This window comes from Myxocyprinus asiaticus, chromosome 15, assembly GCF_019703515.2.
Source record: "Myxocyprinus asiaticus isolate MX2 ecotype Aquarium Trade chromosome 15, UBuf_Myxa_2, whole genome shotgun sequence".
Classification (NCBI taxonomy): Eukaryota; Metazoa; Chordata; class Actinopteri; order Cypriniformes; family Catostomidae; genus Myxocyprinus; species Myxocyprinus asiaticus.
This window is the reverse complement of record NC_059358.1, coordinates 3,105,771-3,227,666: the sequence shown is the minus strand read 5'-3', so window position 1 is coordinate 3,227,666 and position 121,896 is coordinate 3,105,771. Positions and strand designations below refer to the sequence as shown.

The window sequence follows — 121,896 nt, the reverse complement described above, 5'->3', positions numbered from 1 at the left end:
ATTTTTGATATGAAGAATTAATGTTTTTACCAGTGCAACTACTAGTAGTAATACTTTCATATAATCTAATCCCTATCTATCCATCCATCCATCCATATTTAGTTTTATCTATCAATCTATCAATCCATCCATCTTGTTTTATCTATCATCCATCTCTTGTTTTATCTATCTATTATCCATCCATCCATCTTATCTATCAATCCATCCATCTTTTGTTTTATCTATCAATCCATCCATCCATCCTTTGTTCTATCTATCTATCTGTCTGTCTTTTCTATCTATTTATCTATCTGTCTGTCTTTTCTGTCTGTCTGTCATCAGTCTATGTATATAGACAGGCCATCTATCTGTCTGTCTGTCTGTCTTTTCTATCTATCTATCTACCTACCTGTCTGTCTGTCAGTCTATCTATCTGACTGTCATCAGTCTATGTATATAGACAGGCCATCTATCTATCTGTCTGTCTGTCTGTCTTTCTATCTATCTACCTACCTACCAGTCTCTCTGTCTGTCATCAGTCTATGTATATAGACAGGCTATCTATCTTTCTATCTTTCTTCTTGAATTTCAAAATCTTAAAAAACAAACACAAATTATGGTATTGACCCATTCAGGAAACCCATTCATTGTAGTGGGGGAAAATATTCCATGTTTTTTATCCTTGGTGAGCCACAAAGTATCTAAGAATCATAACAATAGCAGTTGTTAATAACAGTGTTATGCATACTTTAACAGAATTAGACGAATTGTATGAATTACAAATGCTGAACCCAGGATTCAGTCAGTGATGGGGGGGAAAAGACCGCAAGAATCTTTGAAAATGTAACAGCAATTAAATGCGATTTCATAATGAAAATGCTGCTGTATTTTTAAATGACCAGACAATCACCCATCCATAAACCACGAAACAGAACTGAACACAGTATTTAATAAAAAACAACTTTTATTTTCTTTAAAAAATAACCGTTCTGAACAAAGTCCTCTCACTATTACATACAGAGCCCAAACAACCAACTCATGTGTTCATTTATTGAATCTATTGGGAAGTGCTATAACAAGGACAGTTCTTTATCAGTGGCGTAATATTGCTTCAACAGTGAGGTCGGGTTAAGTTCACTCCAATTACGCCACACTGAACCTCTATGTTCCTCACCCATGTGGTGCTCTGTGGCTTTTGAGAGTCATGTACTGCATCAGAATACTTAGTCTAAAGACCAGATCAATATACGGTGGGGAATCCATAAAAATCACCTCGCTGGGTTTGCTAAAACCTAATATATAAAGGCATGTCTTTTTATACATTTCATAAACATAAGTCAAAATAAAACATGGTAAACTGTTACATCTTAAAATCCCTTTGAATTTCAACAAAACATTTTCAGGCGCTTTGAGGCTGAGTTGAGGCGTTTTATGACAATGCCGCCTTGTGGAGAACCTTTGCCACTTTACTTTGCAATAAACCCACAAAAGGTTTCATTAAAGGAATAGTTCACGCATTAAGAACTTTCTATCATTATTTATTCACTCTTATGTTGTTCAAAACCTGTATGCTGAATGCAAATGATTAAAAAAACAAAAAAAAGGCATACAGCATACAGGCTTCAGAACGACATGAGGGTGAGTAAATAAGACAAACTATTCCTTAAAACAAATGGGAATGTATGGCATCAAATGTATAAGGGCACTGTCTTCACGTGTTTACGGAGAGGCTACAGTCACAAGTTCAGTTTAAACATGCAATTCTTACATCCACCATACGACATGATTACATGGCATAATGTGCCTCTAACATGTGGAAAGGGCGTTTTCCTGCATGACCAACATGCTCACTGCATCAACGGGCATCAGACGAGGGGTTAAAGGTGCTTGTGAGGCGGGCAGGGAATGTGGCAGTGTTACCGACGGCACCTTTCAAAACAATGCAGGACTACGCAAGGGTGGGAGTGATGTGGGTTGTTGACAGTCCAATAGGAAAGCAAAGCCTTCACAAGCCAGTGTGTGGGAAGTTTGTGGGTAGCTATATACATAAGATATCCTGCATTGTTTGATTTCTTGGTAGATACAAATGGGCAGCGTAACGAGTGCGTCTCAACCTCCTATATCAGATTGAATGTGCCGTACGGGTTTCTCTATCAGCTGCTCTCATTGACCATGTATTGCTTTGTTTACAGCAGTCAGTGGAAGAAACGGTTTAAAGGAATATTTCACCCAGAAAAGAAAATGTTGTCATCTTTTACAGCCTCCTCCCCCATGTCTTTCCAAACGCAAATTATTGTCTTTCTTCCATGAAGCGCAAAGAGAGGAGAGTAAGTCAGATGGTCTGAGCTTAGCAAGCAAGTAAATGAAAGTGTTGGTGATTTTTATTACCAAGCTTCAAAAATGCTCCATAAAATTATCAGAAAGGTAGTCCATATGAATGTTTTCGCTATTTTCCAAGTCTTCTGAAGCCATACGATAGCTTGGTGTAAGGAACAGATCAAAATGTAAGTTGTTATTTACTAATATTCCCGCCCGTCGTAGATCTGAAATCTATTTAGCAGTCGCAAATTTAAAGGAATGTTTCGGGTTCAATACAAGTTAAGCTCAATCAGCAGCAATTGTGGCATCTTCCCTCCTTTTCTTTAAAAAAAAAGCAAAAATCGAGGTTACAGTGAGACACTTACAATGGAAGTCAATGGGGCCAATTTTTGGAGGGTTTAAAGGCAGAAATGTGAAGCTTATAATTTTATAAAAGCACTTACATTAATTCTTCTGTTAAAACTGTCTTGTGGCTATACTTTTGAAATAATGATTATTTTAATATTTACGGATTGGCCCCCATTCACTTGCATTGTAAGTGTCTCACTGTAACTTTTTATTTTTATTTATTTATTTTTAAGAAAAGGATGGACAAATCAAAATTAATTTCTGTGGTAATCAACATTATTCCACAAATGCTGTCAAATGAGCTTAACTTGTATTGAACCTGGAATATTCCTTTAAGATCAAATCGACAGAATTTGTGGTATAATGTTGATTACCACAAAAATAATTTTGACTCGTCCCTCGTTTATTCGCAGTTACAGTAAAGCACTTCCAATGGAAGTGAATGGGGTCAGTGATATCTCTAAGTTTTATCACAGTTTCCACAAGATGGAAACATTGTGTTAACATGATTTTAGTGTGATTAGAGGGATTTACCACAATTACAACGTTTATCAGACCACAGGGTTTGCCAGCGTTATGTCATCATGACAACAAAGTTGTGATATTGGATATAACTTGCCACAGATAAGGTGATTAAGTGATTGTATCACACTAAAATCATGCTAACACGTGTAATGTTTACGTATTGTGGCTACACTTTTGATACAGTGTGCAATTTATTGGTTATGGACTGGCCCCATTCACTTCCATTGTAACTGCAACCACACTTTTTTATTTTTCCCTTTCTTTTTAAAAAAAAATAAAGGACAAGTCTTTTTTGTGGTGATAAAATGATGCCACAAATGCTACTGACTGAGTTTAACTTGTTGAACCAGGAATTTTCCTTTAAATGCGCTGCGATCATTCGTGTGACGTGAGAACAAATGGTTTTTGCCATGAATGGTGCGATGCATCCAAGGCACCATTTTTTAACTGAATACAAGTGCAAATGAGATTTTGTTCCTCAAACAAAGCTATCGTATGGCTTCCGAACTTGGAATATAGCAACTTTTATTTGAGTTTTTGTCCTTTTTTGGAGCTTGGCAGTATAAAACACCCTCCAGTTTTGTTGTTTATAAATCTCATTTTGTGCTTCACAAAATACAGTGTAACACAATTCATTAATACTAATTACCTACATTAGTTAACATGAACTAACAATGAACAATACTTTTTCAGCACTTATTTATCTTGGTTAATTTCAACTTTTTTTTATTATTAAAAATGAACATTTATTAATGCATTATGAACTAACAATGAACAATTGATTTGATTAACATAAACCAAGCTTAATGAATGCTATTTAAAAATAGTGTTCAAAATACCTAAAGCATTAACTAATGTTAATAAATAGAACCTTATTCTAAAGTGTTACCCTAATTAAGAAAATAATGTGGGGTTGAAACCACACAAGGATGAGTAAATGATGACAAAATTTTCGTTTTCAAGTGCAGGAAGATTAATGTGCACTGGAAGTGTGTTTTAATGATTAAACAGCCAAGATCACCCATTCCAGAAGAGCGTAGAGGAAACAAGTGCAAAAATATGCACATCTTAAAGACAAGGGTCCTTTTATACGGTTAGCATCGCATTTGGCTGGTGCATAATGCTGGTTTCGGTGTAATGCTGATGGCAAGACTGCAAGCGCACTAAACGCACTCCGTTGTCCATCTATCGTAATGCTAATTCGGCCACTCTTTAACTAACGAGGTGAGTCTAAATACGATTGGCTACACCCGTGACACAACCGGAGAGACACCTGCAACTGTGGCATGCTACAGTCGATCGCCGTATGCGCTTAATTTGTGCGTCTGGCGGCGTACGGCTTCAAAAACAATACATAAATGCTGGTCGCATGGTGTCTTTAAACTAAAACTAAGTGCTAATGTACCATATAAAATTACAAAAAATCTCAACAACAATAAAAATAATGCAAAACGCAAATAGTAAAACAATTCCTCCATTCCGGGCTTCTGCATCAAGTGCCCGAACTCTGGCATCGTGCAAACGGACATGTTAAAGGGACAGTTCACCAAAAAAAGAAAATTCTGCCATTGTTTACTCACCCTTACGTTGTTCCAAAACTGTATGACTTTCTTTGTTCTTTGTTGCGGAACACAAAAGGAAATGTTAGCCACCATTCAGAAAGAAAGTCATGAGTTGTTGGAATGACATGAGGGTGAATAAACTCTCATTTTTAGGTGAACTGTCCCTTTAAGAGGCAGCTTTGTGGTGGCATACAAAACAACAGCTTCGTTTGCATCCCTTCCCTCCATATTGCATTCATACGTACATGTAGGAGTGTGAAGGTAGTACACAAAAATACAGAATTAAATAACAAAAAAGAGCATAGTTCAGCCAGGTTAAACAAAACATAGTGTGTGATTTCTTATTCAGTTCTGTTCAGGTGAACTGTTAGCACCCAGTGTACTGGCTCGAGGTGGTGTGTGTCGGCCCACCGGCACGGCGAGGGGTCGCAAAGAAACTGGTTTAGGCAAAGTACATGGTCCTCAGGGTGTCATGATGAATCTGCACGGCTTTAGCCAGCGCTTGGGGGTCCCGACCGTTACTCTGCCCAGAGACGTGGCTGCCCTCTCCGCTACGGACAAAGTAAGAAAGACTGATTTAAAAACTGACCTCTTTTAAGGAAATTACCATCTTGTGTTGTGCTACTGTCAGTATAAGATAACTAACTTAATAAAAAACTAAGTGAGCTGCCTTTCTGTCTAGTGTATACTTATCAGCTGCCTTCTAAGAGACCGTTCACACCAAACACATTCCTGCACTCGTCTGCCCTGTTTTTTAAAGGGATAGTTCACCCCTCCAAAACAAATTCTCATCATTTACTCACCCTCATGCCATCCTGGATGTGTATGACTTTCTTTATTCTGCAGAACACAAATGAAGATTTTTAGAAGACTGTTTCAGCTCTGTAGGTCCATACAAAGTAAGTGAATGGTGATCAGAACTTTGAAGCTCCAAAAAGCACATAAAGGCAGCATAAAAGTAATCCATATGACTCCAGTGGTTTAATCCATGTCTTCAGAAGCGATATGATAGGTGTGGGTGAGTAACAGATCAATAATTAATTCCTTTTTTACTATAAATCTCAACTTTTGACCAGCTCCCCTATGCGCGCTCACGAGAGGACAGAGTTCTTCCTTTGTTTTTTGGCAATTTTGCATTCTTCGTGCATATGATCACCTACTGCACTTTTGTGCAAATATGATTTATTTATTATTTTCCTTTCCTTTATCTCCCCCACTTTTTACTTTCTCCTCCCTGGCCAGTAGGTGGCTACATGGACAAAAAATGTGAATTGCCAAAAAACAGAAGAATAAGAACTCAGTACTCACGAATGCGCATTGCAGGGCTGGTCGAAAGTGGGGATTTACAGTAAAATCTGTTTCTCAACCACACCGATCATATCACTTTAGAAGACATGGATATAACTGCTGGAGTCCAATGGATTACTTTTATGCTGCCTTTGTGCTTTGTGGTGCTGGTCACCATTCACTTGCATTGTATGGAGCTACAGAGCTATTCTCATAAAATCTTTGGGGTTTGTTTTTTTTTTCAGCAGAAGAAAGTCAGACACATCTGGGATGGCATGAGGGTGAGTAAATGATGAGAGAATTTACATTTTTGGGTGAACTATCCCTTTAAATAGTTTTTTTAATGTAAACATATGCTCGACTGACAATATCTCACTGTTTTTAGCATCTTATGCAAGATCGCTGCATTTCTTAGATGCATGTCAAGTTAAAAAGAACAAACTTTTGAAAATGTCGAGATACCTGCTCTATTCATTGTGCGAGACGCTGAAAAACAGCAAGATGTGGCGCAGTGGTCAAAAACATCTGTTTAGCACGTTTACATTTAAATATATATATATATATATATATATATATATATATATATATATATATATATATATATATATATATATATATATATATATATTAATTTTTATTTTTTTATTATTATTTCAAAAACGTGTTTGGTCTGAACGGCAGCAACTGAAATGGAAACTCATAAGTAATCAATTTGAAACGCTTTCCAAAAGCAGCAACACCATGTGTCATACTAATAGCGCTCCACACGCAAGCTCATCACAATGCATCTGCTTAGGATACAAGCGATGGCCAAAAATACGTATTATCGGAGACAGCACAGCTAATGATTTTGAATAGCCTTCACATTGCGAGTGCAAATATGGTGACTTAAAATGCTGTCTAGGTAGGTAACACTACTGTAGGTGTTCCAAAACAGCTAACGTGTATTCAGATTTAAAGACATCACTAAAAATCAAAATTGACCCCTTTTTCTTTCTTAGGAAATGTCCTTAGGTTTATTTTACACAATGTTATTCCAAAGAAAAATATTTGTCTTCATAATCTATTAAAATGCCTTTCTCCACCTCTTTAATGTCTTTTGTGCTGATGTAACCGAGGTGGGTGGGAAAAACATGATATTAACCAACAATTTCATTGCCCGAGACGTTTCATCCAATCAAATCTCAATGGATAAAATCAAGTCCTGTGGAAGTTCAATGTTTTGCAAATGCAGTTTCATGTTGTCTTTAATGAAACAAATAGATTAAACAATATCAATGCAAACAGACATCATGTCACTATGATGGTGCTCACACCTGTCATGTTCCTTGTCCACTAGATGGTAGCGTGCTCGGAAGGCCACAAGCCTGGCGTAGTAGGCTGGTGCTGGAATGGACACGGAACGGGTGCAGCGCACGTAGGTGTGGCACAGCTGGTAGGTTAAAATCTGCAGCTCGTCGGCCGTAAAGCGATTGTCATCCCACAGGACGTAGTAGTGAGAGGGTCGGCTGGTGCCCTGAAACGAGAACAATAGCAGATCAAAAAAGTAACACCACATCAATGACAAACAGATCTAGAGATGTGCAAAATGCTATACTTTTTATTCAAAAAAAAATGCAATTCACCCAAAACAGTTACTTGAATGAACCTCTACTACGATGATGATGATGCTTTCAGCTTTTGAGTTCAAAGTTATTTTGATATTTTCTTTCTAGGGCTTAAAGTAAAAAATGTCTAAGTGGTGTAACCGTCTGGAGACGGTTTAAAATAAAATAAAGTTTCATTAAAAGCTGAAATTCTTGGAAAAAGAAATCTTGGCATAAGTAGTTTGGAATAATCTTTTTTTTTTTAAATATACAGTATATATTTTTAAATATTATAAGTATTTTAAACACTTTTGGCCACCAAATCAAAGTCAGGTGGTGTAACCAACATGTAGACAGCCATTCTGGTTTCATAAAAAATCCCCATAAATAAATAAATAAAAAGGAGAGAGGACCCTTTTAAAGCTTCCTGGCTGTGTGTGAAGAAAACAAATATCAGATATTCTGACATATTTATGAAAAGGCATATTTTGTTTAGATCATTTGGAGTAACACTGAGAAAACTTCAATATTTGTGGCTCAAAAATTCATGGTATTTGTAAATAAAAGAAAAATGTACCTTGTAAAACATGTTTGAATTTTTTTTTTAATTAATGATTAAGTTGTGTTGACTCAGTGCAAGGAAAGTGTTTAAGTCATTATTTTGTTTTTATTTTTTTATTTTATTTTTTTTACTCTTTTAAAAAAATGCTATGAATGTTTTTAAAAATGTTATGAAACCAACTTGGACACAAAGATAACATTTCTCCAACTTGAAACGTGTTTTAAACTAGATTTTTAGAAGGCTTCACCTCGGACAACCTTATCTGTAAATGACCCAAATATCAAAACAAACAAAAGAAATATAAAAGAATGAATCTAGTCAAGCTCACTAATTGTCAGATGTTGGGACAACTAGTCAGCCATCGTGACCCATCCCTAATCAAAACTACTGTATGTTTGCATGGAGCGTGCGTGCTTACCTGAATGCCTGCATGACTGCACAGGTAGAAATCAAACTCGAATGGATGCGTGATGCTGGTGTCAACCGTCGTTCCTGCTGGAATGTTCCCACTCTTCCCAATCTGCACAAAATTACAGATATCAGACTGAACAATCTCCAAAATGACTTGAGAAATGAAAATGTTTTTTAGAAACTCACTCTTTCAGACTTGTCGGCACAGAAGAGGCGTGTGTGGTGGCGTTTTTGCACAACTATGTATGTAATGCCTGGCTGGTAGTCTTTCTCCAGTTTGATGCAAGCGTCCCTGATGGCCAACAGCTCATAGTGCAGGATCTGAACACACAGACATCAAACTGTCAGCAAAACTCTTGTTTTACTAGAACTTGCTTATTACCTTTGATAACAATCAGAACAAATGGGCTGGGTAAAAGAGATAACGAGAAATCCTTAAATTCTTCAGCATTTTGATATGCAATAACATACGTATAGCTTGATATTTATGTTTTCGCTCTAATTATTAAAAATCATTTTAAGCCATTTCAATCAATTATTATATCCAAACAGCCATTGTTGCCGTAAGATACAATTGATCAATACAATGCAACAGAAATATTTTCATTTTTTTAATTACTTTTTTTTATTAAACATTTGAAAACATGAAAAATGAGCAATGACGCAATCGAACTGATTAATTATAAGTTCTGAATTGACTCACTGAAACTTAAGAGCAAATAAAAAGAGCATTAAAATCATTGCAAATATATACTGAATATAAATACACTCACTGGCCACTTCATTAGGTACACCTGTACATCTGCTTATTGATGCGATTATCTAATCAGCCAATCATGTGGCAGCAGTGTACTGTGTAAAATCATGCAGATACAGGTCAGGAGCTTCAGTTAAAGTTCACATCAACCATCAGAATGGGGAAAAAAATGTGATCTCCGAGATTTGGAGCATGGCATGATTGTTGGGCTGGTCTGAGTATTTCTGTAACTGCTGATCTCCTGGGATTTTCACACACAACAGTCTCTAGGGTGTAAAGGTCAATGGTGTGAAAAGCGAAAAACATCCAGTGAGGGGCAGTTCTTTGGGTGAAAACAGCTTGTTAATGAGAGAGGTCAACTCAGAATGACAAGACTGGTCCAAGCTGATAGGAAGGTGACAGTAACCCAAATAACCACACATTACAACAGTGCAATGCAGAAAAGCATTTCTGAACACACAACACATCGAACATTGAGGCGGATGGACACCAGCAGCAGAAGACCCCTCCGGGTACCATTACGGTCAGCTAAGAACAGAAAACTGAGTCTTCAGTGGGCACAGGCTCACCAAAACTGGACAGTAGGCTATTGGAAAAACATCACCTGGTCAAGGTTCGACATGTTGTGCATTCTGAGATGCTATTCTGCTCACTATAATTGTACAGAGCGGTTATCTGAGTTACCGTAGCCTTTCTGTCAGCTCCAACCAGTCTGGCCAATCTCTGTCAACCTCTCTCATCAATAAAACATTTCCGTTCGCAGAACTGACCCTCACTGGATGTTTTTGGTTTGTGGCACCTTTCGGAGTAAATTCTAGAAACTGTGTGTGAAAATCCCAGGAGATCAGCAGTTATAGAAATATTCAAACCAGCCCGTCTGGCACCAACAATCAAGCCAAATCACTGAGATCACATTTTCCCCCATTCTGATGGTTGATGTGAACATTAACTGAAGCTCCTGACCCGTATATGCATGATTTTATACATTACTGCCACACGATTGGCCAATTAGATAATCGCATGAATAAGTAGATGTACAGGTGTACCTAATAAAGTGGCCGGTGAGTGCACTGTATATACAGTATATATACATACATACATACTGAATTTATGTGTATATATAATATGAAGTGTGTAATATATATATATATATACTTCATATTATATATACATAAATTCAGTATGTACTCTATATATATGTTTGCACGGAGCGCACGTGCTTACCTGAATACCTGCATGACTGCACAGAAGAAATCAAACTATACATACTGAATTATACATATATATATTAGATACACACACACACACACACACACACACACAGGCGGCCAAAAGTTTGGAATAATGTACAGATTTTGCTGTTTTGGAAGGAAATTGGTACTTATTTCACCAAAGTGGCATCAACTGATCACAAAGTATAGTCAGGACATTACTGATGTATAAAACTGCACCATCACTATTTGAAAAGTCATTTTTGATCAAATCTAGACAGCAGCCATCACTCCAACACCTTATCCTTGAGTAATCATGCTAAATTGCTCATTTGGTACTAGAAAATCACTTGCCATTATATCAAACACTGCTGAAAGCTATTTGGTTCATTAAATGAAGCTTAACATTGTCTTTGTGTTTGTTTTTGAGTTCCCACAGTATGCAATAGACTGGCATGTCTTAAGGTCAATATTAGGTCAAAAATGGCAAAAAAGAAACAGCTTTCTCTAGAAACTCATCAGTCAATCATTGTTTTGAGGAATGAAGGCTATACAATGCTTGAAATTGCCAAAAAACTGAAGATTTCATACAAAGGTGTACACTACAGTCTTCAAAGACAAAGGACAACTGTCTCTAACAAGGACAGAAAGAGATGTGGAAGGCCAGATGTACAACTAAACAAGAGGATAAGTACATCAGAGTCTCTAGTTTGAGAAATAGACACCTCACATGTCCTCAGCTGACAGCTTCATTGAATTCTACCCGCTCAACACCAGTTTCATGTACAACAGTAAAGAGAAGACTCAGGGGTGCAGGCCTTATGGGAAGAATTGCAAAGAAAAAGCCACTTTTGCAACAGAAAAACAAAAAGAAAAGGTTAGAGTGGGCAAAGAAACACAGACATTGGACAACAGATAATTGGAAAAGAGTGTTATGGATCTTAACTCCATTGAGCTTTTGTGGGATCAGCTAGACTGTAAGGTGCGTGAGAAGTGCCCGACAAGACAGCCACATCTATGGCAAGTGCTACAGGAAGTGTGGGGTGAAATGTCACCTGAGTATCTGGACAAACTGACAGCTAGAATAACAAGGATCTGCAAAGCTGTCATTGCTGCACGTGGAGGATTTTTTGATGAGAACTCTTTGAAGTTCTGAACATTTATTTCAAATTGTAATTGAAAAATTGTCATTTTTCATGTTATTAATGTCCTGACTATACATTGTGATCAGTTAAATGCCACTTTGGAGAATAAAAGTACCAATTTCTTTCCATAATCTGTACATTATTCCAAACTTTTGGCTGCCTGTGTGTGTGTATGTATGTGTGTGTGTGTATATATATATATCACCTAGCCCTATTTTAAACAATACAAATCCAATACATATATTTAATTGGTGACTCCTATTTTATTTGTGTGTTATAATAAACTTAATTTGAACTTTCAGCAATTCTTAAGAACTCAACTACAAATGTAAAATTATAACAGGAAAAAACAGTAACCCCAATGCAGATAAAAGCCTGTAGGGCATTACTTGTGGTAATTGTCCTTCTGGTACCCCATCCCGGTAGAAGATGATTCGTGTGGGTTTGAAGCGAGTTGACTTGTAAAACTGGATGAGCAGTTCTCGAACCATGTACGAAAGATCTTCAATAATCTCCTGTCTGGGCCGCTGGACACGTACCGTAGCACAGTACCTACTGGGATGAGCGTCCATACTGCCCACCACCTGTCGAAATGAAGACAGGAATTGAAGACAGTGCCCGTCCACTTTTTCAGCTGTCTTGGTTCTAGTAGCATTTTTCCCATTCTTTTTTTTTTTTTTTTCATAAAATCCTTCATAAAAGAGTTCTAAGCCATTAACCAAACCAACCAGCTCCGAGATGAATCACAACATTAGAGTATTTGAACGTCGGACAAAAAGACAAACGTACAAGACTTTGTACTTAATGTCTTTAATGAGGGAATGAACTACAATCCCATTAAGCATTGCAAATGACATAAGTTAAAAACAATGGAAAATTAGAAAAACTATTAATTTCAAGTCGTTGATTTATAAGTGTAGAAACAAAACTCTGTTTGAGAGTGCAGGGAGAGCAACTTGATTGCTGCAGAGCTCTTTTGGCGCACTTTGGTGGATCGTTTTCCTTCAGGGCCAAGGAAGGTGTAGTTCTTCACTAGAAATTCATGGTTAATAATAATTAAGTAATAATCGATAAACAACCTCTGTGCTCACAGTAGGTCTGTCTTTAAAGGAAAAAAAGAATGGGATTTCTACTTCGGGAACCAGACAGTTGCGCTTTGTAACGAATAGATAAAAAATAACAACACATTCAGGAATGAATAAAAACAAGGAAAAATGTGAACAGCTGTTTTCCATGTAAAAAAGTGGGGGAAAAAACAACATGCATCAAAGGAATTGTCGAAAAGCGGCTGTAGAAAGCCTGCAGTGAAGTTACTGAGATCTGCTGCCCCCTAGTTGCAAAAAAAAAAAAAAAAAATCCACAGTGAAGCCAGTTGATGTCAACAGTTTACATCATGTTCCCCAAAGAAACAGTCTCATCGGCACTCCCTCCACATCATCGTGTGCTCTCTAACCGTTCTCAGTTTCCTTCGCCGTGACTCAGCCCTTTGTCACCATTGCTTGGCAACCGCAGAAAGAGTCCGAGCTTACAAGTGGTTGCGTGCGGCAGGGTGTGAGGTGACGTCATTTCCTTCTCGTATGTGAGTCATCAGCGAGCCATTCTCCCACTCCAGAACCTACTCCCTTTCAATCCCTGTACTGTTCTAATAGCCAGTTAAGAACATCAAACTGGGCAGCACTCACAGTCACAAAGTGCAAAGGTGTAGTAATTAAGGCTTTCAGAATAAGACCAGAATTAAATGCCATTCGGCTCAGGTTGGGTTACTGAGAATTGTGTTGCATTTATATCAGTACATTTTGCTCCTCTTGTTATAAAACACATTAATGATAGGTCAATTCAAGAGTGTAACATTCAACAGTTTTATCTGCTTGACTTAACCATATGAACTATCTTTGTTCAAGCATTTTATATCTACCCAAGTTGAAGCATCTAGTGCTGGGGTGTCAAACTCAGTTCCTGGAGGGCCGCAGCCCTGCAGAGTTTAGTTCCAGCCCTGCTCTAAAATGCCTCCTTGTAATCTTCAAGCACTCCTGAAGACCTTGATTAGCTGCTTCAGGTGTGTTTAATTAAGGTTGGAGCTAAACTCTGCTGGACTGTGGCCCTCCAGGAACCGAGTTTGACACCCCTGATCTAGTGTATAAACATAAATATATCAAAAATAAACTATAATGCAAAACAAGGAACGGATGGAACAGAATCCAGGGACGTGTTTTTAAAAGTTAGACACTTTTTAACTTGACACACCGTCTTAAAGGAATGTTCCGGGCCCAATACAAGTGAAGCTCAATTAACACAAACTGTATGTGGCATAATGTTGATTGCCACAAAAATTATTTCGACTCGTCCTTCGTTATTTTAAAAAGAAAGACTTACGAGGAGTCACGTGACACCATGCGAGGATCGTACGTGTGAACGACGAGCTCTGTGCACTTTGCTAGTTTTAACACTTTTAATGACATAAACTGGTGAGATTTGATACATTCTGTTAAAATATGGTTTAACATTTTGGGATCCCCAGGTCTCAATTCTTTAGGTATTTACAGCTGCGCCATCTGCTCTGTACTATTTTTGGGAGTAGCATACACTCCCTAAAGTGGCAGATACTCTGGGAGAGGTGATTACTGCTTTTCCAAAAGGTCATGAGGCATCAGTGTATTACTCCCTGCTAATTCAGAGTCTGGGAGACGGAGCTTTAACTTCTATGAAGAGATTATGGGAGAAAGATTTAAACTTGGTATTGGAGGAGGGAGTGTAAGCTAGGATTCTAAAAAAACATCAAGTCTACATCTTGGCATGCAAGGGTGCGCCTTATGCAATTTAATATTTTACATCGATTCTATTGAACCTCCTCTAGATTGAACAGGCTTGCTCTTAAAGACACACCCACCAGCAGGTGATGCCAATCAGAAGATGGGGACCCAACCCATGTTTTTTGGTGGTGTGTTAAGATCCAAGAATTTTGGTTGAGGGTTCAGAGTTTTATCTGTGAAGTATTGGGCACTGAAATTTCATTTTACCCCAGACTCTGTATTTTAGGCGATGGGGCGGTCATTAATATAGGAGATAAGTACTTAAAAAATTGGGTTCTAGCCAGTGTTATGATCGGTAGACAGGTCATCCTTAGGGGATGGAAGTCGGCTGGAGTGCCCTAATTTCAGGAGTGGTACACGAAGATGGGCAGGGTAGCGGCATTTGAGATGGCGGCATGTAGAAAGCTAGGCAACCGGGATTTTTACATCAGGAAATGGGGCAGCTATTTAGCCTTTTTGGAAGGCTCTCGGGGAGGGGCAGCGGAGAGAGACTAGTGGTTTTGGATGTGTGTGTTGCATCTTTTTTTTTTCTTTTTTTTTAAGTATGCTTTTTATGTTCTTTTTTATGTTTCTTATGTTTCTAAGTATTTTCTGCTGTTTTATTGTATATTTGTGTGTCTTTGTCGTTGGATTTTGACTACTGGGGTGCTCGTTTATTTCAGGAGGGGGGATTAATGTTCGGGGGGAAAGTTATGATTTCATGTGGTTTGATTCTGCATTTTTTGTTGTGTCTATTTGATTTGCTGCATGGAATCAATAAAAATTGTTAATAACCAAAAAATAAAGACTTACAATGGATGTGAATGGGGCCTGTCTTTAAAGGCTAAAATACACTTAGATTCAACAGTATAGGTACACATTAAACGTGTTTAAATGAATTTTAGAGATAAAATCGCTTACTAACCTCATCTGTGTAAAGTTATATCCTAAAAGAAATTATATCGGAACAATCCAAAAACACCAAAAAATAAATATAATAATAAAATAAAATAAAAATGACCTTAAATTAATTTTAGTTTTATATAGACACAGTAGGGTGAATATGGGCAAAGTGGGACACATGAACATATTTTTTGACTTTTTTGTCACTTTTAATTATGATCCAAATGCCACATAACCTGACATTAAACCTTTATAGAAAGCTTATTTATAGAAAGCTTATGTCTCCTACCTTAGTCAAAAGCAAAAATGAAGTAATTCTCAATACTGGGAAGAAGAACCTTTGGAGACCCTCTTTTGACAAAATCACAGATTGTTTTTTTTTTTGTTTTTTTCAGGCAGTTTTGGTTAAGTGGGACAGAAGAAAAAATATTCTAAAGAAAACATCTACAAATCATTTGAAATTAATTAAAAAATTCTTACACACTTTCACATTATAAATCATGATATGTAACATTTTATCACCTTAAAAAAATTTTCCTCAAATTTCTTGACCATTGCTTTTCCCACCGGTGGTCATGAAATGAGCTCTGCCACAAATACTGATGTAAAATCATCCATTTTAAACCTCTGAAAGTTAACTGTTTATTTCCGAAAGATTCGTTTTAAATTTGTAAATTAGTTAAAATTTGAAACAATTACAATCTACATTAATTAAATATGAAAATGCCACTAGATAGAGGTAATATAAGACTGTCCTGAGAAATGTAATGACGTTAGACATTTTAAATGATACCAGTAAATGCTTGAGCTTTGGCAGCCATAAAATACTAAAGCTAAAATAAAAACTAACTAAACTGAAACTAGAAAACACTGAGAAAAGGAAAACAAAACTAACACTAACAGACAAAGTGTGAAAACTAACAAAAACTAAATTGAGATAAACTAAATATAAATTAAAACTAAATTGAAAAACTATAATAACCCTGATTGTGCTTACTGCCCCCTGATGAAAACAGGTGCTACTTCAAGCTTGAATTGCTGAGATGGTAGGAATATTCCTTATTACAGTCCGGGGAAATGATTCATTGTGTTAATTTACACTTTATGTATGTACACTGTTTATATATTAATAGATAAACTAGTCAACCTCACTAATCGACCAGTCGGTCACTGGACGATCAGTTGACCTATCCCTACTCAACTCTATTAAAGGGGACCTATTATGCAAAATTCACTTTTACATGGTGTTTGAACATAAATGTCAGTCGGCAGTGTGTACACAACCACCCTACAATGTTAAAAGTCCACCCACTCCTCTTTCTTATATTTCTATTAATCTAAAACAGTGTCTCAAAATGATTGGATTTCGTTTCTGCTCTAAAGTGACGTCACTTTAGAGCAGGCCACGCCCACGACTGGTGACAGACTCCACCCTATTATCATAGATCCTCCCCCGAGTGATCTACGCACAGTCCGCCATTTTTTTCCGTGCTGGAGCAGCTGCGGTGAGAAGAATAATGTCTCCGCTTCGTAAGCGTCATAAGTGTTCTGTTGTTGGCTGTAAAAGTGAACATAAGAGTCTTCATGTACTCCCGGCATCAGAGCCACTGAAGACGCAGTGGACACGTTTTGTTTTTGAAGCAAATGTGCCCCAAAACATACCAAAATGTTATTCTCAAGCATGAATCCGTACCAACTGTTCATGTTCCAGCTTTAGTATCGCACTTTATATTTTGTGAATGTTTGCAAATCGCCTTTCCGAATGTGCTTGTTAGCTGATTCCACGGCTAATGCAGCTAAAGTTACAATTGTCTCACGGAGAACAGAGCTATGTCGTTATTTTTACGGAAAGGGGGCGGGGAGCAGCAGCTCATTTGCATTTAAAGACACACACGCGAAAACAGCGTGTTTTTGATTCCACACAAAAAGAGGCATTTACAACATGGTATAATAAATGATCCGTGGAGTATTTTGAGCTGAAACTTCAGACACATTCTGGGGACACCTGAGACTTATATTACATCTTATAAAAAGGGCAATAATAGGTCTCCTTTAAATATCTCAATCTAAATATACAAAATAAAATCTAGAGGTAAAGTTGTCATGCTCACAGCAGTAATGGAGGGCTTCTTTCCGTCACCAGCCGGAGGGTGAGTCACATCGGCTCCCAGGAAGATCACTGGCTGCTGGAACACTGCAGACCTGTGAACGGGTTAAAAAAAAAAAACTGTTAATGTTTACTGAGAATCTGAGTTCATATTCAGTTTTCAGATCCCCGTGAACACATTAAGAGAAACTTCAGCGAGCGTCTCACCGTTGATGCGGCACCAGGATGTTGTTGATGCCACCGAGTTTGACGTTGATTTTGAGGCAGAGGTTCGAGAGCGTCTGAGGGGACGTTTTCACCACATTCTTCACCTGCACACACTGAGTGGCCATTCCAAGAAGAGTGTCTCCAACACGCTTCACTTCAGCTGCACAAACACAACAAGCATATAAGCAAGTTCACAACAAATGTGCTTTCATTAGTCTGAAGGAGTGTTTTCCACTGTGTGATGTCTGAATCAGATCTCACCATAGACGGGTGTTTTTCCAGGCAGAATGACGATGATGAGCTGAAGGCCAGAATAAGTGTTCTTCAGATGTCTGAACATGGGTTCCACACTGTCTGCTCCCTGTGCATACTTACAGAAACACGGCTGACCCTGGATGGGCATCCCCGCGTCCTTTGAGATCTTACGCAGCTGGTCGGTGAAGTTCCTGAGGACGAAATCGCTCACATCACCACTGAAATTCATCAACTACTTCTGATTCTTTTTATCTTTCATCAATTTAAGCATCCTTACTTGAGCACCTCTTCCCGACACTGTTTCTGCGGGGCGAAGCAGGCGATGGCCCAAACTTTGATCTCAATGCCGTTATAAAACTGTTTTCCCCTCATGTCCCACACACCCTGGTTGGGAGTCGCAATGGCACGATTCTGTTGAGCGACAGAGATATCTTGCACTGGAAGTGACTAATGAAATGTTACAGCATCTCAGAATGTTAACTAACATGTTATGAATGTTATTTCTTTGTCGTCTGAGATGTGCACGAGAATCAATAATCTGCTTTTGAGCATGCAGCAAAGAACCTTTGGCACCTTGTAATGCCTTTGCATCATAAAGATGCCTATAGATGGTGTTTAGTGTCCAACAAGTAGAAATATAGCGAAACCAACTGCTAAATTGTTGTTTTTAATGTTGCGCACATATTTTACAGGGAATAATGAAACACGCTCTCCTAATCTGTCCTCTCTCTCATATGTAGTGTTGGAATTTCGGATTCATTCTAGTGAATCGGTTGTAGTAAATCAGTTTTCTTTCTATACTGCTCTCGCCACGAGATTTGCTTTGTAATGTCATTCTTGTGAATCAGTTCATTCAGACGGTTCATGTAAATTAACATATTCAAAAAACGATGAATGCTTTATTGCTATTTATTGATATGATTTAATATTTTGTTGCATATAAATAAATGCACTTATTAATATTATTCTTCCATGAACTCATTTAGTGAAAAAGTGTGACTATTTTAACTAAATTATTTGACCTTAAAACGATTTCAGTTTGGTCCAAACTATGATTCTTTTGGCTGTAAAAATCAGCCTTTTAAGCCATCTGAGAATACCAAATATCTATTTTTTTTTTTTTTTTTTTTTGTTAACCCCACCCAGCCCTTATCACCATATATACAGTTCAACTTAACATGTTGACCTCACTTTTTTAATGACTAAATAATTTACTTAAATGTTTCGTTACATATTTGGTCCTAAATTCATTTTTTAAAATAGCCTTTGAAAATTCTCTCATCATTTACTCGCCCTCATGCCATCCCGGATGTGTATAACTTTCTTTCTTCTGCAGAACACAAATGAAGATATTAGAAGAATATTTCAGCTCTGTTGGTCCATACAATGCAAGTGAATGGTGACCAGAACTTTGATTTCCAAAAAGCACATAAAGGCAGCATACAAGTAATCCATTCGACTCCAGTGGTTTAATCCATGTCTTCTGAAGCGATATGACAGGTGTGGGTGAGAAACAGATCAATATTTAAGTTGAATTTATTTATTATTTATTTATTATAAATCTCCACCTTTGACCAGCCCTGACCAGTAGGTGGCCGAATGTGAAAGTGAAAGTATAGATTTATAGTAAAAAGGAATTAAATATTGATCTATTTCTCACCCACACCTATCATAATGCTTCAGAAGACATGGATTAAACCACTGGGAGTTGTATGGATAACTTTTATGCTGCCTTTATGTGATTTTTGGAGATTCAAAGTTCTGGTCACCATTCACTTGCATTGTATGGACCTACAGAGCTGAAATATTCTTCTGAAAATCTTCATTTGTTTTCTGCAGAAGAAAGTAAGTCATACACATCTGAGATGGCATGAGGGTGAGTAAATTATGAGAGAATTTAATTACCTTAAACCTGCAGGTACCCTGTAATGGTAACATCTGGAGGAGGGACATTTTCTTTTTGGAAAGCATTTTATTGGACAAAAATGTGTATATGCCCCTGACTGCAAGCTGAGTCATCATTAATTTTAGTCCATTTCCCAAGAAGAGAATGTAAATTTTAATTGTGTTCATCTGCCAAAAGTTAATTTTGTCAACTTATAGATCAACATTAGAATATAGATAACCTCAAAGCTAACTCCAACTTTGATTTCATAGGGTTTTTAAATCAGAAGGCCAAAGCCAAAAAAAATCATCATGAGCTGGCTTTGATGTAACGGTCAGAAGTTTAAGCATATAATTATAATATTTTTTATATGCAGTGCAAAAAATATAGAAATGGGCCGTTTGTTGACAGAATATGCAACACAACAGGTGTTTCCAGTGTAGACAGCTCTGTTGATTATAATGGGAGAAATCTAGTTGTGTAGACACAGTGTTACAGAACAAAGAGTTCTCAGTTTTTACGAGGCACTGCTGATCTCAGGAGCTGTGATGGAGATCAGGGATGTGTACAGCATGTGACAGTGTGTGAGGTGTTGTTAAGTACATAAAGGATGATGAGACGACTGGAATGGAGCCAGTGGCTCGCTCTCCATCTGCTGTGTGTCTTACCCGACCACCGTACTGCAGAATGGGTGCGGGCAGAACTCTCCCCGTCACCTCGGCCATGTCGTCCTTCACCTTGATGCCAAACTCTTGAATGTACGGATCCAGATTAAAGTTAGCATTCTTCATCTGGGGGAAAAAACACAAGGAACACATTATAATTACTACAACATGTCCCACAGATTCAAGTTTATGGCCAGAAACAAAATGTACTTGCTAAGTGCAAGCACGTCATCCAAAGAGGGAGACCGAGTTTCCTTCAAATGTCTGTGCCATTAAAGTGGATGTGTTTTTATTCAGCTAGCTAGCTATAAACATGCTTAAAGGAATATTTCTGGTTCAATGCAAGTTAAGCTGAATCGACAGCATTTGTGGCATAATGTTGATAACCACAAAAAATAATTTAAACTCATCCCTCCTTTTCAAAGATCAAGCTTATAATTTTATAAAAGCACTTGCATTGATTATTTTGTTAAAACTTGTGTATTATTTGAGCTGTAAAGTTGTTTAAATATAATTTTTACTGTCGTTTAAGGTTTGTTGACTACATTGTCATGGCAACAAAGTTGTAAAATTGGCTATAACTTTGCACAGAAAAGATTAGTATGTAATTTTAGCACACTAAAATTATTTTTATATGCATGTTATGTCTTGTGGCTATACTTTTGAAATAATGAGTATTTTAACATTTATGGATTGGCCCCACTCACTTACACTGTAAGTGCCTCACTGTAACCCAGATTTTTGCTTTTTTTTTTTTTTAAAGAAAAAGAGGAACAAGTCAAAATACATTTTTGTGGTAATCAACATTATGCCACAGATGCTGTCGATTGAGCTTAAAAAGGTGCTGTAAGCGATTTTAGCGTTATGAAGCTTTCACGTGACTGAGCCGTTAAATTAACCACGCCGCCTCATTTAAATCCCTGCCCTCCAAAGATAATTTTGAGACCAAAACCAAGCAAAAGAGCAGCATTGTTTGTTCTTGTGGCTGTCAAATTCAACAGTGGCACAATAGCGCCCTCAACTGTCAAACATTATGAATCATATCCTCAATGATCCACTTCAGATACAACACTATGAGAACGAGCAAAATGATTGACAGGTGAAAAGCGTCACATTTTTGTTTGCCATTCACAAAGTCTACAGCTGTCACAGAGACCAGTGAGATATCTAAGGACACATTTCATTAATATCTTTAAGGGAGTAGGAACATTTTTTGCATACTTTCCCATGAAAAAAATCATTTACAGCACCTTTAACTTGTATTGAACCCAGAACATTCCTTTAAAAGATCTAACTCACTCAGATTCTTCTCAAACTGTTGCTCCGCCATGTAAGATGCTGACCTGAAAGAGTTAATGCTAATGCTAGCTAATGCAGTAAAAAAAACGTTTTTCTTTTGGAACAAAGTTCACTAATTAATTATTCTCAGTAAGACCAGGAACGGATAAAGAAAATAAATAGGGTCGATAGGTTCATAATGAGTTTAATGCTTAACTTGAATGCAATTTTACACACTACTAATCTTGTTTTATTTAAATGTCTACATTTGTTTTTGTTGTTGTGTTGAAATCTTACAATATATCATAAAATGCACATACTGCGTATGGGTCATTGACAATAAGGTGACAAAAATGAGAAATCATTTAAAAATCTAGATAAAAACACGTGTCAAGTTCACAAAAATGTAAACTTTGTGTCAATTTTGGTTTCATAAAAAAAAAAAAATGTTTAGTAAAAGGTATTAGAGTAAGATAATTTTTAAACACATTTATTTTTTAAACATTTTTAACTTTTTTTTTTTACCAATTTGAATTTGGTTTCACCACATGACATTTTTGACTTCAAGTCCCGGGATTGTCGGGATCCCTGGGTGATTTGGTGGTGAGTCCGTTCTGTTTGTGGCATGTTATGTTTTCCTTATGTGTTTCCCTGTTTGTTTCCTTGGCCATGTGCTCGTCAGCGCTGCAGGGTTTCTCCGCAGGGTTGACGGGCTCATTATCACCATTAGTTTCACCTGTTCCCTATTTTCTCCTCTCCCATATAAGGCCTCATGTTTGCTGTTTTGTACATGATTGTATTATGCGTTCTCCATGCAGTCAGCCTCTGTCAGTAGTTTTTCATGCTGTTTTGTTTGTTTGTTCAGTGTCCCTCTCAGATAATTCCTCCTCATTATTCCCAGTGCTCACCGGTCACCTACCTTCTCACCTGCTGCTGTCACTTTCGCTGCTCACAGCATTCATCATCCACCTTCATCGGCGTTCATCACCTGAAGTTGGATTCCCCTCAGCCCCAGTCTGCAGCCTCTGCTGCTCTGCTCCATTCTCTGGACTGTTTTTGTTTTGAACTGTCTGCTCTGTTGCCACTGGTGTTCAATAAATTGCTCATCCTGTTTGGGTCCTCCTTATACTGGCTGTGACATTACAATCTGGCCAACATGGACACCTTCGAGCATCCAGATTTAATAACCGTGGTTTCCCAGCAAGGAATGCTTCTCGGCCGCCATGAAGAACAGCTTTCCACCACTAATCAGATTCTCAGGACCGTTTCTAACCAGCTTGCAGAGATTAGGGAGCAGATGCGGCAGCTTCAGAGCATGGCTGAGTCAGGCGCCTCTTCCTCGCCCCCTCCGCCCGCTCCTACTCATCTAGCCAGCCCTCCTGCCCAGCGAATTTTGGAACTATGCCTCAATCCACTGGCTCCGTACGACGGTGATCCCAAGTCCTGTCACAACTTCTTGTCTCAGTGCTCGCTCATCTTCTCGCTACAACCCTCAGCATTCCCCACGGAAACATCTATGATCGCTTACGTCATTACATAACTCATTGCTTGGGCACGTGATTGGGGAACAGCTGTCTGGGAAGCTCAAGCTGCCTGCTGCATGAATTACAATGAGTTTTCTTTAGAGATGAAGAAAGTACCGTTTCAGTCTCACTCTACTCCTCGGACTGCCAGCGACCTAAAGGGAAGACCGCTGGAGAAGATTTCTCAAGTCCCGGTGAGTCTTCTCATTTCTGTCTTCTGTTTTTCAGGTCGAACCGGCTAATCTCACTGGTTTTCCGGCAGATTAACACGACCTGGCAGGGGTGTTCAGCAAGTCCCGGGCTGCATCTCTCCCTCCACATCATCCGTATGACTGTGCAGTGGATTTGCTGCCAAGAACTTCTACGCCTCGTGGTCGACTGCTTTCACTGTCTGAACCAAGAGGCCATGGATAATTACATCAAGGAGTCTCTGGCAGTGGGGCTCATCTGCTCTTCCTCATCTTCTTCTTTGTGGAGAAGAAAGACAAATCGCTTTGCCCTTGCATCGACTACCAGGGGATGAATGACATCACCATCAAGAATAGGTATCCTTTACCTCTCATGTCTTCAGCCTTCGAGTTGTTGCAACGCCTACCACCTTGTGCATATAAGGGAGGATTATGAATGGAATATGGCTTCTAACACCCCTATGGGGCTTTTAGAATATTTAGTCATGCCTGGATATACTGATTTTCCCAGTCTATCCAGGATCACACCCAGCATGTCCGCCAGGTTCTGCAGAGGCTTCTTGAAAATCAGCTCTTTGTCAAGGCGGAGATGTGTCCGTTCCATGCACGGTCGGTTCCATTCTTGGGGTTTGTAGTCTCCTGTGGGGGTATTCGTGTGGATCCTGGCAAGGTAAGGGCTGTTTCCAGTTGGCCAATCCCAGATTCCCGCAAGGCCCTGCAGAGGTTTCTGGGATTCGCAAATTTTTATAGACGTTTCATTAAGAACTCCAGCCTTGTTGCTGCTCCTCTGACGGATCTTACCTCTACCAAGAAATTGTTTCATTGGTTGGCCCTTGCTCAGGCTGCTTTTGACAAACTCAGATCTTTATTTACTTCAGCATCCATTTTAATATTTCCAGACCTTCCATACCCCAGTTTCGTGGTAGAGGTAGATGTGTCAGAGGTGGCCATTGGAGCCGTCCTGTCACAACAATCTCCTCATGATGGTTTGACTCATCCCTATGCTTTTCTCATCGTCTCTCACAGGCTGAACGGAACTATGATATCAGCAACAGAGCTCCTGGCGGTCAAGATGGCCTTGGATGAGTGGAGTCACTGTTTGGAGGGAGCTAAAGAACCTTTTGTGGTCTGGACCAACCACAAAAACCTTGAATATATTCAGTCTGCTAAGAGGCTTAATTCACGACAGGCTCATTGGGCTCTCTTCTTTGGGTTGTTCGATTTTAGATCTCTTATTGCCTGGGCTCCAAAAACATTAAGCCCAATGCTCTCTCTCGTGTCTTTCAAGAGCCCGAGTGCCCGACCTACCCCGATGCCATCGTTTCCCCTGAACGGGTGGTAGTGGCGGTCTCGTGGGGGGTTGAGGCTCGGGTCAAGAGAGCACTTGGTGCCCGCTCAGAGTGGATACCCAAAGGGACTGTTGTTTGTCCCAGAGTCGGTCAGATCACCTGTTCTCCAGTGGGGTCATGCATCCAATGTCGCTTGTTATCCGGGAGTCAAGCGCACTTTGGCGCTGGTGCATCAGAGGTTCTGGTGGTGAGGGATATCCATCGGTTTGTGTCTGCCTGTTTGGTCTGCTCAAAAAAAGCCTTCCAATCACCCACCTGCCAGCCGCCTCCAGTTCCTCCTCATTCCCTCCCGCCCTTGGTCTCACATAGCCCTTGACTTTGTCACTGGCCTTCCCCCTTCCCTAGGCAATACTGTGGTGCTTACGGTGGTGGACTGTTTCTCTAAAACTACCCACTTTATTCCCCTTCCCAAATTTCCCTCTGCCCAGGAGATGGTGACCGCTGTGGTGGACCACGTCTTCCGCATCCATGGCCTCCTGGTGGACGTGGTCTCCAACAGGGGCCCACAGTTTATTTCCCATTTCTGTAGAAAGTTTTGTTGGCTGCTAGGTGCCTCCGTTAGCCTCTCTTCTGGACTCCATTCTCAGACTAACGGCCAGACCGAGCAGGCCAATCAGGATCTAGAATGGATGCTTCATTGTCTCGCCTCTCGGAATCCTGTCTCCTGGAGTCGCCATCTTGTGGATTGAGTATGCTCACAATTCTCTGCCAGTGTCATCAGCTCTCCGGGCACCAGCTCGGCCAAGGACCACACCAAGGCCCGTGCCGATTTGCACCGCTCAGTCCCACCAGTTTACATCGTTGACCAGAAGGTCTGGCTGTCCACCAAAAACCTTCAACTCAAAACCTCAACCCGCAAACTATCTCCCAGGTTTGTGGGCCCCTTTAATCATATCTAAGGTTTTGAGTCTGGTGGCAGTGCGGCTCAAACTCCCTCTCTCCCTGGGTAGAGTCCATCCGGTCTTCCATGTTTGCTGTGTCAAATCCTATGTCCGTTTCCCCCCTCAATCCCTCCAAGCCCCCCGCTCCTCCATCCCTTGTCGTTGATGGCTCGCCTGCCTATATGGTTCGATGGCTGCTAGATGCCAGGCGGAGGGGTCAGGGCTTCCAGTGCCTGGTTGACTGGGAGGGATATGGTCCTGAGGAGAGATTTTGGGTCCCGGCTCGGGACATCCTGGATCCATCCCAAGAGGTGCTCCTGAGGGGGGAGTTAATGTTGGGATCTCTGGGTGCCATTGGTGTTCAAATAAACTGTTGACTCGCTCATCATTTTTGGGTTCTTCTTATACCGGCTGTGACACTGAGCTCAGTATTTTAAAACATGCTCATCATAGAAGTTTATTCAAGTACTTGTTTTGAGTAATTTGCATTCCTAATGTATTTTTGAATTATGTAATAGATCTGGACAAATAAAATGAGCATCACGTCATTGACCCATTTTCATTTAAATGAAATCTCATATAGTGGTAGACCGATGCAAGTTTTTAAATGGTTGACTATGGATGGTGGCGAATATATAGTAATGTAAAAAAATTAATGGGTTTTTTTTGCAACACACAAAATTTCTGAAATTAAATAAACACTTATTTAACACAATATTTACTAAAAACTCAAAAAATAAAGAAAGAAATTGCTTCTCAACCATTGAAAAGGCTGTCAGTAGTCTGGAACTGGCACAAAGGGGAGATTATTTTTCTGTTAATTGGCCAATAATGTGCTCAAAATAACCAAATATCAGCCGTTTAATCAGTCTGACCAATATTGGTTTATCACTAATCTCTTAGCATTAAATACAGACCTCAAATGATGCTTACATTAGTTTTTGAACGTGAACCCTAATTAGAGCTGAGCAATTTTTTCGATTCATTCGAATTTACGTTTTTGACAATTAAAAAAAATGTAATCGTGGAATAGAGGTTTTGCATAAAATATTAGCAGATGCTATAGTTGGATACACTGTCAATCCACCAATGGCTGAATATAAAAGAGAAAAACAAATGTTCACAGCACTTGGCTTGATGTCACCCTCAATCTAATAAGCTGAACATGTGTGGAAATATGCGCAGCTGCACACTCCAACGTAACATAGGTTAACAACATGGAGACCGATATAAAAGCCGGTAATATTTCTAGTACGATTGTACAGTGTGATTCCAGGAAGACTTTGTCCGTCATGCATGTTCACACCAGCTTAATCAAACAATAACTATGTTCTGTGTAAGTTGTGTAAGTCATGAAGCACTAAGCTACATTTTCTGAGACGTCAACAGAAATGTATGTGTTTATAATAAAGTGTTAGAACATACGTGACAGTTATGGGTGCTTCATATCAAATCATATAATGGATAGACTATAAATGGGAGAATCATCCGCATCTCCTTTTACCATGATGATTCAGACAGATCGCTAGTTATTGCTTTCTGTGATGTGTTTCAAATGTACTGCATTTATAGCCAACATTTAGGAAGCAAAGCGATCATTTTGACATATAATGAAATTATATGTACTGAGTACTGAGAGGACATCAATATTTTTTTATCTGTATCGTCCTGCCTTATATTATCTTATCCTATGGGAAAATACTCTGGCTAGTTAACCATGACAAAATTGCACTTAAACCACAGGTAGTACGCTACAGCAAGTATCCTGCATGCACACTAGAGGGCAGCACTCACCAGTCTGCTGATCTCCTCCTGTCTGTCCGGTGCTGAGCGTGCCGTGGCTTTGATCATGGTGGATGTTTGATTATCTGTCAGTTTCTTGATGCACCGCTGTCCTGCTACAATATTACACACCTACGAGAACACCATCAAGCAAAGGTAAGAGCCAAGACTCTCATCTATTGCCATCAATGAAATGTAGGTGACAGCACTCACCTCCAGGGGCAGGTAGGTGTGTTTCTGCTCCTGTCCCACCTGTAGGCAAGGCAGGTGAGGGTATTTGAGCTGCAGGTTGTACTTTTGTTTAAAGTATTGAGCCACTGTACATTCTACTGTCTGCCCGCTCTCAAGCTGCAGAGGAAACCTGGAGACAAGATTCACAGCGTAAAGATGGCCCATTCAACTCTTTCACACTACATCTCAAAGGAATAGTTCACTCAAAAATGAAAATTCTGTCATAATTTCCATCATACCACTACAAACCTGTATACATTTCTTTTTTTCTGAGGAACACAAAAGAGATTTCTTTTTTGTCCATACAATGAAAGTCAATGGGGTCCAATGTTGTTTTGGACACCATTGATTTTCATTGAATGGACAAAAACAGTTGAAACATTCTTCAAAATATCTTCTTTTTAGTTCCACAGAAAGTCATACAGGTTTGGAACTACATGAGGGTAAGACTTTTATTTTTATTATTGGGTGACCTATCCCTTTAACCCCAGGTTACTATATTATTTTAATCCCAGGTTAAAGTCACTTTTAACCCTGGGTTTAGCAACATTTCACATTTTGAAAGGCGGTTAGCACCACTTTTAACCATGGGTTTTGAGGCCCATGGGGGCTGTTCATTCATGTTTTGTTGATGTTTTTGTATAATACCCAGGATGTCCATGAGTTAAATTCAAGTGTGAAAAGCCCACAAAACTACAGTATGAATTCTAAAGTCTTCACATGAAGTTACCCAGCATGATACCCACGTTTGGTGACTAGCAGGGCGACGCGTGACATTGCAGACACGGTACTTCCTTTTCATTTGACCACAGTGCGTAACCTCCACCTTCAGGCCTGTCCACCAACAACAGAACAAAACACACAAATATTGTTGAGCACTGTCTGAGGTTTGGGTCAAAAGAATAAGGGCGTAACTGGAACCGTTCTGTTTCCTCAAAAGAAAAGGCCACTTAAAACAGGAACCCAGTACATTAGTGACCGGAGGGCAGGACTATGTCCTGGGTAAAGTTTTAAAAACAACTCAAAATGCAAAACAAAATTACTCAAGTTTGTAGACTTTGGCATGACAAAAGCTTGAAATTTTAAGGTTATACAGGCCCTACAGTTGGACAAGTCAGACAGTAAGTCAGATTTAAGGTCATCTGATTGGTTGCTAAGTGTTTCAGCATTGGTAGGCTTTCTGTCTTGTTGCAAAGTGTCGTTATGGTGTTCTGGTTAGTTGCTAGGCATTGCTAGCATGTTCCTAGCATGTTAAGCTAGTTATTAAGCATTGCATGATGCAAGGTGTTGTTAGCACGTTCTAATATGTTGCAAGGCATTTTTAACATGTTGATAGGCATTGCTAGCATGTTTTGGCAAGCTTGATGTACTTGTACATTAAGTTGATGGATGCCGGTTTCTTTTTTAACAGGTTGCTTGGGTGTTTTGGTTCATTGCTAGGCATTGCTAGCATGTAGCTAGATGTTCCTTGCATGTTGCTAGGTGTTTCTAAAATTATGCCAGGCATTGCTATCTATTTTAGCATGTAGCTAAGCATTGCTATCATATTTTTAGGCATAGCAAGTACGTTTTAGCAAGCACAATGTACTTGTACATTAAGTTGACAGATGCAGGTTTCTTTTTTGACAGGTTGCCAGGGTGTTCTGGTTACTTGCTAGGCATTGCTAGCATGTTCTAATATGTTTCAAGGCATTTTTAACACGTAGCTAGGCACTGCTATCATATTTTAGCATGTAGCTAAGCGTTGCTAGCATGTTGTTAGGCATAGCTAGCACGTTTTAGCAAGTACGATGCACTTGTACATTAAGCTGACTGATACTGGCTTCTTTTTTAACAGATTGCCAGGGTGTTCTGGTTAGTTGCTAGGCATTGCTAGCATGTTGCTAGGTGCTGCTAACATGTTCTAATATGTTGCAAGGCATTTTTTAACAAGTAGCTAGGCATTGCTAGCATTTAACTAGATGTTGCTAGAATGATTCCAGGCATTGCTATCATATTTTAGCATGTAGCTAAGCATTGCTAGCATGTTGTTTGGCATAGCTAGCACGTTTTAACAAGCACAATGCACTTGTACATTAGTTGACGGATGCCGGTTTCTTTTTGAACAGGTTGCCAGGGTGTTCTGGTCAGCTGCTAGGCATTGCTAGCATGTTCTAACAAGTTGCTAGCATGTTTTAGCTAGTTTCTAGGCACTGCTAGCATGTAGCTATGCATTGCTAGCATGATGCTAGGTGTTGCTAGCATGTTCTAGTATGTTGCAAGGCATTTCTAACATGTTGCTAGGCAATGCTACCATGTTTTAGCATGTAGCTAGATGCTGCTAGCACATTCATTCAAGTTGCAGGGTGTTTAGCATGATAAATCATTGCTAGCATGTTTTAACATGTAGCTAGGCTTTGCTAGTATGTTATTAGGCATTGCTAGCATGTTTTAGCAACTTGTACAACTTGTAAGTTGACAGATGCTAGTTTCTATTTTTGTCACACAGCTACTTTAGCCACTTTATTTTCCTGTCTGAAATGATGAATCTTTATGAATCCGTAAACATCTTATGTGTCAATTGTTTATACATTGTACCAAGTACCTTCTTCTTGTTACATTAAAGCCAGCTATTACTATCAAAAAGGATGTAACTGACTATTTTACTACATAACCTGCTCACAAACAAACATGCTGCATCACAGAGAACATTTTAAAATCCAAAGCAATTTGATTCAGTGTCTTTACGATGAGCTGGCATTTACAGTAACAGTCAAAGTTATCTAAATATATATTGAATAAAATTCATGGAAATCCATTCACACATATGATATGGTGTCAGCACAGCTAAGTGCTTTAAACTGGGCAGCACATGTAGCCACAAAGAGCATCAGGTTGATAATTATGGCCGTCAGTTTAAGACTAGAATTAAATGCTTTTAGACTCAGGTTGGATTGCTGGAAGGTGTATGTCAGCTTCTTTTAATCAATGTCTGTCCTTCAGCATGATTTGCAAACTGTCTCATCTTTAATGAAATAATTATTACAGGACGAGACAATGACCCGAAGCTGATACTTCCTCTTAAACGAGCCAAGGCCTGTCAACTCTATCTTCAGACTTACTCTATACAAAATACATATACTTGATTCTGACATCTGTAAGAAGTGCTAAGCGGCTGCTATATTATTCTGGAAGGATGCTAGTGTATTGCAAGCTAATTGTTAGGGTGTTCTGGGTGGTTGCTTACTGGTCCAGGTCAGAAGACCCCACTCTCTCAAGTCTGTAGACATGGCTCTCGAACCTCAATGGAAGTCTGTGGAATTTGTCTGTCTGTTTTATCATTCGCTTGGTGAAAGTTACAATTCCAAGTGCTTAGAAATGTCATAGTACATATCTCTTTAAAAATGCCAGACATTTGAGGTAGTTTGTGCAAAGAGGATAGACCCACCTTTGATCTCCTTGGTGAATCGGACTCTTTGGGAGTCAGTGAGCGTCTTCGGCTGCTCGTCAATGTTGCGGATGTCCAGAACTTCACACATAAACTCAATGACGGGCTGGGCTTTGTAAAAGGCCGTTGCAGATACTGGAAACAGTAAGGATGGAGAGTTGTAAAGATCAATGTTTACAGGGACCATTTCAAAGAATATTCATTGGTTTTGGGATGTCTTTGTTCATAGAACTTTTCCGGTAAGTTGTTAAACACATTCAAAACCACAGCGGGAGGCACTTCAATCATAGTGAGTCGCAGTGGTAATGCTAACGTGATTGTCATGAAATGTCAACATTAAAATGTTTACCATGTTGTTAGGATGCTCCCTGGATGAAAAATTATAGTGTTTAGATTTCCGGAAAAAAACACAACACAAATGGACACTTGGATTGCAGCAATGAAGTGAGTCTACTGGTAGAATCTAGTTGGCTAGTACGGCTGTCGTAATTCTGAAATTTGGCCGATGATTAATTGTCAAACAAATCCTTGCGGTTATGATGATTAACTGTCATGCAAATTGTCATACTTCATAAGGTGTATGTGTGTTTCATACACCTTAAAGGAATAGTTCACCCAAAAATGTAAATTCTCTCATCATTCACTCAACCTCATGTCATTCCAGATGTGTTTGACTTTCTTTCCTCTGCTGAACACAAATGAAGATTTTTTAGAAGAATATTTCAGCTCTGTTGGTCTATACAATGCTAGTGAATGGTGGCCAGAACTTTGAAGCTCCAAAACTATTTTTCCAAAGCTGAGTTCACTTTCAGAAAACAAGCTTTTGAACATTTTAAAACGTTTAAATATTTTAAATCTAACCCTCTTTACCTCGGATCACATTTGCTGAGCTTCTTCAGTAAATGTAAATTGCATTATGATGCTGTAACACATCAATTGAAAGGAGGAGGCGAGAACCGGCTTGACAATATAAATAATATTTTAATAATGAACTTATCCAAAAAGACAGACTGCTGTCCGTAACTCTCTCTCTCTGTCGCACTGCCGTCTCCAGTCGGCCTTTATCCCTCTTGGGCTAATCAGCCTGATTAGGAGCTGGGTGTGTAGAATCACGACCCGGCCCCACCCTCTGCCCTGCCACAGATGCTAAAATTAATTTTAGATGACAATCAAGTTCAGTTGGTCGTTAAAAGTTGCTGGACAAATATGCGAGACATAATGTAGTTGTGATGGTGGTGCTTTAGATTAGATGATTGTTCAAAATAGCCTACTGAATATCAGGAATGTATCAAACACTGATGTTACACTGCATCACTTTTTCTTTAATTGCTGTACACACAGCATATGCACATCGATGGATGCTCCTTATACTAAGACTGAAAGTTTCCCCCACTACTTGGTGCAGGTTGCCAGCTTGAACAGGGCCATGACGATTTGCTTTCGGGTCGGAACCGGTGTCAACCTGCGATAGGTGCAACATCAGGACCAATATTACAGTCCTATCAGAAGGGCAACTGCTCCCTTTTGATTGCAGTGCCTCCTCTTCTGATTGCATTTATTTGTGAAATTAAAATGACAGTAAGCTGGTTAATTTCAATGAATTGTCTCAATACTCTCCCCATTTTACCCAAAAAATTAGGGACATCTGGAAGGCGAGAGGTACACGATATACACACATTTCTGTATGGAAAAGGCTTAAAGGCAGATTTCTTATGCGACAAAGTGTTTTTTTTAAGCATGATGTCATCACGCACACCATTTTTATCGATAAAAGGTCATTTGAATGGAAACAGGCAGATGACAGCAAATTTCGCAAACATTTTTTTACGCATTTTCACTTTGTCGATTACAAAACAGTGCGAAAGTGGATGGAAACTAGGCTATTGATTAAAATGGCAGCACTCAAAATTTCCTGATCTCTCCGCTAAGGAAATAATTGTAAGCACTGAAACTATGATACTGTACGCTTTCATCGCTTCTCTCATGACGATGCACTAGTGTCAACAATTTAATGGTATATATCTGGATAAGTCACTTCAGATGTCCTTTGAGAAAAATTGTTGCCCCAAAGCCTTATTTACAGGATCCGGTAATGATACCTCATTTTTTAGTTTCAGTTTTTGTATAAAAACGTTTTCTTGTGTTTTAGCTAGACTGAAAAAGTATGCTAGTCATATTGTTTAGACAGTTCTGGGTTCTAAATATGACGCTAATGGAACTGCTTCAGGACCAAAACCCTTAGGCTATGTTCATACAGACAATTTAGTTTAATTTAATTCCAGATTAGATTAGTCACATTTCTGCCAGGACATCCAGAATTTTGGCCACTGAAATTGCATCCTGGATTTGTAATTTGTAATCTGTACTCAGATTGTAAGTCATTTTTTATTGAAAAAAATCTTACAGCATGGCCATCATTATTGTTTTCCATTATCAAAATTATCGATTAGTTGTGGCAGCCCTAATTGAAATTAAAAGTTTTAAACCATAAAAGGCATATTACGTGGTAAATCAAGCACGCAAGTGACAAATGTTGAGTTAGATTGATGTAAAAAAAAAAAAAAAAAAAAATCACATTAAAGCTTACCTGGATGTTCAGACTAAAGCCACATTGGAAAAAATCAGATACGAATGATATATTTCCACATATGAATGTGGCCCAGATCGGATTTGAGACCTACGAATGTAGTTTGGTTTAGGCTTGTAATAATCTGATTTTATATGGTTTTGTCCAATTCAAACTACAAAAACCTAAATGTATCCGAGTCAGTCCAAAAAGTCTGATTTATTCTGCCTGTGTGAACATAGACTAAGGGTTTTATTTGAACTAAAGGTGTTTCTTGCAACCAGCAGTAGACATGCACATTAACATTCTAAATCCTTTATTATTGTTTACATCATTGAAAAGGTCTATTCAAATGATTGGCATATTAAGACATTAAATAACATTTGGGTGAACTTTTCCATTAAAGAGAGAGTTCACCCAAAAATGAAAATTCTCTCATCATTTACTCACCCTCATGCCATCCCACACGTGTTTTGACTTACTTTCTTCTGCTGAACACAAATGAATATTTCAGCTCTGTAGGTCCATACAATGCAAGTGAATGGGTGCCAACATTTTGAAGCTCTAAAATCCACATAAGGGCAACATAAAAGTACTCCAAAAGACTCTGGTGGTTAAATCCATATCTTCTGAAGACATATGATAAGTGTGGGTGAGAAACAGATCAATATTTAAGTCCTTTTTCCTTCACTTTCTCCTTCTTCTGTTTTTGGTGATTCACGTTCTTCGTGCATATCGCCCCCTACTGGGCAGGGAGGAGAATTCATGACAAAAAAATGACTTAAATATTGATCTGTTTCTCACTTACACCTATCATTTCTTGTCTGAACACATGGATTCAAACACTGGAGTCATATGGATTATGTTTATGCTCCCTTTATGTGCTTTTTGGAGCTTCAAAGTTCTGATCACCATTCACTTGCATTGTATGGATCTACAGAGCTGAAATATTCTTCTAAAAATCTTCATTTGTGTTCTGCTGAAGAAAGAAAGTCATACACATCTGGGATGGCATGAGGGTGAGTAAATGATGGGAGAATTTTCATTTTTGGGTGAACTATCCCTTTAAGGGCAATGGATGATGTCATACCATCAATGTTGAGCATCATCTTCCACATGGCTGGCCGAACAGACTGGTGAAAGCCGAACCACACCTCTCTGCCTCCACCCAGAGGATGATAGTAGCCTTCAGGAGGAGAAAAGAAGGAGCGTCCGACTGGAGTGTACCTGCAGATGGAAAAACCGGATTGTTACAATGAGAAAGCCAAGTTAAAAAAAACCCCCATAAAAACAAAATCTTTCCAATAAATATAACATTAGGGGAAAAAAAGTTGTGTTTCAAGGTAACAGGCTGTTACAATGAGAACTTTTGATGATGAAATAATCTGAACGGCTCATAAAAACTAAATTAACTTTGGTCCGGCACTTTATATTTATGGTCAGATGGGCTCTTTTTGTCTAAGCGGCCAGTTTTTGGCCAGAATAAGCTGCATTGCACACTCAAAGTTCTGCGTCTGCAAGACCATCACCCCAGATTCCTCAAGGAGCCTGTAACCTGCAAGTCCATGTTCAGCGTACCTCATGGAGGCCAGGTGTCTCATGGCCACATCGAGGGCTTGGACAGAGTCCAGAGGGACCTGCAGACGTCCACTGACCAGGGTCTCCTGCAGCAGCCTCCACGACACCTTGGCCAGCCAACGAATGGACACTTTAAAGATACGGTCTTTCCCTTCACCAGGGATGGTCACTTCAAAGTCAACCTATGACATGAAATGAAAAATCTGAAATGAGATGAGAACTGGAGAGCAGACAATTAATTATTAAAGGGATAGTTCACCCAAAAATTACATTCTTTCATTATTTACACACCCTCATGTTGTTCCAAACACATATGACTTACTTCCTTCCTTTAAAGGGAGAAGGAAAGAGAGTGAGTAAAATGTGAGTAAATCATGACAGATTTTTTATTTTTGGGTGAACTGTCCCTTAAAGAAGCTTGAGTGTTTTTACAGGTCATACGGCAACCCAACATTTTAACAAGCAACTACTTGACATACCTTTTCGCTACCTATTGGTAAAGCTAAAACAGTGTAGATATTCTTCTTCCCATCATAAACAGGCTTTCGGTCACCAAAGAGCTGTGGTTTGAAATGTTGAACCATGTACTCCACAACCTCTCTGTGAAGAAACAAACAATTAATTAAATCAATAACTAACAAAATAATTAATCATCACAAAATAAATAAATGAATAACCAATAAGTGAGGGGATGAAAATAATGAAATTATTAAAGTAATAACTAAATCAAATAAAATAAGGGGTGACTAAATAAATAAAAATAAATAATAACAAATAATGTAATACATAATTTAATAATCTATAAATGAAGGAATGAAAGTAATGAAATGATTAAATTAACAACTTAATAAAATAAATATAAAAATAATAAATAAAAGGACTGAATTATTAAATAGTTCAATCAATAATTAATAAAATCTTGAATAAATAGTAAATAAATAAATGAAGTAAATTATTAAATTAATAAATAAACAAATTAAGTACATTATAAATAAACTAATGATGGACTGAATTAAAATAAAATGATACTCATGAGATTTAATACTGAAACATTGATGTTTTCTCAAAATCTGGGCAGAAATATTTTTTCATGTATTTTCTAGTGGACAAAATAAAGGAATTACAATAATGACATTATTAAACGAATAACTTACAATAAATAATACATATAATAAATAAAAAGGACTGAATGAATAAATACTTGAATAAATAGTAAATAAATAAATGAAAAATAATTAAATCAATAAAATCAATAATAAAAAAAAAAACAAATGATGGACTGAATAAATAAATACAAATAAAAGGAGACATGTTATTTAATACTGAAACATTTGTTTTTATCAAAATTTATGCAAAATAGTTTTTAATTTATTTTCTAGAGGAAAATAAGAAGGAATTAATATAATAAAATTATTACATTGATAACTAAATAAATATAAGGACTGAATGAATAAAATAATTAACTAAATACCTAAGTAAATAGTAAATAAATAAATGAAAAAATATTAATTTAATAACTAAATAAATAAATACATAAAATCAATAATAAACTAATGATGGACTAAATGAATAAATAAAAATAAAAGGAGACTTATGTGATTTGATTGTGAAACCTTTGTTTTATCAAAATCAAGGCAGAAATAGTTGTTCATTTATTTTCTGAAGGGAAATGTATAACAGAATATCATACTAGATAATACCAAAGTCTTTTTAGCAAGTCAGTCCACTCGGCGCCCATCTTTGGAACGCTCCCGGACAGCTATTTTTCTTGTTTTTTCTGTGTAAACAAGGGCATACAAGTACAGCTCCTATCTATTTGAATGGGGAAAGACCAAAATCTCCAAAACAGCTGGTCAACATTACAATCAAATAACATTTTAAATCAGCAGTAAAATCTGACAACACTGGTACCATAAATTGTGCTTCTTTACCTCAGATTACACTAAAACAGAACACAATTTTCCCAGCTTGTATAGCTAATGTGCATGCGCGTTCTAGAGTTGATTGACAGGAGATTTGCATTTAGGGATATTCACACAGGGTGCGTTCTTGCCTTTGGCCATTACATTGCGACTCACTACTCCATCTACAGTCAGTAACTGAAATGCAGTTAGGAGATTTACAGAATTCACACCTTCTGTCCTGCATACTTCTACTGGAACTTCAATTTAATACCTTATTAGGGGAGAGCAGTTTAAGAAGCTTTGTGTCTAGGTCATACTTTATGTAATTGGGGAGACTGAAATATTTTAGCACTGCCATATTGTGCCTTGTAAATCTATCATTCAGACAGCTATCTAACATGTTTCTAAGATCTAACTTGCTCAGCAAGATTCTCTTCAAACTGTTGCTTTGCCATCACAGTAGTTCACTATAGTGCCCCTTTCTGCAATACTGGGAATGCTATGCACACTTGCGTTGTGTTATGAATTGCACTCCAACACATTTCGAAACACAATGACGCAAGAAATCAAGCTTATGTAGCTAGAAGCATTTGCGTTCATGTACTTGGGTAGAGTATGTTGTGGGCCTACTAGTCGACCTAAAGCAACTTTTATCTCAATTCATATTAAGGACACACTGAACGAATGTGGAACATTGAGATGACGGGACCATTACCTGTTGACCCGACGAGGACACTTGTCAGGTTTGATGTCCACTTCATAGTGGAAAACGTCCATTTTTGGGATCTCCACCTCAAAGTAGTTGGCAAGCAGCTTGATGGGTTTGCCCACGGTGCCCATGCCCGGCCTGCGGGGCGCCTGGAACACCTGCTGCAGGGGTGGGGGGTATGGCCCCATGGGCACTGAGAAGACAGGAAGAGATTTTTTTTCAGTTTAGCTGAAAAATATGTAATGTACTTTTTACTGGGGGAGGACAGTTAAGCATCAGTTGCAGCAAAACTCATCGTGGAGCTGCAAAACCTCAAAAACAATCACTGCTTGTTCTAATGTTCATTAATGTCTTATAAGAGGTCTTATTTTAGGGATGCACAGCGGCATCAGCCACCAATATTTAACACCCAATTAGTGTTTTATTTATAATTAAGTACATTTATTGCATGTTATAAAGTTTATAATTATTTTTTGCCTACCAAAATAAATGAAATCCAAAAAAGTAAAGCATGTCAATATGAAATTCATTCTATTTAATGATCAAAATAATCTGGGGAAGGTTATAAGAGTGGGAAATGTTGAAAGAAGAAGACAGAATTGGGGGTTTGAGGGATTATGTGTGAGGAGATATGGTGACAGGAGTGTTTATGGACAAGGGACAAAATGGAAAAGGACCAAAAAGGATGATGACCAAAACGAGAAGGGGGTGAAAGGCCATGGGAGGAAAATAGAAAGTAGGGAGGTGTGACAGAGGTATAGTTAAGAGTGATTTGCAACTCAAAACTATTGCTGCTACTAACAATAATCAAAACAATTATAATAAATGAATAGTCTCAATCTGATTAATTGATTAAATTATGTGAACGGAGCATAAACCAATTTTTATTGTCAGCACTTTGTGGAAAAGCATGTTGTTCCACATTAGGGATGTACATGAATAATCGATTAATCGAGTACTCATTCAGCTTTAAATTTTTGACTAGCAAAAACCTTTGCCATGAAACTGCTTCTCTGACATAAATCTTGCCGTTACAATCTTGCATGATGTTGTTGGTTTGGGATTAGTTGACCCAAAAGTGAAAATTATTTCATTATTTAATGTGATTGTATCGCAAAGGTTGAACTTAAATTGTACATTTCAAGTTATTGATTACTCTTTTTCTTTTATGTGTTAGAGTACTAGGCTACAAAATTACTTGAAATGCTCATCCTTCAAACAATGTGCAAATGAAAGCCTATAAAATGAATATACAGCTCTGGAAAAAATGAAGAGACCACTGCAAAATTAACTTTCTCTCTGGATTTACTATTTATAGGTATGTGTTTGAGTAAAATGAACATTTTTGTTTTATTCTATAAAGTACCGACAACATTTCTCCCAAATTCCAAATAAAAATATTGACATTTAGATCATTTATACTAATTACACAATACTATTGTTTTAACTTAGGAAGAGTTCAGAAATCAGTATTTGCTGGAATAACTCTGATTTTCAATCACAGCTTTCATGCATCTTGGCATGCTCTCTACCAGTCTTTCACATTGCTGTTGGGTGACTTTATGCCACTCCTGGTGCAAAAATTCAAGCATCTCAGCTTTGTTTGGTGGCTTGTGGCCATCCATCTTCCTCTTGATCACATTCCAGAGGTTTTCAATGGGGTTCAGTTCTGGAGATTGGGCTGGTCATGACAGGGTCTTGATCCGGTGGTCCTCCATTCACATCTTGATTGACCTGTCTGTGTGGCATGGAGAATTGTCCTGCTGGAAAAACTAATCCTCAGAGTTGGGGAACATTGTCAGAGCAGAATGAAGCAAGTTTTCTTCCAGGATAACCTTGAATGTGGCTTGATTCATGCGTCCTTCACAAAGACGAATCTGCCCGATTCCAGCCTTGATGAAGCACCCCCAGATCATCACTGATCCTCCACCTGGTCGTCTAATGGTTAGAGGAGACCTGGAGAGGCCTTGAAGCCATAGTGTCTCGAACCCACTGTGAAATTTTGTGAATGATTGGTGATGATCTGGGGGTGCTTCAGCAAGGCTGGAATCGGGCAGATTTATGCCAGGAGTGGCATAAAGTCACCCAACAGCAATGTGAAAGACTGGTAGAGAGCATGCCAAGACGCATGAAAGCTGTGATTGAAAATCAGGATTATTCCAGCAAATACTGATTTCTGAACTCTTCCTAAGTTAAAACATTAGTATTGTGTTGTTTAAAAATGAATATGAACTTGTTTTCTTTGCATTATTCGAGGTCTGAAAACACTGCATCTTTTTTGTTATTTTGACCAGTTGTCATTTTCTGCAAATAAATGCTCTAAATGACAATATTTTTATTTGGAATTTGGGAGAAATGTTGAGAGTACTTTTATAGAATAAAACAAAAATGTTAATTTTACTCAAATACATACCTATAAATAGTAAATCCAGAGAAACTGATCATATTGTAATGGTCCCTTAATTTTTTTCAGAGCTGTATGTATGTACAGTATATACACTATATTGCCAAAAGTATTCGCTCACCCATCCAAATAATTGAATTCAGGTGTTCCAATCACTTCCATGGCCACAGGTGTATAAAATGAAGCACCTAGGCATGCAGACTGCTCTACAAACATTTGTGAAAGAATGGGCCGCTCTCAGGAGCTCAGTGAATTTCAGCGTGGTAATGTGATAGGATGCCACCTGTGCAACAAGTCCAGTCGTGAAATTTCCTCGCTACTAAATATTCCACAGTCAGCTGTCAGTGGTATTATAACAAAGTGGAAGCGATTGGGAATGACAGCAACTCAGCCACGAAGTGGTAGGCCACGTAAAACGACAGAGTGGGGTCAGCGGATGCTGAGGTGCATAGTGCGCAGAGGTCGCCAACTTTCTGCAGAGTCAGTTGCTACAGACCTCCAAAGTTCATGTGGCCTTCAAGAACAGTGCGTAGAGAGCTTCATGGAATGGGTTTCCATGGCCGAGCAGCTGCATCCAAGCCATACATCACCAAGTGCAATGCAAAGCGTCGGATGCAGTGGTGTAAAGCAGGCCGCCACTGGACTCTAGAGCAGTGGAGACGCGTTCTCTGGAGTGACGAATCACGCTTCTCCATCTGGCAATCTGATGGACGAGTCTGGGTTTGGCGGTTGCCAGGAGAACGGTACTTGTCTGACTGCATTGTGCCAACTGTGAAGTTTGGTGGAGGGGGGATTATGGTGTGGGGTTGTTTTTCAGGAGCTGGGCTTGGCCCCTTAGTTCCAGTGAAAGGAACTCTGAATGCTTCAGCATACCAAGAGATTTTGGACAATTCCATGCTCCCAACTTTGTGGGAACAGTTTGGGGATGGCCCCTTCCTGTTCCAACATAACTGCGCACCAGTGCACAAAGCAAGGTCCATAAAGACATGGATGAGCGAGTTTGGTGTGGAAGAACTTGACTGGCCTGCACAGAGTCCTGACCTCAACCCGATAGAGCACCTTTAGGATAAATTAGAGCGAAGACTGCGAGCCAGGCCTTCTCGTCCAACATCAGTGTCTGACCTCACAAATGCGCTTCTGGAAGGATGGTCAAAAATTCCCATAAACACACTCCTAAACCTTGTGGAAAGCCTTCCCAGAAGAGTTGAAGCTGTTATAGCTGCAAAGGGTGGGCCAACGTCATATTAAACCCTATGGATTAAGATGTCACTTAAGTTCATATGCGTCTAAAGGCAGATGAGCGAATACTTTTGGCAATATAGTGTGTGTGTATATATATATATATATATATATATATATATATATATATATATATATATATATATATATACACACACACACATACAGTACTGTGCAAAAGTTTTAGGCACATAAGATGTTTCACAAAAGCATTTGTCTTAAGATGGTTATTTATATCTTCAGCTTTAGTGTGTCAGTAGAAAATATAAATGTTAGACTCCCAAACATTACTCTTGCAAACTGAAAAGATTAGAACAGAAGAACAGGGAGTCCTGCAACAGATATCATGGCCCCCACTGAACATCGAGTCAGTCTGAGATTACATAAAGAGACAGAAGCAACTGAGACAGCCTAAATAGATAGAAGAACTGTGGTGAATTCTCCAAGAAGCTTGGAACATCCTATCTGCCATCAACCAAGAAAAGGTGTACCTAGGAGAATTGGTGCTGTTTTAAAGGCAAAGGTGGACGCACCGAATATTGATTTAGCTTTTTTTATGTTTACTGGACTTTGTGTGACATTAAGTGATAAATGAAAACTATTTACGTCATTATTTTTGAAGACATCCTCACTATGCAACATTTTTCACTGTATATATATATATATATATATATATATATATATATATATATATATATATATATACATACATACACACACACACACACACACACACTGTATATACTGTATATCCACATCATTAATGCAAAGGAGAACATTATAAAAATGTAAATATATAACTCTTCGCTCATTTTTTTTGAAAATTTGTTATTGAAACTTGTAATAAATTAGAGAAGTAAAAAAAATGCAAAATATGGGCCTAAGCATTTTCACTAGCAAACTTTTCTTTTACACGGGGCCTGGGTAGCTCAGTGGTAAAAGACGCTGGCTAACACCCCTGGAGTTCGCTAGCTCGAATCCCAGGGTGTGCCGAGTGACTCCAACCAGGTCTCCTAAGCAACCAAATTGGCCCAGTTGCCAGGGAGAGTAGAGTCACATGGGGTAACCTCCTCGTGGTCGCTATAATGTGGTTCGTTCTCGGTGGGGCGCGTGGTGAGTTGAGCGTGGATGGCGTGAAGCCTCCACACGCGCTATATCTCCGTGGCAACGTGCTCAACAAGCCACGTGATAAGAAGCGCGGGTTGATGGCAAGTTGCGGAGGCAACTGGGATTCGTTCTCCGCCACCCGGATTGAGGCGAATCACTACGCGACCACGAGGACTTAAAACACTGGGAATTGGGCATTCCAAATTGGGTGAAAAAGGGGATAAAATCCAAAACAAAAAAAAAACTTTTCTTTTGTATTTTTTGAAGTTAAAATACTTCCTACTATCCCAGCTGAATTTATATAGAAACTATAAGTATGCCATTTGTAGATGACCCCCAAAAGTGTACACACTTTTTTTTTTTTTTTTTTTTTTGTTTGAGCATCTGAACCAGCCTGACACAGCAACACTGGCTCAACCAGTGGCATGAGTTTGGGCTGGGACTATCTGTTTTCTGACCAGTGAAAGACAGGGAGTGATAAAAAATAAAAAAAACCAATCACTGTTTTAAAGTCATTATTTTGCAATTCCGTTTGGTGCCAGCAGAGGCACAGAAAAAAAAAATACACTTTGTCTTTTGTTTACTTTTGTACGATAAACAATTTAGCTGATTTGTCGGGATGCAACATGACATCCAATGTAAAACCAGTTGTGAACCGCTGCTCTTCACCTCTCTGCCCATGAGGAACACGCCCCTCTATCATAACAAAGACCTCAGCTGCCCTCCTTCCCAAAAAGGGGGAGAGAGACCCCCAAGCTTCACATCACCACACACAAACACGGGGGCCCCAAAACATTCCCAGCCTCACCTTGGCAACAGGAGAGCAACACACATTGTCATGGAAATCAGGGGACCCAGGAATACGTGTTTTTTTTTTGGGAGAGCTGGACCTTGGACTAATTCATCGTATAGTGTCAGCTTGCACCTCAACATTAGACCGAGACAAGGTCATCAATCTTATTCTATAAGGCTCACTTTATAGCTCAGTTATGATTTAAGGACTACAGGCACTCGGGAGAACATCCATCCACTTTTTACGCTGAAGAAATATACGAGGAGACTCTGATAACTCTTGATCGATTGCAAACTCCATTGCTGTGGATGCATGCTCCTACACCAGCGCAAATGCACACGTCATCAAAAAGCCGCAGCAGATGGCAAGAAATGGAGCCAGATTTTAAACAACCAGAAAACAATAAGTGGCTCTCCGTTAGAGGTGGACGATAAAAAGTGAAAGTGCTTTAGAGTATTCAAATCATTTTGTTGGCTATATAAAATTAAGCAACATTGTGATACGTAAATATCGCAATGATTTGAATGAGCTTTTTATTTGGCGAACGTTTCCTAAATATCATGCAAGTAAGCCAGTTTGAAACCCGATCCTTATGTCAAACATCATCAAGTGTAGGGCTGCGTGATATTTCTGAATACTCACAAACTTGCGATGATTTTGCTGATGATATAAAATTAAGCGACATAGTGATACATGAATATTGCAATGATTTTAATGCACTTGTTATTTGGCCAATAAGTTTCCTACAGACCATGTCAGAGGGCTAGTTTCAAAACAGCTCCTGGTGATGAATTTCGTCAAAAGTAAGGCTGGGCGATATATCGGAATACTCACAATATACTTGCGATGATTTTGCTGGCAACATAAAATTAAGCGACATAGTAATTTGTGAATATTGCAATGATTTTAATGAGCTTTTTATCAAGCCAATAAGTTTCAAGCGTATTACAAAGACTGTACCAGTGAGGCCAGTTTCAAACCTTCTCTTTTTGTGCTGAATATCGTCAAAAGTAGAGCTGGGCAGTATATCGGTATACATAATATAAATGCAATGATTTTGCTAGCGATGTAAAATAAAGCAAAATCGGGATTCCTGAATATCACAATGATTTTAATGCATTTTTTATTTCACCAAGAAGTTTCATAAAGACTGTACCAGTAAGGTCAATTTCTAACCTTCTCTTTGAGGAGAACTTCGTCAAAAGTAGGGCTGGGAGCTATTTCGGAATACTGAAAATATACTTTTTATGACTTTACTTACAATATAAAATTAAGCAGCATTGTGATTCATGTGACTTTAATACATTTTATTTGGCCATTAGATTTCCTAAAGACCATGCAAGTAACAGGGGGCCTGTTACTAGCGAACCCCTGGAGTTCGCTAGTTCACTAGTTCGAATCCCAGGGCGTGCTGAGTGACTCCAGCCAGGTCTCCTAAGCCCGGTTGCTAGGGAGGGCAGAGTCACATGGGGTAACCTCCTCGTGATCGCTACAATGTGGTTCGTTCTCGGTGGGGCGCGTGATGAGTTGAGCGTGGATGCCACGGTGGGTGGCGTGAAGCCTCCACACGCGCTATGTCTCCGTGGCAATGTGCTCAAGCCACGTGATAAAATGCGCGGGTTGACGATCTCAGACGCGGAGGCAAATGGGATTCGTCCTCCGCCACCCGGACTGAGGCGAATCACTACGTGACCACGAGGACTTAAAAGCACATTGGGAATTGGCCATTCCAAATTGGGAGAAAAAGGGGAAAAATCCAAGTAGGCTAGTTTCAAACCCGATCCTTGTGCCAGATATAATCAAGTGTAGGGGCAGGGGCGGACTGGGAAGAAAATTCGGCCCGGGATTTTACATCGAAACTGCTGTCCTTTTCCGCATATCGCTGCCCCCTTCTGCATATCGCGGCGCCATTTTGTGGCACGTTCTGCATAACGCGGCGGCCCATGTGGCCCATTTCATGGCCGGCCCACCGGGAAAAGTTCCGGTTCTCCCAATGGCCAGTCCGCCACTGTGTAGGGGTGGGCGATTCATCAGAATACTTCCAATATGCTTGCTGTGATTTTGCTGACAATATAAAACTAAGCAACATTGAAATTCGTGAATATTGCAGTGATTTTAATGCACTTTATATATGGCTAGTAATAATACTAAAGACCGGGCCAGTAGTCCAGTTTCAAACCCACTCTTTCATTGCCAATATTGTCACAAGTAGTGCTGGGCGATATATTGGAATATTGACAATATATTTATGATTTTTGCTGGTGATTTAAAATTAAGCATCATTCTGAAAATAAGGATGAATTCAATGGACTTTTTGGGCCATTAAGTTTCATAAACTGTGTCATTAGGCTAGTATTGCGATTATTCCTTGATTTGCACCTTGTATGAAAAAGCGTTAAAGGTGCACGAAGTAAGATTTAAGCTGGCTCTTACTTGTCCTGTTGGTCCAAGAAATACTTGTGGTTTTGGACACTATACTGACACCTATCGTCCTGGCTACTGGACGTTTGTTAAACAAATAATGCCAAATACAGAAATTTGTTTTGTTACTTTAAGTCTGTGTTTTTATCCATCTCATAAAACACACATCCCTATAATGGAAATTTTTGATTCCAATATAAAATAATTTGACTGTGATTGTGCAGCGGTGGCTCGCAAGCTCTCTGCCCCGTCAAAACACCACCTTGTGCTCGCACTGCGTTCCATATCGCACTGCTTATCCATGAGAGCTGCAGGTCTTAGCGGTTTGTTTCATGACTCCTGCAGGGACCTCTTTTTTGGACATTTTATCTGTCCACTTGCACTCATTCTGTTCGGACTGTCTGGTGGATTACATTCCTCTTTATCAATACCATACCATCAGTCTGGACTATACTGTTGACTCGGGCTCCGTTGCAAGTATATTGTGTATGTTGTTTTATTTTTTGGTTTACTTGTTTTGTTTACATGTACTTTTATGCTTGAGCCTTGGCTGAATACGCTACATAAAGTAAACATGTTATTATTATTAGTTATTATTAGTTGTAGTAACTCTGTCAATTGCATGACACAGATTGTCATGTGCTGTCAACATGGCAGTGCCCATGAAGGTGCAATGCACTCCATGTCAAATTAAACAGCTTTTATTAGGTTTATGATATGACTGGAGTCTTCATCTATTGTGAGTATACATCATTTTCAACATATTTCTAAAAAATACTATTTATGTCCATGCACCTTTAAAATAGTATCCCTCATCTAATATGTAAGTGGTCTTGGACTTACACTGATACCTAGTGGTGTGGATGCTGCATCATTCAAATGCAACCGTTTTTTTATTACCAATGCCAATGTAGAAATTCACAGTTCACAGACAGCAATGATTAATTTAATTCATGAGTGAAAGTGTTCACTAACAGGGCTGTTACTGAGATTAAGCAAGCAGTATTCAGCTGGTCATGTGACACAAACATGGCTGCCCCCATGAGGGGACCCTCTCCATGTAGAATAAAACATATTTTATAAGGTTACTGATATGGCTGGGGTCTATGTGAGTTTGAGTTTTTAGGTTTTAAAATGGCTATTAATTTCTTTGAGTGAACCTTTTTTAATGAAGAAAAAAAATACCACCCCTGGAGTCACGAGTTTGAATCCAGGGCATGCGGAGTGACTCCAGCCAGGTCTCCTAAGCGACCAAATTGGCCCACTTGCTAGGGAGGGTAGAGTCGCATGAGGTAACCTCCTCGTGGTCGCTATAATGTGGTTCGCTCTCGGTGGGGCGCGTTGTGAGTTATGCGTGAATGCCACGGAGAATAGCGTGAAGCCTCCACATGCACTATGTCTCCGCAGTAACGCTCTCAACAAGCCACGTGATAAGATGTGCGGGTTGGCGGTCTTAGCCGCGGAGGCAACTGAGATTCGTCCTCCGCCACCCAGATTGAGGCGAGTCACTACACCACCACGAGGACTTACAGGGCATTGGGAATTGGGCATTCCAAATTGGGGAGAAAAAAAAATGAAGAAAAATACTGAATGCACCTTTAAACTATGGAAGCAAAAAACAAAATAATAGCAAGTATGTGTGAGACATTATCTCATCTTGCTCTAATCTCTGAAGAAATTAAAAGTGGGCAGAACTAGGAACAGAACCAACATGTTGGCATATTGCTAACTAGACAAGTGCTGGTTTGGATGTCCAGAAGTCCTGCTGTTGAGGACCCAAGAGTATAATGCACAGAAGTGTGCAAGATCCACAGAGACGCCACCTGGGCAGTGCACACAGCATGTGACATGTCCCTGGTCGCTCATTAATAAGGCCAGCCTTGGTTGTGAGGAAAAGAACAACATCAAGAGAGAAGTTTGAATACTTCAATACTAGTGATCGCATTCGCAGGATGTGTTTCATTAACCATAGTGAAAGCTAAAGCGTAGAAGTGAACAATTTCTGCCACACTAGCGTTACCAAACAAAACTGTGAAAATAGTATTTGTTTTCAAACACTTTTCTCAAACTCTACCCTGTCTGCCATTAGTCAGTTAGAACAGATAGTCCCGCCCCAAACTCAGTCAATGTCAGGCTGGTCGGGATGCTTAAAAAAACAGAGCAATGTTTTGAAGATGCTACAGAGTGAGAGTGTTAACACTTTCAGGGAAATTAACCTACAAATGGCTACTTATAGATGTCTCTGCATATTCAGCTGGGATACGAGAAAGTGTTTAAACATTAAAAAACATTTCAGCTTTAGTGACAGCTATTAAGAGCTAACTGAAAAAAAAATAATAATAATTTCAAATGAACCTTTAAAAAGTTAATTCCTTCATGCTTTTGGGTTCTGATGCAAGTCTGACAGCTTGTAAACACTTTAAAATAAACAACAATGAAATGGATCATCAAAACATCACTTGTGTTTACTCCGGGGTTCACACACCTTTTCAGGGTTCCCACTCTTTTCAAGGCACAATTTTCCAGGACATTTTATGTGCCCAACAAGTTAAATATTTAAGCAAAAACACATGCGTCTATTTAATTTGAGCTTTTATTTGAGAGTTTCTGTGTGTTTTTGACGGTAGTCTCTCACCTCAACATAGGCAGTTTGCTACATGGCCCATTGTGATTATTAATCCCAGTACATCTGTGATTTAATTCAGTAAACACATAGTCTGTATGTGCTGTGCACTTCAGAGTGCTCTGCTCACTGTCAACTCACACACACAACAGCACGCGTGATGATCATGATGAGGTGTTTTCAGTGTATGAGCACCCAGCTTCACACATTCATTTTTTCATTTTTATTTATTTAATTAAATCACATACTTCTGGAGTTTAAGATGCATTTGTATGCATATGCATTTCTACTATGCTAATCAAGGTGGGATTAGCAATATTGGACTGAGCCACATTTTACCAGGATCAATAAAGACCCCTGGGGTCACTTTCGTCTGCTGCACCCCGGCCAGCTGTGCCTCCTGAAAGTGGGATTTACCCTCTTGTCTTCCCACAACCCCTGACCTGGGACAATCTCACCGCTTCTGTGCAACACTTCAACCATTTTGCATTAATATATGGTAATAGAAAAGTAAAACAAATGGGGTATTTCTTCAATTAAGGGCAGTTTTGACTACATGATATGTTGAAAAATTAAACTTCTTTAAACTCAGTTTCATCTATGTTCAAACATGTATCACATGTTGTGGAATAAAGATCTGATCATGGCCTTGATCAACCTTCTAAAGTGGACTTTTGATATTGTCTGAGATAGTAATGACATGTTTCATAAAAATAAAAAAATAGGATAAGCCTTGGAAACACAACAACAGGATAGCAAGCGGTTGATAAACGTTTAATTGCTTTTGAATTCTTAAGTACTAAATGTACTTATTCTTTTAAACACTTCATACATTTATTACAAAAGGCAAGTTATAAAGTCTAGATAAGAGACAAGCACAAATTAGTGAAATTCTAGCAAATTTAACAGTTAAAAATGATGGGAAAGTATTTAAAAATGCCATTACAATATATGTTTTGAAAACTGTTTAATATTTGTTTTGTAAATGTTTTTTTTTAAATCTTTAAAATCGTTTTAGAGGACAGAAAAGTTGCCCTGAGTGACAAATCAGCCATATATCAGCATACAATGTTTCAATGTATCATTACAGAATAATAAAATGTTTCATTTCAACATTATGGGGAAACATTGTATCGTTCTAAAATGAAACATATAAACATTTCACATGCTTCCCTTACAAAAACAGCAAGCTTTTGATACGAAATCACAGCAAAACAAATGAAAAGATCAAAACCCACCAGCGCTTGATGGTCCCGGCTCCATCCCATCCACTTAGCCGCAAAGGGTTCACCACAGCCCGAACGCTCAGTCGCCACGGCGCCCTGGTCCTGCGGGCTGGAAGCGTCCCCGATTTCCAGCCTCCTTCCCTGGGCGTGCGGGATCTTGTCCGCCGCCCTTGCTGGAAGCCCCCAGACCCGCAGGAACTGTAGAGGGACAAAAGCTCCTCGGTTCCGATTCGTAAGGCGACCTGCGATGACCCCCTTCCTCCGGGCACCTTCCAAGCTTGGATGGCCTGCGTCAGTGTGATTTTTTTGAGGCGTGGATTGGGCTGCTCCGTGGCGGTGTGTTGTGCTTTCTGCTTACCTATCAAGCAGGATTCTCCAGCGGAAGAAAAACGGTCGACCCGTCCGTCACCCCCTAAAAACCAAGAGCCCTGCTTCTTCTTCTCCGCCTCCCACTGATGAAATTCTTGACCGGTGGTGGTCTGTTTTGGGTTCGCCCTCTAATGGGCACTTGGAAGTCTAAATCCTACTGTAGCGTGCTGCTTATTGAATCAAAGTCTGTCTAGCAAGTCAGTCCACTGTCGGTCATCTTTGGAACGCTCTCGGGACGCTATTTCCAGTCATGCCAGTGCAGCTCCTATCTACTTGAATGGGGAAAGACCAAAATCTCAAAAACGGTCGGTCAAGATTACGATCAAAGAATATATTTCAAATCAGCAATAAGATCTGATAATATTGGAAATAAAAATTGACCTCATATTACGCTAAAACACGAAATTTTCCTGGCTTGTATAGCTAATGCACATGCGCGTTAGCGAGTTGATTGACAGGCGATGTCTGTATCTAAAAGGCGATTGGCTCTTTTACCTGTAAGGCAGGACTTCCTTTCTACATCCGTTGACCGTTGGGCGCTAGAGCTTCTTGGCTGGGCGTTCCAATTTCTCCCATTCATTTTAACAGAAGTGGCTCGTCTCTGTTAAATAATCTCTGACTGAATACAAAACAGTATACTGCATACTACTGGTTTTTTTTTTTTTTTTTTTTTTTAGTCTTGCCAAAGTATCTTTAATGGGGAAAAAACGAAATCTTCAAAACTGTTGGCCAAGATTACATACAATAATACATTTTAAATTAGGAATAAAATCAGTTCAGATTTATATATAGCCTACTGTTATTCTACAAACTTTGTTTAGGGTTTTTTCTTCTTCAAAATATCTAAACGAAGACCTACATTTCTGACTGTAACTCCTCTTACAGTTTTCAAGCTACATCCACCAAACTTGGCACATAGCTTCAGACTCTTCTGAAGTAGTGTGCTGTGTCTTTTCTAACTAATCAGACTTACAGTTTTCACACAGCAGATGATCAAAAATGGGAAAAATCTTATAGAATTACTTAATTACGGAATTTTCAAATGGGCCAACTGAATGTTTGTCAAATTCCAACTTTCAAAAATTCAAATGTAAACAAACACCCCCACCTCTCTCTCTCTCTCTCTCTCTCTCTCTCTCTCTCTCTCTCTCTGTCTTTATGTATGTCTGTCTATCTGTCTATCTATCTGATGGTTTATCTCAGGGTTTTTCCAACTTTTTGATGCCAAAGACCCCTAATAAGATGATCCTCTTGTGAGGGACCCCCTTCCTAAAATATAAAGGCAGCTGTATATTTTTGTTTATAAAGACACTTTGTACTGTGTGAAAAGAAGAGTAAATGTGATCTAATAAAGGCTGAATGTTACAAACTAAATAATCGCCTTTTATATAATCATTTTACTAAAGCAAAAAAATTGTAAAATATTAATAAACACAAATTAGCTTTTTTAAATACCCATTATTAATGTTAGATGAAAAGAAAGAGGGAGACAAAATCTGTGCCCACACCTCTTTAGCATTCCTCAACCTTTCTCTTATGAATAATGTAACCACAAATGGCAAAATTGCCAATATATACACATATATTGGCAATTTTACAGAAATCATATTTTTATGATTATTTCATATCTATATATAAGTTTACTATCACAGGATATCTGTTTCTTTGTTTATGACAACACAAATGAGTTTCATATTCATACAAATGACTACTATATCGCGTTGTGACATGATAAATTAACAGTTTTTCATATGCGTGTACACGTACATATTATATATGTTATTTGCCACCCAAGGTGGCTCTGATGTTTCAATGACTGATTTGATAGACATTTGATTTGATATTGCTATCTGACAAAGAAGCAACATGGAAGTAAACTATAGCAACTACAACACATGAACAGTATGATTTGGCTATTGTTTTGCATAGAACTGTGTTGCAGCTTAAAGGGATAGTTCACCCAAAAATGAAAAGTCTCTCATCACTCACCCTCATGCCATCCCAGATATGTATGATATTCTTTCTTCAGCAGAACACAATTGAAGATTTTTAGAAGAATATCTCAGCTCTGTAGGTCCATACAATGCAAGTGAATGGTAGCCAGAACTTTGAATCTCCAAAAAGCACATAAAGGCAGCATAAAAGTAATCCATACGACTCTAGTGGTTTAATTAATGTGTTCTGAAGCAAAACGCTAGGCGTGTGTAAGAAATAGATCAATGTTTTAAACTTTGTTTTACTAAAAATGTTCGCTTCAAGCCAGCTGTGGTATGCACATGAGGGTGGAGTTCAAACTGCCTCTCACGAGACATAAGCGCTTTGGCATGTCAATATCGTCGGATCCCTCGGCTGGTCTGAAATCTGCAGGTGAAAAATGTTCCCTGCAAACCCTCAATATTTTGAGTGACTCAATGGGTGTTTTGATATCCCAGTGAACAGTGAGTAGCCATAGCTTCAGTCGCTCAGGATCATTGATACAGAATCTGTAAAAATTGTGTCTTTCCTCTTGCGATGATGCCCGCAGATGTAATCTGACATTTTCCGGTAGGTTTAACTATTATGTACTCTGGTTTTGTTAGACAACTACAACTGTAGCTGTTTTTATTTTTTTTATTATTTTTTTATTCAGCATTTGAATATGACATCTTCTCAGCTCCAGTGAGATTATGGAATATTAATTATAAAGTGTCTACAGTGTCTATACTACAATATTTGGTCTTTAGAAATAAACAATGACTTTCTTGGGTGACCTTAAATCAAGAGCTAGATGTCAGTCATAATCTAAATATAATCCACCTTTGCCACTCTTTAAAATTAAAAACAGGAGTGCTTATTTTTTTGTTACATAGAATAAACATTGCCTATTGTAATGTAGAGCTTTCCAAACTGGGTGTTCCCAGACTTTTATATCCTAAAATAAAAAATAAAACATATATTCAAATATAAAAAAATACTAATTACATCTTAATACTATGATAATCTAAACAGAGAAAAAAAAGAAGAAAAAAAAAAACATAAACAGCATTCCACAAAATAAATACAATAGATGTAATTTGTTTAATTTTTATTTTATTTTATTTTTTTTACTTTTTTTATTTTTTATTGTATGTCTGGAAAAAACAAAATATGTACATTGCTTAAGAATATTACAAACATTTAAGTTTTATTACAAACATTAATATCTGTATGCAAGATGTGAACATTGTTTAGTCTCCCCCATGATGTTAACTGTATGTTTGTTTATTTTTGCACACCAAAATAAATAAATAAATAAATAAACGTAAATTATTTAACTTGAAATAAAATAAAAACATTTAGAATTACGGATTCATTAATAATATTTATAACTCAGGCAATACATTACAAGGAACGAAAAATTGCAGTTTAATTTGGTGGTTTTCTTTTTTAATGGAATAGTTTGCTTTCGAGTGTCGCGTTTAAGTGACGTCATGTCCTGTCAGCGGAAGAAGACGTCATCCTACAGGACAGACTGTGAGTTGGAGCTTTGTGGTGTCTTCTAGATCTGCTAATTAACGCTTTAATTCATAATCATTTTGATATGTTTGAATGAAAGCCTCCGTTTTGTTCATGTACTAGTAGTGATATGCTATTGTAAGAAAGTAATAGCGTAATATTTCGAGTAGCAAGCTCTCTCTTGTGCTTTTTCAGAACACGTCTGTTCATTTAAATGCGTCTGGCAGTGAAACTGCATTAACTGCTGTAGTTAAAAGTGGTTGCTTTTGTCAGATTGGTACGATTGTGTCATTGGAAATGTTGTGTGTTGTCTACAATGCATTTTTCTATCTAAGTCACAAGGAATTGAGAAGCATTATAAAGATAGATAGATAGATAGACAGTCAGACAGATGATAGACAGTCAGACAGATGATAGACAGTCAGACAGATGATAGACAGTCAGACAGACAGATGATAGCTAGACAGACAGATGATAGATAGACACACATGATAGACAGACAGACAGACAGATGATAGACAGGTGATAGATAGACAGACAGACAGACAGGTGATAGACAGACAGACAAGTGAAAGACAGACAGACAGATAGACAGACAGACAGGTGATAGACAGACAGACAGACAGACAGACAGATGATAGCTAGACAGATAGACAGACAGACAGATGATAGCTAGACAGTCAGACAGATGATAGACAGTCAGACAGTCAGACAGATGATAGACAGTCAGACAGACAGACAGACAGACAGATGATAGCTAGACAGACAGACAGATGATAGCTAGACAGACAGACAGACAGACAGATGATAGATAGACAGACAGACAGACAGATGATAGACAGGTGATAGATAAACAGACAGACAGACAGACAGGTGATAGACAGACAGACAGACAGGTGATAGACAGACAGACAGGTGAAAGACAGACAGACAGACAGACAGGTGATAGACAGACAGATAGACAGACAGACAGGTGATAGACAGACAGACAGATGATAGCTAGACAGACAGGTGATAGACAGACAGACAGACAGGTGATAGACAGACAGACAGACAGATTATAGACAGACAGATGATAGACAGACAGACAGACAAATGATAGACAGACATACAGATAGATAGATAGACTGATAGACAGACAGAAAGAATGATAGAGACAGACAGATGATAGCTAGACAGACAGACAGACAGACAGGTGATAGACAGACAGACAGACAGACAGGTGATAGACAGACAGACAGACAGACAGATGATAGATAGACAGAGACAGATGATAGACAGACAGACAGAGACAGATGATAGACAGACAGGCAGATGATAGATAGACAGAGATGATAGACAGATTATAGACAGACAGATGATAGACAGATAGATAGACTGATAGATAGACAGACAGAAAGAATGATAGAGACGGACAGATGATAGACAGACAGATAGATAGACAGACAGACAGACGATAGATAGACAGATGATAGATGGTAGACAGACAGATAGAAAGATGACAGACAGATAGATAGATGAAAGACAGACAGATAGATAGACAGGCAGGCAGACAGACAGATGATAGACAGATAGATAGTCCCATTATTAAATTGCTGGTGTAGTGAAAATATTTCATTGCCTAAATATTGCTCTTTGTGTCTGCTTGAGTAGAGTAGAATTTGCCTGGTGGAGGGCTGATTGCACTAATAAATATAATTGTTTAAATATATTACTTCCAAGATCTCCAAAAGACCCCAGCAACCTCTACAATTAATTTATCTATATAAAATTGCAGGAAAAATGACGTTACATATAGTGATTGAAACACTTTTCACTTTAACAGGAATAACTGTCATGTCGTGGATTCGAGAGACGGAACTTAGACTTCTTGAAAGGCTTACTGCCAACATCCTAAAGGTGAGATTAATATGATCATGCAGTGGCTCTGATTGATGAACTGAAATCTTCATCTAATGCTCTAATAAGGATTTTTAACTCTATATCGTAGGCAGGGCCCATGCCCAAACATGTGGCCTTCATTATGGATGGTAACCGACGTTACGCTCAAAAGAGGCACGTGGAGAGGCAGGAGGGTCACACTCAGGGCTTTGACAAACTGGCAGAGGTAGATTTACCAATGGTAAACCTGGTTGTGATCTGATCACAGGTGGTCTGCTGAGACAGATTGCCATTTACAGCTGATATTTCCTTGAGTCTTATTTGAGTCCACTTGTGATTTGATTTTGTTGAAGAAAGGGTCTCTGATTTCATGAGTGTGTACATAACTTAATCCACTGGTATTATTGCAGCCTGTGAATTTAATTGGCATCTCTGTATCCCTGAAACAAAGATATATTCTGTTTATTCTCTCACAGACGCTTCGCTGGTGCCTAAACCTGGGCATCCATGAGGTCACTGTTTACGCGTTCAGCATTGAGAACTTCAAGCGTTCCAGAGAGGAGGTGGATGGTCTGATTGAGCTGGCCAGACAAAAGTTCAGCCGGCTGTTGACGGAGCAGTGAGTTACTCTTGCACAAAGCATGTTCATCTGTTGATTTTAGAGTGGAAATCTAATTAGAGTGTGTGTCATTTTGTCCTCATTGCTAGAGAGAATCTTGAGAAGCACGGTGTGTGTATTCGGGTGCTGGGAGATCTGACTCTGCTGCCAGAAGACCTGCAGCAAATTATTGCCAAAGCTGTCGTGTCTACTAGAGCACACAATAAGTAAGCAAAGCATGTCTGGTTTTTTGCAAGTCTTGTTGTGGCAGGAAAGCTTCCCTGACACCTCTGTTTTACAGTATAAATCTTAATTAAAGGAATGTACAGATGTACAGATAACAGTGCTAATTGAATGAAAAAAATAATTTTCTTAAAGGGATAGTTCCCCCAAAAATGAAAAATCTCTCATGATATACTCACCCTCATGCCATCCCAGATGTGTTTGACTTACTTTCTTCAGCAGAACACAAAAGAAGATGTTTAGAAGAATATCTCAGCTCTGTAGGTCCATACAATGCAAGTGAATCATGACTGAAACTTTGAAGCTCAAAAATCACATAAAGGCAGCATAAAAGTAATCCATAAGTCTCCATTGGTTGAATCCATGTCTTCAGAAGAGATACGACAGGTGTGGGTGAGAAAAAGTTCAATAATAAAGTCCTTTTTCACTATAAAACTCCACTTTCACTTTCAGTAACAGTCTTCTTCTTTTGTTTTTTTGGCGATTTACATTCTTTGTGCATATCGCCACCTACTGGTCGGGGCTGGTCAAAGGTAGAGATTTATAGTTAAAAAAGACTTAAATATAGATTTATTTTCTCACCTTCACCTATCATGTCACTTCTAAAGACATGGATTAAACCACTAAAGTCATATGGATAACTTTTATGCTGCCTTTATGTAATTTTTGAAAATTTTAAATTTTGGTCACCATTCACTTGCATTGTATGGACCTACAGAGCTGAGATATTCTTCTAAAAATCTTCATTTGTGTTCAGCAGAAGAAAGAAAGTCATACACATCTGGGATGGCATGAGGGTGAGTAAATGATGAGAGAATATTTGGGTGAACTATCCCTTTAATTGAAAATTATTGGTAACACATATACAACTTTTTATGTTAAAAATGTATTAGTACTGTATTTGAAGAAATGAACATTGACCAAGATTAATGTGCTGTAAAAGTATTGTTCATTGTAGTTCATGGATACTTTATTGTAAAGTGTTACCAAATTAACATTCAAAAAGTTATAAACTTGATTTTTGCTTGAATTGCACTAGAATGTCACTTGTTTTGTAGGTGTTTTCTGAATGTGTGTTTTGCGTACACGTCGAGACATGAAATAGCAAATGCTGTCAAGGAAATGGCATGGGGAGTAGAGCAGGGCTTGATAAAATCCAGGTAAATGTTGAATTTATACATGTTCCATGCATATACTGGAGATTTGCACACATATTTAGACCTCCTTGTCAGTATGTACAGTATATTTTTATATTGATATTTTGCACATTTTACTATTCTGAAGCATGATCACTTGCACCATGCTGCCATTTATACCTCATTTGCCAATTTATATTGAGCCACCTCTATTACTCTTTGCACTTCTGGTTAGATGCTAACAGCGTTTCACTGGCCCATATTTCATTGGTACTTATACTCTGTGTAATGACAATGAAGTTGAAACTAATGCAATCTACTTTTAGCAAAGAAAACTTTTGCCCTAATAATAGCTGTTTCATTACAGTTTCCTGTAAAGTTGCTTTCTTCTCTTTTTGTGTTTCATAAGTGATGTGTCCGAAGCGCTCCTCAGTCAGTGTCTGTACAGCAGTAACTCCCCGAACCCCGATCTGCTCATCCGCACGTCTGGAGAAGTGCGCCTTAGTGACTTCCTGCTGTGGCAGGTAAAGGAGATGACCATTTAAGTCAAGATCTACTGTATTTCTTGCCTTACAAAAACAGAACTTGCACTAACATCCAGGATTTTAGGTGAACAGGCGTTCATAGTTTGATTCACAAAATGTATATTTGACCGCTAGAGCACAATGAATGTGGATCTTTAACTAGTTGTCATACGTAATTACACTGATAAACCTCTGAGTACAGTGATGGCCACTCATGAAAACAAGACAGGTTTCACTCCATCCTGTTGTTGGATAGGTAAAAATGAAGTGTCGTTTTAGTACTAACGGCATTTGTGGCATGATGTTTATAACACAAACTATTGTTTAAACTTGTCCCTCGTTTATTTAAAAAAGGTACTTACAATGGAAGTGAACCCTTTCAAAATACGCTTCATAAAGCTTCAAAACCTTTTACTCGTTTGTTTTGAACCAATGCTTCGTAGCACGAATCAGACTGGTCAAGTCATGTGATTTCAGCAAACAAGGCTTCGTTGGGTCATACAGTTTCTAAATGTTTCGCTATGTTACGCTAGGGGGCGTTGATCCCAACCTGAATCGGTGTTAAATGCAGGCAATAATAGATCTTGAGTCAGTTCAGCAATAACTTGGGTCTATAAAATCAGACTGATTCAAACAAGAGTTGCTGATTTGAATTTAGTCATTTTAATTTCCTTGTCAATCACCTGGAGTTGTGTTCCCAAAGGGGGAAAAAAAAAAAATTTGAGTTTATGAAAAAGAAATTAGAGGCAGACATTCAATTAGTTTCTATTCAACTATTGTTATGCACATTTTGAAATTGCGCATAAGAAATCCTGAACGGAAATGCTTGATATGCGAATAAACTTTCTAAATTCGCTTAAAATTTAATGCGCTAGGAGGAGGTGGATTTTAGAGTTTCGCATTAGTTAAAATGCGCATTAAGGTGATGAAACGGTTTATTCGCAAAACGATGATGTGTTTTGACCATTCGTACATGTGTTATGAGTGTGCGATAGCTTGATGTGACTAGCCCACTGAAAGGTCCGACCTTGGCACACAATTCTTTGAACATAGCACTTGTCATTCGGAAGTGTTTAACCCACAGCTGGACAATAAATTGGGTCCTTACAATCCGCCAGAACAGTTTTGAGAGCGGGCGCTCCCAGGTATGCGGAGACTGGCGGTGTGTGGGCATTGCATCTATTTCAGCCCACATTATATCAGATATTACACTTATTCTGCGGTGTCTCGTGGATAAAATTAATAAAATGAGATACTTGCTCCAATCTTGCAAATAAAATGGTCCCTCAAGCAGGGAGAGGTCATTCAGCTGCTCCCTCATGATAATGCGCATTACGTAGTGGATGGAAATGCGCAACAATTTATATTTTTTTAAGTATAATTTCAAGAAATGCGCTTAAAAAAATGTGAACATTTTTGGTGTTTATTATTGATATTTCATGATATTTAAAGCTGCACTACAGAACTTTGTGCTCTCTAGCGACATCTGTGGTTGAAACTTAAAATTGCAAGCAATTTGCGGAAGAACACTAAACGTGATTCGTGTTTCGGCACTGCTCTTCTGGCGGATTTATCTCATGATTTGAGCTTATCTGGACATCGCCTGTGTGTGATCATGACAGGGAGATATTCAGAGCTGGAGTCATAACGTGCTATTTTCATGTTGATATAATGTTATACAATTAAACATTTAAAACTGAAATATTACTTGCTTTGAAGATAAACAACACTGTTATTCACATATTTTGAATGAATGAATTTTACACTTACAGCACTTTTCTGACACTACACTCCAAGCGCTCTTACATAAAGATAGCCTGGGTAGCTCAGTGGTAAAATACGCTGGCTACCACCCCTGGAGTTCGCTAGCTCGCTAGTTCAAATCCCAGGGCGTGCTGAGTGACTCCAGCCAGGTCTCCTAAGCAACCAAATTGGCCCGGTTATTAGGGAGGGTAGAGTCACATGGGGTAACCTCCTCGTGGTCGCTATAATGTGGTTCGTTCTCGGTGGGGCGTGTGGTGAGTTGGGCGTGGTTGCCGCGGTGGGTGGCGTGAAGCCTCCACACTCGCTATGTCTCCGTAGCAATGCGCTCAACAAGGCATGTGATAAGATGCGTGGGTTGACAGTCTCAGATGCGGAGGCAACTGGGATTCATCCTCCGCCACCCGGACTGAGGCGAATCACTACGTGACCACGAGGAAAAAGCACATTGGGAATTGGGCATTCCAAATTGGGAGAAAAAGGGGAAAAATCCACACAAAAAAAAGAACAGGGGACTCAATCACTTCTATCAGTACCAATATATTTGAATATCATTTTTCAAGTGTTTTATGTACTATTAATGTTTTTATTGTACTACACTTATCAATTTAAGAGGTGATACTCATGATATGGCTGATACGAGTTCAGTGGATGACTTTATTATTTTTATATTATATTGTACAGCCTCAGCTGATAATGCAAGTGAACCGTAATACTAAAATAGTACGTCTATGAATGCACACAATAACACAATAAACTAAAAACATAAAAGGAGGATTCAGTAATGATGGAGATAAAATATACTTATGCTTAAAAATGCAATATAACAGTTAACAGTCAATTTCAGAAGTCATAAATATTAGTAAACATGTCGCAGTAACTCCCACCGACAACGTAAATCGCGATCGGTTAACACACGAGTAATGTTCGATTCATAAAGCATGACGAGCAATATAAGCTTCAACAACACTACCAGACAACATATCTAAGCATTACAGCAGGTAAACAACTTCACCAAACAGATAACAGATAAACATCCATCCAGACTGTTGCGATGCTGTTCTGAACTGTGAGTGTTACTGAACTGAACTGTAGTTTCTTTCTTCTTTTTAACGGCTACTCACAAACTAAAACAGTGCATTACCGCTATCTACTGTATACATGGGAACGAGACAGCCGGCTCTTCTTTCCTGTGTTCACAGACATGACGTAATGATGCAAATGTACGTCATAAGCCAGCGATTTCATGCCAAAATGAACCCGACAGCTCAAAATACAAATAATTTTTATAGGCTTACCTTAGTGAATCGGGGTCATAAATAGACCAACTTATATATGAAGGTCTACATATTCTGCAAAGATTTAGATCTGTTTATTTCAGAGTATTGTTGACCATCATGAAAAATATAAGAAATATACAGGGCAGTACATAATATCTAATGCATTGTGTTATTGTAGCCGCTTTTGACTTGAGTCCTCCCACTGCATTTATATGCCTGATGTCCTCAGCATGCGGTGTTTTGAGCAATTCATAACAGTGAATCATTTTCCGAAGCAATTGGTTTAATTGACTCAAATTTCAGAAAGCTTAGTTTCTGCTATCACTAAAAATCATGTTAACGTGTAATGTTTACATCTCATGACTAAACTTCTGAATAGGTGTGTATTTTAGCATATATGTACTGGCCCCATTCACTTCCATTGTAAGTGCCTGACTGTAACCGCGATTGTTTGTAAATGAGCGACGAGTTGAAATGATTTTTTTGCTGCAGTTGTTGTTGATCGAGCTTAACTTGTATTGAACCCAGAAAATTCCTTTTTACATTGAGATTTCCTATCAAAACAAAACTAACTAGCAGCTGAAACTTTGTAACCAGTCTTAGAGTTCATCACATGCCTTTTGTTTTTCTTTTTCTTTTTCTTTTTTTTTTTATAAATGTTCCTTGAGGTTCTCTTATAATAATATTTAATTTTTTTGCACAAAAAAACAGTCAAATATTTGTAAAACATGAGCATTTTCCAGCTCATTCTGCCCCTGTACCACAATGTCTACTGCAGTCTGACATCACAATGTGGAGGAAGTAGAGAATTAGTTGTTTTGGCAGCTTGGTATCAACAAATGCTCTTTTTGCAGTGAGGATGTTTTGAGCTCTGAAACTTAAAGCATGTTTTTATAGTACAATGACCTCTTTCAGTATATGTCAAAAGATCAAGGAAAATGTGATTCCTCATGTCATGACCCCTTTAAGAGTTGCGCTGGCAATTTCTGAATAATAAACGCATATAGTTTTTAATATATGCCTTACTCCTGCAGCGAAGTAATAATTTTTTATTTATTTTTTTCTGCACAATTTTAAACTCCACAGACCTCATATTCCTGTCTGGCGTTCCAGTCTGTTCTGTGGCCGGAATATTCCTTCTGGAATCTGTGTGAAGCCATTCTACAGTACCAGCTGAGTTATCGATCTCTCCAGGTACACCATAACTTCCTGTTTTTTAATATAGAGAGATTATTTCATTCAGGTAACTGTTGCAGTGGCAGTATTGTTGCTTAGATTTATCAATGGATTGTTTGTCTTTTAACAATTTTTGATAAATTATGTACTGTTAGGCCTCTGAGATTAGAAATAGTGAATGATATGCTATGACTTAGAACATTTTCGCCAACATGAAGACACAGGATATTGTATTACAAGTACGTTTTTGTATGTGTCAGCTACAAATATTGCCTAAATGGTTTTCTGATACCATGGTTTAACATTAGTCTCTTCACGAGATTAATTAAAGGGTTAGTTCACCCAAAAATGAAAATTCTCTCATCATTTACTCACCCTCATGCCATCCCAGATGTGTGTGACTTTCTTTCTTCTGCAGAACACAAATGAAGATTTTTAGAAGAATATTTCAGCTCTGTAGGTCCATGCAATGCAAGTGAATGGTGGCCAGAACTTTTAAACTCTAAAAAGCACATAAAGGCAGCTTAAAAGTGATCCATAAGACTCCAGTTGTTTAATCCATGTCTTTTGAAGCCATCCAATCAGTTTTGGGTGAGAACAGACCAAAATATAACTCCTTTTTCATTATAAAACCAATTAGATTGCTTCTGAGGACATGGATTAAACAACTGGAGTCTTATGGATTACTTTTATGCTGCCTTTATGTGCGTTTTGGAGCTTTAAAATTTTGGCACCCATTCACTTGCATTGTATGGACCTACAGAGCTGAAATATTTTTCTAAAAATCTTTATTTGTGTTCTGTGGAAGAAAGTCAAACACATCTGGGATGGCATATGGGTGAGTAAATGATGAGAGAATTTTCATTTTTGGCTGAACTGTCCCTTTAAAGCTTACAAAAGTTGTTAAAGCATAAATTTGGAAGAAACTGTAATTTGATTGGATTAATAAGTGCCATATACAAATGTTGTGTGTTGTAGAAAGCTCAGGAGCTACACAAAGAAGGCCAAGTGCTACAGCAGATGGAAGCAGATCGCACCTGTGTGGCTGAACTCCTGCAGCATCGTGGAAATGGAAAACCTATGGATGCCCAGAGTCGACAGACAGCACTACTAAACTACACTGCCAGTAGAGAAGAGAGGGTTTGCTGCTTTCTGAACGCCCTTCAACACAAGAGAGACACTTTCCTCAATGATTTAAGCAGCCAGGCTGTCGTCGCTTAGCTTTGTATTGACTAATCTGTAAATAATTTAGATATGGAAAGATGTTTCACCCCGTTTTATGGGGCTCTGGTTACATGTATGTTTGTCTTGGAAATAACCCCTCTATCAATGGATTAGCAATCTTCTAATAAATTAATTTTGATTGATAGCAGGGGCTGCCTTTATGAACTAGAAATGCTAAAAAAAATACAATGAGTGAAATCTGTTCAATTGCACTGTGGCTGTGAGTTTTTGCAATGATCTAAACGGAGTTCTCACACTTTTTGAGCAATGAATTTTCATGACTTATCCAATCGTTTGTCAATATTGAATACCTGTTTTTAAAATCAATTAAAATTCAGACCAATTTGTAAACCTGTTTGACCGATCTAACGAAAAGAACAGACATGAGAACGATTTGCAATATCTAGCTAATTAAATATTTTAGAGCAGAACATAAGTAGAAAATCTATATTTCACAATAGTTATTTCCATGATTAATTTTCAAAACACAGTTCTAGAATTCCCTGACATTTACAAGTTTTTAGTGACTGTGGGAATCTTGTACATAATGATTTCATATTGGTTTTATTTAGATAACAATTACATTCTTTTAAAGGAAAATAAAGCCTAACAATATACTGGAAAACTTAAAAATGAATATAATGATATTTCATTTATACATTTATCTCAATTCTTTTAATTTGAGAGTGAGTTCTGATCTGATTCCTGGAAAATTACGTCTTTTTGAAAATGTCTACATTTACGTATGTACTTATTGTAGGTTTTCAAACTTTTCGATGCCAAGGACCCCCAAATATGATTATCCCCTTGCAAGGACAAATAACAACACAAGTACAATCTATTCTTAAAAGTATCATCTTCCTAGAGCTTTTCCCACCATGGTGCAGGTCCTCTATTTCGCAAGCCGCTCGCCATTTCCTGTGGTTCAGAGCATCTTCCAGGTAGACTCCAATGGCTATTAATAAAAGTATGCACACTTAAAATATTTTAGCCAATTTGTATTATTACTGTTTCATTCTGCTTTCTAAAGACTGGTCAAAAATCATAAGTTTGATAATTTTCTATGGACAGCCATAGATTTTAATGGTAATAAATGAAAACAAATCTAAATATAGTTTTGTGCCAAAAAAAATAAATTTTATTAAGTGTTCATCTCACCTTCCTTGAAATGTACACTCAAAAATAAAATACACTTAAGATTTACGCATTTCCATAATTCAACTAAATTTCTTCAAATTGATTTGTGTAATTTGTAACAAAATTAAATTCAGAAAATTAAATATATATATATACTCAAACCAGTCCATCTGGCACCAGCAATCATCCATGCGATTATCTAATCAGCCAATCGTGTGGCAGCAGTGAAGTGCATAAAATCATGCAGATACGGGTCAGGAGCTTCAGTTAATGTTCACATAAACCATCAGAATGGGGAAAAATGTGATCTCGGTGATTTGGACTGTGGCATGATTGATGGTGCCAGATGGGCTGGTTTGAGTATTTCTGGGATTTTCACACACAACAGTCTCTAGGATTTACTCCGAATGGTGCCAAAAACAAAAAACATCCAGTGAGCGGCAGTTCTGTGGATGCAAATGTCTTGTTGATGAGAGAGGTCAACAGAGAATGGCCAGACTGGTTCGAACTGACAAAGTCTACAGTAACTCAGATAACCACTCTGTACAATTGTGGTGAGAAGAATATCATCTCTGAATGCTATTCTGAGATGCAGGTTGGGGCTGTTTTGGTGGCATAATTGGAACCTACACAATATTAGGCAGGTGGTTTTAATGTTGTGGCTGATCAGTGTGTATATATATATATATATATACACACACACACACACACACACACACACACACACACACACACACACACACACTGGTGGCAAAAAGTTTGGAATAATGTACAGATTTTGCTCTTATGGAAAGAAATTGATACTTTTATTCACCAAAATGGCATTCAACTGATCACAATGTATAGTCAGGACATTAATAACAGGGGCCTGGGTAGCTCAGCGTGAATTGACACTGACTACCACACCTGGAGTCGTGAGTTCGAATCCAGGGTGTGCTGAGTGACTCCAGCCAGGTCTCCAAAGCAACCAAATTGGCCCGGTTGCTAGGGAGGGTAGAGTCACATGTGGTAATCTCCTCGTGGTCACGACTAGTGGTTCTTGCCCTCAGTGGGGTGTGTGGTAAGTTGTGTGTGGATTGTGGAGAGTAGCATGAGCCTCCACATGCTGTGAGTCTCCGCGGTGTCATGCACAACGAGCCATGTGATAAGATGCATGGATTGACGGTCTCAGAAGCGGAGGCAACTGAGACTTGTCCTCCACCACCTGGATTGAGGTGAGTAACCACGCCACCACGAGGACCTACTAAGTAGTGGGAATTGGGCATTCCAAATTGGGAGAAAAGGGGATAAAAAATAATAATAAAAAAAGCTTTAAAAGCATATGCTTAAATGGCTAAAATTAGTTTAGGACACAAGTATAAATTGGAATTACATATTATTGTCTTGGCAAATGCAACATTTCTTTTATTTTGTATTTTATTTTATGGATAAACTGGAGTGAACATTATAGGAAAAGCACCCAGATAGCACACGTATGTCTCCAAGATGTCTGTTTTAGATCTTTTCATCTGGAAAGCATCACAATCGAATTAACAACATAAAAAGATCAGATTTACAAATATTCTAAATCATAAATGTCGCAAAGACATCTGAGACATATTTATTGACATTCATCTTATTGATGTATTGCAGATGGGCAAACAATGTAAAAAAAAAAAAAAAAAAAAAAGTCTTCCAGATGTAAACACACACATCAAATAGACGTCTGAGTGATGTACAGGCACTGTTTAAAAAGCATCCCAGGATGCACCTTGTGTAACTGGTGTAGAAATTCCCAAAGTGTGCAGAGCTGTGATATTAGATTAATATAAGACATGTTTTGGTACCTACATGACTCCTATACTTCCATTTGTGTTAGTTCATGGTTTTGACTAGTTTAATTTAATTATAAACTATGGGAGTCGTGAAGTGTAAAAGTTAAATTCCCGCCTTAATTCCGTTCTGACCAACAGGGGGCGTCCGTCTTACCACCACAAGTCCCAGCATCCGTCTGCTGTCTGAAACCTGACCGGGGGATTTGGCATTGTTGCTTTAAGAGATAAGCCACGCCCAGTCTACGTCATCACTTTAGCAGCCAATCCCTGAGCGGAATACGCAAAATCTGGTTTGAACCGGTTTCTATCTTAAATTCCAATATAAAAACTTAATAAAACATATACAGCCGTTATTGTATTTTTACGCGAACCGCAGACAGGCGTGCACGGCGTCGTCGCTCACCAGCACGTTATTTACACAAATATTCTGATCGTAGCATTTTTTGCTGATTTTTTTGGAGTCAAGATGCCCAAAAGAAAGGTAAGGACACATTGCAGTTATTTTTATATTTCGTAATATTTTACGATTTGGTATTTACGGTATAAACATTTATATGTTTTGCTTACAGTTTTTCCTCGATGTGATCTGTAGTGGTTGTGTGGTTGTTTTGCAATGGCGAACAGTCGCTTTTACATGTTCATTGTGAGGCAGACTTGTCCATTTTCCCGCGTTGGTCTAACGAAGACAAACCCTGAAATATTACGTCTTTTTTACTGTATATAAAATCAGTTGTGCGTTTAAAATTAAGGTAAATAATGCTCTATTTTCTTTCATAATCACACCACATCCTGTAAAATCCGCCTGATTACTAGCCTAGATAATGCAAAAGGAGGGAACATGCTTTTGATTCTGCTTGAACTCCTACAGCCACCTATACTAGTCTACATTTAATATATGCCTTCAAATTGAGCAACATATTGTCGTTTTGATACAGTTTTTGCGTATCCTTGGTCGTGTACGAGTTTGGGAAAAAGAGCGCGATCACAATTTCGTGATTCATTTGACTTGATATCAGATTAACATTGCACACACGTGTTTTTTTCGGTCCTAAAAGCATTTTCTCTCACTATAATATGTGCTTTATTACTATGTTGTGTTTATTCCTGTCAATGTGCGTTACGCCTTCTCGAAACGTCAAGCTGCCATCTTTGCAGCACCTGTGTCTTTAGTGGATGAAGACGGCGTCTTTCTTGTTAACGTTGTTGGATTGTGTTTACATTTCGTTTATATCTTATTTGAATGTTAAAATGTGCTTTTAAATGCCTCGCGATGGTTAAAAGAGCTTTGGCGCCGCCGTCACTCGTTTAAAAGGCGCGTAGTGATGCAGCCAAACAAAAGGAAGCCGTGTTTGCCCGCGCGCACTGACAGACCGGATTTGAATTTTGAATATGCGCGGGAACACAGCGCAACAAAAATAAGTCAGCAGAACGCGCTCATCCGTTATGACAAACAATGGCGGTTTATCCTTCGTGACGTAATGTCCTGTAACTGTTACAGTGTTTCAATTCTTTTGAAAACATTCGATTTCGGTAACAATTTTTTGTGTTTTTTTTTTTCTTTGTTTATTCGCAGGCTGATGGTGACAAAGCCGCCAAAGGCAAGGAGGAGGTCTGTCTAATATATTATTATTATTACTAAAAAAAATTACATTATATTTTTCTTCCGTTCATGAACAAGGTTTGTAAAACCAGTGTAATTCAATTAAATGTAACAAATTGCATAATTTTTTTTTCTAATGATGTATTCTTTAAAACATGTTCTGCTAGTGTTTTTAACGAATGAGGCCCAGTGTCTTAAATTATATAATTATTTTATCGTTATGCTTACATTTGCTATGTATATTATAGATTATTTACTGTTTGTTTGTTTGTTTGTTTTTGCAGCCCACAAGACGCTCAGCAAGATTGTCTGCTGTAAGTGTAATTTCTTGTCTTTGGGATCAATGCAGTAGATGAAAGTACTCTGACGTCACACCGCAAGAAACCCCGTTTCCGGGTTCGAGCAGCAGATTTCAATGGTGGAAATAGGCAGTGCTGCACTTTTAAATGATCTCAAACTTTATAGAATGTAAAAATGTATTTTAATGTTAATAAAAGTTATAAAGGAATATCTATGGTTTACAGTGAAGAAAGTATGTGGGTTCATTTCTGTAATATCAGCAAAAGAAGTTTAAACTTGGTTCAATGAGCCTGTATGATCATGTCGGACATGTGACAGGTTGATGAATATACATCCTCACATGTTTACCACACTTCTAAAGCCTTTAGGTTCTTAGAAATGAAAACCACCATCAGACATACAATATGTGTCTTAACTGCTTAAATTATGAACCCACATACAATAAATAATATTTTACTTCAATATGATCGTATTCCATATAAAACGTAATAACAGCCATTCTGACTGAACAGTAATATTTACTGCATTCAAAATAAATGCAGACATAATTTTCACAGTATGACATTATTTTAAATGTGCTTATCCTTTCACAAACAGTAGTCTTATGTTGTGCAGTGGTGGAGACGGGATCTGTTCCTCCTGTTATATTGTGTATATGGTGGTCTTGATCATATAATATCATTAGATCATATTTAACCTCATCTGTCTCGGTGACAGCACTTTGGAAATTAAAAACAGCCATTTGCGATTAGAGTTTGCGTGATTTCTTCGTTAAAAAAAAAGTTAATGTCCATCAACAGCTGCTGTGGGTCAGTTGTGTCTATAGCGCAGATGTGATACCAGTGACGGTGACCTGTGAAATATCATTTATGTAAAATCCTGAGTTTTTCCTGATGATCTGGTGGAAATTTAAAGAAGCCCTAATCTCCAATAATCTGTGGGAAACAGGGTGTTTCAACAGTTTCAGTGCAATTTGAGGCAAGCGCCGATAGACAGACTTTCTTGTCTGGGCTACCAAGAGAACCCGGAAGGGGCGGAGCGTTTGTTTGTAAACAGTAACTTCATCTATAGAAATGAATGGGAAACGTCTTTGAATCGTTTTGTCTAATTTATCTTTAAATTGGTTTACAGAAGCCAGCTCCCCCTAAACCAGAACCAAAACCCAAAAAAGCTGCCCCTAAGGTAAGGATGTAAACATTTGCATTACTACAGTAGTTGTGTACTTCGATTTGATAATTTAGTCATTGAATTCTGTTCTAATAGAGAACTTTATGCTTTGCCCTTCTGTTAATGCATCCAACAGTCATCAGTTCCATGCATGTTATTACTATTTTCATCATTTTTATTGTCACTGGTCACACAGAAGGTCGCCAAGGGGAAGAAGGGCAGCAACCCTGCTGAAAATGGAGATGCCAAGGCAGACCAGGTTTGTATGAAAAACAACGATAATTTTGCTAGTCTTTTGCGTGAAACTGATGTTTTATACACTATATCTAAATAGAGTGCACAAACTAATTGAGGCGAGGAGGGTCTGGACATTTCTCAGCCTTAAGCATGTACATTTGTAAATACAGAGCTTTAAAATTGGAATGAGATATGACAAAAATGGGTGAATGGTGTCTTGGTAGCAGTAAACTACAGTATATGAACATCTCACTTTCTTCTAGGCACAGAAGGTTGAAGCTGCTGGTGATGCCAAATGAAAAGCTGATTGTCTGATCCTTCTATGTACTTGGTGACTGTACAGTTTGAAATAACTATTTTTTACCAAGTTTTATATTACGAATAACATTTGACTTGCTTTTGATGTACTGATTGATTTGACATGAGTTACTATGTTTCATTCATATCCATTTGTATCCCATTTTTAAAATCAGACCTTCTTTATCTTGCCTAAATGGTTTCCCTGCATTAAATCTGTTTTTTAAAATGGTGGAATGCAACAAAGTTGACCTAAATTTTGTGTATTTCTTCTTCATCTTTCTTTCTTTATCTTTGGATTTTAAAAAACCAAACATCCTCAAAAGGCAGCTTAAGAGTGTTTCTAAAATATTGTCAGAAGGGTTTTCACCATGTTGTTAGCATTTAATCTTAAAAATACTGTGTTTTCATATTTTTTTTTTCTTTAAGGCAGTTGTCACAAGAAAAAAATTAATTAATAGGGAAACGATGATTAAATTACAATGTGAACTTTAAATTTCCTTAGAGGTGTGTGTTTGAATTTGTCTTTTTTATTATTATTAAGTAATGTTCTGAAACAGTGGATGGATATTCAGTGACTCTGCTAAATGCTTTGTTTTAAATGGTTTTGAATAATAAAATAAAAAAACTGTCCAGAACTAATATAGCCGTGTCATCTTCTTGCATGTACATATAGTGTGAGGTGTTGAAGCTAAAAGTATTTACAATTAGCCTACTCTGACCTCATGTTAAGTTTAAATTGATAAATAGTAGTTTAAACGTACTAGTTCATGATTATGTAATTCTCATTTTACTATATCATGATAGCTGAGAATGCACAAGCAAAACCATCATTAAAATGCATTAAAATTTCTATCATCATGTTACTACACTTGTTCTCACAGTTTAAAAGGCTTTATTGCATGAAGACTTGCAGGTAGGTATTAAACCTAAGGCAAAAGATTAATGTGATAAACAAAATGGAACGTTAATTAAGTTCTCAAAAATGAGCAATTAAGATATAGATGGATAGATTAAAAAAAATAACATGTAAACTAAATACTAGAGTATAAAATGTGAAGATAGCCCACCCATAATGGATATTGCTGCAATTACGTTAGTTTTCCGCTAGATGCCACTGTTGTGTAATAATCAGAGACAACTTGTTACAACTGTAATTCATTCACTAACCGGCAGGTGGCTCCATTTGTCAACTTAAATAGTGCTCTCGCAGCTTCCTATTAACAGTAGGTCTATTAGGTCATTAAATACTGTTAGTGTGATCAATCAAAAATCTATTTGACAGTTTCTCTTCATTCGTAAAGATGAGATATTTCACATGAGAGTGGAAACATGTTCTTTGAAAAAGGCCTACTCATCAAGGCATGACCAAAAGTCAGGACATACATTTAAGTTAACTCCCACCAAGTGAAACTTGGACCAAATAATAAAAAAAATAAACATTTTGGAGGCTGAGTTTGTTTTTTTGTTTTTTTTACAATATTGGGAAATGTGAGGAGATGACCCTTCTAAATATCCCTTTAAAAGTTCTGAGACACGCATTTATCTTTAGAGACTACATATAGTTTACTCCTCTAGCAAATATCAGACTGATTCTACATATTTCACCTTCTGTAAGAGGAGAAATGTACTTGAAAGCAACCAGTCTGTGAGGGATAGATATACCATCTTTTCAATGGCACAAACGGTATAAAGCTGTTTAAAGCTCCTAGATCACATCTGATTTTCCACAACTCATGATGTCTGGAGTTTTGTAGAGTGGAGTGGACTTTGTATACGTGATGTTCTTGGACAGATATTTTATCAATGTTTTGTCTGTGGAACGATCCAAAAACACTTTAAACTGCAGTACAGCACACTGAAGAGACTGTAAATCAATCCCTCACAGCCTCGTTGTCATTCCAATTAAAAATAAAAATGTCGCAAGCGTGAATAAGGTCTACTGGGCAAGGTGTTTACAATCTTTTATTGAAGCCCTAAGGAAATAATGATGGTGGCCCCCAATTTTTCACTCAGCTTGTTGGTTGGCCTATACTGGAACTCAGAAATAACAGTCTATCATTTGTTTATGCTGTATATAATCCACATCAGAGCCGAATTAAGACTCAAAGTGAATAGTTTTTCCTACATGAACAGAAACTGAAGTGAAATCATCGTTGCTCGGTCTTTGCCATGCCCATGTATTTTTGCTTCGACACTTTGTTGGCAAATGCACTGATACCAGTTAAAAACAGGAAAGGTAAAGCTAAATTTGCCTATGGAAGAGACTGAGTGACATGACAGGAGCCAGCTGGTAGGCAGCTGTGCAGTATGTAAACCTCACTCCCCTGGCCACAAGAGGCGCACTAGTGACTGATGCTAGAGGCTGTAGCCTTTAGCCGCCTCATTAGTGCGCCCGCCTCCCATGCCAGAGACGCTGGTTCGAATCCCGCTCGGAGCGGATTGAGCAGGACCGGTTACAGTGGTGCCGTGACCCGGATGGGAGTGAGGTTTAGGGGGGTGAGTGTAATAGTAGCCAGCTGTGCAATGTGTAAAACCATACTCCCCTGGCCTCAAGAGGCGCACTAGCGACTGGCGCTAGTGGCTGTATCCTTTCGCCTCCTTGTTAGCACGCCTGCCTCCCACATTGGAGATGCTGGTTCGAAGCGGGTCGAGCAGGACCAGTTACAATAACAATGAGTAAATAATTGTTTATTGACAAACCAAGTCAATCAAATCCAGGTAAACGATGTTCTAAAGGTGTGGGGAATCCTACTACCAAAATGACTGACTGGCGGACTGGCCACGAAATGGGGCCGCCGCGTTATGCACCTCCATTGTGTTTGCTGTGGACGAGGCAAACGTGCACGATGTGTTGTAAACACATGACCGTTATTCAACACTGAGCCTGATAGCACACCTACATCTCACAGACATCTATTAGATGTGTGTGTGTGTGTTTAGATCTGGAAGACGTCTATTAGATGTGTGTGTGTGTGTGTTTAGATCTGGACGATGTCTATTAGATGTGTGTGTGTGTGTGTGTGTTTAGATCTGGAAGACGTCTATTAGATGTGTGTGTGTGTGTGTGTGTGTGTGTGTTTAGATCTGGAAGACGTCTATTAGATGTGTGTGTGTGTGTTTAGATCTGGAAGACGTCTATTAAATGTGTGTGTGTGTGTGTGTGTGTGTTTAGATCTGGAAGACGTCTATTAAATGTGTGTGTGTGTGTGTGTGTTTAGATCTGGAAGACGTCTATTAGATGTGTGTGTGTGTGTTTAGATCTGGAAGACGTCTATTAAATGTGTGTGTGTGTGTGTGTGTGTGTTTAGATCTGGAAGACATCTATTAGATGTGTGTGTGTGTGTGTGTGTGTGTGTGTTTAGATCTGGAAGATGTCTATTAGATGTGTGTGTGTGTGTGTGTGTGTGTGTGTTTAGATCTGGAAGACGTCTATTAGATGTGTGTGTGTGTTTAGATCTGGAAGACGTCTATTAGATGTGTGTGTGTGTATTTAGATCTGGAAGACGTCTATTAAATGTGTGTGTGTGTGTGTGTGTGTGTGTTTAGATCTGGAAGATGTCTATTAGATGTGTGTGTGTGTGTGTGTGTGTGTGTGTGTTTAGATCTGGAAGACGTCTATTAGATGTGTGTGTGTGTTTAGATCTGGAAGACGTCTATTAGATGTGTGTGTGTGTATTTAGATCTGGAAGACGTCTATTAAATGTGTGTGTGTGTGTGTGTGTGTGTGTGTGTTTAGATCTGGAAGACGTCTATTTTACGTTGTTTGCTGATCTGCAATACGTCTATAAGACGTCTGCTCTCAGATGTCTATTAGACATTCAGCAAATGTCTTTGAGACGTTTATGGTTTTGAAATGTTCATAAATCTGATGTTTTTAAGATGTTTAGCAGATGTTTATTAGATTATGATGCTTTCCAGATCAAAAGATCTAAAAGAGACATCTCGGGTGCATATGTGTGCTATCTGAGGAGAGTCTGCACGTCCACATGGTGCTCAATGTGCTCTTTCGGCCCCACCCCTCCAATTCAATCTATAGGCTGACTTGGCCTCCTATATAACATGTAAGAACATCGTGTCCCTGTAGTTCCCTTGGCATTCATTCACTTCAGACGAGCGGTCCATCTTCAGGTAAGCAATACTTAAATAAGATAAACGACTTTTGGTGACAGTGATGTTTGCGCAATAATCTGCGCAAATTGAGATTACATTTAAAACCGCGTTTTTACAATGTGAACAATGACTTTTTTTTGTTTGTTTGTTTTTTGTTCAATGGCCAAAGTAAGTAATTAACAGAACACGGGTGATGTTTTCTGTGAAGGTACTGGTTAGTACATATGTTTTGTTAATTCTGCACCAGATGCAACCAATTCTACAGCAAATCAAGGGAATCAGTGACTGGGGCATGTTTAGTGTTGTACAGTTATGATGTTGATGTTGAAGTTGAACTTTTCATAATTAATCACAATAAATGTGTCTTTTGTCATGGTTATTACACAAAACATTTAAAAAAATCGTGCTGAAAATGTTTCAGCTTTTGAGTTATACGTGTTTTTCTTTTTTCTCAAAGATGATTAAATCTTTGATGCCATTCTTGGATGAATTTTAAGTAATTTACAGATGTGAAACAAGGAATTATACAAGGGTTAAGCATTTTAGGATTGTGTAAACCTCACCCTCTGCTCATTATGGAATCATAATGTGGATCCTCCTTTGAGTTTGCAATAGTAGACTGGCCTTCCTTGCATTACATTTTGTCTTGCAAAAAAACAATAATGCCAACTCAAGATGAAAAAGGACCATTGATTTGCTCGTTAAACTATGCAGTCTTGGAAAAACAATGGAGTGATTACAGTCATTTACTGATTGACAACGATTGTGACATCATCGTTTAAAATTGAGTTTTCATGAGTGTGTTGACCATTTGACATATTTGTTTACAGACAAGATAAGCATTGCATTGAATTGGTAGAGATGATTTAGGCTACATTGCAGAATCTTTCCAGTTGTTGATGTCATTGTGAAATGCATGGGATTTCCCACTGGTGTGGGTAAGCTTATGGGATAAAAAAAAAAAAAATATGTTCCATCTGAATCCAGCAACTAGTAGGCTTCAGCATTGATTGGTCTTACCAGTCTCACGTTCACATGTGATCTAGTGCTGAATTGTACACTTATCTTTTGAAAGACGCTTTAAAAATGGAAAGTGTTAATGGAACTCCTTAGACTTGCTCTTAAATTTAAGTCCAATCTTTTTTTCTTTAATGGTGAGGATGCATGTGGGTCTGAAATGTTTTGTTTTTTTCTAATGGCTTATGTAGAAACTTGTTAATATTGGTCACAGTTTATCAGCAGTCACAGGTATCATTCATTTATATATTACTTTGTCTTAAAAGTTCAGGTTAAACCTGTGGTTCTCGCCTTCTGGGAGGAACACTGTGTTCTCAAATGTGGTCCATTTCATGGTGATAACCACATGTTGGTCATCTTGGCTTTTTTTTTTTTTTTTTTTTTCCCTCAACCTGGCTTTAGCATTAACATATTAACAACTCGGGAGATCCAATCACAGACGGTCTGATAAGGCAGCTTGCTTCTCCTGTGATGTTGGTTGATTTGGATTTTGAGGGAAAACTCTCAAATTTCACGACTGCATACTGTACATCACACAGTTAACGCATATTGATAAACCGCAAAGTTAAATATGGCGTATGTTTCTTCCCAATAAAGACCCTGCTTTAATTTTTGTCTTACAACAAACTTGATGTTTTGATTGCTAATTTAATCAAGGTCTCATATTTACTGAACTTTGGATATGCAAACCAAACCAAAGATGTTCTGAGATGTCCATGCATGTATATGATTTCCAAATGTATCATTACTTTCATTTAAAGCCACGCATAACTGGCAAAGTTTGAAACTCCTGTTTTAGCACAGTGATTGATTGACAGGTGAGCAGGTGGTCATTCAAAGCTGGCCGGGAAGCAACAGGACAGATTTACATTTACACTACAAATGCGACGTGTTCACGTGTTTTTGGCTACATCTGAATGTGGTTTAAGTGATTGAATCATAAAATGTGTTAGAACCTGTTTACAACTGTATTTATTTGTGCTGTCTGTGATCGAATGACCCAAGACTGATGTTGATTCCAGGTGTAAACGGGGCCTTTGTTACATTAGTGTTGATAGCTTGTTCATTGTTGGCAAAACCATGCACATGCCTTGCACATGCCACAGTCATGTGTGGATGGGGAGGAGGGCGGGGCTTAAGATGCTGGAGAAATGGGAACACTGCTTAAAGCTAGATTCAATCAGATGATGTCATCCTGTGCAGTCCTATCACAGAAACTCAAGCGATTTGTAAAGTGAGGGCTACTGTGAACATCTACTTCAGTGCCATTGTATGAGGGAAGACCACCAGACCGATTTCAGACTGGCAGAGGGTGGAGTTAAAAAATGGGCAGTGGTGGTGGGGAGGGGGATTTTTCCAGGGGCTTTGTTAAAGGGTGAAAGAGGTGGATTTGCTAGGATTGGCTGCCAAAATCAACATTAATCCATAGACCGAATGCGTTTCACTGGCGAATGACCTAGTTCTGGATTTGTATTAGCTATGTATTCCTGCTATAGTCATTTTGTTTTTGTTTTTTTGCTGGATTTTGAAGTGTCTGCAAGACCATCCTCAGGGATTCTGATTGTTACAGTCACGCTTTTATGGATTGGATCTGAAACAAATTACAATACAACCTGGGGTTAGAGATGGAGAAATGTTGGAGGGTGACTCTGTTGGTTTGCTATACTAAGTAAAATTAAGGTCTTTAATCACTTTAAAACAATCTGTATGGCCTACAGTTTTACATTGGGTTTCAAAGAACCCCCACCCATTCTTATTTTTGTCAGGCCCTTCAATGAGTGAGCCTTTGGTGTCTCAATGTTTTTATCATTTTTAATTGAGCTTAATTAAACCCATCTTGAAGCAAATTTATATCAGATGACATGAAGATTTTATTCTCACCCAACCATTCTCTACCATTCCTTATCCTTTGTAACTCCAAAGTCCCCCATTGTCAAAGCCAATATTCAAAGACCCCCCCCCCCCCCCAACACTGATAGTAAAGTCATAATTTCAGCAGAAGTACAAATATGAAAAGTGTTTGTTTTATTAAAAGAAACTAGGGCTATCAATACAATAAACTATATATAATTGCTAATAAATTGCTAAATTTATTTAAAAGGTATACATTTTAAAGAAGGTAAAACAAAATGAATATGTAACGTAGCTTATTTTTTTATGGTGCAGAAGTTGCTGGATACAGAATGTGTTACTGTAGAAATTCTTCATTTCATAACTTACTCACAACCCTCTCTGCTCAACTCTAACTTTTTTTTTTTTAAAAGCAAACATAACATGAAAAGTTAATGCGATGTTGAAGCATAATGTTCGGTGACTGTAGTCACTTCGATGTCCTCCCTTGGGGGCTGAAGCCCCATCGCAGTGCATAACATCTTGATTTCTGCTGACTGAAAGATGTGCAAACCATACGCTTTTATAAAATGCACAATGTGCGTTCTGTTTTGTTACCTGCATTTAACTGTCTTTTGACATCTCGGTTCTCCAGATTTTTGTGGTTAAGTAGGGGAGAAGTTCTTATTTAACAAGTTCACATGGCCTCCGTTTCATTGTCTTGCGGTGGTTGGCAAGATGGGCATGTACGTGCACTCTCTGGCTCGCACATGATGCATTCTGACAGCTGTGTGTGGTAAAGAGAGGGAGAGAGTGAGAGACAATCTGGTCGCAAGGTTTTATAAAAAGGCGGCGCTCCAGTGAGAACTTCCTCTGAACAAGTCTCTTCATTTGCAGAGCACCCATGCTGTTCACAGTCTGGCTGGTGGAGTTCTCCCATCATTTGAAGTCCAACTTCACCTGCAAGAAATGCAATATTTTCTTTTTGTACTTAACATTTGTCGGGCGAAATATCTCTGATTGCTTGGACTTCTTGTTTTGGCTTGGAGCAACATCAACGGAATCTTTCCTTTTCCTGGGCGAGAGCACAATTGCAGCCAGGTTGGTAGATGCATCCTGAACATGTGTCTACCATTACCTAAAACACTCCTTACCCCTTTGCAAATGACTGGTGTACTTTCTGTAAGGTGTGTGTGTGTGTGGTTTTTTTTTTTTCCTCTAGTTGTAGATGTTGCACTTTCTAGTGGCTTTTGCACAATTTATTGTAGTTGGAGTACCAAAGTCGTAATGACTTATAATTAATTATCATCAGAGTTGTGAGTCCAATTGGTTATGACCATTGTTTTGTGGAACTGATGAGTAACGCTGGCTTGCAGGTTTTGGGGGAGTTTTCAAACTGAAGATCTGGTTCAAACCAGTACAGTATGTATTATCAGACAACAGATTACGGTCACCCTGACTTGATTCACTGAAACCGGAGTCAACTGGACATAAATTTGTTTGGGGTTTTTGCCTATGGCTAGAAGTGTTCCTTTCCTCTTGCATCAGCTGTGTTCGGTTTACGGCAAAACAAATCTTAGTCTTTGTTTCCATTTTTAACTCTCATAAGGTCCATTTTCACCACCTGGTGAGATTTAATAGTTCTTCTAAAGCATAGGAATTTCCAGTCGGAATGACTAAAAGTTCTAGAAATGTGCTCTTGATTATTGGAGACTGACTGTTTGGATTGAAAATGTTTTTTGGATTTTGAATATTCACAACATTGGCATTCTGGTTGATTGCTTAATTGACTTTTTTCCTCTTCATTCTGCAGGTACACACACTGCTTCGGCATTACAGAAATCCTCAGGAGGTTAATTTAGCCGCTTGGTGTGTAAAAATCACCACAATGATCATCAGGCTTGGCAGACTGACTCCTGGATACTTCCGTCTCCTGCAGGTATGTTTCGACCTAATCTTTGATTTAACTTGGGGTGCAATATGTGAATTTGATTGCTTATCTAAAATATGAAACTTGTGTAATGTCTTTTGCTAGGAGTAAGTAATAGCAGTTAGTTTGGGATTCATAATTCTCCATTGGAAAGATCAGACTGGTGCCACCCAGCTTTAACCCAAAGCCAAATCACAGATGCATTCCTGGCTAAAAGTGACTATGAACAATGACCATGATAGGCTGAATGAAGGCTTGTGTACACTTGTGAAATACCAGCTCCGATTCATCTCTTATGAGCTGGATAGGATTCTCACGACTTGAATTATGAGAATAGCATGAAAGCCAAAGGCGGCATTCACACATTTTATTTAAGAATTTGTTTTGATACAATTATTTGTAAGGTTTAATATTAAAAACATTATTGATTTAGCTCTCCTTGAAGTTCAAATTTCGATCTTGTTGGTTAACGGTAACCAGTGTTGGCGTTACGACCTAAAAGTAGCATTTTCAGTAGTGCAATAGCAGTTTAACTGTTTTAACAATAGTGTCACTTTATTCGATTAATGAGCTGCTACTTCCTATAAGTACCGGTGTAGCGCCACAATTGCTGTTTTTAATGTAGCATTGTATTGCACATGCAGATTTGCAGCTGACCGATGCCATAATCGAACGCTGATTGTAGTTTAACTCCTTTAGAACTTTAGCTTGTCAATAACAAGAGAACTAAAAGTACGGTCCACTATAGTGACGTTATCATAACATTTTGGCTGTTACGGTTGTTGCAGTGTCCTTACTACACACTTCTACTGCCCTTAAATCTTTTTAATCTTAAATCGGTTTATCATCTTACTATTCTTAGACCCATATAAACATATTAGGTTTAATGATGCTTACAGAAAGCTTGCTAAAATGCACATTAACACCACCTTCTTGACACCTTCTTTAGATTGGTTTCTGGTAGAATTAAAACTGGGTGTGGCATAATTTGTTCAACTCCATCAGAGCATAATGGTATCGTGCTGTTTATTAATATCTGTCTTGGGTGATCTGATCACAAGTGGTCAACGCTAAATACAGGTATAAAGGAGATCCAAAAGGTTCTGTGATCGGATCACTTAAATCACTTTCAGAGATGTAGTATAAATGCTAATGCGCCATGTTGCATCCCAGACAACGGCAAAGGGCTGCCTCATCGCCTATGATTAACAATTGTGCTAAAACAAGAGTTGTAAGCATTGACGATTACGTGCGGCTTTTAAAAGAAAATTACTGTCCAGTCAAAATGGACCATAATGTACTGTTTTGATTGACCTCCATCTGTGACCCAATAATTTCTCAAGCGCCTCTTAAATATAATTATATCTGAATGTCGTAATCCTGCACGTCCTGCTTTAATTTCTATTTAGCTATTTCAGCAATCCTTGTTTGCTTTCAAATGCTGTGGTCTGCTTATGATTACACACAAGGGGAACATTGTTCCTGCTGTTTGAAAATTGCTTTTATTGGCAATAAATATTTAATGATTATGCTTAACCCACACGCCTGGGTATATGGTGGAACATTTTGGCCTTTTAAAGAAAGTCCGATGACTGCATAACATTTCAAAGCATTTAGAAGAGATTGAATTGGGTATTTTTGCATGTTCCACAGAGCACTTTTTGACCCTGCATTTTGATGCTCTCTCTGCAGAGGCAGGTAGCGGGTGAGGTGGCAGCCCCAACACACGACCGCTCGGTCAACCAAATCGCCATGATGCTGGCCATCATGGGCCTTGGCATGTCCTACTACAGTGCCAAGCAGATGACGGAGAAGGTGCACCAAGAGCCTGCCCCATGAAGATGCTCCTGAGCTCTGGTTTGTTGGTATCCAGAGAAGACAAAGCCAAATTGGAGTTGAAGATGGAATTGGAGTTCCGAAGATTATCATGTGCAATCTCTGTCACACTTCACCCTTTCTATAACTGTAACACTGGGATTCCAGGGATCACCTACCATGGGAAGCGAGTTTGGTGCTTCTGTTTAGGGTTATCTTGCTTTAGTGTGGCACTCAGTGGGGTCTGGAGATGGTTGAATGATTCTTTGTTAGGGTTTATTGGCTTCTACAGGTGTGGCCTGAGTCTCGGTAGTTGCCATGGTACATGCACCAGAGTCGGTCAATTCTGCTGTAGATTCACAGGGAAAAACACGGTCTCCACCAGTGCATAAGAAGATGCACAACTTGTTGGAGTATTACAATGAGCCATAATTTTAAAGGGAAGGACCTCTGCGTTTGAGATGTACCATGCAACTATTGAAAGCAGGCCCACTGCACAGTGTAGGATGGCGAGACACTGGTTATATTTGAGATTTACCCCGTGAAGATGTCATGCTATTGAAGAAACTTCACAGAACCCTGGTGACTCTTAGTCCTACAATACTACACTTGTTGATTTATCTTTGTGTTAGACACTTTGGAAATGCTGTCAAGACATTGCAATACTATGCAGAGGAACTAATGTTAAAGGGTCAGGTTGTTGTCATTATAACTTGAGAATTTCTTTGTATCATCATGTTTGATTGTCCTGACAAATGCCGATAACCCAGCAATACCCATTAGACGTTCATGCCTACTTTCTATGTGTGCAATTGCATGAGTTTGAAGTTAAACCAATCCATAACATTGTGTTTAATACTTTTTATGATAATGTGAAATTGATGAATGTATGTTGTATTTATAAGAAACTATGATCAAATAAAGCTGTGAATATTTTGAACAAGATCAGCGTTATGGACCGTAAGTCTACAGAACTACAAAAGGTTAAAGATCATTTAGAAGAATGTTATGTTATGTCATGAAATCTGTTAGATTTGAAAACCTCTCTCTCGGAAATTGCTGATAAAATGTCACTCCTGGGTTATTGACTGACATCTGAGGTCTGCACTGAAACCGTATGAAAGGCTTTCCTGTCCACAGAAGGGTGCTGTCGAGCAGGAAGTGGGCATAGCCTCAGGCAACAATTTCCTCTGTCAGCACGATATTTGTCTACCAGCTGCTTGTTGCGCCTGTCTTAATGCCTGAACTATTGAACAATCTGAATATACCCGCAAAAATGAAAACTTTGCATACTGTTTAATTTCTGGTGTGTTTTCCCCTCTGAAAAGCTCGAAACATACTTAAGCATACACATGTGACCGCTGATTTTTCTAGCTACACGAGCTTGACACATTGTTGCTTTGTAAAATTTGTCTGAGTGCAATTCATATTGCAAAGCCAGGTCGTGTTGCATTGCCACAAGGTGTCAAGTTTGCACTGGCTTAAATGCAGTTGCTTCTAGCTACACAAGCTCGATTGAGCACATCGGTGCATGCCGAAATGTGTCAAATTAACATTCGTAATGCAATGGAAATACTTTTACCATCTCAGTGTTGTTGTAAGGATTACTACTGCTTCTAAAGCCAGTTTTCTCTTTCTAGTCAACTACTATCACGGCAGAGCAATAGTTTATAAAGGAATCTTCCTGAGCGAGTCGGATCTTATAAGCGTGTTTATAGCTAGCTAAATGAATAATAAAATCTATCGCTCCCTTGACAAATTATGTTGCTATTCTCAACTCTAAATGCAAGTAAACTGCAAGGATATTCAAGCGTTTGTGTATTTGTGTAGATTTTCTGGCCCTACGTTACGGTTTTATCTACTTGTTTCCGGCTCTATATATGTTTCGCATGTTATCAATGTAACGTTGCATTTTATCAGAGAGTAGACGTGCTAGTAGCATGTTGAACAGTTGATCAACGGATGAGTCTGCACTATCTATATTGTTTCTTTCCAACTGTAACACCCTTTTTTCCCATTACCGTGCAAGTTAAGAGGCAGATGCAGTTGATGTGCTAATGCTGTTAGGGTGGGGAAGCGGATGTGCTCTTAATCTTTGCATGAATGCTCGGGGCAGATGTGATGCCCTGTGACAGGCCAAGACCACATTGCGTGACACGTGCTATTCCGCATATCACCTACAGCTCCCCCCTCTCCGCTTTGCGCTATGATCACTGGGCAGATTTGCCAAAAAAAAAAAAAATACTGCTGGGGCAGTTTTGACATGCAAGCTTAGGACATGAACCCAAACACTGTCACTCCATTGGCTGTCTGGTGATGCATCATGATGTTGTTCCAGATTCGAGCCACAGAAACAAAGAGATTGGGATCACGTTGGCGTGGCGTAATGCACATGGTTGCTTTATAAAAGATCCTTTTTATAAAGAAGGGATGGAACTAATTGGACTTAATATAAGTCAACAGTGGCCTTTTCTGTTTGACAGCATTTTGATGATGGTCTATGGATGTAAAATTAGAGGCATCCTCAATTTTATTAAAGTTTTTTTTTATATAATGAACACAACACATTGAGATATGTAAACATTATAAAACTGAAGTTGTCTATATTAGTGTATCCTATTATGTAAGAAAGCTTCATATACTGTATGAAGGACTTCTGATATTTGACTGAAATGTGATTTGTACCTACAGAAGTTTCCCTGATGCACTCTGTGGGTCTGTAACATTCATGTAGCAACTTCATTGTTTTGTCATTCATGTAATACTGCTACTTATGCATTATTAAACTCATTTCAATCATATGTCTCAGTTGTCTTGTTTTCTTTACCTCACTGTGTGCCATATACTAAATCTGAACTGGTAGGTTGCAACCCAAAAATGGGTCCCAGGTCTGTTCTGATAGGATCACGGATTTGAGTCAATTTCCATAATTTTATTTAAAGGGATGATCATAGTATGCCATCCCAGATGTGTATGACCTTCTTTCTTCAGCAGAACACAAACAAAGATTTTTAGAAGAATATTTCAGCTCTGTAGGTCCATACAATGCAAGTGAATGGTGACCAGACATTTGTAGCTCCAAAAATCACATAAAGGAAACATAGAAGTAATCCACAAGACTCCAGTGTTTTAATCCATGTCTTCTGAAGTGATATAATAGGTCTGGGTGAAAAACTGATTTAAGTCCTCTTTTTACTCTAAATCTCTGTTTTCACTTTTACTCTGAAAGTCACATGTGGTGCCTGTTTAGTTTCACTTTCACATCTGAAAATGAAAGTTAATGTGAAAATTTAGTGTTAAAAAGTGCTCAAATATTGTTCTGTCTCTCACCCACACCTATTGTATTGCTTCTGAAGATATGGATTTAACCATTAGTCTTATGGATTACGTTTATGTTTCCTTTATGTTCTTTTGGTGCTACAAAGGTCTGATCACCATTCACTTGCATTGTATGGACCTACAGAGCTGAAATATTCTGCTAAAAATCATCGTTTGTGTTGTGTTGAAGAAAGTAAGTCATACACATCTGGGATGGCATGAGGGTGAGTAAATGGTAAGCAAATTTTCATTTTTGGGTGAACTAAACCTTTAAGAATGACAATTGGGTACTTTATACAAAACTGCATGCCCTCATACAAGGTAAAAACACAAAATTACATCCCAACTGCATTAAATATGACTTCACTTTAATGAGGACACCAATATGGTTTGTGTTGACCACACTGTGTTTTGTGCTGTGAATTATTGGCTGGGGAGAGCTATTGAAGTTCAAAAGAAACCCAAATTGGTCATTGTACTACCTATTCTATGGTGTGTTAATACTTTTGCATATTGTTGCATCTTGTACAATGAATATCGAGGTCATTTATTTTCATGCATATCTTTGTGTGATTTAAGGACATTATTTTTTTTTTTTTACTTTTGTTAGATAAACAACATTGGTACTGTGTTGAGTCACCACTTCCAGAGTAAAAGTCTGGTTATTGAAGCAAAACTAATTGAGAGCCACCAATCTAAATCACAGCAAAGTCTTTCTAGCAAGTCAGTCCACTGTCGGGCATCTCTGGAATGCTCTCGGGATGCTATTTCCAGTCATGCCAGTGCAGCTCCTATCTACTTGAATGGGGAAAGACCGAAATCTCAAAAACAGTTGCTCAAAATTACGATCGAAGGACATATTTCAAATCAGCAATAAAATTTGATAATATTGGAATCATAAATTGTGCTTCTTTCCTCCTATTACGCTAAAACACGCAATTGTCCTGGCTGTATAGCTTATGCGCATGCACGTTAGGGAGTTGATTGACAGGCGATGTCTGTATCTAAAAGGTGATTGGCTCTTTTACCTGTAAGGTGGGACTTCCTTTCTATATTCGTTGACCATTGAGTGCTAGAGCATCTTGGTTGGGTGTTCCTATTTCTCCTATTCATTTAAATAGAAGTGGCCCATCTCTGCTAAATAACCTCTGTCTAAATCATACCTTGAAAGGTTGAACATATAACCATAAAATCTTTAGGTACATTTGGTCTTGTATATCCAAACCCCACCCAGTCATACATGAATGCTTTTCTCATACACATACACACTCACAAGGAATTTCACATGAGCGCATATAGCTAAGTCAAAGCTGAGCTCATTCACTGGCCGGCAATGCCCATGAGCGGCAGTGTTGTGACTGGAGTCTGATGCCCTTTCTGGATCCTGACAAAACCCACACTGTGTGTCCCTCCACTGTTAGGATTTGCACCGTCAGCCCTGGAAGTAGGCCACCGTGTTCCTCGATAATCTATCATCCGTGTGTTTTCTCCTACTCTCTGTCTGTAATTAGGTTTGTATAAACCATCTTATCACTGACGAAAGCACTTGTGGTTTTTATGGTTGTTTCCCATCGTTTTGATTTGAAACACTTAAAAAGCAGAGCAGTTATAGGAATATTCCGGGTTCAGTACGAGTGAACCTCAGTCGACAGCATTTGTGGCATAATGTTGACCTCAAAAGTAAATTTCAACTTGCCTCCCCTTTTCTTTAAAAAAAAGTAAAAATCTGGGTTATGTAGCAGTCACACTACACTACATTCACTCCCATTCAAACGTATGCGAATGTGGGAGACCAGAAACTCAAGCTCATGGGAAGACTATGCTGTGTATGGGAAGTTCAAGTTTGATGAACTCTGAACCCCAAATTTGTACGATGAGAGGACGAGTGACCAATAGAAGATGGAACCGTCACACACTGACCATTGGCTTAATACAAAGAATATATATTTTAAAGCTGCATGTTTTATTGTTGCAGGTAAGTGAGTAATATATATATATATATTTTATATAATATTATTTGTTATTTGTGATGATGTATTATTTACTTATACCAGGAGCCCTTCTCCATAAAATAAAATCCTGGTCCACTGCGTTACATAAACATTAAAATACTCACTGTTTCAAAATTATAGCCACAAGATGTAAACAACATGCATGTTAACATGATTTTAGTGTGATGATATCGCTTCCTAAGATAAAGTTATATCCAGTTTTACAATTTTGTTGCCACGACAAAGTAACACTTTAAACCCTGTAATCCCGATAAACAACGTTTTAAACAAATTTACAGCTCAAATACTACACAAGATTTGACAGAAGAATTAATGTTACTGCTTTTATAAAATTATAAGCTTCACATTTCTGCCTTTAAACCCTCCAAAAATTGACCCCATTCACTTCCGTTGTAAGTGCCTCACTGTAACCTCAATTTTAGCTTTTTTATAGAAAAGGAGGGATAAGTCAAAATGATTTTTGCAGTAATCAACATAATACCACAACTGCTGTCGACTGAGCTTAACTTGTATTGAACCTGGACTATTCCTTTGAAGTCAACATGAAATCAATATTGACTCTATTTACTTTCTTAGTACACGTTCCAGGTCATATTGTGCACAATTCATCAGTTTAAGTTAAATGTTAAATTAAAAAAGGTATTTATTTGCAATATTTCAAAATCAAAATCTAATAACTTGCTCTGAACTTTACTTTTTGGCTGACGTCACAAATCCCTCTTACTTTTAAAGTTGGCATGAAACGGAAGTTGCGACCGACTTCCGTATTGTGGCGTATTTCCAAGTGAAACAGCTTATCGAACAAGAAAAAAATGTAGGGCTTTTTTTTTGTAGGGGGATTTGAGTTTATCCATTGGTCGTTGATTGGATTATGAAAATATGGGCGTTGCATAGCGCAACGGACGCAGTTGTGAATGTGAGTTTGCAATGGACACACACACACCTACCACGTGCTGCTCGAGTCAGAGCCGGTTATCGTTGAAATTGAGCAGCGATCTCAACACATTTATGATCAAACTGACAACGTAAACGCACAAGCACGTCATGGTCTTTGCTTACGAAGAGGCTGTAGCCACTGAAAAACGAGTGAGTAAAAGATAACCATATTTTAACATTTTGAATCACAATACTCTAAAATGAAATGAAACATATCGAACACAACAGTGAATTCGCCGTTATTCCTCCTCATTCGAAATGTATATTCAAGCCAGCTGAACCCTAACCAAGGAAGTTTGGGTTAAGGAACGATAGTTTTGAAGGAAAACAGATGAAAATACACCTTGCCATCTTTCTTATTTATTTATTTATTTATTTATTTTTTGTGGGATTTTTCCCCTTTTTCTCCCAATTTGGAATGCTCAATTCCCAATGTGCTCTAAGTCCTCGTGGTTGCATAGTGATTCGCCTCAGTCTGGGTGGCAGAAGACGAATCCCAGTTGCCTCTGCATCTGAGACAGTCAACCCACGCATCTTATCACGTGGCTTGTTGAGCACGTTGCCACGGAGACATAGCGCGTGTGGAGGCTTCACGCCATCCACCGCGGCAACCACACTCAATTCACCACGTGCCCCACCGAGAACAAACCACATTATAGCGACCACGAGGAGGTTACCCCATGTGACTCTACCCTCCCTAGCAACCAGGCCAATTTGGTTGCTTACGAGACCTGGCTGGAGTCACTCAGCACGCCCTGGGATTTGAACTAGCGAACTAGCGAACTCCAGGGGTGGTAGCCATCGTATTTTACAACTGAGCTACCCAGGCCCCCACACACCTTGCCATCTTCACCAACATGCGATTGACGACTAAATGATCGGAGAAGTCCTGCATCACCAAAGAGAAGTCTGTAGTTTCACCGGATGATCGAGTTATTACATTTTGATTGAAGATTACGAGGTAAAAATAAAATAAATAAATAAAACATATACATGGATGAATCATTCACAATAAGATCAGTAACGTGCATTTAGCATTTCATGCTGAATTTAAAAGAGATCTCAACAATGTCTCAATCTGTGCTCAGAATTACCAAGACACCAAAGTTTGCAATCAAGTCAAACATTTCAATATGAACTAAAACATTTCTCATCAAATTCTTCCAAGACCAAGTTATCTGAGCTATATGCTATCCACATTAATTTTATAGCTCTATACTCTGGAGTTTGAATGTGTACAGTAACATCATTCCTCTCTCTGTGTGTGTATGAAGAAGTTGGTCCAGTCTATCTATTCTTGCATATAGTAAGAGCATGACATTTAGGCAAATACAATTTCAAGGCAAAATCTTTCTTGTCTGATGCGCAGCAAGACAGCGGCTACCGCAGAGAAATATTCTTGGCACTATGAGTGTAGCCATTTTGGGGAATTCTGTTTTGGAAAGTTTATATACAGCTTTTGGGCCCAGTTGCACAATAGAGAAGTTGAAATAATGACTCAAGAAAATGAGAATGAAGCCCACAAAATAATCTTATCATTATGGCTTCATCTTATTATTCCAAATCTTGAGCTTAATTGAACCTTTGCAAAAGATGATTGCAAGTTACCCACTCCCATATGTTAGCATGATCTGATTTCATTCTAATGTATTAAAAACAAAACGTTGGGGGCCTGGGTAGCTCAGCGAGTAAAGACACTGACTACCACCCCTGGAGTTGCGAGTTCGAATCCAGGGCGTACTGAGTGACTCCAGCCAGGTCTCCAAAGCAACCAAATTGGCCCGGTTGCTAGGGAGGGTAGAGTCACATGGGGTAACCTCCTCGTGGTCGCTATAATGTGGTTCGCTCTCGGTGGGGTGCGTGGTGAGTTGAGCGTGGATGACGCAGAGAATAGTGTGAAGCCTCCACACATGCTACATCTCCGCGGTAACTCGCTCAATAAGCCATGTGATACAATGCGCGGATTGGCGGTCCCAGACGTGGAGGCAACTGAGATTCGTACTCCGCCACCCGGATTGAGGCAAGTGACTACGCCACCACATGGACATAATTAATGTTTTATGGAAATTTTTAACAAGAGCAGTGTCAAAGCTGCAAGTATTCTGTCATTTGTAAAGACTGAACAGCTTTGCCCTGTAGCAGCTAGCGCAACTCACAGAACATGAGATCAGCATGTGTTTAATCACACAAAGCATGTTTTAGCAATAGATTGAAAGCTTCATTCTCTTTGGTTACAGTGCATCACTGGTTTACAGTGCCAGTTCATAGTTTAATCACACTTCAACATGATCATACAGGAAGTCGGCATGCTGTTTCTTAAAGTTTCAGTATCACAGGATCAGCGACAGAACAGTATGCCGACTCACTGACCTGCAACATTTCCCACCAAATTTTTGCATCAGTTTCAGTGTGTTTACCATCCCACGTAGCTCGACCGGCAGTGTGGGAGACACGGGTTCATATCCATGTTGAAACCAGGAAGTAAACATGTTTGCTTAATCAGTGACGAGTGTGATTCAGAGGTTGCACTTTCCCCCCAAACATTTCATTTTTACTCCACTAATGGTTAGGTTTAAATTTGGGTGAGGAGGTAGAGTCCAATAAATATGCATTCCTCTTCACTTTATTACATTCTGTACAGATGAAAGGAACTACCACTAGGAAAAGGAAACTCACAACTAGCCCTTGGCGACCTCTCCTGGACATAAATGTAGCCCACACGTGCCTATACACCCTACAACACTACCTGCTTTGGCCACTGGGGGCGGTGTTTTAAATTTTGGTAGGCAAATACCGATTTTTGCTAAAGAAAAGTCGACCTACTCTTTCCGATTTCACTTTGAGGGGGAACTCACAAAAAAGGAAATGTGACTGCTGATGGCATGGTTTATTTGCATTCTTTCAGAACCTGATTCACTAGGAATTGCCAAATGCAATTTGAACGGCGCAGTTCTGAGTGCTTGGTTGTCGAGGGTACAGCAAAATCCAGGCAGATCTTTAAAATGCCAGAAATGTGCTTGACTACATAACAGCGTTTGCATGTGTCTGTGTATGCATGGTTATAACACTCGTCTCAATCATTTGATCAACATCACTAGAAAATGTACACAAACAGGGCTCAACATTAAGGATTTTTTTCTGCTGGCCTGGTCGGGTTGGTATTTGTATTAGTATTTTTACTGACCCCCACAAAAAATGCTACATTTTATTTTTAGCAAGATATCTTTGTACATATACAGTATGTGCAAGGTATTAAATACATACTGTATTTTTTTATGTATTACATTGGAAAATTATGGCATATGATGCAAAACTTTACTGATTGACTATTCTTTTATCATCAGTTCTTACTGATGCCTCCAAGATTATCACAAATCATTCTCACAATTTTGACAAAACCATATCTGTGTTAGTCAGCTAGATAATGAGTGCCTTTACATGCACGTTCTTACATCAATTATGCTTATCAAGCCGACAACGTGTGTGGTCATGTGAACACATTAAACAGCTCTGATTAATCAGTGAAAGGCCAAAAATGGTTAAGAATAAAGCGATTGGCATGGGTAGATTTTTGACAATTTCGAGTTGCATGTAAACACCTTCACCGGCATTCTTACCGGCTTATCCAATGTGCACAAGTGTTGTGTACATGCCGCTTCATGTTTTGACATTGTTAAATGTCATGCAAAAGCAGATTTCTCGCTTTGTCAGATTTTTTAAATAAGCTGATTTTGGGGAGTAATCAGCATATTGATGTGCATGTAAACAGGCGTAATGTTACCTTGGTGATGAGTTTAAAACAGCTGAATTCGCAACAGCAATGTTCACTAAATCACAGAAATCCAAATGTTCAAGTTTGCAAGGCATAAAACATGAAACACTCTCACACTGTCCCCGGGTCAGTGGGCCATCCTAATTGTTGAGCCCTGCACAAACATATCTTTTAAGCTAAATTTAGCTTCTGTGGCAGTAATTAGGGTTGGGAACCGATTCCATTTTTTTTTAAAAAATACCACAACTATGATTATTCATTACTTTTGGTCCTGTTAATGGTTCTTGAACATGCATTTTTCAGTGGATTCAGACAGAACATCGTAATGTTCTAAAATACTGACAGTGTTTCCTGCTGTGCTACTGCTTACTTTACTGCCTCTGCTAAATCTATAGCGTGAAACACTATAACATAGTGCGACCAGTGTAGTCCGATTCCATAACGAATGACTCTCATGAGCCAGTTCTTTTGAAACTACAGCGTGAAACGCAGAGTGACCAGTGTTATGCGGTTCCCAAACACTTTTTGAAATCTGAATTGATCTCGTCATTTGGCAAAAGACAGCTGAGGGAAGTAAATGCAATAAAAATGTAATTTATTTCTAAATATTTCTTTGTTAATGGAACCCTTAAAAGGATAGTTCACCCAAAAATGAAAATTCTCTCATCATTTGACTTTCATGACTTTCTTTCTTCTGCAGAACACAAATTAAGATTTTTAGAAGAATGTCTCAGCTCTGTCCTCACTTTGCAAGTGAATGGTGACTAGAACTCAGAAGAAAAAGGATATAAAGGCAGCATAAAAGTAATCCAAAAGACTCCAGTGGTTAAATCAATATCTTCTGAAGTGATATGATAGGTGTAGGTGAGAAACAGATCAATATGTAAATCCTTTTTTAACATAAATCCAGTAGGTGGCTGAATGTGGAGCATCAATGTTCTGGTCACCATTCATTTGCATTGTATGACCCTACAGAGGTGAAATATTCATCTAAAAATCTTAATTTGTGTTCTGCAGAAGAAAGAAAGTCATACATATCTGGGATGGCATGAGGGTGAGTAAATGATGACAGAATTTTCATTTTTGGGTGAACTATTCCTTTAAGTAATTGGAACTGGAACCGGAATAATTAAATTCCTTTAATTTAATTACAATTAAAACAATTCTCATGCCTTGCGTCAATAGCGCAACGTATAATGCGTCAGGCAAATTGCGATGACATTTGTGAATAAAGCACAATCTATAGTAAGCCTAATTTGCATAGAAAAGAAGCATGTATGTTCTGAAATGGATGCAGTCAGACTTGATTAATTTAATCCATGAGTGAAAGTGTCCAAAAACAGGGCAGTTAATGAGGTCATGTGATCCAAACATGGCCACCCCGATGAGGGGACCCTCGATATGTAGAATAGAACAGCTTGTATAAGGTTACTGATATGAGTGTAGTCTTAATCTCATGTGAATGGACATACATACATATTTATAAATATGTTTCATTAATACAATTAATTTCTTTAGGAACACATTTTCAATAGGGGAATAAAACTACTGACTGTACCTTTAAATATGCATAGCACCTGGTTAAACTGGATTGCAGGTGTTAAGTCAATGAGACATAGGCACTGAAATAACGCACACAAAAATTGGCACAACTGTTTAGTGAATTCGCCCCTGAAAGTAATTCACTGGCAATGTCATGACTGCAACGATCAAACTGTGCTACTGAAAACATGTGCAGACAACACCCAAGATAAACTAATCAAAACCATAGTGAATGACATGTGACCGCTGGATTATTTTGGATGCGCATGAGAACAGTTGCTGGAAGACATTGGAGCGGTTCAGGTGAAAACATTTACTGCAAAGTGGAGAGACAGCCAACATGTGTTTGACAGGGGAAGATGGCCAAATGTGACAGCCAAATGTAGCAAACAAGAGCCTACAGTTGATTTACCAAAAAATTACTTTGAAAAGTGTATGGCATCAATTTAGTTTCATAGAAATAAAAATCATTGCTTCACATTTTAAATGCAATTTTGTGTCTTCTTACATTTGGTTATACTTCCGGTTTATTCATCACACTGGAAATGGACAGTCAAGTCGTATTACGTGCAGTGTGCTCTGTTGTATACTGTACATTTTGGCAAATGAGGTTGCAATAGAGAAAATGTGCATACTGTGCACAGTATACATACTATATACTGCAGAAATAGTAGTATGTTCATATGCTATTCCAAACATAGCCTTTGTGTGTGCTTTCTCATAGTGACAACAGCTGAATGTGGCATGTGGACTGCATTTGATTGGCTAGGTCTGGTCACATGACTAATGAACATGAATCTGTCCTAGATTGTACTGTAAACACACTTGTCAAGCACTGTTTGATTCCATATCTGCTATCCCCTATAGATCATTTGCATACAGTATGTTAAAAACATGTGTGTATTCATTCTATAGTTTGAGTGTAACAGGTTTGGGACTGTCATGATCATTACTGTACACTGCAAAAAAGTTAAAAATAAATAAATAATAATAATAATAACAGTTAATTAGTAGTTTATCATGTTTTCCATTAAAAATAAAAATGCTTAAAACAAGATACATTTACCTAAGAAATAAAATTGCATTAGATTTTGATCATATATTGTGACTATAAGTGTATTTTGTTGGCAATTTCACTTGTTTTAAGCATAAAGCTCACTAAATTTATTCATTTAGGCGTATGTATCATTATCTAAGCACCATTTCTTTCTATATATAGGAAACTTTAATTAAAATGCGAAACCATTATATTTTGGATCATGCAACGATAAACATCACTAGTGAAAATTCTATTTTTTCCATTGTTTCATTTATAAGACCATCTAAACAATCTATTTGATCAGACTTCAATGTAACACATTAGTCATATCTTTTTTAACTGCCTATGAGAGCATATTAGTGTACAACAAGAGGTCTATACTGCTATAACAGCTACAGTATAGTTCCCATTGTGCCACATACAGTATGTAAGAATGAGTATGTGTGCATTTGAATTGGTTGTGTGAGAGTGTTTGAGCTGCAGCTCATCTCACTGGAGGCCTTTGAGTAAGAAGTGAGTGGAAACATGGAGGAAAACCTGCCGAGTTACTGCTCTGCAGCCAGTTTGAACCAGTTATCTTGAGTGGCAGAGACACAGGTGGGGGTAAAGGAAACAGTATCAGCTCTCGGGAAAAGAAACAACACTGGTGTTGTGTAAAGTTACTTTAGAATGCCTTAATTATTTCTAAAGCAGTGCACTGGTAAATTGTAATGTCAAATGTATTTCAATTTAATCATTATGAATCTTTATGAACTCAAAATAAGTAGGACTAATGTAGTACATGCTAGTACATCCAAGATAATAATAAAAATGCATTCAAGTAGTTTTATAATTGCATGCTTAGTTGCACTGAAGTGCATTCTTGTAGTCAAAGCCGTCCCTTTAATTCATGGAGCTCTGGACAAAGGAAAGTCAGCATGATCCTGCATTGAAACCACGTTCGCACAATCAGTAATAAGTGCGATTCGGAGGTTGCATTTTCCCCTCTAACATTATATTTTTACCCCACTGGTTTGGGGTTTGGGTTGGGAGGTACTTCTAATAACTTTACTGTATTACAGCCTGTACAGCTGAAAACAACTCCCTTTTGGCGCCCCTGTGTGGACATTACATACAGACAATGGAGCTCACATGTGCCTTTACGCTCAACAACACTTACCGCTTTGGCCACTGGGGGCAGTGTTTCGAATCTAGGTTAGCACCGACCAATTTTATCTAAAGAAAAGTTGACCTACTGTTTCCGATTTCACTGTGACACTACATAGAGTGTGGTAACAACAAAGGTAATGTCATAGGTTTGATTCCCAGGTAATAAAATGCACTAATAAAATATTGAATGTACTGCAAGTCACTTTAGATGCCAAAACACATATAAATATAGAACTAAACTATAAATGCAAGTGCATTTCAAATACAGTAAAGTATGTTATATAATTATTACATAATAGAGGTTCACCTCGAAATAACTTGAACTGAAGTATATGGGCATTTTTTTTTTTCAACTCCGGGAACTTTCATGTCCCGGGGGTTCAATTTAATTAAAACAATCAGATTTCAACCTTTTTTTTTTTCTTTGTGTTATATGAAGGACTTATTAAAACTAACTTGAAAACTTCTTACCAGGCCTTAATCATTTATTTTTGATACTTTTCAAATGCCATTCATACACATATTTTACAGTTTGTCTCAGACCCAGACTTTCAATATTAAACTATGAAAATCCACCATAGATTTAATAAAACTATAAGAGTGAAATAAACCATTTCAACATTTACTGTGTGAAAATTATTTATATACATTTTTCATAAATTATGTCTGTCCAACAGTTGTGGCATCATTTCCTCCACACCAAAAATGTTGCCCCTATTAAAGATTTTTTCAAAAGTTTGTTTACTTGCAGTGTTGGGTGTAATGCATTACTAAGTACTTAATAATGACTTTTTCATTGAAAAAAGTAAAGTATGGGATTACTCTTAATTTTTCAGTAATTTAATTACAATTACTTCTGATGTATTTGTGTTAAATACTGTATAGACTATAGAACAATTATATATAAAACAATAGTGAATTTAAAATCTAAATTGAATGTCTAATGTTAAAATATATGTTTTCTAATTTAACGCTGCCCCTTTAAATTCTTTGGCCAGTTCATGAATAATTTATTTGATTTTATATTAATTATTTGAAAGAATTAAATGACAGTTTCATGTCTATCCTTATATTTTTCATCTGGTCGAGGTTGATCAGGGTTTTAGAAAGTAATTAGTAATAAGTAATGCAATTACTTTTCAAACAGAGTAATTAGTACAGTAATCTAATTACACTGTAGAACATGTAATTAATAGTTAGTAATGAATTACTTTTTTAGAGTAACTTACCCAACACTGCTTACTTGTTGGCCAAGTGGACAAAAGTGTCAGTGAAGAGCATGCTTGAGAGGAAATATGAAAGAAAACAAAAAACACTCAAGGTAGTATTTTAATTGATTTCCAATGAAGTTGTCAGACTTTGCAAAAAGTGTGAAAACATTATTTAATTGTGTGTATTTGGGATGCATAAAATTTTGCTACAATGTGTTGCTATGAAATTATTCTAAATATGTCATTCCATCAGCGTCATTTCCAGCACAGGATTTGAAATATCCTGGAAATGACACCGTGGTGGATATTTTCATGACTTTCAGAAAAAAGTATGAAAATGCCTTTAGCACTGTCCACAGTGTTAAAAGTGCCTTCAAGTGTGGTAGAATAGATTTCAGAATTGCACTGAAGTGTATATCAGTTTGCAGCTGAAGTGTATATCAGTTGCAATTAAATTGCACAAAAGTATATCAGATGAAATATATGTAAGGTGCATTAGAAGTTATAAAAGCTTCTCTATCACTGGAGAAGCACATTTGCTTGCTGTCATTGCTCTGAAACTACATCCATTTTACTTACAGTATAAAAACAAAGCTTTTCTTAAACTTCTGTGAAATTCCTTGAGGAAATGTGAGACAATTGCTGGGGCCGTTTCGCAGGATCACCTTGTTCCTTCCAGGCAACACAAAGACGGCTTTATTGATGGCAGTGTGGTGATATATCTTACAAATGTTCTTGTGTAGCCTATAGATTCAGGGGAGAGTTATTTAGGTCAGTGGTTTTCAACCAGGGGGTCGGGACCCACTAGGGGGCCTCAGCACACTTCCAGGGGGGCTTCAAGATCTCTTAAAATTATTTAAAATATGATAGATTATTATAATTTTTATACAATGATTATAATTCAACTTACTGAAAATAAGCTCAAGCCCTACATGTGGGCCTTGGAATATTTTCTCTGACAATGGGGGGCCTTGGAGTCAAAAAGGTTGAGAACCACTGATTTAGGTTATGTCTGTACATGCCTCAGTGTCATGGTGAGCAGTCGAGACCACCAAGCCTCTTACACTGGGTGTCAGATAAACATTTGTTACATTGAGGTGAAAGGTGAAAAGGCACTTATGTAACAGAGGCCTTCTAAGAGGAAATGGAGAGATGGACAGTCTAGTTTTCATCTGGCATTGACATTGACAGTACTCTGGCTTAGCTTAAGAAAGCACGATATCATTTCCTTAACAGAGTATTGTGATGCAAGAGTCTCCTAGCCGAGGTCCGTCTTGGCTGTTAATAGGAATACCTGTTTGTTTTGTGTGTTACATGACCTGTCCTGCAGTGATACTACATTTAGAGGTCTGATTTATTGAATCAGTAGGTTTGGGGACATGTCTGCAGTGATGAGAAGGTCAATGTTTTCCTGGACTAAATTCAAAGAGTGGCGTTGGTTAGCGTCTTTTTTTAAAAAAACATACTTCAGATTTGTCTCAGTGAATTTCTTTTAATAAAATGTGTCTGTATGCATTTTCTAGATGTCACCTAATAAATGTGAATCATTCCTACTATGCAGTACATTTTCATATCCCCTTTATATTTGTGTTAAAGGAATATTCCGGGTTCGATACAACTTAAGCTCAATCGACAGCATTTGTGGCATGATATTGATTACCACAAAAATTTATTTAGACTTGTCACTCCTTTTCTTTAAAAAAAGCAAAAATCGAGGTGACAGTGAGGCTCTTACAATGGAAGTCAATGGGGTCAATTTTTGGAGGCAGAAATGTAAAGCTTATAATTTTACAAAAGCATGCACATTAATTCTTCTATTGTAACTTTTTTTTTTCTTCCAATTTGGAATGCCCAATTCCCAATGTGCTTTTAAGTCCTTGCGGTCGCGTAGTGATTCGCCTCAGTCCAGGTGGCAGAGGCCTCCGCATCTGAGACCGTCAACCCGCGCATCTTATCACATGGCTTGTTGAATGCGTTGCCATGGAGACATAGCACGTGTGGAGGCTTCACGCCATCCACCATGGCAACCACGCTCAACTCACCATGCGCCCCACCGACAACGAACCGCATTATGGCGACCATGAGGAGGTTACCCCATGTGACTCTACCCTCCCTAGCAACTGGGCCAATTTGGTTGCTTAGGAGACCTGGATGGAGTCGCTCAGCACGCCCTGGGATTTGAACTAGCGAGCTAGCGAACTCCAGGGGTGGTAGCCAGCGTCTTTTACCACTGAGCTACCCAGGCCCCCTCTATTGCAACATGTTGCATTGTCCTGGCAACGAAGTTTTAAAATTGGTCACTTTATTCTACAGTGTTCATGTTACTGTGTATTTACATATGCGCAATACTAATGAACTACATGTAATTGTTGTGTAATTGTTTTATAGAACTGCTTGTACTTACATATTGCTATTGTTATTACTATGGTAATTAATAATAGTAACGTAATATGTGTAACATGGACACTGTAAAATAAAGTGTTACTGTAAAATTGGCTATAACTATACACAGAAAATGTCTGTAAGCGATTTTATCACTAAAATCATGTTAACATGCATATTGTTTACATCTTGTGGCTATACTTTGAAATTTTAATGTTTATGGACTTCTGAAGGTCATGGACAATTCACTAATATAAAAAAGTCACGTACTTGTACATATATGTAACACACATTTAAAAATACTTAAAAAATGATATATACTATATACAGGGTTGGGAGGGTTACTTTTGAAATGTATTCCACTACAGATTACAGAATACCTGCTGTAAAATGTAATTTGTAATGTATTCCGTTAGATTACTCAAGGTCAGTAATGTAATCTAAATACTTTGGATTACTTCTTCAGCACTGGTAAATTTTTTCACTTGTTTTGACTATAAAAACTCTGCCAGTACAGTAAGACAAAATACACATGTTAAAAATACATTCTCTGAAAAACCGAAATATCTTATGCAGTGTTGTTTCTAAAACAAGATCAATCAAATTGATCTTGTTTTAAGAATTTTTAGATATTTTTACAGGAAAACAATACAAAAATTATTATCAAGAATACGATTATTCTGTACTACAATTACAGAAGCTTTAAGCATTTCTCTATAAAAAGTCAAAATCATATGCCAACTTCAAAGGAAGTTAGCATTTTCAAATCATTACTCAGATTTGTTGGACTGAAATAAAAATGAGATGGCAGAACATTTGCCATTTTGTTTTTTGTTGTGTGCTTTTAATTAGATTTGATGCCTTAATGTGTAGTGACAACGAGCTTTTCTGTTTATCCAAATTCAATATGCTTGTTAGTCGAATTTATTATTTGATCCAACATATTAAAGGAATATTCCGGGTTTAATACAAGTTAAGCTCAATCTACTGCATTTACATATTTTATAATGTTGATTACCACAAAAAAAAAAAAAAATAAAATAAATAAATAAAATAAAAAAAAACTCTCCAAAAATTGGCCCTATTGACTTCCATTATAAGTGCCTCACTGTAACCTCCATGTTTGCTTTTTTTTTTTTTTAAAGAAATTAGGGAAGAGTCTAAATTAATTTCTGTGGTAATCAACATTATGCCACAAATGCTGTCTTAACTTAACTTTTACTTAACATGTATTAAACCCAAAATGTTCCTTTAATTGTAGGAAGTGTCAGAGGGTTGGAATTCTCTTAGGGTCATACAGTTTTTGCAAAGTGCTATTTTAAGAGGGAACATACTGTACCATCAACAGCCTGGTGCACATGTGTATATACATACATACATATATCTATATATATATATATATATATATATATATACATACATACAGTATATCAAATGTAAAAACATGGCACCACATGTGCTGGTCACATCACTTGGTTCTGGGCATCACAGCGGGATGCAGATGGTGTTAATATCACTCAAATGTGATGAGTGATGAAGGGAGTAGCCTAGCTCCAGTAAATAGGTCAGTATAGGGCCAATATTTATTACAAGACATTCTTTCCTTGTTTTAAAATATGTAATTGAAGGTATAACTTGGGTATGATTCTGTAACTTGATTTGTCAGGCATTATCATTTATTCTAATTAAGTGAACTAAATTGATCAGGTGCATCATTTTAATATTTAATTTGGTATTTTCCCATTAATAACGCTTTCCCCTCAAATAAATATAGCCTACTATTTAATCTAAACTATCAAATGTATAAATCAGATGACAGTCGGGATGGCATCTTTACATTTTATGCTGTAGCAACACTAAAATCAAACTACTTCCAATTATTTGCCGTAGGCTGGATGTTGCATCACCTTTCCCAGAAATTTCAAATGATCACCATTTTTAATTCATCCACTGAATCTATACATGGGAACCTCATATTTAAATGTTACAATTTAGCAGTAAATGAACACTGTGTTTAATGGGGCATCTTACTCCACCTTACTTCCTGCATAAAGCCTTACTGTAATTGTGTTGTCATTTCATAGATGACCAAGAAGACTATCTTTAGTGTTTACACATTAAACACAAGAGTACTTGGTGTACTCACCATATAGGGTGTATACATTAACACAAGTGTCTTAGCCCTGCTTTAATCATTAATAGCCCTTCATCAATGATCTCTTGACCTACAGCATGAAAAGAGCAATTGCAAAATAAACTGGAATATATGCACCATATGATTATGTTGGTGTCTGGAGGTTGTAACTGAAGCAAAGGCAGAACTGCACCCTCAACAGTATCAATGACAGACATATACATGAAGACAAAGACTCATTATTTGACACGTATGTCTTCAGCAGAAAGAGAACACTGTGTTCTGTACATTTTGTTCTACATGCCACGTAGAGAAAAACGCCTTGAGGTTAGAGCTCTGTTGCCATCTGGTGGTTAACGTGGGAACAAACATTGCTTTTTATTTAGTGGTCCCAACAAAGTACAGGGACTTACAATTAAAAATATAGTGTCATTGATGAGAAAATATTAAACCAGGCTTTTTAAATAAAAAGAGCAAAAACAAACCTTTCATGCAAGTTTAAAACGATGAAAGATATAGGCTACTATTCTAAATGAAGGCAAAAAAGTTGTGCACTTTCTAGTGTCTTTATAAAAAAATATTTTCTATAAAGACACTTTGGAACAACATGTATACAAGTGCTATACATAAATAAATAAATAAATTAGATTGAACTACACCTGTGTGAACTTTAGGTGTACTTCATACACACACTAAAACCACTGCGATGTCAGTCAGTTCAAAGTCATCGAGCAAAAATGGCTCTAAATATTAAAGGAATATTCCGGGTTCAATACAAGTTAAGCTCAATCGACAGCATTTGTGGCATAATATGAAGTACCGCAAAAATTTTGACTCATCCCTCCTTTTCTTTAAAAAAAAAAATATTAATTAAAAAAATAAATCTGGGTTCCAGTGAGGCATTTCCAATGGAAGTAAATGGAACCAATCTGTAAACATTAAAATACTCACTTTTTCAACAGTGTAGCCACAAGACATAAACAATATGCATGTTTACATGACTTTAGTGTGATAAAGTTACTAACCTATTCTGTGTAAAGTTATAGCCAATTTTACCACTTCATTGCCATGACGATGTAATGTCAACCAGCCCTAAAGCCCTTAAATAACTTTAAAATGATGGTTTAAACAACTTTTCAGCTCAAATATTACACAAGTGTTAACAAAAGAATTGCTGCTTTTATAAAATTATAAGCTTCACATTTCTGTGTTTAAACCCTTCAAAAACTGACCCCATTGACTTCCATTATAAGTGCCTCACTGTCACCTCAATTTGTTTTGTTTTTTTTAAGAAAAAGGAGGAACTAGTCGAAATAAATATTTGTGGTAATCAACATTATGCCACAAATGCTGTCGACTGAACTTAACTTGTACTGAACTCAAAATATTCCTTTAAAAGTAAAGTTAATTTTGTCAAAAGACATAATTTGTTTGCAAATGTAACTTGGTTTCATATGATAATAATTATCTAATGCAAAGACATTCAGACATTTTAAGTGTTAAGCGTCGAAATACTTTTTGGGGCTTCTGTCTCAGGGAGATCGGGGCTAGTTGTCACACTTTTGCTAGTTACATTTCACAGGGTTCATTTTCTGTATGAAAACATACCTTAAAGTCTTGACTACAAAAAAGCTCCAGTGATTGCCTAGAAAAGATATAGTTCATTGAACACACGGTCACAATGGGAAATAATGGAAATTAATAACCATTTATTAAACAGTAAAATAATTATGATGATATTGGAATTATTGTTTGGAGGTTAGAATTCAATGATTCTAATTTAAAGGTGCTGTAAGTGATTGTTTTCATGGAAAAGTATGCAAAACATTTTCCTACTCCCTTAAAGACATTAATGAAATAAGTGTCCTGAGATATCTCACCGGTCTCTGTGACAGCTGTAGACTTTGTAAATAGCAAACAAAAATTTCACCTGTCAATCATTTGGCTCGTTCTCATAGTGTTGTATTTGAAGCGGATCATTGAGGATATGATTCATAATGTTTGACAGTTGAGGGTGCTATTATGTCACTGTTGAATTTGACAGCCACAAAAACAATCAATGCTGCTCTTTTGCTCAGTTTTGTCTTTTGGAGGGCGGAGTTTTGGAATGAGGGGGCGTGGCTAATTAAACGGCTCAGTCACATGAATGCTCCAGAACGCTAAAATCGCTTACAGCACCTTTAACAAAGTTTTTAAATAATTGTTTGAAACCGACATGCAAAAGATTATAGTAAATCATTACCATTAAGTAAAAAAAAAACAACAACCCGGTTTTGATTTACTTTAGTAACTATGTCTGAAATTATACCTAAAAAAGTATTTTTGACTGTCTTACTGTAAGGTCTGTCAAACCTCAAGCTTTTAAAGATTTATTAAACTTTCAGGCCATCATCAAAGTTTGTCTTGACAGAAAATTTTGCTTTAATAGAAATTTATTTAGTAAAGAAATCAACAGAGATGCAGTGCAGAGTTCCTAATTGTAACCTCTAATTGAAAATGATCATTCTATCATAACTCAATCCAACTCACAACCATTAGCAATTAAACATGCTGGAAGGATACCGTGGGTTGGAGGAACTCAAGGAGAGCAGAAGCGTCCATAGAAGAGAATGCTCTTGGTGGGATTGTGTCGGATGAAGAACAGAAAGGGGTGATCTGCAATAAAGGTTGGAGGTGGAGGCCCTAATGAACAGCCGACCATGAATAGGACTGCAGTGGCTGCAGCTGCTTCTGTTCCTTCCTCATTCACTTCAACAAAGGATTTATGAATCACTTTAGACAGCACCAGATCATTGTTGAGAGACATGCCTGAAAAATTCGCCTTCTGGATGTCAAAAGCATCCACCATGCCCATGCCGACCAGAAGGCTGTTCATGTCATAGGTCTCCGCCATCTTGAATTTGGGCAGAGCGATTTGAACTTTCTGTGCGCTCATCTGTTCAGGTCTGGTCCACTCCATTAGCTTCTCGTAAGTCATTGCTCTCTCCAGCTGAAAAAGAGAGACATGTTCTGCACTGTGCAAATATTTTGAAGCATGTATATAAACTAGCAAATTCCCTTCTGTCCCACCTTTTGAAGGCCAGTGGTGTCATCTTCTATCTTATTTGGAAGGATGATCAGCATACTGAGACTCTCCCCAACGTACGGCAGCTCCAGGACCTGACAGTTGACCTCTGGGATGAGGGCCAGAGGAAATCGGTCTGTCTGATGCATCATCTGCACTGGCTTAGTCTGAGCCTGCCGACCATCAATGCAAACATACAGTATAACAACCCCTATGTTGCCTGCATGAACAATCACTTCTAAAAGAAAACCACATGAACATGGAATCTCACCTTGTTCAGTTTAAACTGCAGCTGCCTAGTGGCTTCCTTTTGGAATTTTAGCATCCAGCTACCTTTGAAGTAGATGGCGTTTACCAAGACTAATTTTGTCATTCCATCGACGGACTTCTCTGGCAGCAAGTCCTTGATCTTCCCTATTAAACAAATTGAAATGTATATTTACTACATAATAGTGGAGGAACCAGTAAAATAAAACTCATGTGAATCATAGTGAACTACATTTTTAATATCTCAATCTTAATATCATAAAACTGAAGGTTCTAAAAAAGGACTTTACAGCCTGATGCCCCAGGAGAACTGTTCAAAGTTCCATATGATGCCATACAGGAACATTTTTAAGTCCCATATGGCTCCAAAATAGAATATTTTTAAGTTCCATAAGATGCCATATCACCCTGTTGCTCAAGACCTGTTGCCCACTGAAGCTAAGTGTCATGATTCACTGTTGTTTGCCTTGTGTTTCTCCCCTGTGATCTGTTCCTCCCGGACTACATTTCCCAAAATTCCCTGCCCTCATCACTGCCAGCTGTCCTTGAATATTTTCACCTGTCTTCCATTAAGTCATTATCCATTGTGTATATAATGCCCTGTTGTTTGCTTGTTCTTTGTCAGTTGTTATATGTTTTGACCTCCTGTTCATTGGCCCATTCCTGTTGTAGATGTTTTCTCTGTTCCTATATTTTTCCCCATTGTGGATGTTTCTTATGTTCCTGTGTTTACCCTGTTAATCTGTACTTTGTTTACTTTATTAAATACTATTTTTCTGTACCTAGATCCAGCTCTCGTGACTTCCTTTCCAATACGTTACACTACGCAGGATTGAGCCTGGTCAGTACCTGGATAGGAGACCTACTGGGGAAAATGAAGGTTGCTGCTGGAGGAGGTATTAGGGAGGCCAGCAGGGGGTGGTCACCCTCCAGTCTGTGTGGGTCCTAATGCCCCAGGATAGTGACAGGGACACTACACTGTAAAAAGGCACAGTCCTTTGGATGAGATGTTAAACCGAGGTTCTGACTATCTGTGGTCATTAAATATCCCAGGGCACTTCTCGTAAAGAGTAGGGGTGTAACCCCAGTGTCTTGACCAAATTTCCCCCATTGGCCCTTCTCAGTCACGCCCTCCTAATTATCCTCATCCATTAATCGGCTCTGTCACTCTACTCTCCACAAATAGCTGGTGTGTGGTGAGTGTACTGGCGCACTATGGCTGCCGTTGCATCATCCAGGTGGATGCTGCACACTGGTGGTGGTTGTGGTGAGTCCCCTGTTCACTGTGTAAAGTGTTTTGAGTGTAGTGTCAGAAAAGTGCTATATAAATGTAACGTTCATCCATTCATGCCATACGGGAACCTCTATAAGTCCCATATGCTTTCAAAATAGAATGTTTTAAAGTATCACATGGTTCCATAATGGAATATTTTAAAGTTACTGTAAATACAGTATGATGCCATATAGGGGAACCTCTTTAACTCCCATCTGGTTCTATAATAGAATCTTTTTAAGTTCTATATGATGCCATAGGGGAACATTTCTAAGTTTGATATGATTCCATAATAGAATGTTTTAAAGTCCTACAGGGTTCCGTAATGGAGTTCCACATGATGCCAAAGGGGAACTACTTTAAGTCCCATATGGTTCCATAATAGAATCTTTTAGAGTTCCATATGATGCCATAGTGGAACCTTTTTTAAGTCCCATATGCTTTCATAATAGAATCTTTTTAAGTTCTATATGATGCCATAGGGGTACCTTTTTGAGTTCCATGTGGTTCCATAATATAACGTTTTTAACTTTCACATGGTGCCACATGAGAACCTTCTTAAGTTCCTATGATGCCTGAAGAACATTTTTAAGTTCTTTGGTTCTTTAGAAAAACCCCTATGTACTGGTGCTAAAAAGAACCCAGGAATGGTTCATTTCCTCTGATAATGGAAGACACAATGAATAACCTGTTCTGAAAAACTTGTAATTTAACATCAATAACTTTTTTAAACCTCTAAAGAACCATAAAGCTCTAGAACCCCACATAGCAAAATGGCCTAAAGCGCTGCAAAGAACCTTTATTTTAAGGTTCAAGCTGGTTTTTAACCTTGAGTATTTTTCTCCACCCAGTTGTTGATGTTGTCACGTGCAGCCCTTGCATTCTTTTTAAAGTCCACCTTCTCCAATCCAGCCTGGTAGTATTTTTTTGTGTCATTAAGAAATTTCTATAAAATAACAAATCATATGAGATAAGTCATATTAGAGCTGTGGAAATTTCCAGACTCTTTGCATAAAAGTATTTGTTTCTCAGTAAATAAATTGGCCTTACTTCAACAAACTGGTAGGACTGCTCTCCATAGAGGCGGTTAACAAGGCTCAACATGTACGGGACTCCCGGCTTGTTCAGCTCACTCATGAGTTTGTTGAAGTTGGAATGAATATTATCCTCAGTTTTATGTACAGGTACCAGATGAAGTTGAGGAGGAGGTTTCTGTTTGAATCAAATATAGTCCGAGTGAAATACTTAAAAGTCTACAATTGCAAGACACTGAAAGGTAAAATATTAATGCTCGATATGTAAGCACAGCAAATACACCAAACACTGTTATTGCTATTATAAAGTCAAAAGGTTTTTGTCTCGTGCAAATGTCCATACTGTACCGTGAGTACAGCAGGTAACTGAGGTTTCTGGGCCTGTTTTTGCATTGATGGTCCAGGAGCTGGAGTTGTGGTGTCAGGTTTGACAGAACTGTTAATGGCCAGGACCTACAGAACATAACTGTGATATAATTATTATTCTCATAACCCAAACGTCTATCATCAATACACTACTAAAATGTTCCTTTGACTTATTTAAAATGCAGTAGTTACAAAGGATGCAACCAAGCAGTCAAGGTTGGGTGGGACCAAAGGTAAAATATGAAGAACCATCCATCAAAAACCCATATTGATCTGAATATTGTACATACTTAACATACAGTGGGACCACACACACTTGCATTGTATGCCAGCGTTCTCATTCTTTGAGTATATTTCTGGCCTTAGTCGTAACTGTGAAACCATAACAACCCAAAAGGTCCAACCCCCCCAAAAAAACCTGTGTCCTACCCTGCAAATGAATCAACTGCAATATGAGGTCATGAAAAAGCCATGTCTGACAGGACTAAAAGGGCTCAAAATTACAGGAAAAACACACCATGGCCACATAGAGAGGGAGTGAATTATCATACTGACACTCTTGCTTTTATGTCTGTAGGATATGACTCTTGAACAAAATGCAGTCTTACCAAAAACCATTCTTAATTGGGTCATATAATAAGGGATCAAATTTTCCTTGAGTTATACATTATGCACTATACTGTAAAAACATAGGTCTATTGTAAGTTTAAGAACTCAAAACTTCTTTGCCAGTCCAAAAAGACATAATAAAAAAAGAAATAATACAAAAAATATTTTGGCATACTTTGACGGTCCACGCTGAAAAACAAAAATCATTAAACAATAACTACACACTTGACCAACACAAAATGGTTGCCATTTTAAAGCTTATCTGACCAAATATTAAAGGGACAGCTCACCCAAAAGTGAAAATTCTCTCATGATTTACTCACCCTCCTGGCATCCAAGATGTGTATGACTGTCTATCTTCTGCTGAACTCAAATGAAGATTTTTAGAAAAATATTTCAGCTCTGTAGGTCCATACAATGCAAGTGAATGGGTGGCAAAAATTTTAATCTTCAAAATCCACATAAATGGAGCATAAAAGTAATCCATATGACTCCAGTAGTTAAACTCATGTGTTCAGACATGATATGATAGGTGTGGATGAGAAACAGATCAATATTTAAGTCATTTTTTATCATAAATTCTCCTCCCTGCCCAGTAGGGGGCGTATGCATGAATAATGTGAATCACCAAAAACAGAAGGAGGAGAAAGTGAAAGTGAAAGTGAAGGAAAAAGGATGTAAATATTGTTCTGTTTCTCACCCACACCCATCATATCTCTTCAGAAGACATTGGATTTTACTTTTATTTTGCCCTTATATTGATTTTGGAGCTTCAACATTTTGGCACACATTCACTTGCATTGTATGGACCAAAAGAGCTGAGAAATTCTTCTAAAAATCTTCATTTGTGTTCTGCAGAAGAAAGAAAGTCATACACATCTGGGATGGCATGAAGGTGAGTAAATGATGAGAGAATTTTCATTTTTGGGTTAACTATCTCTTTAAGTGATTTTAATCTATTGACAGATTACAAGTGTTCTGTTTTCACAACTTATGAAATATGACTATTTACTGTACACCATACTGTCAACCATACGGTCAAAACATTGTGCAAATGAGAAAGGTCTCAACTAAATATACTGTATATCAAGTAAAAGATGTGAAATCACAAGTATTTATACGTTGTATAGGGGTGGGAATCACACAGAGATGGGTAGAGTAGCCAAATCTGTACTCAAAAAGTACTATGTCTTTTAAAAATTAATTACTCAAGTAGAAGTGAAAGTACTAATGTTAACAGTAACTTGAGTAAGAGTAAAAAAGTATCAAATTAAAAGAATACTCAAGTAGCGAGTAACTATTTACTTCCGATCGGATATGATTATTACAGTATTAACACCTTGCGTGCATGAATCATGTGCCAATGTGATCTTTTATACTCTCTGTTTCAGTGATATTTTAAAAATAAAAATGATGATATAATTTATTCACCCTCATGTTCTAAACCAGTATGACTTAGACACAATGAACACAATTAAGGAGATGTTAGACAGAGTTTTAACCACAGTCACCTTTCACTTCCATTTGTTTGTCATTTTTAAAGTGAATGGTGAATGAGGATGTCAGTCCCTAACATTCTGCCAAACACCTTGTTTTTGGTTCCAGAGAAGATGAAGACACAAAGGTTTGGAACAATGAGAGTGAGTCTAAATTATGACATAATATGTGGCACATTTATCATGCCTAAAATCATTTCTGCAGAGCAACGTTCCCACCAGAAGCCTGCGGTCGGCTAATGACACAAAGAGACACCAAAACACTTTCCCCCACGTTCGGTTTCACTGTACCTCATTGGTGGAATGACCTTCCCAAATCCATCTGTGAAGCAGACTCACACTCTGTCTTCAAAAAACGGCTATAAACATCTTTTCCATGAGCACTTAACCATACACTCCTTATATATATATATATATATATACAGTGGTGTGAAAAAGTGTTTGCCCCCTTCCTGATTTCTTATTTTTTTGCATGTTTGTCACACTTAAATGTTTCAGATCATCAAACAAGTTTAAATATTAGTCAAAGATAACACAAGTAAACACAAAATGCAGTTTTTAAATGAAGGTTGTTATTATTAAGGGAAAACAAAATCCAAACCTACATGACCCTGTGTGAAAAAGTGTTTGCCCCACCTGTTAAAACATAACTGTGGTTTATCACACCTGAGTTCAATTTCTCTAGCCACACCCAGGCCTGATTACTGCCACACCTGTTCTTAATCAAGAAACCACTTAAATAGGACCTGCCTGACAAAGTAAAGTAGACCAAAAGATCTTCAAAAGCTAGACATCATGCCGAGATCCAAAGAAATTCAGGAACAAATGAGAAAGAAAGTAATTGAGATCTATCAGTCTGGAAAAGGTTATAAAGCCATTTCTAAAGTTTTGGGACTCCAGAGAACCACAGTGAGAGCCATTATCCACAAATGGCGAAAACATGGAACAGTGGTGAACCTTCCCAGGTGTGGCCGGCCGACCAAAATTACCCCAAGAGTGCAGCGACGACTCATCCAAGAGGTCACAAAAGACCCCACAACAACATCCAAAGAACTGCAGGCCTCACTTGCCTCAGTTAAGGTCAGTGTTCATGACTCCACCATAAGAAAGAGACTGGGCAAAAATGGCCTGCATGGCAGAGTTCCAAGACGAAAACCACTGCTGAGCAAAAAGAACATTAAGGCTCGTCTCATTTTTGCCAGAAAACATCTTGATGATCCCCAAGACTTTTGGGAAAATACTCTGTGGACTGACGAAACAAAAGTTGAACTTTTTGGAAGGTGTGTGTCCCATTACATCTGGCGTAAAAGTAACACCGCATTTCAGAAAAAGAACATCATACCAACAGTAAAATATGGTGGTGGTAGTGTGATGGTCTAGGGCTGTTTTGCTGCTTCAGGACCTGGAAGACTTGCTGTGATAAATGGAACCATGAATTCTGCTGTCTACCAAAAAATCCTGAAGGAGAATGTCCGGCCATCTGTTCGTGACCTCAAGCTGAAGCGAACTTGGGTTCTGCAGCAGGACAATGATCCAAAACACACCAGCAAGTCCACCTCTGAATGGCCGAAGAAAAACAAAATGAAGACTTTGGAGTGGCCTAGTCAAAGTCCTGACCTGAATCCTATTGAGATGCTGTGCCATGACTTTAAAAAGGCAGTTCATGCGTGAAAACCCTCCAATGTGGCTGAATTACAACAATTCTGCAAAGATGAGTGGGCCAAAATTCCTCCACAGCGCTGTAAAAGACTCATTGCAAGTTATCGCAAATGCTTGATTGCAGTTGTTGCTGCTAAGGGTGGCCCAACCAGTTATTAGGTTTAGGGGACAATCACTTTTTCACACAGGGCCATGTAGGTTTGGATTTTGTTTTTCGCTTAATAATAACAACCTTCATTTAAAAACTGCATTTTGTGTTTACTTGTGTTATCTTTGACTAATATTTAAACTTGTTTGATGATCTGAAACATTTAAGTGTGACAAACTAAGAAATCAGGAAGGGGGCAAACACTTTTTCACACCACTGTGTGTATATATATATATATATACATATTCTTGTTGCACTCTAATCTGTCTGGGATACTACTATTCTTATGCTAGTGAAACTTTGTAATGCAGCACTTTTCATACTTCTGCTGCCTTAAGATGAATCGCTTATGATGTATTATTCCTCTTTTGTAAGTCGCTTTGGATAAAAGCATCTGCCAAATTAATAAATGTAATTTATGGGTGAACTCTCACTAAGGATGCTTGACAGATCGGGTCTGAAAATTAGAAGAAAATTTGGAAACGTTCAAAGCAATTATTACAGGCTCAATTATATTATTATGTATTATATTGTATATATTTAGTTAGGAATCAAAGCTAGATGATTCTACGTCTAATGTTGCTATTTCACAACTTTTTAAAGTCCTCCATGCATTCATATAGTTCAGTATATTCTGTGGCTTACAGTATACTGTATACACAGACAAAGGAATTTAGATCATTAGTGTACAATAAAAAGTTAAGTTGCACCTTATCTCTGTGTTTAGAGGCGCGTTATGCTTATTTGAGTTCAGAGCTCGTTTCTGTTGTCCCTACACACTCTCATGGTGAAATCGTCAAGATTCGTACAACCTTTCTAAATTTGTCTAATTCGTATGAATTCGTACGACTTTCACAACAGCCAGTGACGACACTGGACATCGTTTCCTTCTAATACGCGACAATTACTTGCTTCTGTCACACACAACAGCTTCCTATCATGTTTACACACTCTACTGATTGGTTAAATTTACATAAGGCCTGGGTAGCTCAGTGGTAAAATACGCTGGCTACCACCCCTGGAGTTTGCTAGTTTGTTAGTTCGAATCCCAGAGCGTGCTGAGTGACTCCAGCCAGGTCTCCTAAGCAACCAAATTGGCCCGGTTGCTAGGGAGGGTAGAGTCACATGGGGTAACCTCCTCGTAGTCGCTATAATGTGGTTTGTTCTTGGTGGGGCGCGTGAGCACGGATGCCGCGGTGGATGGCGTGAAGCCTCCACACGCGCTATGTCTCCGTGGCAACGCGCTCAACAAGCCACGTCATAAGATGCGCGGATTGACGGTCTCAGACGATGAGGCAACTGGGATTCATCCTCCACCACCCGGATTGAGGCGAATCACTACGCGACCACGAGGACTTAAAAAGCGCACTGGGTGAATCTTTTCCCCTTTTTGGGTGAAAAAACCCCCCCCCAAAAAAAGAGTTTTCATAAGGGGTTTGGGTATGGGCATAATATTAATAAGTTTGTCCTTAGTGCCTCACAAAATTCACACTTACATCCGCATTAGACATCCGGGCACTTGCATGTGATGAAATCATACAAATTCAAACAAACGAACTCATACGAAAACATACGAAATAGCCAACTCGTAAAATATGTACGGATTTTCATGAGACTGGGTTGGTTGTCCTTAAGAAAAACGCAACGCCCACACGCGCACGTGATCAACTGAGCGGCACGACACGATGAGACAAAAACAAATCGCTCCCATTATAATCAATGGCATGTTGACAATGGATGTGTCCGCGTGGCTTTGCCATGCAACATCGGTTGCGTCCAATGTAGACAGTTTGTAACATGGATGTATAAGCACTGATGTATTGCAGCACAGATATAAGAAAATGTACAATTAAAAACTAAAGTAAATACAGCCCGTAGTTACAGAATCACACTGACACCGATCATTACCACAGCAAACAACCCAGCGTTATCATCATCAACACAACTTACCGCAACATGTTTTCTTGAGTTGAATCCGTAATTATGTATGCTGACATTTCCACTTGTTTTGGTGTTGAATGAAGGGATCGCATAAACGTAACTCTTCGTTTTCACTGTGTGGAGTGAAAAAAAGTTTTGAGCCCTGGCTACTGGAGCGCTGCTATAAAGTTCCGGTGCCATAAAAGTCCCATTCATAAATATCTCAATAAATTACGTATTTATTAACACTTATTAAATTAAAACCAGTAATATAACGACAGGAACGCCACCCAATGAAACAAAGTAAAAAAATTCATTCGAAATTTACTTAAGTGAGAGTAAAAATTACCCACTTTTAAACCTACTCAAACCCCCAAAAAGTTACTTAAGTAAATGTAAAGGAGTAAATGTAGCACGTTACTACCCACCTCTGGAATCACAAGGTAACTGGCGATACGATATTATATCGATATCTAGGCCACGATATGATATTATTGCGATTCTTTATTTTTGGTGTATTGCGATTCAAAACTGTGATATATTGTGATATTTTACTCATTATTCTTCAAATTGCTTCAGAGAAGTGTTACCAAAACACCAAATGCATTGTTAAATTAACATAAAAGTGCCTGAAATAATTTGAATATAACCATTTATTTGTGAACAAACAATTCTGATTCTCAAAAAAGTCTTTTTATATTTGACTTTGACCTTTAAACAAAAAACAGCCTTCTGAGAAGGAAAATATTAAGTCCTGCAGTCCTTGCAACTAAAAGAGATTTTTTTAAACAAAGAAGCAGATGTGAACAATGTTTTTTTAAAGAACACTAAACGTACAGTATAAAGTATACATTTACAGTACAATGGATAGGCCTATAAGATAAGTAGCTTTATGGAACCTTTTGAATTCAACACATTTTTTTACTTTAAGGTGCTATGTAAAATCTTACTAAACTTAATTAACACCATAATTAATTTAATTTAATTAACACCTTAAAATAGTTTGTTTCCAACTCCATAACAGATGTTGTTTTCCTTTCATCAGGCTCTTAATGATTTAAGGAATCTGTATAAATATCTGAAGCAAACAAGGCCTGTTTATTTCATAATATCTAACACCATGCTAACATTACTGACACATTATTTTGGCGCTAGTGGGTCTGTGATGGCTCGTGGCACATATTTAGTGTGTGTAAAGCACCGACCGTGAGATGAATATAAGAATTTTTTTAATGATGGTAAAAACCTGGACAAGCCAAAATGCTGCCAAACTCTGGATTTGAAAGTGGAAGGCATCAATAGTCTGAGACAAAACGGAAATCTTCAGACGTCACCAACAACGTGGAAAAGTTGTTGACAGCATGCTTCCGTTTTGTCTCAGTGGTAAAGCATAATAACTGCGCCATCCATTGGACTGTTGTTTAAGTACTAGATCGATTTGGTTCAGAGTGTTTTTCACATGACCATAAAATGAATGTGGAAAAATGTAAATAACAATATTGTATTTTTTGGTGCATGAACGTCGATACAATATCGTCAGGAAAAATATCGCAATACTTTAACGTATCGATTCTTTCCCCCACCTCTAACGTTATAAACAAATGTGGCCTTTTGCCCTGTTTTTGCTTGTTACTTCATGAAACATAAACAGAATATAAAAAAAGTAAATGCCCCTGATTAAAATGAGCCCAAATACAATGTGATATGATACAGGGATCTTACAATAATCTTGAAAATATGTGATGCTTCCTCAGATATCTTTTTTTGTCATCCTGGGGGAGGGTCTCTGGTTACAAATCAGACCAATCACAGTTGTTTTGGTCTGCGTAGATGCGACACAAGGTGCACATAAGGTTACGTGCATAGTCGCCGTAGCTATGTGAAGTGCATAAATCGGCCAGACAATATAATTGGAGCAAAATGTCTTTCAAATCTTGTGCTGTTTCTGTCGGTTTATATTTTAAACAAGATCCTTGATTATTTCAGTCTGATATTTTGAGTGGCACATTTCAGCACAGATTGTTTTATGAATCTGTTGCATTGTAATGCAGCTTTGCAAAGAGACTGTTATTAAAGTATTACAGTATATAAGATTTATATTCAAGTAATAGAAACTTATTGAACCTGATAGCAAACCTACAGCTTGTGTGTAAGTGCAGCAAAGTGCTGCTGATCATTTCACTTGAGAATTGGACGTTTACATAGAAGATTTAAAGGCAAAACAACAAAGAAAGCGAGTGGGTAGAAAACTACATTTGGACGGTTTTTGGAGCAAAACACTTTACTAAGATTATAAGTGGACCTGAGAGAAAATCTTAAGTAATAAAAAATGCTACGATATGATCCCTTTAAAATTCTGTTGGGTTGGAGCGTATGTGCTGAGGACACGCAAACCTGTCAATTAACCCTGTGCGGCCTCGCTTCCACATGTGTGGACGTTGTATTTTGGCTTCGCTATAAGCAAAGCATAATTTAAGTGAATTAAAACCAACTGAATAATGTTCACAAGAATCTACACTGTCATTTAAGGGTTAAACTTCTGGAGCACCGCATCACTTGACACAACAGCATGACGTTGATTTCCAGGAAGCACTACTACGGGCGCAGCGCCAACAAAACTCCCTCTGGCAAGAAACCTCTTTAAGTGTTTTGACTGAAACCTGTTTGAGGGTAAAGATTAGCATCTCTATTTATGTCTGATATGCCGCTTTAACAAATGCATTCATTTTTTGCGCATCAGCGTGCTGATAAAGATGAAGTCCACATATGAGGAGATTAGGACCACATTCCCTCAAAAGTTGAAAAGACATGTTAGTTATTTTGAATATTTTTCAACATTAACACATTTGTGGGTATTTCGCTTCATTTTAATATACATTTTGTTATTGTTTTATTTTATCACTGTACAATATGTTTTTATTCATTAACATTAGTTAATGCATTCCTATTTATTTACTGTGTATTATCACATCGAGAATAAAATGGGTTCATTCAAAAAGCTGAAACTTGTTGCTTTCAGAGGCTTTATATGGAGTTAGGATGAGAATAAGGTGCATTTCGAACTGTTCTGAGACCAGTGCAGACAGACAGCGCACTGGAGGTTAAGTCATTCACTAAATAGGGAGCAAGGGAGCATCCAATAGCTTTCAATGCAGCTAAGTGCATTCACTTCTAAAATCTGACCAAAAGTTCAGTTTCAGGCTGCAGATGATGTTTGGATCACTCAACATGTTTGACAGACATGGGAGAATGATAATCAGTACATAGATTCAGAATTTTATAATGCAAAATGTTATTTTATCATGGTTGGCAGTGATTTGATGTTGCTGACCATTACTTTTAATCAGATTTATTTATTCAGCTTTATAGAAAATCAGCTGTAATGTCTATAACTTCTCAAAAACATGAATAACAAACACTCCTGGACACATAATAAAAATCTGACTTCCTATAGCTATTGGTATCACTTAAAATTTCACGTCTTAGCCCCACTGTCAACATACTGTATGTGTACATCAATTTTTAGGAAAATTGTTTGATCTGGAAATGTATATATATATATATATATATATATATATATATAAATGTTTTTTTTTTAAATTTTTTTTTTTTTTGCTTATTACATGCTATTAGTTAAAAACCAAAAAAGGAAAATGGAAAATGCACACAGCAGTCACATGGGGTCTCGGGAGGTTAAAGGAAAAATTGCCCTTAAAAAATGCAGAAATTAAACATTACCTTTAAGATTTGAGCTTGTGTGTTTCCTGCTGCTCCAACTGCCACCATGGCAAGAGCAGAGGAGATGCTGAGAGGAGAGTAGAAGACATTTCCAGAAGCATTTTCTCCACTGATCTTCTTAAACAGGTTGAGGGAGAACTGTGTTTGTGCAGCAGACAAAGACTCCATTTCCACAAACTGAGCAATAGCAGGAGAGAGATATAGAGATTATCTACTGTATATGCTGTATCCACATTATGGTCCATAATACATAAGTAAATGTAAGTATACAGAAGGATCCAAAAGTCTTGGATCAGTAGTTCTGTTTTTAATCAATATGTGATATTACTGTGCTGGATACAATCTAAATTACCTTGAAATACTCAGCAGAGATGATTTTGTTTCTTTGTGTGTCACAGGTAAATGAGTTGTGTCGTGTCTGTCACAGGTTTTTAATACATGATATCTTGCCGATGCCCAACCCTATCCAAACCCAGCCCTGAAAGAATGAAGCAATCAGGTTTTAATTTTCTAAGGAATATTTTTCCTGCCCATCTCATTTTTAAATAAAATATCTGTGAAAAAAGAGATGAAGAAAAAAAAATAAATCACCATATAGAAACCGTATCCCACTTTTTTCTTAAAAACGAACAATACTCATTTATTTTAGGATGGCCTATATTGAAAAATGTATACAATTGGAATGCCTACAAACTCAAATTGAGTGAGTCATCATCATACTGTTCAATATTGTTTTTGGAAGTCTAGTTCATCCTTACTAATCTTAAAACTAAAGGTTCCGCTTAGAACAAAAAAGGGGTTTACAGTCAGATGCCATAGGAGAACATTTCTAAAGAGTTTTTTTTTATTCTCTACTTCTTTAGATCTTTAGACCATAATAGTGCATTAAAGAGCCTAGACACCAACACAATGATCTGAAGAACGTACAATATTCAAGAACCTTTTAATCTCAAAAGAACAAATTACTAAAGGCAAGTCAACAACCCTTTTGAGCCAATGCTCTGCTTTCTTACTTGCTCTTTAAATAGAACATAACTGTACAATTTCTTAGACATAAATCACAATTGCTACATATGCATACATGCAACTGTTACTATAAATGAATACAACTATAGTATTGTGGTAAGAGGCCACTATATATAAAAAATCCCCAAGAGTAAATAATGAAAATTTTATTGCATTATAGAACTGCCATATGGCAATATTTATATTTTCTCAAAGTATGGTAAAGTTATGTTAGATAACGCTGATCTGTGAACAACAACAACACTGAAGACTTCTCTGCCTTCAATCACGATAAATTCAACATATTCGGTATATAAAAATGAAAGACCTCTAATTGTACAACCGGGCTGTCATTGTAAATAAATATTGTGTTCATAAGTGGCTTGCCTTGTTAAAAGAAACTGACATCAATCAAATAAAATTAAATAGAAGTCATCCTCGTTCATCTTGGCAGTTACTCGGAAGACTGCAAATTTAAGTATGTGCAAGAATGATGGTGTCACCCACCACAACGCTTGATATGACATTGTTATCTGGGTGTTGCACCAACATTTTGATTTGAAGCCAAAGAATGCAACTTTTGACTCAACAAACCACAACGTTCTTTCAAAGGCATTCACTGTTTAATGCAAAAAGCTTTTCATCTTTTTAAAAGACAGCTTGCTATTTACTTTCATACTAAATATGAATCTGATCCTGAACATGATATTTTTTGACCCTTATACACTATGTAATCGTAGGGTGTAAATACAAACGTCCTTTGACAATAAAACATAGCATGTGAAAATTAGTTCACATGATCAAAGACAACTTCACTGAGCAATTCATGGAAAGACCATTTGATGTGAAAATCTAACAAAAAAAACTTGGATGCCCAATTAATGTTTTTTGTGTCATTTTTGTCCCAGTTATATATTTTAGAGTTAACAAATTCCTTGAGACTTGTTGTCAGCCTTCTTAGAAGTTGCATACTCTTTAGTTCTTTATAAGACTTATACTGTAAATGCACATTTTGAAATCTGTGATGAGTGATATATGCATCAGAGTCAGAGTTTGTGATCAGGTTCAAAAGTACTTATGATTTTAGAGCTGTCAAACTAGATTTATTTGATGTGTGTGAAGCTTATGACAACATGTTTCTGCTTGTAAGTATAAGCCACGTTCAATTCAATCAGTAAAAGGATGTGTGTCAAACACTTTCAGTCAAAGGGTTGGAAACACCTACTCATTCTTCATTATTACTGTTTACTGTTTACCACATTTTAGAATAATAGAAAAGTAATTGAAACTATGACACAACACAAATGGAATTATGGGAAGTAGGTATTGACCAAAATTTTAAAATCTTTTATCTAAACTCTAGCTCTGCACACTCTTCATTCTCTCAACTTTCATGAGGTGCTTTTCCTTCACACTCCATTTCAATTAAAATTTTTAGTTTTGTAAAGAAATGATGTTGACACAAAGCTATTTTCCAGCATTTAAACATAAATCCTATAATCAAAAGATCTTTGAGATCATGAACAAGATACATTCATTCATTCAAGTGTCCGAACTTGACTGGTAGTGTTTGTTTTTATTTACTTTACACATTAGGTATAAAAAATTATTCATGCTAAATCTATGGGATCAAAATCCCATCAAAAGTACTGCGGTCACAGATCCAAAAATAATAAGCGTGAATCAAAAAATAATAAGCGCAGACAAAAAAAATTATGTGCAAAAAATGAATAAAAAGCGCAGATAAAAAAATAACAAGCATGAATCAAAAATATATAAACATTTAAAATATGCTGCAAAAAAAAAAAAGAAAAAATAAAAAAAATAGAAAAATTAAAGCAAAGTAGAATTGCAAACAAAATCATGTTTTCCTTGTTTATATTACTGTTTTTTGTGCTCTCTGACTATTCTGCTCATATTTTAATATTAGTATTAGTGTTTTACTTTCTTTTGTTTCCAAGTTCTGCACTTGGCGTTTCACGTCCCCATCAGTCCACTAGTTCTTGATCGACAGCTCCTCCTCTAGCCAATCATTCGAAGAGGGGAGGTGACGTCACTCCAATGCGACTCCTACAGCTGCTGCTCATGGTAGCTTCATCTAGGATGGTAGATGAAGATGGATAACCGTCAGTTGGCAAATCCTGGACAATCACAGGTAATTTAATATAACTATAGGATTTGTGGTTGATAGATACGCTGCTTGTGTCTGTTTTGAGTATTTTCTGCCAGCTCTAGGAAACAATGTGTTGTCCGAGTAGGCCGTTATCATAGTGTGTTAACACATGTATCGAGTCAGATGAATTTAGTCTGCAGAGACTTTAGTTTAGACATTATTTTATACTTCCTTGTTTGTAGGTTATTGGCTGCATATCTAAAAAAAATCAAGGCTGGGTTGGTGTGGATGTTTGATGCATGTTTTTACTAGCTGTACCAATGTAGTCACGAGTACAAAACCCAACTTGATCCGCTTTTCCATGTTGCTGAATATGCTGTTATATACAGATCCTACGTTGGCATGTGTTTACCTGCTAAATGAATTTGAATACAGCTCAACTCAGCAGATGGATACAATTGGTTGGTCCTGGGAATTTGTTAGTAAATCATTAGATTAATACATAGATCAGCAATAATTAGTCGGGTTGATAGGTCTTGTGGTTACGTTTTCATCTAATCCACCCTAATATGGATTAATAACCTTTATATTTTAATAAACCATGATTGAATATTGTATGTCAATAAACATAATTATTATCTTAAGTCAGGAAATGCTTGTTTGTATGTTACTTTGCAGGCTCTTTGTGCCTCACCCAAACAAGAGTAGTCTATTAAATTTACACAAAGATACATCAACTTCATATACTGTAAACACAGTTATGAAGTATTGAAGCTTGGGGAAAAAATTGCACTCAATTACAAAAATGTGTTGTATCCAAAAGGGTCTTATCTGGTGGCCAGCTGACAGAAATAAAATCCAGATCCCAACACCAAGGCCTATTACAATACTGATGAATATAGAAATGCTTACATATAATTGGACATTTATTTTTTTTTAATTTTTTTTATTATATCAATAATCTAAAAGGTGTGCATTATTGCTGACACCTCCATGCACACTTTGGAATTGGTTGTATGGCTGTAAGTCATTTGCTTCAAATGTTATTGAAGTTGTATACTCTATGTTATGGAAATGTTTGTAAATGTTCTGGATATGTGTGTGTAGAGCCGAGGAGGGCGGGGCCGGGCTGGAATGAGACACACCCAGTCCCCAATCAGCCTGATGGGGCGCGCGAGGGATAAAGGCGGCCGGGGACGACAGTTCGAGAGAGAGAATTACAGGCAGCTGTACTGTGTGTTTTTGGTTGTGTGTTTTGTTTAAATTGTTTATTAAATTATTATTTAAGTTGTCAAGCCGGTTCTCGCCTCCTCCTTTCCACTAAACCCCCTTACACTAGTGCCGAAACCCAGGAAGGAGGAGGGATTCCCGTCGCAGAGTCCTCGACACTGCCGTCCACCCAGGGGAGCGCCGCTGCCGTCCGACGGGGGACGGAGAAGCCCAACCACCCGGACGCGGGGAACGGCCGCCATCTGCGAGGCGAGTGGGGACGGGACTCCCCGATCGCCTGGAGCGAGGGAGCCACTGCCGGGGGCGGAGGAGTGTCCCCACGGGACGCCGGGAACACGGAGGGGCATTCTGTCCACTGGGGGTCGGAGGTCCTACATTGGCATGTGTTTATCCGCCCGGGGAGGAGCGGCTGCAGTCCGCCTGAGAGGGTGGAGTAGTGATCGAGGACCACGCGACGGCGCATCAGAGAACCGGTGAGTTTCTTTTTTTCTCTCTCTCCTCTCTCTCTCTCTGTCGCTCCGTGTTGGCCTTTCCCTCGCCATTTTGTTTTGTTGTTTTTCCCCTCCTGTCTCCTCCCAGGTCTAGGAAGGCGGGGATGACCCGCCGGCAGTCGGGGCGTAAAGCACGCCCCCCCGGAGAGGAAGGGTGGGGGATGTACGTCATGCCGGGGGCTCCCCAGCCTGAGGCTATGCCGGGAGGAGTGTTATTTAAGTTGTCAAGCCGGTTCTCGCCTCCTCCTTTCCACTAAACCCCCTTACAGTGTGCTACAATGTTGCGTGTATCTTTAGAGATGGTCCCTAAATTTGTGACTATTTGTGAATAAAGAACGTCCAAAGTCAAGCCAACTTTATTGCATTATTTACTGACATGTGGACGCTTGGTCACTTGTTTCTGATTTTGCTGCTGTATCGTAGAAAAAGTAACTACATGTAGCCGTGCCAACAATGCCAACGTAGGATCTGTATATAACGGCACATTTAGCAACATGGAAAAGCGGATCAAGTTGGGTTTTGTACTCGTGACTACATTGGTACAGCTAGTAAAACATGCATCAAACATCCACACCAACCCAGCCTTGATTTTTTTTAGATATGCAGCCAATAACTTACAAACAAGGAAGTATAAAATAATGTCTAAACTAAAGTCTCTGCAGACTAAATTCATCTGACTCGATACATGTGTTAACACACTATGATAAGGGCCTACTCGGACAACACATTTTTACCTAGAGCTGGCAGAAAATACTCAAAACAGACACAAGCAGCGTATCTATCAACCACAAATAATATTGTTATATTTAATTACCTGTGATTGTCCAGGATCCATAACCAGGAGTGGTGGTGGCGTAGTGGGCTAAAGCACATAACTGGTGATCAGAAGGTTGTTGGTTTGATCCCCACAGCCACCACCATTGTGTCCTTGAGCAAGACGCTCCAGGGGGACTGTCCCTGTAATAAGGGCACTGTAAGTCACTTTGGATAAAAGCATCTGCCAAATGCATAAATGTAAAATGTAAATAACCTAACGTATGCTGAAACAGTGAAAGTAGTAAATACTAGGAATAAGCAGAGTGGAAAAGAAAGAATGGAGCATGTTAAAGGGATTGAAGTAACAGGAAGAGTAACTGGTGAGGGAAGATTATCAGAAGACACAATGATAGTAAACAAGAAAAACTTTGTGCTCTTCATGGTAGAAGTGATTAACTGTACTGCACAAATGGAAAGAAGAACAGAAAAGGTCCAAATAATTGTTAAAGCAGCAGAGAGATTTCTAGAGATAAAAGGATTAAAATGGGAAGATATATGGAAAAGTCTTAATACAGAA

General features: G+C 38.1%; 4 protein-coding genes and 1 long non-coding RNA gene across 8 annotated transcripts; 3 read left to right on the top strand and 2 right to left on the bottom strand.

The window, feature by feature from the left end:
* Positions 1-931: 931 nt before the first annotated feature.
* Positions 932-50,316, bottom strand: LOC127453093 (protein argonaute-1-like). 3 transcript variants are annotated; one of them, XM_051719168.1, is made up of 19 exons: positions 49,745-50,316; positions 37,926-38,112; positions 35,786-35,906; positions 35,307-35,488; positions 34,819-34,955; positions 31,163-31,297; positions 28,482-28,569; positions 27,718-27,865; positions 27,517-27,636; positions 20,507-20,629; positions 18,231-18,400; positions 17,960-18,144; positions 17,699-17,858; positions 17,496-17,586; positions 12,082-12,276; positions 8,766-8,900; positions 8,587-8,688; positions 7,337-7,536; positions 932-5,284 (listed from the first exon to the last, which is right to left on the bottom strand). In XM_051719168.1, the coding sequence occupies exons 1-19, from the start codon at positions 49,767-49,769 to the stop codon at positions 5,176-5,178; spliced, it is 2,613 nt and encodes an 870-aa protein (XP_051575128.1). In that variant the 5' UTR covers positions 49,770-50,316; the 3' UTR covers positions 932-5,175. The 3 variants fall into 3 exon arrangements, with proteins under 3 accessions (XP_051575128.1, XP_051575129.1, XP_051575130.1); XM_051719169.1 differs by having other exon boundaries at positions 18,231-18,364; XM_051719170.1 differs by lacking the exon at positions 49,745-50,316 and adding an exon at positions 37,007-37,083 and having other exon boundaries at positions 37,926-38,057.
* Positions 50,317-53,552: 3,236 nt separating this feature from the next.
* Positions 53,553-63,605, top strand: LOC127453189 (dehydrodolichyl diphosphate synthase complex subunit Dhdds-like). Of its 2 annotated transcripts, XM_051719421.1 has the most exons (9): positions 53,553-53,593; positions 55,401-55,474; positions 55,566-55,682; positions 55,933-56,075; positions 56,165-56,281; positions 57,356-57,457; positions 57,843-57,957; positions 62,085-62,192; positions 63,153-63,605. In XM_051719421.1, exons 2-9 carry the CDS (start codon positions 55,412-55,414, stop codon positions 63,393-63,395), a joined length of 1,008 nt encoding a protein of 335 aa, XP_051575381.1. In that variant the 5' UTR covers positions 53,553-53,593; positions 55,401-55,411; the 3' UTR covers positions 63,396-63,605. The 2 variants fall into 2 exon arrangements, with proteins under 2 accessions (XP_051575381.1, XP_051575382.1); XM_051719422.1 differs by lacking the exon at positions 57,356-57,457.
* A 3,039-nt stretch (positions 63,606-66,644) lies between these two features.
* hmgn2 (high mobility group nucleosomal binding domain 2) lies at positions 66,645-70,592 on the top strand. The gene is made up of 6 exons (XM_051719493.1): positions 66,645-66,830; positions 67,923-67,958; positions 68,234-68,263; positions 69,381-69,431; positions 69,613-69,675; positions 69,917-70,592. Exons 1-6 carry the CDS (start codon positions 66,816-66,818, stop codon positions 69,950-69,952), a joined length of 231 nt encoding a protein of 76 aa, XP_051575453.1. The 5' UTR covers positions 66,645-66,815; the 3' UTR covers positions 69,953-70,592.
* Positions 70,593-77,794: 7,202 nt separating this feature from the next.
* On the top strand, positions 77,795-83,559 carry LOC127453253 (uncharacterized). Its single transcript, XR_007899382.1, has 3 exons — positions 77,795-78,011; positions 78,724-78,849; positions 80,533-83,559. It is a non-coding gene; the product is annotated as an uncharacterized LOC127453253 (long non-coding RNA).
* Positions 83,560-101,838: 18,279 nt separating this feature from the next.
* On the bottom strand, positions 101,839-116,204 carry LOC127453157 (leukocyte elastase inhibitor-like). The gene is made up of 8 exons (XM_051719352.1): positions 116,077-116,204; positions 115,725-115,901; positions 106,137-106,241; positions 105,805-105,966; positions 105,583-105,700; positions 103,486-103,628; positions 103,220-103,387; positions 101,839-103,139 (listed from the first exon to the last, which is right to left on the bottom strand). The coding sequence occupies exons 2-8, from the start codon at positions 115,890-115,892 to the stop codon at positions 102,729-102,731; spliced, it is 1,275 nt and encodes a 424-aa protein (XP_051575312.1). The 5' UTR covers positions 115,893-115,901; positions 116,077-116,204; the 3' UTR covers positions 101,839-102,728.
* Positions 116,205-121,896: the final 5,692 nt, after the last annotated feature.

What these genes read in the sequence shown, in the direction of transcription:
- LOC127453093 (XM_051719168.1), bottom strand. Translation starts at nt 49,769, where the DNA reads ATGGAGCCGGGACCATCAAGCGCTG. An exon ending in GCCGGGACCATCAAGCGCTG is followed by an intron (nt 38,113 to 49,744) that starts GTGGGTTTTGAT and finishes CTGTCTTCTCAG; the next exon opens with TGCCCATGGGGCCATACCCC. An exon ending in ATTCACCAAGGAGATCAAAG is followed by an intron (nt 28,570 to 31,162) that starts GTGGGTCTATCC and finishes GTTGGTGGACAG; the next exon opens with GCCTGAAGGTGGAGGTTACG.
- LOC127453189 (XM_051719421.1), top strand. Translation starts at nt 55,412, where the DNA reads ATGTCGTGGATTCGAGAGACGGAACTTAGACTTCTTGAAAGGCTTACT. An exon ending in GCTTTGACAAACTGGCAGAG is followed by an intron (nt 55,683 to 55,932) that starts GTAGATTTACCA and finishes ATTCTCTCACAG; the next exon opens with ACGCTTCGCTGGTGCCTAAA. An exon ending in AGCCGGCTGTTGACGGAGCA is followed by an intron (nt 56,076 to 56,164) that starts GTGAGTTACTCT and finishes CCTCATTGCTAG; the next exon opens with AGAGAATCTTGAGAAGCACG.
- hmgn2 (XM_051719493.1), top strand. An exon ending in CCGCCAAAGGCAAGGAGGAG is followed by an intron (nt 67,959 to 68,233) that starts GTCTGTCTAATA and finishes TTGTTTTTGCAG; the next exon opens with CCCACAAGACGCTCAGCAAG. An exon ending in GCTCAGCAAGATTGTCTGCT is followed by an intron (nt 68,264 to 69,380) that starts GTAAGTGTAATT and finishes ATTGGTTTACAG; the next exon opens with AAGCCAGCTCCCCCTAAACC.
- LOC127453157 (XM_051719352.1), bottom strand. Translation starts at nt 115,892, where the DNA reads ATGGAGTCTTTGTCTGCTGCACAAACACAGTTCTCCCTCAACCTGTTT. An exon ending in AGTCCTACCAGTTTGTTGAA is followed by an intron (nt 105,701 to 105,804) that starts GTAAGGCCAATT and finishes GTTATTTTATAG; the next exon opens with AAATTTCTTAATGACACAAA. An exon ending in ACACCACTGGCCTTCAAAAG is followed by an intron (nt 103,140 to 103,219) that starts GTGGGACAGAAG and finishes TCTCTTTTTCAG; the next exon opens with CTGGAGAGAGCAATGACTTA.